General features: G+C 49.9%; 1 protein-coding gene and 1 non-coding gene across 20 annotated transcripts; both read left to right on the top strand.

Annotated features, from left to right (window-relative positions):
• The first annotated feature begins 68,697 nt into the window (after positions 1-68,697).
• TLE3 (TLE family member 3, transcriptional corepressor) lies at positions 68,698-132,563 on the top strand. Of its 19 annotated transcripts, none has more exons than XM_063698664.1 (20): positions 68,698-69,167; positions 69,680-69,780; positions 70,296-70,359; positions 71,358-71,402; positions 89,764-89,826; positions 91,318-91,422; positions 99,704-99,908; positions 101,449-101,465; positions 105,267-105,386; positions 106,443-106,493; positions 107,089-107,241; positions 107,613-107,754; positions 108,246-108,445; positions 109,526-109,602; positions 110,600-110,849; positions 111,213-111,460; positions 112,510-112,657; positions 113,361-113,511; positions 114,419-114,495; positions 132,462-132,563. In XM_063698664.1, the coding sequence occupies exons 1-20, from the start codon at positions 69,144-69,146 to the stop codon at positions 132,546-132,548; spliced, it is 2,328 nt and encodes a 775-aa protein (XP_063554734.1). In that variant the 5' UTR covers positions 68,698-69,143; the 3' UTR covers positions 132,549-132,563. The 19 variants fall into 19 exon arrangements, with proteins under 19 accessions (XP_063554734.1, XP_063554738.1, XP_063554739.1 ...); XM_063698668.1 differs by lacking the exon at positions 132,462-132,563 and adding an exon at positions 120,812-120,835; XM_063698669.1 differs by lacking the exon at positions 132,462-132,563 and adding an exon at positions 115,681-117,682 and having other exon boundaries at positions 91,318-91,392; positions 99,707-99,908; positions 107,613-107,745; positions 108,246-108,430.
• MIR629 (microRNA mir-629) lies at positions 86,452-86,562 on the top strand. Its single transcript, NR_106407.1, has one exon. It is a non-coding gene; the product is annotated as a microRNA mir-629 (primary transcript).
• Positions 132,564-142,399: the final 9,836 nt, after the last annotated feature.

The following is a 142,399-nucleotide window of genomic DNA, read 5'->3' as shown; positions in this document are numbered from 1 at the left end:
CCATCTGACTTACTCCAAACCTCTTGCAATACAGATGTGAGATGACAGGGAAGTGACTTGTCCAAGGTGACACCTGGAACCAGTGACAGCCTGTCCTCCAGCCTTCCCTAGTGCCTGTGACCCACACAGCGCCTCTATTTCACAAGTCAGCATGAACTGCGTACACACCTCCCAGCCTGGCCCAGTCCCCAGCTGATATTTTTACCAAATGGCACAGCAGTTTGCAGGAAGGCCCAGGGTCTGGCTTGAGCCAGTAAATTATGATCGCTTGCCAGAGAGCTGTAAACAGGATTCTGATTAATGAATTCCTTAATGGCTGGGCCTGAGTGCAGACCTTGTCTGAGTGTCACCCCAGGCAGATACACGAGGAGGAATTGGCTGGGCAGTGGGAAGATTTGTGTCATGTCTTTGCCTCGGAAAGGGTGCTCCAAACCTGCTGGCCCTGAGCGCCTGAATAACTACTCCTCCCTCTCTCCTAATTGTGGGCCTGCCGCATCTGAGTTCACGCCAGCCCGTGTGTGCAGAAGACCAGGGAAAGAGATGATTGAGCCTCGAGTGAAAACAGAATTGGCTGGCCTCCACTGTGATCTCAAGAAACTTGAAAATGCCCTGTCTGAATCCAAACAAAGAGCCGAGAAGCCTTTTTCCCCATGCTGGTGCTTTAAGGACCCCCTGCCTGAGGCCTGAGCCAGAGCAGAAAGCCCTGGAGTCTCTACCTTTCTTAGTTGGGAACTGGAAACTCAGGCCACAGGAGCCAGACACACACTTGTCCAGATTCCCCAGGGATCTGGGAAGAATGGAAACATGGGAAAGTCACTGACCAGGAAACATCCTGCTGTGTGACCATGAGGCCAATCTCCTGACCACTCCGGACCTTGCGTCCTCTTCTGTGACATGAAAGGCCTGGAGCACATTGTTCACCCAGCACCTAGTACAGCCACGGGGGTGATGTCAGAGCTAAGACCAGAGCAGGAGTGGCAAGCAAACTGCGTGTGTGCCCCCGCCCCGCGACTGCACCCAGGGCAAACATCACCGATCGATCCTGGCCCTCCTTCCCACTGAGCTGGAGCCAGACCTCACAGCTTTTCTCACTGCAGAACTCAGGGCAGCACCACCAATCAATCACAGCCAGCAAGGGTGAGAAAATCGATCTGCCATCCCCAGACTGGAAGATTTGTCTTTTGTGCTCAGTCTAAGAGTGGCAGCTTGTGTGGCAGAAAGAACACTGGACGGGGAGTCGGGAGACCTAGCTAATTGTCAGGCTCTGCTGTCAGCTGGCCAGGGCACCAGGCCTCTCTGAGTTCCTCAAAGTCCTTTTCTGCCTTGAGGTCATGGACGAGTAAGAGCAGGGTCTATTAATATAATCACAATGGGCGCTTATGTCTCAGGTACTGGGCAAAGCACTTCATGCCCTTTTCTCACTTAGTCATCATAAAACTTGACAAGAGGGATTAGGATTGTCCCCATTTTGCAGAGAAGGAGATTGAGGTTCAGACAGGTTAAGTGAAAAGCTCAAGTTTACAACTAGCAAGTGTCCAAACTGAGAGTTAAACCCAGGCATCTTGTGGCAAATTAAATATGTCCACAATGTCTTTGAGGTTCCTTCCATCAAGAGGTGGGATCTGTTTCCCTCGTCCAATCAATCTGGACTCACCATGACTAACAGGATGTGATGGAAAGGTACCAGCAAGTTCAGCAGCCTGGGCCCCAAAGGCCTGACAGCTTCTGCTCTTGCCCTTGGAATGCTGCCCCAAGGCTGCTTGTCTATCCTACTGGAGGGTGAGAGGACACTTGGAGGAGAACCGAGGCACTCCAGCATCAAACATGTGCATCAGGCCATGGTGGATTCCCCAGTCCAGCAGCCCTTCCAGCCCACCCTCCTGCTGAATGCAGCTGAGCGAATGAGCCCAGCAGAAAGCAGCAGAGGCACTGCCCAGACAACCTATAGAATTGTGAAAAATAAACCACTTAGTTTTTAGACTTACTTGTTATACAGCAATAGCTAACTGATACACAGTCCCACTCCAGAGCCACATACTGAATATTATGTGTGTGCTTCACAAGAGGCAATACCATGTAGTGGGCAAGAGAGTGTGGTCTTTGGAGCCAGGCAGCCTGAGTTAAAAGTGACTAAAATAGTGGCTGGCACTATGCTCACTAATATTCTCCCTAAAGAATGGAACTTTCCAGGCTTACTGGGAGTCAGTGTTATTTACCCAGTGAGGGCTCCTGGGACCACAGCAAAGGTCCTGGCCATCTGCTGCCTCTTATATCTTCACCTCAGCGAGAGAGACAGAGAGAGAGAGAGTGAGTGCAAGAGCGCACCGGAAGCCCCCAGGAGCCCCAAAAGGAATATCTGGGTGACCAACTCCTCTGGAGTTAGATCATGTGCAGACTTGCATAGTAGTCCAAGCAGATAGATACTGTTGGTTCCATGTTTCCCAGATGGGGAATCCAAGACCCAGTAAAATAACTAGCCCTGAGCCAGCCTCCTAATTCTTGGTCCAGAGCTTGTCCCTTTGTCTTAGTGCTGATGTAGTAACAGGGATCCCACCTGGCTGAGCCCATTCCTCAGCCTCAAGAGCATGGCAGAAGCAGACTCTGGGATTTCAGTTATCCACAACCAGCCTTCCTTGGTGTGTGGGTGGGGAAGACGGGGGCAGGACCAGCCCCTCTAAGGTCTCCTGCAGCCAGAAACCCATAGTAACGAGGGTGGGCCAGACCCCGGTAGGATAGTAGAGCCCCTAGCTCATCATCAGAAGGGGCCCCTTTGCCATCTCTTGGGTGTGCATTTTTCTCTCTCCTGGGTCCTTAGCTCTTGGTCGCCCAGCACCCACTCTCCTTCAATCTCTGTGAGGATAAGCCTCTCTTTTTCCTTTTTCAGTGAGGCTAAGAACCAGGCAGGGGAAACAAAACCTAAGACTTGCTGAACACTCAGTGTGGGCCTGGTACAATGTAAACACTCTGCTTTAATTGACACAACAATGCCACCAGGGATGCCTTGTCACAAATGAGAAAACCAGGGCTCCAAGAGGCTAGGTGACTTGCCCAAGAAGATACATTTAGTAGGTGTCAGGGCTGCGATTTGAATCCAGAGCCACAGCCATTTCTACCACACCGCCTGTTATCTCCCAGAGGAAGCAGAGAACCTGACATGAAAACTCCAGTGTGGAAACAGCCAGTGGAAACTGCATTAATGAAAGGAGAGATTGAGCCACGCCTGACCTCCGGGGCTGGTTCCTCATCAACCTGAGCCCTGAGAGGAGCTGAGGATAGACTTTCCCAGCATCCTCAGCAGCTAATTACCAGCTTCACTTTTTCCTTTTCCTCCTTAGATGTTTCCAGTGCTCCCATCAAGTGCTCCGAATCCAGCATGTAGAGGAGTGCTGTACCTCAGAGCTGGCAGGACTGGGGTGGTGGGGGTGCTGAGAATGAACCTGCATGGTTCACTCACAGCCCATTGTCCTCCGGGTAGCTGCCTGGAAGCCCACTCCAGGAAGTGAAGGACCCCTGTCAGCTCCACATGTGGCTGAGGCTATGGTCCTCAATAGAGGTGGGTTGAATTAATAAATTGAGCACTACCGGGTGCTAGGCGCTGTGCCCTGATGTTCACATTCATGTCTCATATTGTCCCCGCAATAATCGCATGATACCAATCACTGATAATCCTCGTGACATGTCCCCACTGTGCTAAATGCCGTCCATGTGTAGCCTCACTTCCCATGGTTCACATCAACCCCGTGAGAGAGTTCTCAGGAGTCCCCCACCCTCATAGTGTTGACCAAACCTCAGAAGGTGCAATGATGCCCCAAGGGGCTAAGTGATTTTCCCCCAGTTAGTAGGTGGCTACACAAGGTTTTAAATCCGGATCCATTTGACCCCCAAGCCAGTTCTCTTAAGCACCCTGCTCTGTGGGGTGTAGAGAAAACTAAAGCTTGGGGGGCAAGTGTGAGATCCTGTTCTCCAGAGAGAAGGCCTGACCCATCCAGAGCTGCATTGCTTCTGGTTGTGGCTTTCAGCCCAACCCAACCCCAGCAGGGCTGATCCATCTCTCAACCCACCCTCCCCAAAGGCATCTGAAACCAATCAGGGCCTGGGTCTCGGTCATTCTTCCAGCCTACTTGGTCTTTCATCCTCCCTCTTCTCTTATTCACGCCCTCTCTCCCACCATCACCACCACCACCACACACACACACACACACACACACACACACACACTCTCTCTCTCTCTGTCCCTCTCTCTCTCACACACACACACACACTCTCTCTCTTTCTCAACATTCCTCTTCCTCACCCAGAAATAAAACAGGTATAGCATTGGGGTCAGGAGACTCAGGGCTCAATATTTTAGCTCCCCACTACTGTCTATGTGACCTTGAGCAAGTCACTAGGTACCCAGAGCTTTGGTTCCTAACCCTCAAAATGAAGCTAATGAGCCCTGTAGCCAGGCAGGGTAGGCCAGGAGAGGGGCTAGCTAGTCTTTGGGACAAGCCCACATGGAGCCTGGTGCTCCACAGGGATCACTCTGCCTATTTTTCCCTCTTGCAGCCTCCCACGTGGGAATTAATGGAGGCAGGGGTGGAGAGGGGTTCATTCAGAAGTGGAGACCTGGACTATGCCCGTCTTTTAAATGAAGAAGATGAGACTCGGAGAGGGGAACTCACTTTCCTAAAAGCCCCAAGGCCAGTAAGAATTCGGACACACATTAGAATGAGCTCTGTGCAGGCACGAAGCCTGCTTTCATCCATTCATTCAGTTTGTGTTCCCTGAACACCTACTGTGTGCCAGACACCTTGCCCTGCAGAGGATTAGCAAGACATTTCAAGGCACAGTCCTCCTCTCCCAGGTGATTGGGGAGGTGTCAAGGCCAGGTAAGATCATGGACAGGAAAGCACTTGCGAATGCCCAAGGACAGCGCATGGCCACCTCTCCGCCCCCCACCTGCCTCGCTGCCTCGCTCAGGAGGGCTTTTCCTTGGCTGGATGGCCATGCCAGGAAGGAGGAGCCTGCAGGCTCAGAGGTTGCTGGCAGGCCCTACTGGACCACCCTGCCACCAAGGAGCCTCTTCCTTCAAGCCCCCGTGATACCAGGTGTGAGATTCAGATTACATTGGCAGAGGACCCTTGGGCTTGGTCCAGTTCATCCTCAGCCTATACCCTCCCTCCTCCGAGAAGCACTGCCCCCTTTTCCCAGGTCTCTGGTTCTGCTGGAGCTGCTCTACAGAAACCCCACGCAGAGCCATAAACAGAACCGGGCCAGGGCAGGGGCACTGCCAAGAGGAAGCCCTGAGCAAGCGCCAGTGCTGTCAGCAAGAGGGGAGGTTATTTTTAGAGGCAGCCTGATGGGGTAGCCGTCTGTCCCACTGCACAGTGACACAGAGATGCCCTCGTGAGAAGGAGCTTTGCAGTCCAGCACTCTGCCTCCCCTGGCCTCCTCAGAGCCAAGGCAGAGTCTCCTCCAGGGAGTCTTCCCAGTGCAACATGCCAATGGCCCCTTATTTTCAATTTTGTGAGCAGAGAAGCAGAGAAGGGCAAGGAAGTGCACACAAACCCTCATATAATCTTCCCAGGAATCCTGAGAGGTGGGCATTATCCACCCTCATTTTAGAGAGGGGAAAACTGACACTCAGAGAAGCTAAGTAACTTGCCCGTGATCACACAGCTTGTGAATGGCAAAGCTACAACTTGAACCCAGGTCAGTCTGAGGACAAACCTTGCCCTCTTTCGACTTCATGGTGGCTCTTAGAAATACACCCTCTTTCCAGTGTCTGGATGAGGACCTCACGGGGCTCTGGACTGGCTGCATCTCCTCCTTTATTCACCCCATGACCTTCAGGCCTGACCTTCCACTGAGTCGTGCAGACTTCTGAGTGAGTCAGCCCTGGCACATGGCTCTCACTGTAGGCAATGAGCATTTATTAAGCATCTTCTGTATACCAGGCACTAGGTTCTGTTAATCTCCCACAGACAAGTCCTGAGGTGGTGAGCAGGACAGCCCCCTTACCCTGGGGGCACTTAATATACTCCAACCTCTGGGCTCTGAGCTTTCCCTCTATTCTTCTACTTAATCCTCAAGACGGCCCTGGGTGGTAAATATTTATTATCTCTATTTTGCAGATAAGGAAAACAAGGGTTGGAGAGATTAACTCTCCTTTGCCCAGAGCTTTGAGATTATTTGGTTTAGGGCCCCTATTATATTTGCTTTAGCTATTTACACTTTTTCTTCATACATTCACTAGCTTGTTCTTATCAAATGCCTCCTAGTTGCAGTAATGCTGAGGGTCCTCAAGGGATCTTAGAGACCCCCACTCTGGTTCAATATCTTTGCCTTTATCTTACAGATTGTGGTAGACCCTGAGCAGGCAATTCATTTAACCTCTGTCCATTTTGCAGATGAGAAAGTCAAAGTCCAGAGAGGGACTGGAACTTCCTGTGTGTTGCACAGTGACAAAGACAGAATGAAGAGACTGCATCCTCTCTGATCCCCATCTGCTCCCAGTTTTACATAGAAGCCCTTGGCCCTGAGCCAGGGCAGTCCAGGACACAGTCACAGGGCACAGGGTGTCCCCTGAGCACCTGTGTACTTGACCTCACAGGAAGCCAGAGACTCTGGGCCAGCTTAGAGCCCAGGGAGAGGTTAAGAAACTCATGCATAGGAAAGAGAAATGCCTTCTGGAATGCACAGAAATCAAGCATTTCATGAGGAGCCACGGTCAGTGGGAGGCCCTGTGGGGGCCGGGGTAGGACGTGCGGTGTAGCAGGAGGAAGTGGGACTTCTTGGTGCCATAAGCAGGATCCTGTCCCTCAGACTCTCTGTGGGGCCTTGGCTGAGGGGGCTGGGGCCCTTCATCTCTCTGGGCCCCATTTCCATCTGAGGCATGAGACAGGGGTGGTCAGGGGGTCCCTCAAGCTTCCACTTAGCTCCGTAAGGTGGTAGATAAGGGACACCAATGACAAAGCAGCCTGCATTGGAACCACAGGAAAAATGGTCAGAGGTCTGCAGCATCTGCAGGTGGGGGACTGGGGGGAGTGGAGAGGCTGCTTCAGCAAGGGGGGCGCTGCCTGGAGGAAGGCACTCTCACCCAAGCTCCCCTAGAAGGCTGCTGGGTGGGGGGAACAGGAGCCCTGACCCTGAGAGGCCAACAGCCCTTCAGCTCAGCCGGCAAAGATGGCTGCCGTGGAGAGGGTGCAAAGGGAAGCAGCTGCTGGAGGCAGATGCATCAGTTTCCTATAGCCACTTTAACAGGTTCCACAAACTGGGTGGCTTAAAACAACAGAAATTTATAGTTCATAAGTCTGGAGGCCAGAAGTCCAAACTCAAGGTGCTGACAGGACCACATTCCCTCCAGGGACTCTAGGGGAGAATCCATTTCCATGACTCTTCCAGCTTCTAGAGGCTCTGGGCATCCCTTGACTTGGGGCTGCATCGCTCCAATCTCTGCCTCCACAGTCCCACTGCCTCCTCTCCCATCTCTCTCAAATCTCCCTCTGTGTGTCCCGTATAAGGATACTTGTCACTGGATTTAGGGCCCACCTGGATAATCCAGGATGATCTCTTCAAGATCCTTAACTTAATCACATCTGCAAAGACTATTTTTCCAAGTAAGATAATATTCCCAGGTGCTGGGAATTAGGACATGGGCATATATTTTTGGGGCCTGCCATTCAACACCCTAGAGCAGAATCTTGGGGAGCCCAGGGCCGGGGCTCCACACTCAGTGGCTCTTGGAGTCAGAGTCTTCTGGCAGCTCACCTCAGCTGGGTGGGAAGTCCCAAGTGAGGGTCAGCCTGCTTCTCACTTGCTCGGCCCAGTCTGAGAGCAGAGACACTCTGGGAGGGAGTGGGGAGGGAGGGAGCCTTTCTGCAGAGGCGCCTCCAGCTCTGGGGAGGCACCAGCAGCCATCATCCAGCTCAGAGACAAATTAGCCAGCTAATTCAACTCCATCGACTGGAATGACCAAGCCTGGAGGGGACTTGGGGCAATCAAACCACTCCCTCTCACACCAAAGGACACGGAGGGGTCCCAGCACAGTGAACAGGGTGGGAGCCTAAGAGTTGGATTCCAGGCACAGTAGAAGGACATATGGTGGAACTTCCTAGTACAACTCAAACACACTCTGGTGGGTACCACCTTTTCTTCCCAGCCCAAGCACAGGCCCCCAGAGCCCAGGTTCAGCACATCTGTCCCAGTTTGGAGCACTTTATATCATTATCAGAGCCCTTGACAAGCATGCCTTCAGATCTGGGGTCTTGAAAACATGCCAGTGAACACATAGGGCCCTCCTGCTCCAGATGACTGGAGGATGAGCTCTGGGCTGAGCAGCTAATTTACTGAGCACCATGGCCTGGCTCTAAAAGGGACAGCATGGAGGGAAGAAAGGCAGGGGTCATTGTCTCCGCAGTCAGGGAGCAGCCGACTAGACAGAAATTGTGCACACAAAGAGATGTAACAGAGCACAGCCTGGAGGGCAGGGGGCACAGGACAGTGGTGTGGTAAGGAAGCATTCTGGGTATTTGGGGGACACCTGGAAGGAGGTTTGTGTAGAGAAATTAGCTTTGGATTGAGGCTGGAAGCTGGTGTTGTAGGGGCCCAGAAATCACCCACCTAGGCTTACAGCTTGTGAGTGGCAATACTGGGCTGGATTTCAGGAAGATCAATACAGGGGCCACGTGTCAGATAGAATGGGGAGCAGGAGAGAACAGGGCAGAGAGGCTAGTTGGGAGGCTGTTGACCAGATCTCGAGAAAGATAATGGGAGCTTAAATAAGGGTGGTGGCTCTGGGGCTGGAGAGAAAAGGATGTAAGAGGAAGAGAAGGAAAAAGGACTTAGTGAACGTTCACTCTGTGCCAGACACTCGGCATGATACCTCTCATCCAATCTTCTCAACCACCATTAAAATGGGACGACTGGCTTCCTAAGAAACATCATGTTTAAAAAAAATCACACAAAAAAACATTTGCAATAGAAAAAGGAGAGATTCTAGAATGAAAAAAAAATGGACTCACAGTAAATTTATTTTCTCTATAGTAATCCAACAATTAAAATGCCTTATAGCCAAACTTGCATTTTGTGACTGCAAGCTAAAAATAATCAAACAGCATGTTCCCCACATACAGGGTGCATGTGTCATCACCCACTGTGACTGTCATCACCAATAGCAGTCCAGTCATATGTCTCATGTTCTCTAATTAATCAGCCCTATCATTTCCAATTCAAGGTATGGAAGCACCCGTGTTTATGATCCTCACTTTACAGCTGGGTAAACAGGCTCATGGATAGGAACGCTCTCAGGGTCACCAAGCTCAGGAGAGGCTGGGCAGAGACTTGGAAGCAGCCTTTCGGATGGGGGCTCTTTCCACTCCGCGCCCCGGGAAGAGGAATGGCTGAGACTTGGTGACTGATGCCCACAGACGGCTCGGGAGGAAGGGCCAGCGCAGGCAGGGCTCCGGGCCAGGGACTGAGGCCAGCCCGAGCCTCCCACACAGGCAGCCAAGGAAGGCAATCCCTCTCCAGCTTGGCTCGGCTGTCCTTCTCGCCACTGGGAGCCCTGATTGAGTGCGGCACTTTCAGAGCAGTGAAGGATGAAAATGGAAAAGGAGGAGAATGAGCAGACAGGGGAGGAGAGGGCATCTCGCCCAGAGGGAAGACAGCACCCAATTTAGGCCAGACCGAGGGCAGCTCTGCCCAGCTATCTCTGCACTACCTTTTAGCACTTTAATCAAATGCCTTACGAATGGGTTTGCCTGGATGTCAAAAATCCAATCGGATACATTTATTGGCCTGACAACCAATTTTCTGCTATGTATCATCAGGGACTGATGGTCCATTCTCAGCAGCAGGGGAGTTGGCGATAATGGAGCTGGGAGAGCCATTGTGTGCCCTCAATATTGTTTCAGGCTGTCAGTAGGGAAGGAAAGGAGCCTGGGCCCACAGGGCAGACAGACAGACAGAGGGACAGAGGGTGCCTTGAGCCTTTAATCCCTGCATAGTGGGACAAGTGCTGGAAGGAGGGGAGAGATCAGGGAAGCTGGCAGGCCATCCACAGTCCACACAACTTGGGGCACTGCCCTTTCCTAACCTGGGCTTCCTTGGGATCCTCACCAGCCATGTCTGAAGAATGGGGGAGCAAGAACCCATCAGTACTGACGTGAGGACCACATGGATTCAGGCAGCATCTACTCAGCCTCCTCAGCCTGCAGGGCACCGAGCTAGACAGCTGATGAGGTGACTCCAGGCCTTGGGGAGCTTCCAGGAGAGTAAGAGAGATCAAATTAGAGGGCTGGAGGAAACTGCAACCCCTCTCCCCTTGCCTGCCTTTCCAACTGGCCCTGAGGAGCCCTAGGAGTCTCCAGGAGCACCGCCCCCTCAGAGTTGCCCAAAAGCCGAAGACTCCGTCCCCAGCCTCCACTTCAACCACCACAGCATCACTTACATCTTGTATGCTTTTTCTATGTTGGGCTTCTGGGTAAGATCACCTTCGATAGAAGAGCTATCAAAGATAGAGGACAAAGGATTGTCCTCTAAAAAGAAAAGTATAAAAAGCACTGACAGAGTCCAATCCTCTCATTTTATCAACAGGGAAACTGAGCCCCAGGGCAGCGATGGGACTCCAAGGCAGCCTGGGGGAGGACACACCCAGTGAGCCTTGAAGGACAACCAGTATCTCCCCCACTTCAAGAGACAATGAGAGGGGGGCGGAAACATGACATTGCCCATGCCTGTCCCACCTGGGGGCCTTTGCTTAGGGTCCTGTCACCTGGAGGGTCCCGGCCACCTGTTCCCTGGGCCTCATTTGCTCACTTTCTCCTTCTTTGATAGGCTCATGCCTCCTCCTCCACAAAGCCACCCCATTCAGAATGAATGGTCTGCCCCCCTTGTTCTTGAAACAGATTATTTGTGGGGAGGTTTAGCTCTTCTATCATTTTGCCCAGCCCTGTGGCCATATTGGTGGTGCCAGTGCCTTCCAGCCCAAGCTGCCAGAAACACATCTATATTTGAACAAAGGCGGGTGTATTACCCATTGCAACAGGGAGAACACGCGCCACAGGGAATGGCGAGGCAGCTCAGAGAGAGGGTGCTGGAAATGAGTTACGGGATCTGGGCTAGTGTGAGGTGCTCCAGGGAGCAGAGCTTGGCTCTGGAGGGAGTGCTATCAGGAAGAAAGTGGTGGGGAGTAATTCTGTGTCTGGGGATCTTATCTAGAAGGAGGGAAGCAGAGAGCACAGCTGAAGCTGTAATTGGTAAAGAAGCAGTAGTCCCTGATGTTCGCCAGGACAGGGGGGTGTTTGGTGATCTTTGTGGTTTGGACAGTGTTCTTGTTTTTGTCTGCGTTCAGACACAATTACGGAGTGGTCTTGTTTTCGTCTTGCTTGTGGCCTTGTCTGATGTTTATATTCTGGGAAATTGTTTATGTTCAATAAGAGATTACCGCAGCCAGGCTGGGAATGCCAGGGCAGCTCCGGCTCTCATGGGCTGTCTGTCCTCCAGGGCAGGGGCTGAGCCCAGAGCCCAGAGCCCGGCACAGAGCAGGCGCTTTAGCAGTTGTGTTTCACATTGTCCAAGAGGCTGGGGTGTGCAGGGCGGGTTTGAGGAATCAGTATGGCTGAACCAAGGGCATGGCAGTGGGGCGTGCAGCTGGAGGTCAGGAGCAGGCCTCGAATGCCAACTAACACTCGCGATAACCGAGGTGACTGCACTCTGGAAGGTATAAAGTACGGGTGGATGGTGAGGATTAGTCTTATCTCCAGCTCCTTCCTCCCTGGACATTGGCCGGGAGGCTCACAAGCTGTTCAGCAATCTTGCCAGCCTCAAGAGACAGGAAGAGAGAGAAAGCAGAGCTCAGCAGAAGCCGGAGAAGCCCAGCCCGGGTGGGCGGGCCAGCGAGGAATGCTATTTATCCCGAGGATGCCCCTGACCTTTCCCCGCACAACAGGGACAGACGCGCGGAGCCTGGCTGCATCCTTCTCCTTTAAAACAAGAAATGGAAGCATTACTCACCAAGCCCGGACATTTATCATGGTCTGGGGACATTAATTTGACAGTGTGTCATTTTCCATTTGGTTTGGGCCCAGTGGAGGCTGCCCTCGAAACACCTTCAATTAAATGCAGCTAATAACACAGAGCTATTTTGAGCAAGGAGGGCCCTCTGCCTCCCCCCAGAGCTCTGATGTGCGTGTGTTGTTGGGGGAGGGGGCTGCTGCAGGGAGGTTGCCGTTCATCATGATCCCAGTGCCGGGATCCTTTCCCACAAATCTAGGCCTTGCCCCAGTCATAGGCAGGTGAATCGCACACAGGACGGAGAGGATGGGGAGAGTGGCCACCGCATCCCCTGGGATGAGAAGATTTCAGTCAGCGGCCTGGCTGTGTTGCAGCCCTTTCCCTAAGAGGAAGGAAGCCATGGTTCTTGCCTAGCAGAGAGAAAGCACAGATTTTGGAGTCCAGCAGACTTGGAGGTGGATCTCAGCTATTCTGCTTCCTGCTGTGTGGCTTCAGGCAAGTCCCATAGCCTTCCTGAGCCTCAGCTTCCTCACCTGTAAAATGGAAGCAACAGTTCCTCTTTCATGGAGTGGTATGAGGAGTCACAACATTTTATGAGCTCAAATAAAATAATACATGCATGAAGCTTGTTAATTCATTAGTGGTAATTCAAAATCCTCTTTTATATTTTCCAAATTCAAAATTTGGGGAAAGACTATTAAGTGCCCAACACTGGAACTCGGAAAGTGACAGAGTGCTTCAGGAAAGCACACAGCCTCCAGAGTTAGAAACATCTGGATTTCAATCACAGCCCAGCTGTCAACTAGCCGTGTGATTTGGGGCAATTTATTTAACCTCCATGTGCCTCGGTTTCCTCATCTGTAAGATGGTGTTAACCATGCCAACCCTCCCTGGAACTGTTGAGAAGATGAAACGATATGGCATGTATAGTACCAGCAGATAGTAGACGCTCAGTTCCTGTTAGCTCACTTGTTCTTTTTTGCCCAAGTCCTGAGTCTAGAAAATAAGCACAGACGGTGGTGGTTCCTACATTTTACATGTGTGCTAAGCATTGGGTATGAATGTTCCTAGTTTAATCTTAAAAATGCCATAAGGTAGGTGCTAGTAGTAGATTGAGCCATATGAACTGTGTTGCTGTTGTAGGTCAAAAATGGTTGACTACTAGCAATTTCATACGTTACATCTAACATATTCCATTTTACTGATGAGGCACCTGGGGCTGGGGATGTTGATGTGCTCACATCGGGTACTTGAACCAGTAGCGGAGCTGAGATGGCTCCTGGCAGTAGACACTGGAGCCTCTTGGCTTCAGGCTTGATGTGGAGGGACAGCAGGCCCATGAGAAGCCCCCAGACTGTAGGGAATAAAGAACAACCACCATGGGTCCTGCTTTCACAGGTTGGTCCCCTGTTCCCCTGAACAGATTCAAACCTGTTGGCACCAGAAACACTTGGTCAGACTCAGTTAAAAGTCTGGAAGGACTAAATGTAAGGGTCAAAGTGAAGTGTTTTTTTTTGTTTTATTTTGTTTTTTTGGTGGTTGGTTGGTTGGTTTATTTATTTATTTATTTAGAGACTGAATCTCACTCTGTTGCTCAGGCTGGAGAGCAGTGGCTGTATTATAGCTCACTGAAGACTCGTCTTCCTCCTGCCTTAGCCTCCCAAGTAGCTGGGACTATAGGCACATGCAACCACACCTGGCTAATTTTTTAAATTTTTTTGTAGAGATGGGGGTCTCCTTGTGTTGCCCAGGCTGGTTTCTATCTCCTGGGCCCAAGTGATCCTCCTGCCTCAGCCTCCCAAAATGCTGGGACTATAGGTGTGAGACACTGCAGCTGACCCAAAGTGAGATTTTGTATGTGGAGGAGCCCAGTGGACAGTTAGGGCTGTGCACAGCAACCTCGGAGAGCTACCAGTCTCTTTGGGGGCCCTGAGACCTACCCTTTGAGCTCTGAAGCCTAGCCGGCCTCACAGGAGCCTGCCTTCCACACAGGAAGGCCACCCTCCCCACAGGAAAGGCTCTGACAGCCACAAACGCCAAGAACCACAATTCACTGCATGTCCAGCTGCCAACAGACTCCCTGCAAAGTGTGATATTGATTCAGCTGCTACTGCTGCAGTTCCTCCAGAGCACTGTGCTGGGGAAAGGCCCACAGCGCACCTTGTGCCACTATTGAGATCGTGTTTATCATGAACGAGATGCTGACAAATGCCAGGCATGATTCAGGCAGGCCTGATTCAGAGGGAAGTATCTTAGTCTGTGTAGCACCAAGAGCTTTGGGCTCTCTTTAAGGCCTTGCCACTGGCTTGCTCTGTGGCTGTGGACTGAGTCTCTCTAGGCTCCGTCTCCTCATCTGTAAAATGGGGCCCTGAATGAATGACCTCGCCAGGTTTTCCAGCACTGAAGGTCTACGAATCTTACAAGCCGATTTCAGAAGGTGACTATCTCAGTCCGTTCTGTGCTGCTACGACAGAGTACTCAGTAATTTACAATCAACAGAAATGTATTTGGCTTACAGTGCTGGAGGCTAGAAGTCCAAGATTAAGGGACTGCATCTGGTGAGGGTCTTCTTGCTGCATCATAACATGATGGAGGGCATCACATGGTGACAGTGTGCACTAGAGAAGGCCAGACTTAATGTTATAACAAACTCCCACGATAATGACACTTTATACTCCCACAATAATGACACTTTATACTCCCACAATAATGACACTATCTATTCATGAGGGCATAGTCCTTATGACCTAATCACCTCTTAAAGGTCTTAGCTCTCAGTACTGTTGCACTGGGGATTACGTTTTCAACACACAAACTTTGGGAAACACATTCAAATCATAACAGTGAGGTTACTGGTATATTCAGACACCTTTGTTCCTGAAGTAAGGAGGTGAAGTAGTAAAATTATCCTCTTTACAGTTACTGACCTTCCAGACTGGTTTCACCTCATGCTTTTTCAAATAACTTTTAAAAAATTATTTCTCTTTTCCCTGCACTTCCCCTACCACCCACAGAAGTAAGACTAAGAAAGAGAAAAAAGGAATTCACATTTCTTTCTTCCCTCATCCACATTGTTTTTCTTAAGCTGGTCAAGATAAGAATGTGGGCATTTCTCAGCAGGAATGGATGCCATTATCAACTTACACAGATTCACCAGAACTTGGTGCTGGGGCAAACTGCAGGAGACCTGAAGCTAAACAAGATGTATACAGCCACAGAAGACCAGGCCAGGCAGTTACAACAGTCTACTCCTTTTTCTTGCCTACGGGTAAAATGGGTACACACATTCTAGAAAGCAGTTTGGCAAAATTTATCAAAATATGTTTAAAAGGTTCACAACCTTTGGATACGGGAATATATCCCAAGAAAACAATACCAAATACAGAAAGAGCCATATGCATAAAGGTGTTCATTATGTGAAAAAGTAAAGCAAATTAAATGTCTATCAATAAGGGATTGGGTAAGTAAACCATCCCACATCTTCTTAATGGATTGTAAAATACTATACAGCAATTTAAAAAGAAATCCGTAAAACTTCCATAATATGGATATGGACATATATATGAACTTTCAGCCTCCAGTAGTGTGAGCCAAATAAATTTCTGTTGATTACAAATTATCAAGTCTCAGGTATTCTGTTACAGCAGCACAAAATAGACTGAGAAATCACCCTCTGAAATCTGCTTGTAAGATTCATATATATGAATATATAAATATATGTAATTATATTATATTAGTATATATTATAAATATGTAATTATATTATATATTATAAGTATATAATTATATATTACATTATTTATATTTTATTATAAATACATAAATATACAACATATATTAATATATTATATAAATATTGTATATTATATATATGAGGGAAAAATAAGAATTTCAATCCAGTTAAATATGATGGATTAAATATACCTTGACCTTCTCTCACTGACAACATTTTATTAAATTGACAGTGAATGGGGAGACATATATGAAATGCCAAGTCCAAAGTGGTTTGTGACATCAGGAGATAAGAGATTTCAACAAATACCTGGGCTCTGGGAAGCAGAGGGATGAGTGGTAATGACTCAGCACAGTGGAGAAAGTTACAAACTTCAGCACTTGCGGAAGGCAGACCAGTGAGAAGCACATTGATTTATCTTAAAGGATTCCTGAGAGATTCAGAGCTTGAATGCTCCAAGTCTGCAAAAATCCATGGCGATGTGTAGAGTGGAAGGCACTGCAGTTAATTTAAAGTCTACATTCAGAGGAGTTACCAACCCAGGGTACCCTCCCCATGTCCACCACATCCACATGGTGTCAGACTTCAACTAGAACTTGAGAAATAGAAGACAATGGAAACATGAATGCAGAGAGGAACCCTATTTTGAACACAGAGCCTGATCATAAATCAAGTATGATGGTGGAATAAGTATATTTCAAACACGCAAAAAAATTGACCTCCCTTGCACCTTTCCTTAGGAAATTACCATAGGATGTGCTTCAGCCAAACAAGAAAAGAAACCAATAAATAGGAATACACAGGATACAGGAAAATGGGGATCTCACCCAAGAAACTGGCTGGATTTTAGAGATAACCAGAGAGCAGCCGGTCCAAATAAGGGGTGAAGTGGGAAGGCATGGAGGTGAAATTTGTATATTATCCAGCATGTTGTTTCAAACTTTTGGAAAACAATATTGATAGGCATTTGATACTTCTTTTGGAGGACAGAGAATTGAGCAAACAAAAAAGCAAAGTGATGTAAAAATGGAGGAATGTACCTGACTTGGGTCGTGAGGGAATAATATTTTCACAGCCATAATAATGTAAACACAGCCCCAAACTGATATAACATAGTAAGATAATCAAAGGAGAAATGGAGGAGAGAGCTTATAAAGTAGCTAAATCCTCAATTACCAGAACATGAAGTCAATAGATAGTGGGGGGAAAAGCAGCATAGCAAATTATTTAGAAGTATATGAAGATAAATAATAGAAGCAATGCCTAAGGGAGTTGAAATTGTTTCCTCTCAGGAGTGGTGAGAGAATGAGAAGCCCTGGGGTAGGAGACAGCGGCTTTGCACCGGAAGCCTCTTTTGTGTTTTTTGATTTCTTAGAACTATGTCCATGTATCACTTTGGAAAAAGTAAAAATTAATTTTTCAAAATTGTTTCCCCATTTTAATCACAACTGTCAGCTCCATGCCTGGGTCTTAAAGCCAAATTAACCCAGTCCCATATCATGTTCCAGTGCAGCTACTAAAAGCAAGCAGCAAGACTTGCTACCTCTGTAATTTCAAGCAGTTTCTGAAGCTATGGCTCCCTATTGCTCCCAACCTGATTCTCTCACTTTTCTATCCATTGCCCTGACCCCTAACTCCATATAGGACGCTGAGTTTCTGCCTCTCACTTTCTGTGGTTCCAAAAATGCTCCTGGTTTGCTGGACTCTGCACTTCAATTAAAGTTTTCCCTCCATTTTCTCCCTTGGTTCCCACTGCCCTGGATGAGGCCTTCCTACCCCAGCCCCAGGCTCCCGACAGCCATATTTCCACCAGGTGACCCCGCCCACTGGCCACAGCTGATTGGAGCAAGGATGAAAACCTGACCCAGGCAGAGCCAATCCAGTTGTCCCTTTGGGAGATTCCTAATTGAGGCCGAGAGACAGCCAGACAGCTGGACTGCTTTTTTAGCTAGGGAAAAATGTAAATGCAGGAGCTGTGGGCTGGAAGATTTCCAACTTTCTGGGCATGAAGGGCAGACAGTCAGTCTGGAGAGAGAGAAGGGCTCAGACAAGTGCAGAGGGAGGGGGAAGGAGCAGATTTAGAGACCATGTAGTTTTAAATAGAGAAGCCAGAGAGAAGCTTGGTCCTCAAACGGCCCTTCCTAAGGCCTGAGTTCTTTTTTTTTTTTGAGACGGCGTCTGGCTCCATCGCCCAGGCTGGAGTGCAGTGGCATGATCTCGGCTCAATGCAACCTCCTGCTACTGGGTTCAAGCGATTCTCCTGCCTCAGCCTCCTGAGTAGCTGGGATCACAGGCGACAGCCACCACACCCGGCTAATTTTTGTATTTTAGTAGAGACGGGTTTCACCGTGTTGGCCAGGCTGGTCTCGAACTCCTGACCTCAGATGATCTGCCCCCCTTGGCCTCCCAAAGTGCTGGGATTACAGGCGTAAGCCACTGCGCCTGGCCGAGGCTTGAGTTCTTCAAGCTCCTCTGATTCCTTAAGAGAAAGCCCCCTTTTCTGATTATGCTTGCTTGAGTTGGTTTCTGTCACTTGCAACCAGAAGAATCTCAAGTAAAAACCAACCCTGCCCATCTCCTTAGACTCTGAATGGGGAGGGTGTGAGAAGTAGAGATTTGACTTTTTTGAGACCGCAGAGACTTTTCCCCTCCCCCAGCAGCCCCCAGTTTCCTTTGTGTAGAGTGCTCCCCTCACAGCATGCAGTCTCAATTTATAGAAAGCAAAGGTCTGTGTTTCACTGGGAAGGATGGAGGGGAGCCCAAAGGCTCCTTTTGCTGGAACCTTCCACCCGCTGCCCTTCTTCAGCCAGGGGGTACACACATAACCAATGACACATTCTCTTGGGACCCTGAATCTTGAGCAGAGGCAAGGGAGAAGGTAGGGTTGGCGTTCGTTCGGTTCCCCAGGAATGACCAGCTAGGGAGATGGACAGAGTTTCTGCTCCTGAGAGACTCTTGAGCCACCGCTTCCTGTCAGTTTACAGCTCGGTTTTTATCCTTCTCTCCATCTTGTGACCTCCCCCAAATTCTCCCACCAAGTTCCCTTTTATGTTGGTTGCGCTTGCCCATTTTGCTTTCTGTTGCTCACAGCCCCCAAACCCTGACCAGCCCGGGGAGGAGGGACCAAGAAGAGATCAGGCAGCTATGTGTGGAGCTCCTACAGCTCCAGCAGTTTCCAAGATCTCAGAGGCCACGCCTCATGTTTGGGAACAACTGGAGATGGTGCTCTCATGTTCAGCAGCGGGGTGCAAGGGAGACTTGTTTGGTTTGGCAGGCAATGGAGGTTTTGGAAGTAGAGGAACAAAATGACTAGCAGTGCCTGATCACTGGATGAGCAGACTCCCAGAGTGGTGGACTGAATTTTTAAAACAGGGCTGGAGACAGGCACAGTGGCTCACTCCTCTAATCCCAGCACTTTGGGAGGCCAAGGTGAGCAGATTGCTTGAGCCCAGGAGTTCAAGACAAGCCTGGGCAACATGGCAAAACTTCATCTCTACAAAACATACGAAAGAATTAGCCAGGTGTGGCGGTGTGCACCTGTAGTCCTAGCTACTTGGGAGGCTGAGGTAGGAGAATTACTTGATCCCTGGTGGTTGAGGTTGCAGTGAACCGATATCACACCACTGCACTCTAGCCTGGGCAATAGAGTGAGACCCCATCTCAAAAAAAGGGCAGGGCTGGAGATCTGGTAGGGCCTGGAGTTAGATGTAAATGTTTACTGTACTGTGTGGTTGTGACCCTGTTTTTACCACCAAACTGCTCTGCATGGGAAGCACCGATCACATAGCTAGGGAGTTGGCTGGAGGAAGATTATATAGTGAAAAAAGACTGGTGGGAAATAAGTAGTCTTTGTTTTCCTCCTTTTTGTTCTGAGAATTCCCTCTCCTCTTTTCCTGTCCCATGTTATTAAGTGACACCCCACCCCATACCCTCTATACCTGCTCAGGTAACACATGTTAACAGCTTATTATGTGTCTTTCCATGTTTATATGCAGATTTGTATAATCCTGTACAGACCTGTGTCAACATACATGTATATGCATACAAACGCAAAGGCAGGTCATTTCTGTTATTGTTTTATAAAAAGTGAATCATGTTACACACCTTTTTCTGCATCTATCTTTTCCCTTTCAACATACCTCCTCATATGGTTTGTGTCCCCTCCAAGTCTCATGTTGAAATGTGGCTCCCAGTGTTGTAAGGGGGCCTAGTGGGAGGTGTCTGGGTCATGGAGGCAGATTCCTCATGAATGGCTTGGTGCTGTCCTCATGGTGATGAGTGAGTTCTCACTCTATGAGTTCACATGAGATCTGGTTGCTTAAAGGAGCCTGGCACCTCCTCCTCTCTCTCTTGCTCCCTCTTTTACCATGTGATGTGCCTTTCACCTTCCACCATTAGTATAAGCTTCCTTGCGTGAAGGTCCTTGCATGAAGCAGATGCCAGCTCTATGCTTCCTGAACAGTCTGCAGAACTGTGAGCCAAGGTAAACCTCTTTTCTTTGTAAATTAACCAGTCTCAGGTACTCCTTTATAGCAACACAAAACAGACTAATGTACCTCCCTACCCCCAGTTAAATAGTATAGTGCTAATTCATTCTTTTTAATGGCTATATAATAGTCCATGTTTTATGTACCCTCATTTATTCAACCTTTCTCTGGGATGGGCATTCACTGTGTTCCCTGTGTGTGTGTGCACATGCATGAACGCCACTCAAATAACGCTGCAATAACCATCTTTGTACTTACATTTTTACCTAACGGAGCTTTTATTTCTGTGGGCTAGATTCCCAGGAGTTAGATTGCTGAGTTGAAGAGTATATACTTTTTTTATTTTAATAGATGTTGCCAGATTGCTTCCAATAAAGGTTATACCACTTTGCATTTCCCCCAAAATATAAGAAGGCACACTTTCCCCACATCCCTCAAGACTGCAGGGAATATTTCAACATATTAACAGCGGTAGTATTTGGATACTGGGACAATGGATGTTTTTCTCCCCTTCGTTTTATTCGAATTTCAATTCCCAATGTTTTCCCCTTTAAAAGGAGGAAAGGTGCAATCGTTTGTTTTAACCAGCCCCACCTCTACACATGCTGATCCTCAGACAAAGGATTCTCTAAGCTGCAGGCCCTGGGACTCACTGTGCAGCCCCTCCCTGGGCACCAGCTGCCCCTGGCCCCCTTGTGGACCTGTCATCTCATCCCAGCAAGGAGGGGACTCCAGAGGCCTTCACACAATGTCTGCGTATCATATGTTTTCTAAAGCTGATTCACCGAGGTTACTTGCATGGAAGTGCTGCTCTGGTAGAAAAACTTCTAGACCCAGAAACAGACTAATCTGAGGTTGAAGCTTCGACTTTGCCAAGTTACTTAATGTCTCTGAACCTCAGCTTCTTTATCTGTAAAATGGGGATAACAAAGCAACTGCATCAAAAGATTAAGAGCAGAGTGGTTAATAGTTACAAACGCTTGGGGAAGAGGGAAGTATCTGGTAGGTAGTATAGGATCTATGCTGTTTTCTTGTTACATAAATAATGTCTGCCTCATTATGTCACTGTGAGGTCGTGTGCACCGAGGTGCTTTCCTCAGCACACAACCTGCTGAGAAGCTGCAAATGTGTAGTATCGCCATCGAGTCAAGTGCTTGTTGGGCTTAGTGCTCTCCTCTGAGCTCCCTTAGCCCTGCGCCTACAGCTGTCCCCGTTCTCAGAGGACACTGCAGTTGTGTCTGGTTTTGTGCTCTTCTCTCTGCTCTTCTGATGACTGGACTGGCTTCGGGAGCTGCTCTCAGAAAGACCCTGCACTTGGTTTCATGCTCTGCTGTCACCATCTTGAAATTCTTGAACATATGCCCCAAATATGATATCATGTAGCTATTCCCACCTCGCGCAATGCCCGACATGAAGTGAGCCCCCAGTAAATGTGTTAAAATGAAGCCATGCAAATAGTAAAGAAAACTTTGCTTCTGCCTTCTACGTGCTCACAGGATAGTTGGGAAGATAGCTATAGAAACTCTGAAGTGCACTAAAACCTCCACACAGTACATGGTGCAGCATTGCAAGCCCTGGCTTGGAATCAGACAAAGCTGGACGTAGAGTCCAGCATGTAATGCTGAACAAATTACTTGACTTCTAGGTACCTCAGTTTCCTCAGGTGCAATCTAGAGCTAAGACTACCAACTTGGTCAATCTGGAAGGTCAGTTCTGAGGTTTCCACTGCAGGCTTTAGGGTGGAGTATGGGGAGGCCCCATCTTGCTGAGCTGGGTTTGGAGCTGGGTTTGGGCAATGGCAGTTCCTGCGTCTAAGGTTCATAAAAGGCCCCCTTTTCCAGATCTCTTGGATCTTCCAATCTATTCCTCATTTAGCCTTACTAGGGGTGCTTACCTGCGGACTCTGATGTGGGTTCCTGCCCACTGAAATGGGTTTTCCTTGGCTACAAAGGTATAGCCTTTTCTGCACACAAGAGTCTAATATAGGGAGGTCACTTGATGTCACAGACAGGGCCTTAGAGTGAAGAGAGGGCAGCATTAGCAAATCCACAGCTCCAGGAAGTCCCCTGATATGGCACCTCTCCTAGTCTTCCCCCTCCTTATGTTCTGGGACCACACCCCTCCCCAGCTTCCCAGGCCAGGCCTTTCCCACTACTTCACTCCCCTTCCTGCTGACCTCTCTCCATCATGGCTCCCGAGGCATGGGCACCGGCGGGAGGGGTGGAGGTGACAGCGCAGGATCAACAGCTGCCAGCCTAAGTTGAGTCCAGCAGAAAGCAGAGGGGTCCCCAAGTGGTTTCCAACATGTCAAACATCCTACTGAGAACCCCCCATAGATTAGACTTAGCTCTCACGGCAGGCTTACGGAACTCCACGGTCTGAGCTCTGGGCAAAACCTAATTCATTTGGCAGACTCAGTCTTTCACATCAGGGGGTTTATGGTGGTTAAAGATAATGAAGGGACTCATGGCAATAAATAGTTTGGAGTAGGGTGGCCTGAACAACCTTGCTAAGAAATAAGGATTCAGGCCGGGCGCGGTGGCTCACGCTTGTGATCCCAGCACTTTGGGAGGCCAAGGTGGGCGGATCACGAGATCAGGAGATTGAGACCATCCTGGCTAACACGGTGAAACCTTGTCTCTACTAGAAATACAAAAAATTAGCCGGGCGTGGTGGCAGGCACCTGTAGTCCCAGCTACTCGGAGACGCTGAGGCAGGAGAATGGCGTGAACCCTGGAGGCAGAGCTTGCAGTGAGCCGAGATCGCATCACTGCACTCCAGCCTGGGAGACAGAGAGAGACTCCATCTCAAAAAAAAAAGAGAAATAAGGATTCAGTTGTGACTTCTGTCTTGGGTCCCTCCAATCTCCATTCCCACCCCCACAATTATCACCTTCCTGCCTTCCTTTGGTGACCTCTTCCCCCTTGAATCATGCCCTAGGCAGGCACTCATCTGTTCTCAGGGCCATCTTCATAGGCTCTTCCCTGCAGGAGAGAAAGGATTTTGTGCAAGCTCCACCTAAAAGTTATGCGGGCTTTCCAGCCTGTTCCTCCCACCTCCTTCCCGCCCCTGAATCTTCCCGCAGGGTCACCCTGAGGACAAGCAGTTTACTAACTCAAGGGAGAGCAGGGAACTCACATTCTGGGTATCAATGAAATTTATGAGTCATGGATATCATAGGACCCTGTTTTCGTTTGACTTCATTTGCCGCTTCCTTTCTTCGTATTAATTTCTCCCAACAGCCCACTTATCTTCCCTCTTGGAGCCCTGCCCACCATCGCTTTCCCTGATACATGGTATCTCTAACAGGCTAAAGCACTCAGCGATGCCATTGCTTGAGAGTCGGCTTGCTCAAGCACTCACAAGTTACACTCTGTGGCTAATCAAATGTCAGAACAATCTCCCCCGTGATTTGGAGGAGCTTGGTGACAGGAAGACATTGGCCACTGAGCCATCAGAACAGGCCACGTTTGCTTGGTGGCAGGCAGTGAGACCGGTTTCTGCCGCGTTACATTCCGGGTGGCCGCTTTCCCTGAGAAGCAGCTGCTCTGCGGTTAGTGGGGTTTGGGGTTTGGAATTTTTTTCTTCTTTTCTTTTGAAGGCAGAGAGATACTCCATGCCAAGGGTCAGCGGGGTGGGGGGTGGCGGGGGGGAGGTGGTTGAATTTTTTTCTATGACAAAATGTTGTCAGGTCTCTGAATCATAGCAGCCACAACGGTGGTTAAAGAGAAGAGATAGCATCTAGGAGCTGGTCTCAGTTCTGCCACAGAGAACACTGGACGAGTCACAGACACTCTGAACTTCTGTTTCCTCTTCTGGAATATGAGGAAATTGGGTTAAATGGTCCCTGTGGTTCATGAACCAGAAGATGATTCAACTTGACACCATACCTTACAATCTAAACACTTCTGTGCTTGTTATTTCATTTGATGTTCACAGTAAGCCCATAAGTGAACAGGAGAGGGATTATTATCTCTATTTTATAGCAGTGAAATGATTTGTGGTGGTTATACATCCTGCCCATGACAGAGCTTAGCCTGGGTCATGGGCTGGTGTCCTCCTCCTAGCCCAGGCTTGTCTCAACTCCTCATTCTCACAGGGCAGATTCCTTGAGCCGAACCACCTCCACCTTCAGCGCCACACGGGAGCTTTTGTTCAAGCCAGAATTCGGGGATCATCCTGTCCACTTCATTTTCTGCTGAAAAAACTGAGCCCCATAGAGGGAAGCAAAAGGGCCTCCCCCGGCTCACACCGCAAAGCGTCCCATTCTCCTGATGTGGAACCACTCCACTCTTCTCGTGGGTCCCATGGGAGTGAAAATGCCTGCAGCTTGGGCCTGGGCTAAGGATGGATCTGTCAAAAACAGTGACACTGATAAGTTTTGGGTGCATTTGAGACACCACCACTGTGTCATCATTACCCACACTGCTGTCATGAGGTCTTGAGAAATTGTCACCGGGGTCCTCTTGGGGTCTGATGTGCTAAAAGAGGTCAGGACAGGCTAATCTGTGTCTGCTCCATGCCCCCTCCACATCTACCTGAGCCTTTGAGAGTGCCTAGCTCATTCTCCATGCTCCTTAAAATCCTCCAAGTTCCACAGCCCCACCTAGACCTCAGAGTCAGTGGTTCACTTTGCGGCACTCAGGCCCACTCAGTGACCACAACAAACACAGCTTGCAGGGTCTGGCTGGCCACAGGTGCTGTCCCTTCTGCCCACCTGGCAAATACTATCTCTTCTTTCCAGATTTAGCTTGCTGGCCCCCTCTTCCATAGGGCCCCTGAAGAGGCAAGTGCTTCCTTTTCCCACTCCCACGACTGTGCAGAAAGCCTCTGACAAAGCACTTTCACTTTCACATGGTGGCCACTGGTCTCCGAGGCTGTTCTCCTTTTAACTGGCAGCTCAGTGAAGACAGGGGTTGTACTTTGTTTCTCTCAGTATCTTCAGCGCCTAGACCCTGATGGGGCTCAGTGACCTTAGAGGGAGAGGGGATGAGCTTTACATGCTGATCAGGAGCACAGGCCTTGGCAGCAGGCTGGCCTGCACTGAAATCCAGTTCTGCCATTAACCTACATGTCATCCAAACCTCTCTGAGCCTCAGTTTTCAAATCTACAAAATGGGAAGATTGGTACTGCCGGCCTCATCAGGATGAATGGGAAAAACCATGGAAAGAGCTTAGCATATCACAGGCAATAACCAGGAACTATTGTTATTATCACTGGGGAATTCCCCAAAAGGTTCCTCTGTGAGCTCACAAGAAAGCCCCTGGGTCTCCACGCCGTCTGCAGGAAGCACCCCGGGGATTGGCAGCCCTTCCCTGCCCTGCCTTCTCCAGCTGCAGTCGGAAAACCCCTTTCTCAGGATGCCCCAGACAGGGCCAAGCTGCTTTCCTTCCCCTTGTTGACATAGGGAAGACCTGGCTGCCTGGAGCCTTGACTGGGCCTCCCACTCTTTGAAGTGCAAACACTGAGCTGTGTATTTTGGGCCCCTCTGAAGGGCCATTTCTGGTGAAATACCAGGTTTTGAAATACTTCACTCCTTGTTTGCATTCGGAAGCCCATACATGCTCAGGTCTCTCAAGGCCTGTATTCAGAGAGGCTGGAGGTAGTGTGGGCAAAAGAATCAGACTCTAGTGGGGGAACACAGTGGCCCTCTGCTCTTGGGCTGGGCCTACAGGAGCCACTGGAGGTGGAAGAGGGAGCTCGCTCTCACAGAGTCCGCCTCTGGCTGGGAAAAGCAGACGAAGGCATGCAGAGGTATGTCCAGGTGAGCCCAGGGCACAGAGAGCTGGGACCAAAGGCTGGTGTGAAGAGTCATCTCCTGAAGACCTAGCTACAGAAATACTGGAACTCAGTGCTTCTTCCAGCCCCTCCTCTGCTCTGGCACCCACCCCCACCTCTCCACCCAGGGAGTATGTAAACTTTTTGTCCTGCCAAGAGCTGGGCAGGGAGGAATGACATTTATTTGAGCCTCATTGATCTCATAGGAGCTGTCTTAGCCCAACAGCAGAGGTAGAGGAAGTCAGAAGGGGAGGCAGGGTTGACTTGATAGAGATCTCCGTGGGTTTCTAGGAGGGTTTGGTCTGGTCTTTAGGAGGATGAGCCTCCACGTCCTGGGTGATCATTTGGGCCAGGTATTTTACACACCCTCTTTACTTTAAGCCTCTTGAGGTGGGTGGTCCCATCCCCATTTCACAGATGAAGAAATCGATGCTATAATGGAACAGACTGGACTCCTTACCCAAAGGCCAGGACTGTGGTAGAAGCTCTTTGAGGAAAGGGCCCTGGTAAGGCTTGTCTTTCCCTCTCAGAGCTTGGTCCACTGACCTTCCTTGTCTACAAAAGCTCTTAAGAAGTGTTTGCTGAAAGGAAGCAGGGCAGGGCTTACAGAGGAGGGAGCATGGGGGAAGCTGACACAAAAGCATCAAGGTGAGGATGTTCGGGACCAGTTCAGAGGCTCCTGAGAAGCCGCATTTGGCCAGAGAGGGAAGAGATGGGGGAGGTAAGGACAGAGCAGCAGCAGGAGCTGACTTTAGAGGGGACTGCATCCTCCTTATACATCATGGGGTGACCAACCAGGGGCGATCTCCAAAATAGACAGCCAGCAAATAATGATGAAGCTCCGTCAGCGTGCCCGGTGCCTCAGGATCTCTCAAGGAGCATACAAAAGGCTGAGAAGTGAGCTGATTTATTTACAAAGCAATCTCGTGGGTCCTATGCAGTGAAGACAAATTGCCAAAGATGATGCACTAGGCTCACATGCATTTCTCACAGAAAGGGCCATCTTTCAGGCCTTTACTTGGAGCCTATTTACTCTTAGTTTGCACATAGTCCCAGCAAGATGAGTGACCCAGATTCCCAGTGCCAGGCAGATTCAAATCAGAGGTAGAGGAGCAGCAGGCAGAGGTGGGGTTGACTTAGAGAGTTCCTCATGGGTTTGGAGGAGGATTTGATCTGGGAGGACAAGCCACCACCTCCAGGGTGATCACTTGGGCTAGGTGTTTTACATGCCCTGTTTAAGCCTTGCGCAGTGGGTGGTGCCATCCCCATTTCACAGATGAAGAAATTGATGCTAGAACAGGCTGGGCAGATGCCAGAATGGCGTGGCACGGTTAGAGAAAGATATGTAGGCAACAAGGGGAAGGTGCTGCTGGAAGCCAACTGTGAAGAAGGGAACAGAAAAACCAAAGCAAGTTGGAGAAGAATGCTCCAAACAGAGAGCCAGCTAGGGCTGTCCTACCTAGGAGGACATTGGGATGAAACGGGCTGGACACCGTGACTCTGCTGCTGTCTAGCTAAGTGAAGTGGGCAAGTTCCTGCCACTCTGAAGCTCAGCTTTCCCATCTGAAAAGCAGGGTTAAAACCACCAGATAGTGGCAGGAATTGAAGATGAGGCAGGTGGGCCACCAGCTGAGGATCTGACTCAGGAGCAGTCACTTGCACGATGATTGCTGAGACGATGTTACTTCTTATTATTGGGGGAAACTCAATGCACCCTAGAGCAGCAGTTCTCAGATATGTCTACATATTGGAATCATCTGGGAAGCTTTCATAAACACCTATACCTGGTTCTGCCTTCTGGAGATTCTAAACGAAATGACCTAAGGTTGGCAGGGGCATCCGGACTTTTTTTTTAAAGTTCTTCAAAAGATTTGAACACACAGCTAAGGTGGGCTGAGAACAACCACCCTAGAAGAAACTGTGACCCATCCAACCCAGAAGCAGATGTTGAGGGTCCCATCATAGTTGCTGGGAAGGGGCCAAACCTCTTCTGCGTACCCAGGGTCTGAAAGCAGAGGAACATACTTTAGAAAGCCTTCTGTCAAACTGCTTAATTTCTTTTAAGCTTTGGCTCTTAAGGGACTGAAGTTCAATTATCTGGAAAACTCACTTATGTGGAACTCCTCACTCCCTAATGGCACTGGCTAAATGAGGTGTTACGATTCTATAGATTCTCAAATTACAGTCTTTGTGATTCTTCACCCAGAAAAGAAATTATCCAGAGGCTCACACCCTGCCTGCCCTGCCTCCTTAGGCAGCTGGGCCATGGTTAAAGCTTGTCTTGGGGAAGGGCTCCCCGGCACTGTGGGAAGATTTTGGCTTCATGCTCCAGCCAGCCTAAGTGACATGCCCACTCCCATGTTGGCTGAGCTCTGCAGGGCTATTAGTCCATTTCCACATGAAACAGTGAGCCCATAACCACATGCTGACACTGGGACAATCGCCCTCATCACCCATCCTGCAGAGCACGGCCCCACGTGAGTAGTTTGAGTGTTTTTTTTTTTAAATAAAGAATAAAAAGAGGCCAGGTGTGGTGGCTTACACCTGTATTCCCAACACTTTGGGAGGCTGAGGCGAGCAGATCACTTGAGGTCAGGAGTTTGAGACCAGCCCGGCCAACATGGTGAAACCCCGTCTCTGCTAAAAATACAAAAAATTAGCTGAGCATGGTGGATGGTGCCTGTAATCCCAACTACTGGGGAGGCCGAGGCAGGAGAATCACTTCAACTCAGAAGGTAGAGGTTGCAGTGAGCCAAGATCGCACCACTGTACTCCAGCCTGGGTGACAGAGCAAGACCCTGTCTCAAAAAGAAAAAAAAAAATTTGTTTCATTTGTTTTGTTGGCCATTTTTTTAACCACGGGAGTGGGAAGAAGAAAACAAAAGGCACTTTGTTTATTAAAAATTTCTATTTTGTCTGGGCACAGTGGCTCAGGCCTATAATCCCAGCACTTTGGGAGGCTGAAGCAGGAAGATCACTTGAAGCCAGGAGTTTGAGATCAGCCTAGGCAACATAGTGAGACCCCATCTCTACAAAATATACAAAAATTAAAATTAGCCAAGCATAGTGGCATGTGTCTGTAGTCCCAGCTACTCTGGAGGCTGAGGTAGGAGCATTGCTTAAGCCTGGGAGATAGAGGCTGCTGTGAGTCATGATCGCACCACTGCACTCCAGCCTGTGTGACAGAGCAAAACCCTGTCTCAAAAAAAAAAAAAAAAAGTGTCTCATTTTGTTCTTAAGGACCCCACACAAGCAAAACTCAGAAATGGAACATTTATCAATGAGTTTTCATGACCCAAATAAGAGAAAGAGAAGAGAAAGAAGGGGCCATGTCCCAGGAGCCCTTGCAACTGTCATCATTAGCTCTGTCCTTGTTTGTGTTTTTATTGCCTGTCTTTCCCCTGTAAAAGAAGCCATAGGACAGAAGAGGCCTTGGCCCTTTTGTTTACTGCTCTGCCTCCCAGGCCCACAACATTGCCTTGCCAATAGTAAGTATGCAATAAACATTTGTAGAGTAAAAATGATTTTGAACTCAGTTTTGAATCAAAGTTCTAGGACATACTATTTACCTGCCGTCTGAATCTGCTAGGGTTGCCATAACAAAGTACCACAAACTGAGTTGCTTCAATAACAGAAATGTATTCTCTCGAAGTTCTGGAGGCCAGAAGTCTTCACATGGTGGCCACTGGTCTCAGAGGCTGTTTTCCTTTTAACCAGCAGCCCAGTGAAGACAGGGGCTGTATTTTGCTTCTCTCAGTATCTTTAGTGCCTGGACCCTGGTGGGGCTCAGTGACCTTGGAGGGAGAGGGGACGAGCTTTATGTGCTGATCAGGAGCACAGGCCTTGGCACCAGGCTGGCCTGCACTGAAATCCAGCTCTACCATTTACTAACATCATCCAAACCTCTCTGAGCCTCAGTTTTCAAATATACAAAATGGGGACATTGGTACCACAGACTTCATCAGAGGTCTGAGATCAAGATGTCAGCAGGGTTGGTTCCTTCTGAGGCTGAGAAGGAGAACCTGTTTCTTGCCTCTGCCCTCACTTCTGGGGGTTTGCGGGCAATCTTTGGCATTTGTTGCCTTGTAGAAGCATCACCTCAATCTCTGCCATTGTCTTCACATGATGTTCTCCCTCCGTGTCTAGGTCCACCTTTCTCCTTTTTTATAAGGGCGCCAGCACATACATTTAGGATTCACTCTAAGGACCTCGTTTTAACTTGATTACCTCTGAAAAGACACTGTATCTGAAAAAGGTCACATGCTAAGATACTGAGGGTTAGGGCTCCAACGCTTAAATGTTTAGAGGACAAAGCTCAACCCATCATACCTGCTGATTAGTTTATTCATTAGGCTGGGCACAGTGGCTCACACCTATAATCCCAGCACTTTGGGAGGCCGAGGTGGGAGGATCACTTGAGCCTGGGTGGTCGAGGCTGCAGTGAGCTATGATCACACCACTGCACTCCAGCCTGGGTGGCAGAGTGAGACCCTGTCTCAAAAAAAAAAAAAAAAAGACATAAACAATTATTAATTAATTAAATCTACTCTTATCACAACATGTAGCAGGCATCCCCTATCTGCTAACTGATTAATTAAACACTGGGAGATTATAAAGATGATCAAAAAAGGTCCCTACCTCCACAGAGCATAGAGAAGAGAGGCAGAAACAGAAATAGAGGGCTGACTGAGATCATCCAAGGAGGATTGGCCCATAATAGACTGTGCACAACAGGAGCAAGGCTCCAGCATGGGCGTAATTAAATCTGTGGATGGGGTCAAGGAGTCTTCACGGAAGAGATATGATATGGTTTGGCTATGTCTCCACCCACATCTCATCTTGAATTGTAGCTCCCATAATTCCCATGTGTTGCAGGAGGACCTGGTGGAAGATAATTGAATCATGGGGCAGTTTCCCCCATACTGTTCTCATGATAGTGAATAAGTCCACAAGAGTTCTGATGGTTTTATAAGGGGAAACCCCTTTCACTTGGCTCTTATTCTCTCTCTCGTCTGCTGCCATGTAAGACGTGCCTTTCGCCTTCCACCATGATTGTGAAGCCTCCCCAGCCACGTGGAATTGTGAGTCCATTAAGCCTCTTTTTTCTTTATAAATCACCCAGCCTCGGTATGTCTTTATCAGCAGCTTGAAAACAGACTAATACAAGCTGCCACTTGAGCTGGGCATTTGCAGGATAAAGAGGGTGTCCATGGGTGGAGAAGGGAGAAAGGCCAGTGGACAGTGGGAACAAAGGGGATAGGCAGGATGGTGCTGGGCCTTGTAAGGGAGCACTGAGCAGTTCAGTGAGGCTGGGATGTGATCAACATGAAGCCAGGAGGCAAGAGAGACACTGTGGAGTCCCACATGTGTATTCCCTGCAGGCCAAGGGAAGCCAAGGCATGTGGTTGTGGGGAGGAGTGATTTAGCAAGGTCACTAGTAGTGCAGGGAGCTGGAGTCCAGAAGATGACTTCCAAAAAGCCCAGGCTAGAGCTGCTGGGGTAGCTGGAGTAGGAATGGAAAGAGCCATGAACTCCAGACTTCTCCAGGGGTAAGCCAGGGCAAGTGGCGAGAAAGGAAGAGGTACAAGGAATGGACAAGAGGCTGAGTTAGGTGGTGAATGTGTTGAGTTGAGGTGTCTGGGGTGTCCCAGGTGGATATGGCAAGGCAGGAAGAATTCAGGAGAGAGAACAGGGCTGGACATGGAGATTTGAAAAGACAAATCTCTAGGACATTACACATTATGGGAGATGAAGACATTATGGGAGACATTATAGGAGGACATTAAGGGAGATGAGGCCACCTGGGGAGAATGGTGAGCGCTTAGGAAAGGGCTGAGGACAGGGCCCGGGGCCTCAGAGATAGTGAGTCTCAATGGTGGCTACACATGGCTTCATCTGGAGAGCTCTGAAGTCATACAATGAACCAAGGACCATTCCTGGGGAATCTGATTTGACTGGGATGGGAAGAAAGAACCAGCATTGGAATTTTTAAAATCAGCAGTTCTCATAGTTAGCTGCACATTGGAATTACCTGGAGAGCCTCAAAAACTTCTGCTGCCTGATGCCACCCCCCGAGATCCTGATCTAACTGCTCTGAGGTAAGACCTGGGATTCGGGAGTTTTATTTATTTATTTAGCAACAGAGTCTCACTCCGTTGCCCAGGCTGGAGTGCAGTGGCTTTATCTTAGTTCACTGCAGCCTCAAACGCCCAGGCTCATCACCACACCCAGCTTTTTAAAAATTTTTTATAAAGACAAGGTCTTGGGACTCCAGTTGGTCTCTAGGCTTAAGCGATCCTCCCACCTTGGCCTCCCAAAGTACTGGAATTCCAGGCACGAGCCACCGCATTTAGCCAATATGGGCAGCTTTAAATGCTCCCTATGGGAGCCAAACACATAGTCAGGACTGAGAATGCTGCTCTGCAGGGCAGGTGGTGGAGTGATTCATGGAGAAGCAAAGGGCAGAGGGTGAGAAGGAGAACCAGGAGATCCTCGCAGCCTAAGAAGGCCAGGAAAGGGGATAAGTACTGTGAGGACATCAGACGGGGGTGGCACTAAGAGGTCACTGGGCAGTGATGTGCTAGAGCCAGCTCCCACCTGTCCAAGGAAGCTGCTCCTCTGCGTCTCTTCCCAACTCTGTGTTTGGTAGCTTCACTGAGTAGCTTAGGATCAGCCATGATGAGATGATGAGTACCACAAAAAATTGGCAAATGCTACCAATCAGGATACAAGTCAGTCTTTTCTCCCAGAGAGCCCATTGTTAAACATTTACCAGCACACCACTGTCTTTGGGCTTGAACGCCAGCTGGGCAGAGTTTGCAGGGCTAGGACAAGCTGTGTGGAAGCAAGCCAGGTTGTAGAGACTTCCATTAGGAACTGAAAAGAGAGTCACAGGCTGGGGACGAGAAATTTCCATCTGAGGTCAGACTTTTAATCCATGTGTCTTTTATTCCAGGATGGGCTCCATCCGAGGGTTCCAGATTTCCTGGCTGGAAATATGTCTTCCATACCCCCCGAGCCTTTGCCCTCCCTCCATGTGAGCAGCTTTACAGCCTCCAGCCCCTGCTGCCCACAGCAAACCAGAGCTGCAAACACTGATTGGCCCTCACTCTGCACAGGCCCTGGAGGAACCCCAGAAGCTGTAAAACCTGGTCCCAGCCCTCAAGGCCTCCACTCACTGAACACTGAAGGCGAAAAGTTAAATGACCATGGAAAAGAGGAGTGAGAGGTTAAGTCAGAAATGAGAGACTGTCGCAGCCCAGAATTGTCAAATGGATGTGCCAACAACACATGCTGCAAACGTCGGCAGCCCTGAAGAAGAGGTGGTCTTCACTGAGGGGCAGTTAGCATTGGCAGGTGGGCAGAATGAAGGCAGTTAGCATTGGCAGGTGTCAGCTGCTGAGTTGTCTATGGCCATCTCATAAGGGGAGGACTGGGGTCTGCATTATTTTATTCCCACAAAGACAAGGACATTTCTTTTTATGTTGAGATAGGGTCTTACTCTGCTGCCCAGGCTGGAGTGCAGTGACACAATCACAGCTCACTGCAACTTCAACCTCCTGGGCTCAAGTGATCCTTTTGCCTCAGCCTCCCAAGCAGCTGGGACTACAGGTGTGCACCACCACACCTGATTGATTGATTGATTGATTGGTTGATTGAGATGGGGTCTCACTCCATGGCCCAGGCTGGTCTCAAACTCCTGGCTTCAAGCAATCCTCCAGCCTTGGCCTCCCAGAGTATTGGGATTACAGAGCTATTGCACCCAGCACTCCCAAAGCCGTTTCTATGTGGTTTATACTTATTGTCCAGGCCTTTTTTGCATTTCCCAAGAGCCCCTGCTCTAAGCACCTGCGAGATCCTCTGGGATGCGCTGGCTGCTCTGGTTGTAGCAGAGAGCCAGCCTCCTTGGAGTCCCTGATGAACCCTGCCCAGTCCTTCCCAAGCCTCTCCTCCTCCCTACCTCCCACACACGTTCCGCTTTAATCAGCAATCCTCTCTCCTTTCAAACTCCTGGCTGGGCAATGGTAGATGAGCTCATCTGGTCAGTTCCAGCTGGCTTCCACACCAATACATTTGAAGTGCTAGCACAGGCGAAATGAAGATTGGTGCTATGTTTAGGGGAGGCATTAATAAACCAGGATGGGTCCAGGAGCCAGTGATCAAGCTATACCCCAAAAGCCAAGTCACAGGGGGAGGCCCAGGGACCAGGCATCATTTGGTCTGGTGAGAGTCTGACCCGAAGAGCTTACTTTGGAAGCTGGCAGAGCCACTACGTGGATGTGGAATTCATCTTTTGTATAGCCATGGAAGGCTGAATTTCACCAAAGAGAGGAGTATCCATAAAGCAGAAACAGCCCAGTTCCAGAGCTGTCCAGCCTGCTGCCTGCAGAGGCCTCTAAAGTTGGCAAAAAGCAAAGGCCAGCCTAATCCCCATTGGCTGGACACTAGTCAGAGAGGGCCACCTTTAAAATTACCACTGCTAACACACAGGGCAGTGCCCCCAAGACCCCAGGCCACTCCACCCTCAGCAACTAATAGGGGCCAAAGTTCCTAGGAGGGGCGTCAAAGGTAGCATTCTCTCTCTGTTTACATCCGCTGATGCTAGAACCTGATGCACTTCTTCCCCTCTCCTGGCCCTGAGACACAAGACGTCTCTGAAGCATGGTCCCAGAAAACGCCATGCCAAAATGTAAATGATCAATAACAGTGAGATCAGCATCGAGGCTGGGAAGAAATATGACTCTGGACCAATGCCTTAAGCTACAGATAAAAACTTCCTAGGTATAATACCAGGCAAGGCCAAGCTGCACATGGGGACTAGCCATTACGAAGCTCGATGCCAAGTCCTGTACTGAGGGCTGGACCTCTTCTATCTCATTGGATATTCCTTCTCAGAGGGCCACTGCATATTCCTCACAAACCTACCTGGAGGCAGGGGTCAGGCCGGCCATGGAGGTGGGAAAGCAAATCTTTTAAAAGATACCTTTCCGTACTCTCTCCTCCATGAAATAGCATTTTACATTATTAAATAGAATACCACACTGGAGCAGATCTTGCAGAAAGATAAAATAGAGAGTGGACTCAGCCCTATCACAGAAGGATCAAGGACTGCAGAAGGATCAGGGGCCCCTGTAGGTTCCATCTTCTCCGATGTTTGTTTTTCAGATCGTTAAATATTTAACAGAGGGAGAGAAAAAAGCCAGTGTTCCAAGCCATTGCTGATTAAGTATCAATCAGAAATTAAGACAGAACAAGTCTGAAATTGTAATGATCCTTTTTAAGGACAGGCCTATGTACACTTCATATGTATATTTGTAATATACATATATATGTATATATTTATAAATTTGCCTGGCAGGAAGCTAAGCAACTAAAGCATGTGCTTAAATAGAGGTCACCTGGCGACCCTGGCACTCAGATGGGTATCACACTTCTTGTCTTACAGGTGAGAAACTGGTGCTCTCAGAGAGCGTATGAGTGGCCCAATGTCACACTACCTCTGGGTGTGTGCATGTGGAGCCAGGATTTGATCCTGGGCAGATCAAACCCCAAGTGGTAAGTGCCACTCCTTCCCTCCTACTATCACACCTCCCCAGTGCAGGCAGAGGAGTTACATGCAACATGCAAATGTCTTCCCTTCTCCTAGTCGGCAGGGGCCTGGGCTTTCCTTGTCAGCGCGGTGGTGGGTTCTGGGTCAGACACTGCAACTCACACTTACTGAGCATTTCCTATGTTCAAAGTTCTAACTTCCATGTGTCATGTTATTTAATCATCACAGCCACCAGGTGCAGTCGATCACATGATGACCCCCACTTTACTGATGAGAAAACTGAGACCTAGAGAGGTTGAGTAACCTGTCCAAGACACCTGGATGATAAGCCGGACCCAACCAACAAGCCCAGCCAGTTTGATGCCAGAATCCTCTTACCTGACCTCTGTGCCTGCCATCCCAGCTGCTAGAGTAGAGAGCCGGCCTTTCCTCGCTGCAGGATGGACCCTAGGCCTCTCTCTGGGTTTCCAGATCCTACTCTGAAGATGAGGAGATGACATTTAGCACCAGCCCTCTCTAATTGGCTCTAAGAGGAATCGGTGTTCCCTGGTGGTTCAGGAGTCAAAAGGGTTAACTGTAGCTTTATTCCCCTTTCAAAGGAAATAAAGCAGAGGTCCTATTTGGGGATAGGCCCTATGCCTGAGTTACTTTGGCACTTAATTGCTATTATTTAATTGCTGTATTGGGGAGCACAAAGTGATCTACTGCAAAGTTATTAGCAAATTCTAGTTTTAAGGAAATAATTACTGAATTCTCCCTCCCTGGGTTGAGTAATTCCTTCCAAGATGCTCAGCGACATTAAGCATTTTCACTAGGGCCGCTGGCAGCTCTGTAATATGCAAATAAAGTAACTCTGTAATTACCAATAAAATGCTTACTGAAGTGACAAATTTTTACTCAGCAGCGAGTTGGGGGAAAAAATGGCATCATTTGTTTTTTAAGGATGCTTTAACCTTGTTAGTTGGCATTCATTTCCGTGCTGTTTTATGGTCATTTAAAAAGACAACGGAGCCAGTACGCCTGCCTTGATGGGGAGAAGCCCTCCTGGGAGCTCCCTCTTCCAACCAGCCTTGCCCACTGTGTGGAGGCTCGGATGGGCTGATCTGGGTGCTGGGGAATTGTAAGCACATGGCAGACCTGCCCTGAGGGTCTCTGTGTATGCTGGGAGTTTGGCTTTCAACTGGGTTCAGGGCTGATCTTTCCAGATGGACAAATACAGAGTGACCTCTCAGCCAGAAGCAGCTGCCAGAGCGATCCTTCTGAAAGCCCAAGAATGGCTGTGTTGCCCCCTGTTTTAAACTCTCCCTTGTGCTTTAGGGATAACAGCATCAAGTCCTGTCATTTCAGCCTCTCAAGGCCTTTCACAGCCAGCCAGCCAGTCAGGGCACTGGGCACGATAAGGCACAATAAGCGCTCAAGCTACCTCTTCGCCAAGCTCATCCATGCCTCCCCATGCAAGCTTGATTTCTCTATCTGTAAAATTGTGTATCGGTCAGCATAGACTGGATTATGCAGCAGTAACAAGCAAGTCCAAAAATCTCAGTGGCATAAAACAATCAAAATGTATTTCTTGCTCATGCTACATGTTCATCATGGGTTAGTTAGTAGGAGTTTCTGCTCATCCTACTCACTTAGCAAAAAGAAGGCTGATGTAGCCATTATGACAAACATTGCTGGCCTGTCACCATTCTGGAAGGAACATGAAATATTATCCAATCTGGAATGATGTGTTACTTCATTTCACAAGGCATTGGCCAGAACTATTCACATGGCTCCACCTCACCAACCACAAAGGGGTCAGGAAGTGAAATTCTACATTGTACTCAGAAGAAAGAGAATCAGAAGTATAGGATGACAGCACTAATGACCACCATAAATGGGGATTTTTTTTTTTGAGACAGGATCTCACTCTGTCACTCAGGGCAGAGTGCAGTGGTATGATCACAGCTCACTGCAGCCTCTGTCTCTTGGACTCAAGCAATCCTCCTGCCTCAGCCTCCAGAGCAGCTGGGACTGCAGGCACACACCACCATACCCAGCTAATTATTTTTTTATTTTTTAGTAGAGATGGGGTCTCTTTATGTTGCCCAGGCTGTTCTCAAACTCCTGGGCTCAAGTGATCCTCCCACTTGTGTCTCTCAAACTGCTGGGATTACAGGTGTGAATCACCACACCCAGCCCACAAATGGGGATTTTAAAAATTGTATAAGAATGATCTTCTAAGGGTTGTTGTGAGAGCTGAGTGTGATCACACTTGTAGAGAGCTTAGCATGATGCCTGGCACATGGTAAGTGCTGAGCCAATACTACATAGTAATAGGTGCTCCATATCTTCTACATGCTTATTGGCTCTCTCTCTCTGGATCACTATAAATTGTGGTGATCAGAGAAAGCTTTCAAAGAAAAGTTAACATTGAACAAAGTCTGGATGATGCTGCAATATCAGGAGATGACTCTCCGAAAGGAGGAAGGGCGTGAGCAAAGGCAGGGAGGTCAGACAGTAGGATGCACAGGGACAGCTCTGGGAGATAAGCTTCACTGGCATAGAGTTTTTCAGAATAGTCCTACATTCAATAGATAAATCTCAAAGAATGAGAAAAGGGGTCTTTATTCTGAAGCTTGAGTTGGCAGAAACAATTCACAAATCAGGAAAATTCCTTTGATGTGCCCTGCATTTAATTCTTGGCTCAGAAAAATGCCTCTGGAAAATAAGGTTGGCATTAGATCATCTTAACCCTTGATCTAAAACCCAGATCCCAGCTGAGAAGCTAGGCCTCCTGACTCCAAGTCCAGAGGCCACTCCACAGCCCTAGGAAAATCCCCGTGCAGTGGCTGACCTGGTTTTTTCTCCTTGTTGCCAAAGGCTCCATTTCTGGGTGACCACAGTTGCCCCTGGGGATAAGTCTTCTCTCCTATTTGCATTCGTAACTGCTCAAAGTCCCACCAAGACCTTGGCAACGTGCCACCCACATCGTCTCACACTGGCCCAATTGTTTGTGGCAAATGCCTCCCTTTTGAACTCTGGACCTTCTGGAGGAAACGGTTTCAATAGGAATAACTCCCAGCTCTCCCCGGTCTTGCCATCTGGACGTCTGGAATGGATCTTCCAGGATACATGGCTCTTTTGAAGGAAACGAATTCAACTGGTGATTGTGTTCCCATTTAATATGCCTAAGGAGTGGTCCTGTACTCTTGCTAGTACATTTTTTTTCATTCAACAAACACTTATTGATCTCCTACTGCAAATTAGACACTGGGCTGGGTGTGGGGGTGGGGAGGTGGAGAGAGTGGACGCTTTTTAAAAAATGCCTTTGACCCAATAGAATAAGAAACACAATAGAGATAGGCACCAAAATCTATGGGAGCCCAGCAAAAGGGACAGTAAATTGTACCTGGCAAGTCCAGAAGGCTCAGAAAGGAGACTGGGCCACCAGGCACTGAAGAGAATGACCCTGCAGAAATTTAGGGGGGTCCTACACTTATTCCAAAGAGGAGGCTCACAATAGTCCTGGACAAGTTTAGGATGCACACAATGAAACATGAATCCACTGAACAGACATTTTAATATGGGACCTGCTGCTTCTCAGGCACAGAGCTGGATGACTGAGGTCTCCCAAAAGGAATGAGGCATAGCCCCTGCCCTCAAATTGCTTACTGTTTGGTTATGCAGGTTAAGGTCTGAGCACTGATTATTCTACCTCACAGCCCAACTGGAGCATTCACATTGCCTTAGAAACCCTACTAAAGTTCTTCCAAGTGGAAATAGCAAAATATTCTCAGGAACCAGGGGGGCCCAGGGCAGGCTTGCTGGGGGAAGTGGCAGAGCCGGGCTCTGGAGAGATGGAGTGGTGGGGAGCAGGGAGGCAGGGGCAGTGGCACACACAGGCAGGGTGACCACAGAGCCAAGTCACAGGCACAGCCACACACACACGTGTCCCGACTGGAAGGAAGGTCTGTCTGAAATAACGGGGGCAAAGCTGGGGTGGTGGGGTGAAGAGATATGGTGTGGGCCTGAGGTCACCAATGTCGTCACCACCTTTTGCTTGGCCTTTTGTTTGGTTCTTTCTGTGGATCCCACCTTTCAGCAGGCTTTTTCTTCTGAGTAGACCACTTCTATTAAGCAATGATCTGTGTGTTTTCCCACAGAATAACCCGTGTTGGCTCAGTTATTATTATTCTAGCCAAAAAGAAAAAGAACACTTTCTGAACATTTCACTCTGGAGCTCCAGACTCTTCCATGGCTCCCCATTACTCTCAGAATAAAGACCAGCATGCAAGGCCGTTGACCACCTAGCCCCTCAGCTCTCTGCTAGGCCTTGCTGAAGTACTTGTGATTCTCCAGACCTGCATATGTGCCCCTCTCCACATGGAAGCTTCTCTTCCCAACCTCAGTATCTTCTCTTCTCTCTGGGCTCAAACCTTAATGCTTCCTCCAGGCAGTGTTGCTGACCCACGGATACAGGCTCGTTGCTGAGCTCTGATCACTCTATGTGGTCATGGTTCATTTGCTTGTCTGTCTCCCTCAGGGGGCTGTAAACACCCGGCAGGTGGGGACTCGCATCCAACCTCCAGTGGCCAGCACTGTGGAATATAGAAAAACTCAATAAAGTTTGAGTAGTGAGCAAGTGAGCACATGAGTGAATGTGATGTGTCATTTCTGGTTGACCGTGGAGTCACATCACAGAAGAAGGTAGCAGGCATTCACCAAGCTTCAGAAAGGTGTGGAAAGAACCTATAGATTACACATGAAACCATCCTCACAGCTGCCAGACCACAGATGCCTGGCACAGGCACTGGGGAGACAGTGGGGATTTTGCACATGGGAGGGACAAGCCTTTTCCAGCCATATCTGGTTAGATAATTTGCCCAAATCACACTTCTTGTGAGAAGCAGGGTTGAGATGCCCCAAGTCTCTTGGGCTTGGGGGCTCCTGCTCTCTGCAGGGCCCCAAGAGATGCTGGCTGCTGAGGGAAGGAGGAATCTCCCCAGGCAGAGGTTACCTTGTGCCCCTCTGGAGTTTGCCCACCCTGGGGCTCTACCCTAGAATGCTCCCCTAGCACCCCTCTCCCCATGCCATCCCTTAACCAGCTAGCTCCTCCCACCCTTCAGCAAATACACCGTGCCTCAGGGATCTGTTCATATCTGGTTAGCCCTTCTGCACCCCCTGTCCCAGTCAAGAGGGCTGGGCAGATGGTGGAAGCACCAGCCAGGTGGTACTCACTTCTCTCATGGGTGCTTTTCCCATCCTCTCTCGATATTTCTACCTTCTGGGCACAGGCAGGAGGCAGGATCAGTATTTCTGATTCCTCATGAGATGATGTCCTTCTGATCCCTCCCACGTTCCAAACCCCCATCCCTTACATTGTCACCACCAACAGCAAGTATTAATTGTGCACCTATGGTGTGCCAGCCACTGGGGACCCAGACACACCCCAAACTCAGTCCCTGCTTTTGACGGGTTTGAAGAGACGACATGAAGGATGAAACTGTCATTAAATAACTTGCATAGGAGTCCCAAGTAGGATGGGGGGCAAAGGGGTCCCTGGTACTGAAATTTAGAGGGTACCAAAATGTAAAAGAATGACATTTATTACTTATTTATTATTTTATTGATTTTGAGATGGAGTCTCACTCTGTCACCCAGACTGAAGTGCAGTAGTGCAATCTCGGCTCACTGCAACCTCTGCCTTCCGAGTTCAAGAGATTCTCATGCCTCAGCCTCCCAAGCAGCTGGTAGCTGGGATTATAGGTGTGTGCCATGACACCCAGCTAATTTTTGTGGGTTTCTTTTTTTTTCTTTTTTTTTTTTGTAGGGACAGAGTTTCACCATGTTGGCCAGGCTGGTCTCGAACTCCAGGCTAGTCTCGAATTCCTGACTTCAAGTGATCCTCCCGTCTCAGCCTCCCAAATTGCTGGGACTACAGGTGTGAGCCACCACGCCTGGCTAGGAATGACTTTTAAACATTGAACACATTTCTCAGCCCTCCTTTATAACTCCCATGCCAGTCTATGGAGAGGACAGGGTAGGTGACCAGTTGGCTGGAGGCAACCTCCCTCCCATTCCATGTGGCCATGGACCCAAGGGTGCAACTCGTGCTTGATGTCCCAGGCGCCTACATTGTTGGCTTTGGCTACCACTGAGCTCAACAGTGAGCTGCTTGGTATGCATATACAGCCCATCACAGAACCAAACTCAATCATCCTGAGAGGCAGGGAGGATCTCCCTGCTTTAGCTTGAGTGTTTGTCCAAGTGAGTGGAGCAGCAGAGATTTGTTTCCAGGTCTGAGAGACCCTGAAGCCAGGGCTGTGGCATCCACTGTCTAGTTTTGACCCTCACAGTGGTCCAGCTGGGGAGGCTGAGCAGATGGACATATTCTCACCTGGCAACTCATAGATGGGGTTCTCCACTGTTAAAAATAGACAATATCACCATTTTCAGGGGATGTCAAGGGCTTGCAAAGACAGACATCCATCCCTCGTTGACCAGCCACGCAACATCATGGATAGTGGTTGCTTTGTGGGCAAAACCCCTGGCCTTGGGGCTAAGGATAAGGAGGGGCAAAGGAAGAAGGAGAGTCCCTATTTTCCTCTCCGTCCCCATCTTGCCTCTCCATACTTCTAATCCTCCCCAACTCCAACCCACCACTAGCCACACTCATTCATTCATTCATCCATTCACTCCTAGTGAGCACCACTCTGTGCCAGATACTTACCTAGCTCAATCCTCAACATCAAGGAGCACTTTGTTATGACCTCCATTCCACAGAAAAGAAAATGGAGGCTTAGAGGTTAATTATCATCCAAGGTCGTGCAATTAGCAGGGGATGGGATTCCAACTTAGGGTCCAGTTGTGAAGTTCTTTGAGCCATATTCCCACAGGAGGGCTCCCATCTGCTCCTGCCCTCAGTTATTCAGCCGTCCTAACAGGAAAGGAGCCTGGGAGCTAGGTGAGCTAGGTATCCATTAGGAGAAGTTTCCAGAATGCAGCCCTCCTCTTTTTCCTCCTCAGGCTTTTGCCAGTCCCACATCCCTGAGGCAAGTCCCTCGGCCTCCCTTGGGTTCCCCCTTCCTGGACCAAGAACACTTACTGGAGCAGGCCAGAGAGGACTAATTAACAGTCTGCAGAGGGCTTTGAAGGTGAAAAGCAGCCTTCCAGTGGCAGCCTATTATCCCTAAGCTTCACATATGAAATAATGAAATTCCAGGTTCCAAATGGAGAGGAAAAACTCCTTAACAAGGTGATAAAGGGAGGCAGCTAAGGGCCAGGTAGAGGGGAGGGTGGTGAGTTCATTCTCACCTTTCCCATGCAGGCCCCAATAGGCCCTGGGCTAAAAGTGTGGGGTCTGGGTCAGCCGCTGCTCCAGGCAACAACCGGCATCCTGGAGGAAGGAGAGCCAGCTTCCCACAGGATCCAGAGGCAGGTGGTAAAGTTGGAAGGGGCAGTTCTAGGAAGGAGGAGCCCTGGGTTCTAGTCCCCACACTGTCACTGACCTGATTCCTGACCCTGGAGGGCTCCTGCCCTCTCTGGACTCTGTTGACCCAAGAATTGACCCACGGAGTCCCAGCCCCACCCCCACATATGGATGTCCCTTGAGGATGGGGGCTTGGCTTCGCTCCCACTGTGTTCCTGGCATGAAGTGCCAAGCCCAGTACCAAGCAAGGGATCAGTAACTTTGCTGATGAGCAGCTGACTCTGGTGCTGATTCTCTGGAGTTCTAGGACTCTAAGTGTTCATTCTGTCCTAGAGTAACACAGCAGAGAAGGAACAGTCCTCCCTGTGTCCTCAGGGAGTTTCCTGACTGGCTGGGCAGCAGAGAATAACACACACACACACACACACACACACACTTGCACCCCATTAATGGGTTCCCTGGGGGCAGGGATCAGTCCCACTCGCTGCTGGGCCTCCAGGGCCTGCCAAAGGGGCAAAGTCACACTCAGACATAAACTCTTGGTTTTAGCAATCCAATAAACAGTCATGAAACTAAATGAGGAAAGTTATTAGATTGAAGGGATTTGAGGGAAAGTCCCATCAAAAAGTAAAACTTGATCCCACCTCCACTTCTTAGATGAATTACTTAATCTCTCTGGCCTCAGTTTTTTCACCTATAAAATAGAAACCATGAGAGGACCTACCTCACCAGGCTGTTCTAAAGTTAAATGAGTTAATTCCTGTACAAGCTGAGAACAGCATCTGATACAGTATCTAATAAAGTCAGTTATTATTACTTTTATTATTATTATGTACTTGGTTATCATTATTTTCATTCATCAATTATTATTCTCTTCACCTCTTTGCTGCCACCTGGAGTTCCTGGAACCCCTTCACAGCGTACAGCAGGGAGACAGGGAGGGCAGATGCCATTTGCACAGCCACTGGGACTAATAAGCCCCAGCACCCCAATACACATGGCTGGGGTCCATATCTTCCACCTGGCATCACATTTGATCCTTACAACAGGCTTGAAATCCAGAGAGGCGGGTACCGTTATACCCAGCTGCAGATGAGAATGCCGAGACACAGAGCAAGGCAGCTGTCTCCGGTGACCCAACTGGGCAGGGCAGAGCACAGATTTGCACATGGATGAGCAATCATTTGTGTAGCCAAGAAACGCCCCTTCAACAGCAATTGGCCAGGCCCCAAGGATGTAAGAGTGGGGAAGACAAACATGTTCCCTGGCCTTCTAAAGCCAACGTTCCAGTAAATAGACAAGCTAGAGAAAGATAAATGAATACATATCACAACTTGTGGTCAGGGCTGTGAAAGAAATTAACAAGGTTCTATGATCCCAAGTAAAGATGAAATTGTTCCAAGAAGACTTCTTTAAGGAGGTTTAAGCTGAGCCCTGAAAGATGAGAGGTGAAAGGAAGCTGTTACTTCTGGCTGCCTCACCACTAATTCTCACTAAGCTGTAAATGACCAGCTGCAGGTCTGCGCCTGGAAGCAAGGTTTGTAAATGGGAGGGAAGAGGAATCTGAGGGCAGTGTGAAGGCCCTCAGGGAGGAAAAGAAAAATGGTGCTAGAGAAGGAGAGGGCTTGGAAAGGCAGAGGAGCCTTGTGGAGGTTGCAACTTCCAAGGACTTTGCTGAAAACAGAAAGCCAAGTTTAGAGGTCCAGGGAGATCCTCCCATTGCTGAAGAGGAAGGATAAGTGCCTGAGTCCTCCCAGAGACAGGCAGCGATTTGAAGCTATCAAGGCAGAAAATGAAAATCATCTGTTCCTGGGAGGAGGGATGCAGGAAGAAGACATCATTCTTAACTGGAGCAGACGGAGAGAGCGCTACACTGCAGGTCCCCCGAGAAGGGTGTCTACCGCTCCTTCCCTTCTCACAACTGTCATGCTTTAGCCTGCCCCATGCACCTCCCCACAGCCTTACAGAGTCCCTGCTGCGTGCCCCACACTCTACTCAGCTCTGAGGAGAGAGGAGAGACATAGGCCTGTAACAGCACGTGTGAGCAGGCCTAGGGGAGCAGAGAGGGCCTCTCTAAGGAAGCCCCACCTGAACTGAGGTATAAAAAGGGAGGGAAGTGGCGTGGTATGGTGGCTCATGTCTGTAATCCCAGTACTCTGGGAGGCTGAGGCAGGAGGATTGCTTGAGGTCAGGAGTTTGAGACCAGCCTGGGTGACATGGCAGGAGCCCACCTCTGGAAAAATATTGTAAAAATGAGCTGGGTGTGGTGGCATGCACGTGTGGTCCTAGCTATTCAGGAGGCTGAGGCAGGATTGCTTGAGCCCAGGTAATTGAGGCTTCAGTGAGCCATGATTGCATCACTGTGCTCTAGCCTGGGCAGCAGAGCGAGACCCTGTCTCTAAAATAATAATAATAATTTTTTTTAAGAGGGAAGGAAGTGTGTGTCTGGCAAAGGTCAGCATGCACAGTGACCTGCTGGTAAATTTCTAATAATTGGCTCTAGGGTGGGCAGTGGAGGGGTCAGCAGATTGGTAGCATTTGGCATTGTATGGTGTAAACACTCTCATGGTCACTGAACGCAGACAACCAAAGGTCAGTGGGAACCGGCTCAAGCCCATTGCTGGGTGCTACTGGGGCAGCAGGCCTGGGGAGGGGTGGTGCAGCTCTGAAACTGGAGCCCAGCATGGGGCACCAGCGGAGGCTGCTGAAGTCACCTGGGACCCTGTGGGCCTTGGAAGGAGTGTGGGCTTTAGCCAACAAGGGGCATGTGTTGATTGTGACCACAGGTCTCTGTTTCATCACCCTGTTTCCCTCAGAGCTCTGCAAGGCTACACCCTGGGCCCAGAGTTCCTGCTGTTAATAACAAGGAGAGACTTAATCAATGAGGTCCTCTCAGGAGCAGCTGCTGGCTTTTCATCTGATGACAGGGCAGCAGGCTCAGTGTAACCATTGATGGGGCCCGAGGGAGTGTCTCCACCTCCCTCTTAAGGCAGGCCACATGCAAGCTGTTTGTCCACCATCCCTTCCTGCCTGAGGGGGTCAACTGGGCGGCTGAGCTGGGGGCAGGGGAGTGGGGCTTGGAATGGAAAAGTCCAGACCCAACTTGCACCTGCTCCAAGGCCTGGCCCTCAGCACTCTTAGACCATGAGGCCTCTCCCCATTCTCTCCTTAGAGAAGCCTGGAGCAAGGCCAAGGGCACCAGGCAATGAGAGGTTGGGGCCCAGGAGGATCAGCCTGGAAGGGGGAGGGTTGGAGAGTGCAGGACGATTGTTGGGCCTGGGCCTGAAGTTCAGGGGACTTTTATTATCCCCCACTACACTTCCACCTGGGCCTGGCACTGCACACCTTGGCCATCCTGATCCTCCCAGGTCCAACCCTCACAGGCCTCCTTGGGGGATGGGGAAGGGGTTTCCAACAAGGGGGAAGGCCACAGGAGAGACCTCTGCCCTGGGAGTTCAGAGGCTCAATCCAGCTGAACCACTCACAGCTGGGAGACTGGGGCACTGTCCCCTACACCCTAATTCTCATCAGAACTGCAAAGGGGCTAGGCAGCAATCTTTAAGGTCTTTACTTCAGACCCACTGAGATTCCAAGAAAGTCAGGCCCCACTGAAAAAGTCCTCCAACTGGGGCGGTTTCATGAGGGAATCTTCTATAAAAGTGAGGGTCACAGATTGGAGACTGAGAAAACAGGATCTCTAAGACCTTCCCCTCTCCAAGATTCTGAATCCATGAGCTTCATCTGTGCTTGGTCTCCTGGATATGTTTCTTTCTGTGTGTCAACTCTGAGCTAATTTTAAAAAATTGTTTTAATAGGCTTTATTTCTTAGAGCAGTTTTAGGTTCACAGCAAAATTGAACGGACAATACAGAGATTTCACATACACCCCTTGCCCCCACATTTATACAACCTCCTCATTAACAACATCCCTCACCAGAGAGTTCATTTGTTACAATCGATGAGCCTACATTGATGTGTCATTGTCACCCAAAGTCCATGGTTTACATTAAGGCTCACTGTTGTACATTCTGTGGGTTTTGGTAAATGTGTAATGACATGCATCCACCATCTCAGCATCAGAGTAGTTTCGCTGCCCTAAAAATCCTCTGTGCTCAGCCTGGGCAGCATAGCAAGATCTCATCTGTATAAAAAGTTTTTAAAAATTAACCAGGTGCGGTGGTGCACACCTGTTGTCCCAGCTATTTCAGAGCCTGAGGCAGGAGGATCACTTGAGCCCAGGAATTTGAGGCTGCAGTAAGCTATGATTGCATCATTGCACTCCAGCCTGGACAACAGAGCGAGACCTTTCTCTGAAATTAAATAAATCCTCTGTGCTCCCCTTATTCACCCATCTTTCTCCCCTAATTTCTGGCAACCACTGATCTTTTTACCCTCTCTATAGTTTTGCCTTTTCCAAAATATCATATCACTGGAATCCTAGTCTGTAGCCTTTTCAGATTGGCTTCTTTCACTTAACAGAATGCATTAAGATTCTTCCTCGCCTTCTCATGGCTTGCTGTCTCATTTCTTTTTTTTTTTTTAATTTTTTTTTTCTTTTTTTGTAGAGACGGGGTCTCACTGTGTTTCCCAGGCTGGTCTTGAACTCCTGGCCTCAAGCGATCTTCCTGCCTCGGCCTCCCAGAGTGCTAGGATTATAGGTGTGAGCCACTGCACCTGGTTTCTCATTTCTTTTTATCACTGAATGATGTTCCATTCCCTGGATATAACACAGTTTATTCATTCATCTACTGAAGGACATATTGGTTGCTTCCAAGTTTTGACAATTAAGAAAAAAACACTGCTATAAACATCCATGTGCAGATTTTTTTTGTGTGGACATACATTTTCAACTTCTTTGGGTAAATACCAAGGAGTGAGACTGCTGGGTCATATGATAAGAGTACTTTTGGTTTTGTTTAAAACTGTCTTCCAAAGTGGCCGTCCCATTTTGCATTCCCACCATCAGTGCATGAGAGTGCACACATACTCCGCATCCTCCCCAGGATTTGGTGGTATCAGTGTTTTGGATTTTGGCCCTTCTAATAGGTGTGGGGTAGTATCTCATCACTGTTTTAATTTGGAATCCTCTAATGACATATGATGTTGAGCATCATTTCACATGCTTATTTGCCATCTATAATACCTTCTTTGGTGAGGTCTCTGTTCAGGTCTTTTGCCCATTTTGAAATCAGGTCGTTTGTTTTCCAATTGTTAAGTTTTAAGAGTTCTTTGTATATTTTGATTAACAATCCTTTATCAGATATGTGTTTTGCAAATATTTTCTCTCAGTCTGTGGCTTGTCTTCTTATTCTTTTGATAAATTAAGTTTTTTACTATCAAGACACTCACGATACATACATCATGTTGATAACACAGATCGCAATAAAAGAAAAAATATTCTTGATTATATTCCTCCAAGGATGATGATAATAATGATGATAGTAATGACTGTTCTCATCTTTGAAACCCTCACTATGTTCTGGGCCCTTGGCAATTGTCTCATGTGACCCCACCACAGAACCTTGTGTGGTAGGTATTACTATCCTCATTTTGCAGATGCTACAAAGGAGGCTCAAATAAATTAAGTGGCGAGACCAAGATTTCATGCTAGTGAGCAGCGGGGCCAGTATTCAAACTGAGCACTGTCAGCCCCGTGGTCCTTGCTCTGAATGCTGCAGTTTCAGCCTGTGCCATTTTCATCTTCCACCTCCCATAGTTGGAGACTTCAGTATACAGTTCATGTCTCTCCCGCCCCCAGAACTTCTTTGATTCTTACTATTTCAACTTCAGGATCTTTCTAGAAGATGGACACTCTTAAAGAAGAACTAAGTGAGACTCTAAGAGGTTAAATGACTTACTTACAGTCACACAGCCAGCCAGTGGGTGACTTCAGCTAAGCTGCTTTCCCAAGCCACATCCCGAGCTCCTAGACCCCACTGTCCAACTTTTCCCACTACTTTGACCCAGAAAAATTGTCCCTGGATTGCTGCTGTCATTCCTGTCCTGCTTCCCCCCTCCCCCATACTCTCTCCCATCATTTTTCTGTGCCTACTGGAGGGAACATTCTAAACTGCCAAGCCAATCAGGGCTCTCCCTGGTGCCAGTCATCCTGCCTTCCATCAACCCTCAAGAGGAAACAGCAACTCCCCGGCATGGCACACCAGGCCACAGCACCCTACCTAACTCTTTTGCCTCTGCAGCCACAGCCCCCACCCTCCACATGCCCTTCTTGGCTGAGCCAAACCCCCTGCATCTGCTCTTCCTTGAACCTCCAGGGCTCTGCCCACATTACTTCTCGGGCTGGCATGCTTTCTCCTCCTGCACTCCACCTGAGCCAGCCTCCTCACCCACCATGGCATGAAAAGGAGCTGTCTTTCACCAAGCACTGACTCTCTTCACTGGCAGTGCCAAGTACTTTATTTGTATTTTATTTAAATCTCATAATAATTTGGTGGCAGGCGTCATTAGCCCCATTTTACAGAGGAGTAAGCTGAGGTTTAAGAGGTGTTAAGTAACTTGGCTAAGGCTACATGGTGGATAAGTGGCAGAGGTGGAATTTGAAACTTTGTCTAACTTTACATACAAGGGTCTTGACTTCATTAGTGACTCCCATGCTCCCAAGCCTTCCCCACCCCCTACCCCAGATTGCTCCCGTAACACCTATGCATTTCTCCATGATTACACTTCATGACGCTCTTTTTTTTAAAGGACTTTAAAAAAAATCAGTTTTAGGTTTACAGAAAAATCAAGCAGAAAGTAGAATTCCCCAACACCCTTTCACTTCACCCCCAGTTTCTCCCGTTACTAACATCTTGCATTAGCATAGTACATTTGCTATAATTGATGAACTAATAGTGATACATGATTAGGTGAAGTCCACAGTTTACATTAGGGTTCACTCTTGATGTTGTACATTCTTTGGATTTTGACAAATGTATAAAGTGTCACACAAAGTAGTTGCTCTGTCCTGAAACTCTCCAGTGGTCCACCTATTCATCCCTCCCTTCCCTTTAACCCTTGACAGCCTCTGATCCTTTTCCTGTCTCCATAGTTTTGCCTTTCCCAGAATGTCATCTAGTTGGAATCATACAGCCTTTTCATACTGGCTTCTTTCACTTAGTAATATGCATTTAAAGTCTCTCCCTGTAATTTCATGACTTAATAGCTCGTATCTTTCTTTTATCCCTGAATAATATTCCATTGTCTGGATGTACCACAGTTGGTTCATTCATTTACCCATTGAAGGGCATCTTGGTTGTTTTCAAGTCTGGGCAATTACAAAGCTGCTGTAAATGTCCCTGTGCAAGTTTTTGTGTGGATATAAGTTTTTAACTCATTTGGATAAATACCAAAGAGCACAACTGCTACAGCAGCAACATCCTCTCTTACACAACACCACCCATCCTCTCCGGACCCCAGCCAAAGAACTCTCGGAAGCAGAGAATGTGTCTTGTCCTTCTCCATCTCCAAGACTTACATATCATGGGTCCTCAATAAATATCTGTTGAAACGAAAAATGCAAACAGGCAATCATATACCTCGGATTTTCCAGGACATTTTAAATTTCATATTATTTTATTCTTTGCAACAAAAATGATTTAATATAAGCATAACCAAATAAAAATGAAAAATGCCTATGTAAGGCTTTCTATATTAAAACATTTCACGAACAGTTTTTTTTTTTAATGCATCCTTTGCTAGATACTGACTCTTGCCTTGGGATTCCAAATATGCAGTTGCCAGAGGGATGGTGAGAGGGACCTAGGCTGGGCATCAGACCTCGGTCACGTCCCTTGCCCACATGGGGCCATCATGTCCTCCTATGCCACAAACACAGGCTGTTCTAGGAATCCCTGTCAGATGAGCCTCCCCATCCCACCTACCACTCTCCAGGGAAGGCAGGGGATTAGAAGGGGAGAAGGCCAGGTCTCTGTTAGCTGAGGTCCCACTCACAGAATGGGGCGCCAGGCCCCAGCAACAGGAAGGAAGAGGTAGGAGCACCCTTAACCCCTTTCACTGGGAATAACAGTCATGTTCATTTTAACACATTGATCATGAGAATATTCATGTTCTTGATGGATTGATTTAATTATTATACAGCTCATTGATTTAGGGACTGTTATCTACATCACTGATCTCCAAGACTTTTGGCACCAGGGACCAGTTTCACAGAAGATAATTTTTCCACGGACGGGATGGCGATGGTTTTGGAATGAAACTGTTCCACCTCAAATCATCAGGCATTAGATTCTCATAAGGAGCACACAACCTAGAGCCCTCGAATACACAGTTCACAATAGGGTTCACACATCTATGAGAATCTAATGCTGCCGCTGATCTGACGGAAGGCAGAGCTCAGGCAATAATGCTTGCTCATCTCCTGCTGTGCCTCCCTGTTCCTAACAGGCCCATGGCCAGATACTGGTCCACAGCCCGGGGGTTCGGGACCCCTGATCCACATTCATAGATTCAGTTCCACCCACAAATATTTATTGAGTGCATACCACAGGCAAAGGCTCTGTTTAAGGGCTGCAGCAGTGAACAAGACAGACAGAGTCCCTGGCTGCCTCATGGAGATGGCATTCCTCACTGCAGGAGACAGACAGTGAGCAATCACGGCTTGTTAAAAGGTGAAAGTGCTATCAAAGAAACAAAAAGTAGAGCAGGGAGTAGGGTGAGGAGTGGTGGAGGTGGAATGGGACTGACTCCAGTATGGTAGGCCATGTTCAAAAGGTGAGGTTCTTAGCAAGATGTGAAAGAAGAGGGAGAGAAAGTGAGCCAAGAAAACCTTGCAGGCAGAAGGATCAACCAGTGTGAAGGCCAGAGGCAGGGCTGGATCTGGCACAGAGGAGGGGGTGAGTGGAGTGAGCAAGGCAGAGGGGCAGAGGACAATGGGGACAGGTCCTCTCCATGATCTGTCTGTGGCCCACCAGGCCACTGAAGGACTTGGGCTTTTCTTGGCTAGAAATGGGAAGACAGGGCAGGGTTTGGAGCAGAGGACTGACATGATCATCCCGACTCCTCAGTTGAGGGCAGACTACACGGAGGGGTGGAAGGGTGGAAACACAGAGGCATGTTAGGGGCTGCAAGAGTCTGCCAGCAGAGGCAATACTGTGGCTGGGACGTGCTGGTAGCAGCAGAGTGGGTGACAAGAGGTGGGATTGGGGATCTGGTTGGACAGTAGAGCCGTCATGATTCCCTGATGAGACTGGTGTCCACTTTAAAGGTCTAGGGGGGAAGCCCTTACCTAAGCCCTGTACTTGGGGCAGCCCTGCACATGGCCCATGGGAAATGGGAGATTCCAGACCTGCTTCTTTGCCAGGTAGGCTGCTGATGCTGGGGCCACCCAGAGACGGAAAGCACCTGGTACAACTCCCCTTCTCCGGAGTGCATGGGCCCCAATCCCAGTTCCTCTTGGCCTTACTGTCAATGGCACAATGATGGTAGCTTCCTATTGCACTCCCCAGAAGCTGACCTCCCAGTCACCCGGCCCCAGCATTCCAGTTAAAGAGGAAGCAGGCAGGGCCGGAAGTCGAACTCGTGCCCCAGCATCCTCATACCCAGCCAGGAGCTGGGGCCTCAGGAGGGTTGGTGGGGAGAGCAGGGGAAGGGGTTCCTCTCAGCACGATTGAAATAATGTGTGTCTAGCCATTGAGCTAGGTGGTGTTTGCATGTAAGGTCAGAATGCCAGCCTCTCCTGGAAACAGCACTGGCCTTTGACTCGAAGATCTACGCAATCGAGTCCTGTTCTGCAGTTATTAGCTACCTGATGATGAGTACATCAGGAAACCATTCAGGTCTCTATTGCATCATCCTTAAAATGGGGGCAATGGTGGCCATCAGATAAATGCAAATCAAAACCACAGTGAGATATCATCTCACACCAGTTAGAATGACAATCATTAAAAAGTCAGGAAACAACAGGTGCTGGAGAGGATGTGGAGAAATAGGAACACTTTTACACTGTTGGTGGGACTATAAACTAGTTCAACCATTGTGGAAGTCAGTGTGGCGATTCCTCAGGGATCTAGAACTAGAAATACCATTTGACCCAGCCATCCCATTACTGGGTATATACCCAAAGGACTATAAATCATGCTGCTATAAAGACACATGCACACGTATGTTTATTGCGGCACTATTCACAGTTGCAAAGACTTGGAACCAACCCAAATGTCCAACAATGATAGACTGGATTAAGAAAATGTGGCACATATACACCATGGAATACTATGCAGCCATAAAAAATGATGAGTTCATGTCCTTTGTAGGGACATGGATGAAATTGGAAATCATCATTCTCAGTAACCTATCGCAAGAACAAAAAACCAAACACCGCATATTCTCACTCATAGGTGGGAATTGAACAATGAGAACACATGGACACAGGAAGGGGAACATCACACTCTGGGGACTGTTGTGGGGTGGGGGGAGCGGGGAGGGACAGCATTGGGAGATATACCTAATGCTAGATGACGAGTTAGTGGGTGCAGCGCACCAGCATGGCACATGTATACATATGTAACTAACCTGCACATTGTGCACATGTACCCTAAAACAAAGTATAATAATAAAAAATAATAATAACAAATAAATAAATGGGGACAATGGTGTCTATCCAAGAGAGCTGTAAGGGAGCAGAGATGTGAAACCACTTCACAAACTGGAAAATGCTGCACGAAGGTCAGATGAATGCTCACAGCCTGGGGGAGAGACCACATGTGCCCAGCTAAACGTGGAGCAGGACAGCCTGGGATGGGGGCGTCAGACACAAGTAAAGATACCATGCTAGCCTAGAGAGGGAGGTGACTCATTCTGACTAAGGGGGTACACAGACAGCAAAGGTTTCACAGAAGAAAAAAGGATCTTGAAGAATGGATGGGTTCAAATAGAGAAGAAAGGACATTCCAGGTAGAGGGAGCAGCATGGGCAAAGGCCTGAGGTGTGAAAGTGCACAGTATATGTCCGCAGGAAGCGATGGAATGATTCTGAGCAGGGGAGTGGCAGAACCCAATTTGCTTAGAGGTCACCCTGGTTCCTAGGGAGGGATGGAGTGGAATTGCTAGGGCTGGCTGAGCAATACTGAGGCTTCAGCCAGCTGCACTCTCCAGAGGAGAGGGGAGCCCGCCCAGGTTCCCCCCGCAGTCTGGATCTGCGTGGGGGAGAGGCAGATGGAAGTGGAAAGCTAGTGAGGGTGGGAGCCTGAGCCAGGCTGAGCCAGCTGGCTGCCCCCTCCCCCTCCCCCCAAGCCTCCCTCTGCCCCAGCCCACCCCCAGCCCCTGGGAGCCTGAAGACCTGTTTGTTTTCCTTGTAAAGAGGGGAGCCCTGCCCTTTGTGAGATTTCTGCCTGGGAAGGAGCGAAATGTCTACTTGTGCTGCTGCCTGGATTTCCAGCTATTGACAGAGACTCTGACAATGAAAGCAAAGGCCAAGAGAGGCAGAGACAAGGCGGCTGATTAAAATGTTCTTCCAGGGGGTAGTTCAGCCATGCCCAGGGAAGGCTGGCTGGAAAACCCGTACTGGAGTCCTTTCCTCCAGAGCTGTAGGCCCGGTTCAGGGTGGGGCTGTGAAAATAGTTGAGGAGTTTCTGCACCCCTACCCCAATCCAGCTGATCCAGCTCCCAAATCCACTGCTGTTGTTCCACTCCTCCCTTAATAACCAGGGTCACTCATAGGACCAGAATTTGAGGCTCAGTGTTCTGTTTCTAAAATGAGGGCAATGATAGTGCCCATTTGGTGGGGTTTGTTATAGGTCAGGTTCTCCAAAGAACAGACTGAGATAGAGCAGAGTTGCCGATGAAAATATAGGACACCCAGTACAATTTGAATTTCAGATAAACAACGAGTGATTTTTTTTTTTTTTTAGTATAAGTATGTCCCATGCAATATTTGGGACATAGTTATACTAAAAAAAAATTCATTGTTTAAAGGAAATTCAAATGTAACTGGGTGTCCTGTATTTTTATTTGCTAAATCTGGCGACCATAAAGTGGAGAATATTCCCATGCAGGGGACTCACTGGGGAGTGTTTCATTGCCAGCACCTCACCTGGAGGCAGGATGGGGCATAGGGAAAAGTAGATAGGGCTTGATGAAGTCACAACAATGTCCCCGCGACCCCATGGGGAGCTCTGGATCTCGGTTGGCCCTTCAGAGCTGCCTCAAAAGGGCTGGGGCACGACGCCTCCCGGGACCCTCACATCCTAGCATCATTTGAGGCTGGCTTTCCTGGGGAGGCAGCTGGCTGTCTTCTGCTGAAGGGGTCTCAGCTCAGTGTGTTCCTTTCCCAATACTCTCTGTAGCTGGGGCATGGGGCTTCAGTGCTGAGGGGGTTCTGCGTGCAGCAATCATGACCCTGTTGTTACACAGTTTGATGAGACAATTGTGTAAATGGCTTAGCTCAAGGCTGACACCTACAAGTCAGTAATTTTAGTATCCCCTGAATAAAGGCCAGGTCACTTAGCCTGGCTCTCAACCCATGAGCCATCCAGGGCCAAGTTATCTGCTCTTCTGATCTCCCTCAGCCCCTTTTGGGAAGCCCTTTCCAAAATCATGTATGTTGGAGTACCATCTGGGAAGGGGTCCATGTCCCCCATGGGTTGATGACCCCACGTGTGGATCCTCTCTATACCTCAATTCTGCGGACCCCAACCAATAGTATTACGGAGATCTTCTGAAGATCCATTCTGAAGCCCAGCCCTATAGACACAGTTGTGGGGGCTTTGTTCTTGTTCAGTCTGTGTCTGGCCTCATTCTTGTCTGAGTTAGAAGTTACAAGTCTGCAGTTAATTAGGCTGGAGAGGACCTTCTTATCATTGGCTAAAAGGGGAGCCCTGTGTGCCAACTGTGGAGGGCAGCCTGGTTCTGGCTCCCATTCTCTCTGGGTTTGGCCTCCATAGAGAGGGAGGCTGCAGGCAGGTGGGCTGGGGCTGCCTGCATGTTTGGCCCTTGCTGGCTTTGGAGGAGTGTCTCCCTACCTCTCACCCCCTACACACACATTCAGGTCTCCTGAAAACCCACCCACCTCTGCATTCTCCTTTTTCGAGGACTCCAGGAACCCTTTGATGAACATTGACTTCTAACATTGAGGCCTCTGGCTCCCCAGCTTCCCATCTTTCTGTGTCTCCCATTAATGTGAGACATATTTAAATTCTGGGAGCAGAGAATCTGGCTCTAGGTAGAAAAGCATCCAAGCTTGGATTTAGATAAAGAGGCTGAGGAGTCTGAACACATTGAGACCAAGCGGTTGATGTGTCCTCATTCATTCAGAATCACTCACAGTCATTGAAGGCTTGCTGCCAGCTGCGTTATCCTGCTTAATTCTCACAACAACCCTGTGAGCAAGGCTCTAGCATTATCCCAATTTTACAGATGAGGAAACTGAGGCTTAGCAAAAACAAGTGTCTTGCCTAAGGTCCTAAAGCAAAAAAGCTAGGGTGTCAGGATTCCAACTTGTATATCTGCAAGTAGCACTTAAGCTCTGAGTAGCAGGCTGTGCCTAGGTTGCGTGGAGTCACCTGTTCATGTATATGCTTAATGGCCTTGTGTCATCATTACATTCAATATCACTATTCTAAGAAAACAGATAAACATCAAAGAAACATAAATGACCCCAAAAAGCCTCAGTCAGGCAGAGATTGGCACAGTAGGGAGGTTTGCTGGAAGAAGCAGGAGTATATCAGTCAGAGGCCAGGTGCTGGGAACAAGAATCACCCCAGCTATTGAAACAGACATTTAAAAGAAGGAATTAGTATCTTAAGCTAGAGGAAAGGCCTGGGGGCTTGGCCTGCAGGAACTAGAACTCCACAGAACTCACCTGCCAGAGTTGCTGCCTCCTTTTATTTATTTTTTTAAATCCTAGTAAAAAACACATAATATAAAATTTATCATCTTAATCATTTTTAAGTATAGAATTCAATAGTAACTATATTCCTGTTGCTGTGCAACAGATTTTTGGACTTTTCATCTTGCAAAACCTAAACTCTCCGCTAATTGAACAATAACGCCCCATACCTCTCTCCCACCCACCCCTGACAACCATCATTCTAACTTCTGTTTCTATGAGTTTGATTACTTTAGATTCCTCAAATAAGTGAAATTACACAGTATTTGTCTTTTTGTGACTTTCTTATTTCACTTAGCATCATGTTCTCAAGGTTCATACATGTTGTAGCATGTGACAGAATTTTCTTCCTTTCTAGAGCTGAAAAATATTTCATTGTGTGTCTATACACACACACACACACACACACACATCCACATCACATCACATTTTCTTTATTCACTTATCTGTCAGTGGACATTTAGGATGCTTCCACCTCTTGGCTATTGTGAATAATGCTACCATGAACATGGGTATGCGAATATCTCTTTAAGATTCTATTTTCAATTCCTTTGTATATATACTCAGAAGTGGGATTGCTGGGTCATATGTAATTCTATTTGTAATTTTTTGAGGAACCTGCATACTGTTTTCCATATAGGCTGTACCGTTTTATATTCCCACCAACAATGCACCAAGGGTCAAATCTCTCCACACCCTTATCAACAATTCTTTTTTTAAATAGCAGCCATCCCAATGGGGGTGAGGTGATATTGCATTGTGGTTTTGATTTGCATTCCCCTAATAATTAGTAATGTTGAGCACCTTCTCATATGTTTGTTGGCCATTTGTATATCTTCTTTGGAAAAATGTCTTTCCTTTGCCCATTTTTTGACTGAGTTATTTGGTTTTTTATTATTCAGTTGTAGGAGTTCTTTATATATTCTAGATATTAACTCCTTATAGATATGTGATTTGCAAATATTTCTGCCATTCCATTCTGTAGGTTGCTTTTTCCCTCTTTTTTTTTTTTTTTTTTTTTTTTTTGAGATAGGGTCTCACTCCAGTTGCCTAGGGTGAAGTTCAACAGTGAGATCATGGCTCACTGCAGCCTCAACCTCCTGGGATCAGATGATTCTCTCACCTTAGCCTCCTGAGTAGCTGGAACTACAGGTGTGCACGACCATGCCCAGCTAATTTGTGTGTGTGCCTGTGTGTATGTATGTGTATTTTTGTAGAGATGGGGTTTCTCCATGTTGCCCAGGCTGGTCTTGAACTCCTGGGCTCAAGCAATCCTACCACCTCAGCCTCCCAAAGTGCTGGGATTACAGGTGTGAACCACCACACCCGGCCCCCTTTTCCCCTCTTTTAATCTATTCCTTTCATGCACAGAAGTTTTTAAGTTCTAGTCCCATTTGTCTATTTTTGCTTTTGTTGCCTGTGATTTTGGCATTACTGCCAACACATCATTGCCAACTCCAATGTCGCAAAGCTTTCCCCTATGTTTTCTTCTAGGGGTTTTATAGGGTCAGAGGGCTGCCTCTTCCAGTATAGTCAGAAAGATAGGGAAATAGATGGTGGCCTCAAGAACTTCCGACTTCAGGAAGGTCTGTCATCAAAATTCAGAGCTGAGAGAGTTGCACCCTCCACCCACACAACTTAACGCTTGACGTTTATGAAGGTAGTGGCTGGATACTGGAACATAGGTGCAGAAAAACTCACCATCTCCGCAAACACGTCACCAGCCAGAAAGAACAGGTAGCCAGAGATGGTCTCTGTCTTACTGCTGCTCTCCCATCTTGCTTGGGTGGATCTAATGGGAGAGTCATGTTTACTTCAGAACCCTTGCAGTGAGTGAGTCTAGAAGCATAATTTTCAGCTGTCAGTCTCTGCAGTGTAGAACATATCCAGTGAGGAGGTTCAAATGGAAGACAAGTGCCAGGAGGCCAAGGTAAAAAATTAGGTGATGTATTAGGAAGTGCCAGGCCCCTACTTAGCAGAGAGCAGAGCATTATTTCACTGGGACCTACCTGACATGAAGGAAAGGCGGGTTAGTGAGGCAGGATAGTATTGGGTAGGGTAATGCAATGGTGATGGGCACAACCTCTGCAGCTCAACAGGGCTTACACGGAATCCCAGGCCCACCACGCATGAGCGGTATGACTTGGCTAGGTTATTCCATCTCTCTGGATCTTCCTTTCCTTCTCTGTAAAAGGGTGGGAGGCTGCCCCCAGAATAATCTGTAGCCTTTCCCTTCTGAGCTGTTCAGCCCTTCCACACAGCAAGGCCTGAATTTGAGTCTACTTTCCCTACCAACGAGCTCTGGGGGTATGAATGGGGCCTCTCAGAGTCTCCCTTTTCTAGTAGGCCATTTCACAGGAGCAAATGAGATGTGAAATTAGAGCTAAAAGACTCCCAAAGCACGAGGAAACACAAGATCCTCGGAATGAGGCATCACCAGGACACCTAAACTATAAAACAGATAAAAATTGAGGCTGTTCTGATTGAGGTGGAGGAAGCGATCCCTGTGACCACTCTCTTTACTTCCTCATCTTCTCAGCACTCCCATCAACTTCTGAGGATCCCAGGACCTCGTTAGGGCACAATTTGAAAGCTTGACTGGTTTATAGAAAGAATCAATTCCAATGCCAGAAGGCCTAAGTCTGGTCAGAATTCGCCATCGTCAACTTGTGTGGTGGTGGACAAACTACCTAACCTTCCTTGGCCCTCAGCTTCTTCATCTGCCATGGAGATAATTTTCCCTGCTCTACATGTTGCGTCTTAACTAGAAACCCACAGACACGACAATGCTTTAAGCAGAAAACACAAGACAAAAGTAAGATGGCGTTGGTTTTGTTTGTACCTTGCTTCATACTATAGATTTTTTGTGGTAGGTTAGTGGTCAAATAATAATTTGGACCTCCAGGCCCTCAAAATTGAGTCCTTTTTTTTCAGTTCCACTCCAACATCAAAATCTATAGTCATCTATGTGCCTTTCTTACAAGTGAAGCCCCTTTGCCCCTTTTCTTGCCCCCATTTCTCTCTACTTCCAGAACTCCCAGGTCCACCTGCAGCCTGGACCTTCAGAGTCCCCATCAGTCTCTTGTGTTTGCCCCCCAACCTTGTTCCAACCGACCCCTCTCTGGTTGCCCCATCTCCCTCTTGCAGAACCTCAACTTCAGGAAGGGCACTCCCCAAAAAGGCAAAAAATACCCCATTACCAGGCCACTCCTCCCTGCCAAACTCCATACAACCTAACTGCATTTAGCCTTCCACCCTGACATCTTTCAGGGATGTGCCAACAGCAAGTTTTGTGACTATTTTCCAATGTTACACAGGCACCTAATGGCCCTGGGCTGTAGTCCCCACTTGGAGGAGCTGCCAGAGAATCCCAGGACCTCTCTAGCATTAGCTCTTCATAAAGAGACCTTATCTGAATGACTAGATAATTGCTAACTTGTAGAGCAATCTTTAAAATGGCTCAAATACTGCACAAGGCAGGAACCTAGAGCTGGGGGTATTTGAATTACTTTCTAGTAGAGAGGGCACTGAGAGTAGAGGACAGAGGATAGGCTTTGGAGACAGAGGGGCCTGGGCTCACCAATCAGCTTCTTCCCTTCCTGCACATGTGACACTTTCCTTCCTGTATCTCAGTTTACTCATCTGCAAAATAGGGACATAGAGAATGGCACTTTTTTTTTTAATTATTATACTTTAAGTTTTAGGGTCCATGTGCACAACATGCAGGTTTGTTACATATGTATACATGTGCCATGTTGGTGTGCTGCACCTATTAACTCGTCATTTAACATTAGGTATTTCTCCTAATGCTATCCCTCCCCACTCCCCCCACCCCACAACAGGCCCCGGGGTGTGATGTTCCCCTTCCTGTGTCCATGTGTTCTCATTGTTCAATTCCCACCCAAGAGTGAGAACACGTGATGTTTGGTTTTTTGTCCTTGTGATAGTTTGCTGAGAATGATGGTTTCCAGCTGAGAATGACACTATTTATTAAGATAACATGAGATAGTATATGTCAGGATCTCTCAACTGCAGGACTATTGGCATTTGGGGCTGGATAATTCTTAGTTGAGGAGGGTGTTCTGTGCATTGCAGGATGTTTAGAGGCATCTCTGTTCTGCACCGAAAGGCACTGTTACCCTGAGTTGTGAAAACCAAAAATATCTCCAGATATTGCCCAAATTCCCCTTGGAAGCAAAATCACCCTGAGTTAAGAGCCACTGGTGTAAGAGAACGCACTTGATACAAAATCAGGCTCTCACTATTGCTGGATGTATGTGACAAACTCACATTTATAAATTCGTTTATTAAAAAGATACAAAGCTGATAACAGATCTGAGAGTGAAAATCAAATCTGTCAGGCAAATACCCTCTCATCTCTCGTTCCCTCCCCATTCCCCATCCCAACTCAGAACCTCCATCAAAGACCAGGTATGCCGGGCACGAATTCTACCTAAATGATCCATACTGACCCCAGAACTCCCCTCCACTGGCGTGGATAATTCTTACAGCGTGGGCCTCCACCCTTGTGAAGTTGAATGCATTAATACCGGCAAAATATTTCTTAATCTCCTAAGCCTCAGCTTTGAATCCTTAAAAAGGAATGAAAGAAACAGCACAAATCTCTTAATTAGAACGCCCAATCACTTCGATAAATATTTACCCGGTTCCGGCATGAGGCATGGAAACCCTGTGCCATTAGTCAATAGAGGTCAGCAAAGTGCACCTTGGGAACAGTGGGATGCAATTCAGCTCAACTTTGGAGCGGGTGTAGGGGAGAATGTTTCCAGGCTTATGCTTCTGCTAAAGACAGGTGAACAAACACATTCCATGCCTACCCTGCACACCTGCCCCCCCACAAAGTCTCAGGTGGGCATGAGGGCCTCATTGTAAATCATCGCCTGGTAGTCTGGCTTCCAAAGCTTTCTGGAGAGAGGCAGTGGCTTCCTCTGCTAGTTGGGCCATGGAGCAAACCAAACCATTCCCCAGTGAGTGTTCTCTGTAGTGCCCTGGCTGGGCACCTTTGCTCCTATCTGGAGCTCTCTTCCTTCCTCCCCCCTGAGCCACAGCAAGGGCCACCCTCTATAGGCAGCTTCCCTAATTGTCCCAGTCCCTCCCCACCCCCACCCTTCTACCCAATACCATTTCCCTGCACACGCTCTATTTAACTCTGAGGGCCTAGATACAGCCTGGAATACAACCTGGAACTGGGGACAGTCTGGCCTTGTGTATGTTTTCGAAGGCAAGGGCTTTCCTTAGATTTTGGAGGTAAGCTTTCTGTAGATTCTTGCCAGGTAAGAAATTAGGTGCCATTATTCTCATTTTACAGAGGTAAAAATGGAGACCCCAGGAGTTTTGGGGTCTTGCCCAAGATCTTGCAGATCTTCCGGACTCCTGAAGCCCAGGTTGGTGCTGCCACACAGTCCGGATGAGTGGATCCCTCTCTCCTGGCTGTAGTAACCTTCAGAGGCATCCTCATTGGAGCCTGAAATGGGAGTCGGGATAGGGGCAGGGTCTTAGAGAAGCAAGCTCTTAGCTCCATTCCCCAGGGAGTAAAAACAGCTTGTCAGGTGGCAAAACTAAGAAAAGACCAAGGAAGCAGAAACCACCCAGGTGCGGGGTGAGGGGGAAGGGAAGGGTTTTGTTAGAAGTATTTGTTCATCCTGTCCCCTCTGCCCACCACAACTTCTGTCCATCCTTTTGAGCTGAGCTCAAGCTCCAGCCTTCCAGGAAGCCCTTCCAGAACCACCCTTCTCACAACTGTTCTCCCCCACTTCATACTTTATAGGCTTACTTTTTGTGGCTTGTCTTCTCAGAAATGCTATGAATTGCACTGTGGTGGCAGACAGATTTCTCTCTGCCTCTATCCACTCCCACTTCACCCCAGCGTTAGCTTTCAATTGCCCCTCCCCATTCCTTCCTTCCCCTCTCCTGCACACTCCAAGGGTCCTTGGGCTTCAGGGATGCCCAAGGTCATCTGAGGGCCATGATAAAGAATGGGATTCCCAGAGAGGGAGAGGAAGGCCCAGTGACCTCGGGAGGGCCTTCCTGAGAGTCCAGAGGAGAGGAGCTGGGTGTTCCCACCTGGGCTTGGCTGTGTCTATGCAGAATAAGGTTGGGGCTGCTGCCTGGCTTGCTCCCCCCAGGGCTGGGATAGAAGACCTTCCTAGCCTCTCCAGGCACGCAGAAAATGTTGGAGGAGTTGAATCACCCAGATAGTTGTACATTATCATCATGGCCACCACAGCTAACTGTTATCGATCACTTAATGTGCCAGGTTCTGTACTAAGTACACTACATGCATTATCTCCATCGATTCTCGGGACAATCCTCTCAGGTACTGGATTGTTATCTCCACTTTACAGATGAGGAAATGGAGGCTTAGCAAGATTAAATAAGTCCCCCAAGGTCACATAGCTTGAACCAGTCAGAGAATGGGAAGACGAGTTGGGAGACCCTGGGAAGTCCTTTCCTTCCACTAGCCTTGGTCCTCTTCCCTGAGATGAGGTAGCTGCAGGATGAGCTTTATAGGAGCTCCCTCTGGGGCTCTCCAGGTTCCTGTGGTCCCTCTTGCAGCCCTGGCCTGCATTCTCAGGAAAGCCAAGCTTGTAGATACAGCAGGGCGTAGTAGGTAAGGGCAGGCACACTGGTGCCCAATTGCCTGGGTCCTGTCCCTGGGACACTGATGCCCAAATGCCTGTGTCCATCAGTCACTGATGTGACCTTGGGCACATCATTGTACCACTGTGTATCAATTTCCCCATCTGTAAAATGGGGCTGATACTCATGGCACCCACTTCATTTCTTGTGTGAGTATTAAATGTGTTCATATTTGTCAAGTGCTTAGAATAGCACTGCACACAGCTTGAGCACTATGTAAGAGTTTGTTAAATAAATAAAAATTTCCCTTCCTTTTGCTCTATGTCGAGGTGCTTGCTTGTGGAGGGAGGTCTGGGATGCCCGGTGAGTGGAGGGGTGGGGGTAGCGGGGACAGAATTACTCTAGTCATGAAGACAAAGAATTGGAGGAGCCCTATAGAATCAACCGAAGGGGTGTGGCATGGTGAGGGAGATTTCTGTCCTCTCTAAGCAGTTCCAACAAGAGGCTTCCAAAAATCAAAGCCAGTGGAGGCAGTAGAGGAAGGGATGACAGGGAGAGGTTTGCAACCCCACCCACGGCACTGTGATCCATTCCTCAAATAGGTGACCACAGCCTGGTGGCTGGCCTGAGCCATACCCTTTAATTCCTAAGAAAGGGGGTAAAGCATATACTAACTCAGCTAAAGTGCTTGACGAATATTTTCAAAGACTCAGAGAAGTGGCTCCTCGGACTGGCAGACAGTTGCTCACCGGCCACCTTGCACCCCAAATAAAGGGCTGGGGGCTGGGGAGCCGCTGCTCTGTAAATCCAGGCCGGGCTTTCTGTCTCACCCGGGTGACTTTTTTTTTTTTTTTTTTTTAATGTGCCAGGAATTCCTCTCCCACGTGGGGTGGACTCCGAGGTACTCAATTAAGCAGCCAATGAAAAGTCAGCTCTCCGGTAGCAAATGACCCTGACACTTCTTGTAACATAAACAGTTGAAACGTTTCCAATTAGAACTGGAGACAGAGACGTTTGAACTCTTTCTCTCGACTCCCCTCCTTCTTTAAAATAATTGTCAAGCCTTTGGACGGGGTGTTGTATACATGTTTTTTATTTTCTTTTCTCTTTCTCCAGCATAAAAGACATGTATTTTTCTCCTTGTTTTTCCTAATTTGTGGGGTGGCATGTTGGGGGGGGGGGTGCGGGGAGATAGCGGTGGTAAGCTTAAAGGGATGTTGGCCTGGTTCCTTACCTCCCTGCCCCCTTCCTGCTCAGGGTTCAGGCAGCCGGTGAGAGCGGAGAGTGACGCTGGGTGAGGAGTGAGTGGGAGCTACAGGCAGGAGAGGCCTGTTCTCCCAAAGCCAGGCTCTCAGAAAGGGCTAGGCATGAATGAATGAATGAATGTCTTTTCTTCAGCAAAAACTCGCATGTATCCAGCTTGCGTAAGCAAAGGGGTCGCTGAGGTTGCCCATTAAACTGGCTGCCCTGGATTCGAATCCTGACCCTCTGCCCAGCTCGGGGCAAATGATTGAGCTTTCTCAGCCTCTCTTTTTTGCTCTATAAAATGGGGTCCCCAGCCAAACTGCTTCCCTCGGGAGTGAGGTAAGGGAGAGGAGAGCGCTGCCTGGGTAGCAGTGCCCTGCCTTGTACCTAGTGAGCGCTCAAGCGCTGTTCTTCCTGACTGCGTAGCGTGGTTCTACCGCCCGGCTCTGCGGAGGAGGCGGCGCTCTGCAAAACCGCGTTGGGGACACGCAGCCGCGAACTCCTCCAGCGTGCCGGGCTCGGCCCTGGCGCTGGGGCTCACAGGTGAACTCGACATGGGTCTGCCCTGCTGGAGCGCTCTGGCTCGTGTGGTCACCGGGGGGCGTGGACGTCGGGGCAGGAGGGACACCCGGGCGAGAGACAGAGCTGCTGTCCTTTTCTGTACACAATCTTCGTAAGACCCGACCTGGGGGCCCCGCGGCTTCTCGGCCGCCTGCTGGCGGGCGCCGTCGGAGCCAGTCCAGAGGGAGACTGAGAGGGAGGCCCGGCGAGGCGCCGCGTCCCTGGCATCTTGAAGGCATTGTGTTTAATAAATCCGAGCGAGACGCACACCCGCTCTCATCCCCCTCTCCTCTCAGCTCCCAAATCGAGACCTGCTGTAGGACCCCCAGTTTACGGGGTCTTAAAACCCCCTCTACTTTGAGTAGCAGCTTCAAAGAGCTCCCTTTAAAGTTCGCCTCCTCCCCCGCCCCCACGTCCCCTTTCACAGGCCACCCCTCCTCCACCACTCCTTCTAGACTTCTGGAGGACGACGACAACAAAACACTAAATGCAAGTTTAAAGGGGGGAGGGGAAAGTCTTCAGGCTTCCTCCAGAACGTGGGCTGTGGAAGTGACCTGTTTCAGGCGTGCGCAGGAGTCGCAACACCGTAGAGTTTGGGTTTTCTTTTTCTTTCTTTTTTTTCCTCTTTTCTTTTCCTTCTTTTTTTTTTTTGTTTGTGTGTTTTTACCTTTTATTATTTAAATTGATACGTTTCATTACTAGGGAGAAAAATAAAATATTCCTTTGATACACAAAATCAAATTGATATTTAGCCTCTGCTTACTTTTTTATGCATGGCTCCTTTATACCACATGGTAGTGACAGATTGTTTGAGCTGGAAGGAAAAGCCATTCAAAGCTAATTAAGCAGCCATTCCAAGCACTATTTGCAAGCGGGAGGCTCAGAAGCCTCGGCATTTGTCAGCGCTCCCCCACCCCGCGTGGTTTTGACTGACAGCTCTGGCCGCGGACTGACAGGGCCCAGCAGCTCCGCCAATCAGCAACGAAGAGCCCCTTCGGCGGTCCGTGATTGGTGACTCGCACCTTGCTCGGAGGCGTGGTCGGCGTCCCCCACGTGGGGCTGGAGCGAGAAAGGGGCGGGGCGAGTAAGAAGCGGGTGCGCCCACCCGTGACGTAAGGGGGAGGGCAGAGAAGGGGGAGGGGGAAAGGAAGCTCCAAAGAGGAGCCATTTTGTGTCTAATGAATGCTGCGGCCAGATGCTCGCATCTGTCGAGCCGGGCTTCTCCCTCCCCCGTCTTCGGTGCGCGCCGAAACACGATTTATGTTTTTATTTAGGAGAATAAATAAATGAAGAGGGGAGCGCGGTTCGGGGCTGGCGGCCAGAGCGGGCGCGGGGAGGTTCAGTTCTGAGGCGGGTGCTCACGTGTAACTCCCCGCGCTCCGGCCTCCGAGCGCCCGCTAGCTCTCAGCTCCTCATTAAGATGCAAAAGCGAACCTCCGGCTCCTAATGAGGGGAAAATATAGATTCGGGGACGCGCGGCCGGCTCGCGCGCGCCCGCCGCGGGCCCTGGGGTGCGTGCGGGCTCGCGGACTTGCCGGGGAGGGCCCCGGGGGTCCCGCCTTGGCTGTCCACCGGGCGGTGCTCGCTTTGAGGTCCACTCCCTGCTTGCTCGTCTGCCCCGCCGTAACCCCGAGCGCGGGAGGGCGAGGCCATCGGTTTGCGGGCAAGCTGGCCCCGGAGTCGAGTGGCCTGTGCGACCAAGCGGGGGGTCCGGGGGGCGCGGGGCCGGGGCGAGCGAGCGGGGGAGCGTCCGCGTCCCTCGGAGTGTCCAGGCTATCGACCGAGACACCTACAGGCTTCCGCCAACGCCGTGACACTGCCGGGAGCAGGCTGAGCAAACCAGGTGGGAACTCGGAGTTCCCGGGCCTCGGCCGAGCAGGGTCTCGACCCCATCCCCAACCCCCTCAGCCTGGGGATGCAGTGAGGACCCCGCGCCGCGAGGCTGCGGCGAGGGTGAAGTTGTGCCCACGGGGAAGGCGCCCCGAATGGGGCCAGCCGTGGCTGAGCCTGTTGTCCACGGGCAGCCGGGCCCTTCCATCTGCGCTGCCCGCCAAGCCAGAGTCCCTCAGACTTCTCCTCGCAGGCAGCCGCCGCACATCAAAGGAGCTGTTTATTTGGCTTTCTGAAAAGAAGGGCGAGTGAACAAAGGAGAGCTGGGGGCTAATGTGGGGGAGGCGGGCAGAAGAAGGGGTGAAGAAAAGGGGACATCCTGAGTTCCGAGCAAATTTTTAAAGGTCGGAGGCAACTTTAGGAGCCACCATTTTATCAGTCCTAAATCTTTTGAAGTGAAAACATTAAAGTGACAAAGTGATTCTGTTTGTTTTATAGTATCTAATTGGGCTGCTTTGCAGACCTAATGAGATTAGAGGGAGGAGTCGTTCGCCGCCGCTGCAGAATAAACTGATACATTACTACCAGCCACAGGTTTTGAAGATTGTACAGCTTGTCTTATTTTCTTTTGTTGTTATTCCTCTGTCTTCCCTCTTTCCTCCTCCCGCTAAATAATTATTTGCTAGTAGATCGTGGGAAAAAAAAGGAGGAAAAAAACTCGAGCAGCCAAGGACTATAATATATATCTATTTATTATATGTCTTTCGGTTAATTCCTGATCTGAGGAGCGCTGTTTTTCACTCCCATGCGAAAGTCACCAGCGGGTAGGGCCTGATTGCTACTTTTCATGCATAGTTTTAGACACAAGAGGGCATTGTGACGTCGCGCCCAGCGGCACCCAGTCGTAGGCCGAGTCCCGCAGCCCCACGTGGGGGCCCCGCGCTCCCATTGGCCAGCGCCGGACGAAGCTGCCACATTATTTTGTTACTTTTCAGTCCCTATTTGGAACTGCTCTCGCGGCAGTTCAGACCTCGTGCTCGTCCCCCTCGCCTGTCTGTGTGTGGTATCCGTAGGTCCGGGGCACTTTTTTTTTGGTGTGTGTGTGTGCGCGCGTGTGTGTGTTGGGTGTGTGTGTTTCGGGGGTTTGCCGGGGCGCGGAGAGGAGAGCCGGGCCGAGGGGAAGGAAGGAAGCCGTAGAGCTCCCCGGTCTCGGGCTGCGTCTCCCCTCCAGCGCTCTCCTGCCTGTGCGCTCCGACGCGGCAGCGGCGGTGGCGCTGAGCGCTCCTCGCTGGGGACGCGGTGCTCAAGCTGGGAGCAGCGAGAACCCTTTGCGGAGGCTTCCCGTGCCCGCTGGAGTTAGGATGCCAGGGCGTTTGATTTGCACCTACTGAGCCCGGAGTTCCTCCCCGGCCCTGGGAAGGGCTTGCAGCGGCGGCGGCGGCGGCGGCAGCGGCAGCGGCAGTAGCAGACGGAACAGCAGGCTCTCCTCTCCGAGGGGGGGCGTCGAAGCGCCCGCGCCGGGCTCCCGCCCTCACCCTCCGGCGCTCCTGCGGCCCCAAGCCACCACCTCGTAGCCCGCCTCCTTCCTCTTCTCGCCGCGAGCCCCAGGCCCGGACGCCTCTAGGATCGGACCCGCGCGCCCCGGATGCTTGGGGCTGCCCCGGCGCGCCCCCCTACAGGCGCGACCCGCTGAGTGACCCGGAGGGGGCCCGAGCTCGCCCCAGGAGGGGCCCCCGGCCTCCGGACCCCGCGCCGGACCTGCTGGGGAGCCGACGATGTCCGCGCAGTCCCGGGCATTGACGCGCTCGACGCAGCCCAGGGAAGGCGGCCGGCCGCTGCCCGCCGAGCCCTAGGCGCACAAAGCCCGCGCCCGCCGCCCGGCCCCGGCGCCCGCCGACGACTTTGCCGCCTGCTCCGCGGCTCTTTGTCTCCACTTGGGGCGGGCGCCCGACTCTGGGATTTCGCTGCGAGAACGAGCTGGGGGGGCCGGGGGCGAGCTCTCGGTTTCCCGGCCGCCCCCCGCTCGGGCTCGGCTCCCCCCTCCCCCGCACCTCCCCGGCCCGGGCTCTCGGCGCTTCCACGCTCTCGGAATCACGACCCCTCCCTGCCATGTATCCGCAGGGCAGACATCCGGTGAGTAATTGCAACTCGGTTTATTTAAGCATCTATCATGGCAGGGTAAACGAGGCAGTTTATCTGGCACCTCCATTTTGCTTGTTGCTACCTTTATGGTGTGTGTGTTTGTGTGTGTGCTCTCACACAAAGGGGATGCGGCCGGGGGGCGCCGCTGAGAGAGGAGGTTAATTCCGCGCGAGTGGCGCGGGGGGCTGCTTGTGTTCCAGGGGGAGCTGTTCACGCGGTCTCCGGCCCCGCTCTGAAGTCTCGCAACTCACCCGGCTTGTCTCCCGCCCCCGCCTTACTGGGGAGAGGGAGGCCCTTGGTGAAAGGCATGGGAGCCCCGCTGCCGACGGGGAGAGATGGGGCGCCCCCCCTCCGCCCCGTCGGAGAGCTGAGAAACTTGCTGGGAAGGTTCTGGGCTGAGGGTGGCCTCTTTTGGTTGGGCGCCGTTGGGGAGGGGCCGGGGCCGCTCTGAGCGCGGTCTCATGCCCCCGCCCCCTCCCCTGTCTTGTCTTCGCGGGCTCCAGGCTCCCCATCAACCCGGGCAGCCGGGATTTAAATTCACGGTGGCTGAGTCTTGTGACAGGATCAAAGACGAATTCCAGTTCCTGCAAGCTCAGTATCACAGGTAAGGCCGGTGGGGGCCGCCCCGGGGCTGGCGGGGAGGGGTGGGTCCCTGCGCGGCTCCTGCCATCCCCCGCGGGGACGGAGGGGGCTCCCGACCCAGGGGCGGCGGGGCAGCCCGGGCCTCCGCCTTTTGTTTCCCCTTTCCTAGCGCGCCGCCTTAACCCTTTACTGCCCGCAGCCGCCCGGCTCCCAGCGCCGCCCGTGGGGTCCCCGAATGAGGGTCTAGGTCGCGGCGAGCGGGTTCACTCCGGGTTCTGGGTGTCGGGAGCCAGCGTCAGGGTCCTACTCCCCTGCGGCCGTGATAAGTCCTTTGGCTCGCGGGAAGTTTCGAATTGTTTCACATCCCCCTCCCCACGGCGGGGACCCAAATCCCCCCGCGTCCCCAGGCTGTGGGATAATGGTTGCCCCCGGGGGGTGTCAGGGAAGTGGAAAAGTGGCTCTAGAGGCCCTTGGGTCGGGGCCTCAGAGGAGGCTGTCCAGGCGCCACGCCTGAGCCGGCTCCTCCTGCCCTCGCAGCCTCAAAGTGGAGTACGACAAGCTGGCAAACGAGAAGACGGAGATGCAGCGCCATTATGTGATGGTGAGATGCGGCCGCGGGCCTGGGGGGCGGTTGGGGCGCCGACCCCGGCCGGGGGCGCGGCGTGGATGTGGGGAGATGAGCGCCAGGTCCCCACCACCGCCCAGCCGCAGGGCGGCCCTGAGAGAGGGCATAATCTGGTCTTGCCCTCCCCTTCCCCAGCTTCCATTGCCGGGGCCACTTGGAGGAGGGTGAGTGAGGGGAGGGGCAGAAAGAGAAAGCCCGATTCCAGGCCGGAGACTTCTGTACTATCTTTGTGTGCCTTTAATTTGTGTTTTGAAAGTTTCCCAGGGGCTGATTGCCATTGCCCTATCTTGGCTAGTAAGATAGGATTGGACCAGCCCACGTGAAATTAGGGTTGGTAAAAATCTCTCTTAGTGACCTCCTGGGAGTGTTTGGAAACTTTTCTGCTTTGCAGCTGGGATCTAGCCAGAGTAGGACAGAAGCCCTCCTTCCCCAGGGTGTTGTGAGGAGTGGAGAGGCCTTATAAAGCTCTCTGCCTCCACTCCCCTCCTCAGGGATCCCCCAGCTGGGTATCTTCTCCACGCTGGGGCAGTAGGCAGACTGTCTTCCTTTTGCCCAGCAAGTTTTAATCTTCATTTGTGAGAGGGCACGGCTCCCTGCACTGCTTTCCACATAAGAGGCCTTCGACACAGTGCTAAATAACTCTCAGAGGACAAGAGGGTCCCAGTGTACACACGATTCCCTGTTGAACCTGAACCTTGTATAAACAGGATATAGGGCACATGTGGTGCTTGTGGGAGGGAGGGCCCAGCTCCCCTTACTACCACATATATAACGTTCTGTTGAGATGAGAGGAACGCTCGCCCTTGTCAGCTCTTAAACCGCTCTGTAAGCTGGCTTTGGGGTTTGATTTAAACTTCTTTAGCAAATGTATCGTAAAAGTATGATTTGGCCAGAACCTTTCCAAGAAAAAACTGATTTTGAAAAATGACCAGATTTCTGTGTTGTCTGTTAATAGCCATTCTTTTTACTTTTAGTACTATGAGATGTCCTATGGCTTGAACATTGAAATGCACAAGCAGGTAAGTGCTTTTCTCTTTTAAAAATATATTTCATTTTTTAAAAACTTATATATGTGGACTTCTTATGTTCTCTCTTGTTTGAAAGTGAGCCTGCTTCTTCGATTCCTCCCCCTTCTCCTTGAAGAGTGAATGGATCCAGTCCTTGAAATGCAAGGTCTGAGGCTTTGCTGATTTTTTTTTTAGACATGTTGAGCTTTTAGCATTTGAGCTTGTGAAATTAGTCCTGCTCTTGGATCTCGGTGGAGGATAAAGGACCAAAGGGAAAGTTGTACCTCCAGGATCTGCTTTACAAACTCCTGAAAGCCCAGAGGTGGCTGGCTGCTTTTATCTGTTTTAATGTAAAATTCTCAAGAGGAAATGCAGGAGGATTTTTTTTTCTTTCTCTTTTTTTTTCTTTTTGCAGAAATGTGATGTTCTGCCTTGATAAGATTAAACTTCAAGAACCTTAAAAGCCAGGCTGAGCTGTCGAAATTTAAGGGAACGAAGCCACTAACTGCTTAAAAATATAAAGCCAGAATGAAATACAACTTCAGTGCCTTGCATTGACAAGGTGGCTTTCTCATCTCTGTCTTGATTTGAAGGCAGCCGAGTTCCCATTTTACAGAGAAGGAAGCTGAAGCTCCTGGGTGAAGTAACTTGCCCAGGGGCAGCCTAGCCAGGACTTTCGAGATGGCTGGGGGTTGAGCTCAGCTTTGAAATCCTGAAGTCAAACCAGTTTAGCTAGTGTGGTGTCGTTTGATGGATATGTAAACTACCTGGTATTGTCACTCTTCTAATAACAGTATACCTCAAACCGAGCAAATACAAACACCCTTTATCTCAGTGCATATCAGTAACTAGTCCCAGTGCTAGGCTGGGCTGTGGGAGAGGCCTGTTTGTGTATTTGTGTTCTGAGGAAAGGCTGCCTATAATTTGGCTTGGCCAACGTTTAGAGTTGACTTGGCACGTATAAATGGAGCAGGCAGGCCGGTTGTTCTTTTTAACAATTGGTGTTCATGAAATCTCAGAAGGCTGTTGACTCATTCTAGCCTTTGGTGACCGTGACTTGAATGGATTTTCTGCTCTAAATTAACAGTCGTTTACAAGGTTTCAATTTTGCTCTTTAAGGAGGCAGGACCCAGGGCAGGTGACCCTGGAAAGTGGGCAGATTCCTACCCACTCGGGTGGCTTCCTATAGAGCCTTTGGGATCTGTAGTTTCCTTTCCCCTCCTGGAGGGAGCCCCCAGTGTTGGGTGAAGGGAAGCCAGAAAGGGGCCTGAGTTTATTGAGCAATGTGTGGGAAGCCAGCTTGTGGCTTCCTGAGGGATTAGTTAGTCCCTTAGGAAGGCACATGAAGGCTACCATGTTTTTACTTCTTGACACACAGAAATAATAAACAGACAGGGCTTTATACTTAAAGATATTTCTCCTTGGAAAAATAGAATAGAGACAGGTTCTGCAACTGGAAGGGGCCAGGTCCCGGAAGAATGCTTGAAATGGAACTGGGGGCCCAGGTGTTTCAAGGACCTTGGGGTGTATGCAGGGTGCCACTTCCTCCCTTTGTCTGCCCTGTCTTAATTTTTTTTTTTCTCAAATAGTATCTTGGGTGTGTTTAAAGAGGGTAATTGCACCCAGGTTTAAAATTTATAGCAGCAGTTATTGTAAGAGCTTGGTAATTAAGGTGTAATGTCTCGTTGCATGTTGAGGTCTGCATGGGTGGTGTTCCGCATGTCTGTGAATGAGTGGTGCTTTGGCACTAAGAATCCACCTTGGCTCGCAGCAGATCTGTTCTGTGAGTCCTGGGGATGCTGTGAACACAGGAAGAGTTAAATATCTTAACGCATTTGGTGGTGGGGTTTATATAAAGAGCAGCTGTGTACATCTGGGATTTCTGGCCATTCCCCAAACAAGGTTCTTAAGGGGAGAATGCCTGGGGTTTGGCTACGTTGTCTCATTTAATCCTCTCAGCTGCCAGTGGTGGATAGAGGCATTCTTTGCCCCCTTTTTATAGGTGAGGAAACTGAGGCTTCAGGGAGGCCAGGAGGGCAGAGCTGGGATTCAAATCCAGCCCTCTGGCTTCCCCACTGGGCACTTTACCTTGCTTGCCACTCACCTTTGCCCACTAGCCTGAGTTCCCAGCCTGAACATGTGTGCTCTGAATGCAGTGGCTTTGCAAGCTTATGGCAGTCTCTGAGTTGGGTGAAATCACCCTGTGGCTGTGGAGGAACAAAGAGGCAAGGAGGTGAAGAAACCTGTGCCGTGAAATGCAACCCTGACCTAATGGAGCTGGCCACTCCCTAGGTTTGCAAGGGTTCTGTAGAAGAAAGCCCTGCCACTAATTGTAGTGTGGGTCTTGGGTGCATTTGGCGAATGGTGGTTAGGCCTGAGCAAACAAGTTTATCAGCTGACCTGTTTAGCGGTTGACTGGTGTTTTATCTGCACACACAATCAAGTGACTGGAGTGCTTGAATTATTCATGCAGTGTCCTGCCCTCTAGACTTGACTGTTCGTGTGATTACATCTGCCTGGAACAAACAGGCTGGATTCTTCATCTTTAAGCTGGGGTGGGGGTGGGGACTGTCTGTACTTTTATATAATAGATGATCTATAGAGCTAGCACCTTGGGAAGTGTGGCAGTCCTCAGCCTGCGCGCATACATGCACACGCACTCCACCATCACCACCACATATTTTTTTTAAAAGCTCTCCTTTGCTGGCTCTATGGGAAATGCCAATTAGCTGGGAACCTCGAGTCCTGCCAGATGGGCCCGGGTATTGACAGAGGGCAGCTGATGAGGTGCGTCCAGCCCATTTTTATTTTACTGAGAGGTTAAACTCACTGTGGCTGGCTCCTTCTCTGGCTGTTTCTCTGTCTCTCTCTTTTTCCAAGCTGTCAAAATCCCAGAGAAGTAATAAATGGTTTCTCCTCCTACTCTTCTGCCTCCCTCCCTAATTATGGTAAAGCAGAGATTACAGAATCACAGGCCTGGCCCGGGACTTCAAGAGGTCACCCACCTCCACCAAGCCCCCTGCTTCCAGGCAGAATGTCAAGGGTGGTTCAGAGAGGCTGGGAAGGCAGTGATGACTGACCGGCTCATCAGTTGCCATCTTGTTTGTGCAGAGGCTTTCCAGTGTCAGCCACAAATAACAGAGCCAGCTTAAAACCAGGGGCCCCAGAGCAATTGCCATGCATTGGGTTTGAGGCACTGGCTCTCTAAGAAGCTGGGTCAGGCAGCCTTTTCACCCACTGTTGGTGAGCACTGACGTTTTTGAAAGTGGACTTGAGCCATTTTGATTTTGGGGCAGTGTCATGCCAACACAATACAGTCACCTTTTTCTGTGAACCGAACAACCTTTCCTGTAAGTTTCTCTTTGAATCTTGGAACTGGAAGAGCCCTTTGGCTTCTCATGCAAACTTTTCAAGTTACAGATGAGGAAACGGTGGCCCAGAGAAGGGAAGCTTATGTACTCAGTCATACAGTCCCACGTTAGTGGTAAAGCTGCTACTGCTGCTTCCCTTCCAACCCAGGACTCTTTTCTGTAAGACTCAAGAAATGAAGAGTGCTCCTTTTCTAGTGTATTCTGTGTCTTTAATTACTATTGCTTCTTTCTGTGTTATTATCCAAACAGGCTAAGGCTACAAAACTGGCCCCACCAAAGTCCAAAGTGCCCCATTTCGGGTTGTATAATCATATCACTGAACCCTTATTGTCCACAGTCCTGTTTTGAATTGCCAGCTATTTGCACAACTAATGATTTGATGTGTGTAATAATAATACATAATGCATAACTAGCAATCCCAGAGGAAAGATTCACAGACCGGGAAAGGTAGTATAACCTGTGAACTTTTTACCCTAGCCATGGGGTGCCATAAACACAGGGCTGAGGTAGGAAATGGAAAATCCCCATTTGTCACTCCCCTCCCCTCCCTGCTCTGGATCTTCTCATCTAAATGATAAGGGGCTCACCTGGAAGATCTTGAGGCACACAGAAGTTTTGTGACCACGGTGAAGGTGCAGGGTACAGGTGGCCAGAGGGAGCTACCAGGCAATGAGGTTACAAAAGACTCTGCCAAGGAGTTGAGCCTATCTTGATAGGAGAATGTGGGACCACTTGCAAAGTAGAAGGGGTCAAAGGTCCTTAGACTAGGGAAGTGCCTATTTGTGTGGCATCTGAGTTGAGCTGTGAAATTTTTTTTTTCTTTTTTGCCAGAGTGCTAGCATCCAAGAACCCTCCCACCCGGCCCCATGCCCTGGTATCTGTCTTGACTTTTCCTGCTATATTGATCTTCCCTGGAACAGACTGTAATCACGAGTCCTCTCACTGAGTGGGTGCCTGCCTCGCTCAGCTTTGGGGTCTGCTGGGCTCCAAGCTCCCTGCATGCTGTCTAGCTAGAGGGAGGTTGCCCCACCCCTCAAGACTGCCTTTGGACCCCTTTTCTCTAGTTGCCAGTGGGAGTGGTAGGGTGGGGGTTTCAGTGCTTTTGGGGTCTTTTCCTTCTTGTGCATTTGTCATTGAAATGACCCTGGGAGATGAGCAAATGGCCCCTTGTCCTTACTTTACAGATCAAGGGGTGGGAACCTGGCTCCTAATTCGGGACTCATTCTCTGAACTCTCTTGGACCAGGAGCCCATGGCAGACACGGAGTTCTTCCTTTCCTTGAACTCCTCCTTCCCACCTCGCAGAGGAAGGCTCTAGGCTGTTTGTTTCCATTTTGTTGAAGGAGTGAGTCAGTCAAGGAATAAATCTCCTTTTGCTTTCTACGTGGGAGAATGTCATTCTATCTCATTGTTTGTACAAAATACTGGGACACGAGGGGCAAAAACGTGACAAAGACCTAAGCTTGGCGGTGTTTTCCCCTGTGATCTGGCACTCATTCCTCATCTCATTTTTGTAGGTATGAAGGAAGCCCCTCTGCTGAGGTCTCTGTAGCACTTAGTATGTAATAGGTGCTCAGTAAACATCTTGGTTTTTCTTCAAAATTTACTCAGGTTATCTGAGAGTAGAGTTCCGATTCCCTGAGCCCTGTGAGTAGGAAGTGGGGATTTTAGTTGTGGGCTGGCCGCCCGCTCTGCAGGCTTCCTCCTATGGCCCAGCATCCAGTTTCTTCATCAGTGAAATGAGGGGGTTGGATTCATTCCCAAAGCAGTTATTAGGGGACTGGGATGTGCTGGGTGTGGGCAGGGGTTGGTTACACAGCCGAATAAGACACCATTCCCTCTGCGGGGGAGTCGGATGTCTAAAGAAGTAATTGCAATGCAGTGAGGTAAGTGCTAATGTGGCCCGAGTGTCATAGGAGGAGCACCCAGCACAGAACAGCTTATTCTTCCTGGGTGAGAGCAGACTTCACTGAGGGCTTTGCTTGGCGCGAGTCTGAAAGGGAGGGTAGGGTTTATGAGGCAGAAGTCGGCAGCCGAGGCCCCTCCAGGGTGGCAACAGCTCGCGGCAAGGCAGTGAGATATGTTCTAGAAGCCACACGTCTTCGGAATGATGTGGGGCGGGGACTGCACTTGGGAAGTGAGGCGAGGTGGTGACATTTTGCAGCAGAGCGATCTCCAAGGCCCCTCTGCCCTTGCAGTCGCGGCTCCCAACCCGGTGGCGCCCTGCATCCCTGCATGGCTGGCTCTCCAGGGCTGGCCTGAGTCCATCTGCCACGGGGTGGGGGTGGGGGCGGGGGCCCGCTCTGGGCCGTTTGTGGCCTGCTCTGCCTGCTTTCCTACCATAATATGCTGCTTTGAACTTTATTCCCCAAAGTGGCATTGTCTCCTTTCTCATATTGGTAATTCTGTAATGACTGGTTATGACCCGCCCCCTCCCCCATATTTAATTCTCATCAGCCCAGCTCTCCACTTTGCTATTAATGATAGCAGCCAGCAAAATAGCTTTCAACATGCCATTGACAGTCTGGTTTAAGAGAGCACTTGAAGTAGTGCTAGACAGCTGAAAGCACCCATAATTGTGTACCAGAGTGAGAACTGCGTGCTCAAGGGCCTTGTTTTTATATGCTTAAAGGGACAATATCTTGTTTTCAACAAATGCTCTCTGAGACTCACAGCCAAGATGCTTTCTTCCTTTTTCTTTTTTCTTTCTTCTTTTGGCTTTCTCTTCTCCTTCAAAATACATACTTAAAAAAAATTCTTTATAAAATAATTGTTCCCTTCAAGTTGGGGTTAAGGAGAAACTTAAGGAAGGGGGAAACGTCCTGCCACCATGTAAGCGGGGAATATTTGGTGGGTTTGTTGTTTTGAAGCATAGTCCTTTGCAGGCAGCAAGCTGTGGGTCAGCCTTGCCCTACTGAGGGTCCTTAGGACCTTGCGTTTCTCAAGGAGGTAATGGGAGAGTCTCAATTCGCATCAGCATTGATTTTGAATTCTTTTCTTTGCTAAGGATGTTGCACAATCAGTGGGCTGCAGAGCTGTCACTGTGAATGTTTAGGCAGAGGCCACCTTCTGGGGGAGGGCTGGAGGAGAGGGGTCACCTTGTTGGAGAGTCAGGCCAGGACCGCTAAGGAATCAGATTCTAGGAGGCTGTTCGCTGCAGAGTTGATGGCCCAAGAGGCCCATCTGGAAATCAACAGGGTGGGTGGGGCAAGGACTTGTATTCTTAAGTAGAGGTTCACACCAGGCTTGGAGGGTTAACCAGGGGGCCCGTCTAGTCTACCCGGCAGATTTTATCTGAGAACAAATACTTTTCTCCCCTTCACACCAGCCGACTTCATTATTGCTTTGAAAATGCAGTCCTTTGGAAGAGGTTTCCTTTGCCTCTCTGTCACCAAAGCCTCCCATTGCCAAAGTGTCCTGTGAAGGGAGAAGAGAGAAGCAACTTCCCATCTGTGGGGCCTGAGAGGCCAGGGAAGCCCTGTTGGGGTCTGAAGTCTATGTTGTCCTGTTCTCTCCCAGGCTGGCTGCTCTTGGTAAAGGGTAGGAGCATGGATGGGCTTGGCTCGTGTGTCTTAGGTGGTTCCTTCCATCACCCACTGTGTGAAGGATAGGATCCAGTGTTCTGGCTGCTGCCACCACCAAATAATCCCAGGGGAAGTACTTTCCTGAGGACAAACTGTTTGAAAAATTTGATCTTCCAGATATTATAGATTATAATGCTACAGCCTCTTAGAATTTCTGTAGCACTTGATTGCAAAGCAGATTCGACGTTTTCATCTTAGCAGCTAAAATAATGGGTATTTGGGTCCAGGACAGACAGACACCAGGATAAAAGCATCGGAGCATACCCTGAAAGCTTGGGGTGTGAAGATGACCTGTGTACTAGAGGGCTGTGTTCTCAAATTGGGGTGGGGGAGGTGAGGCCTGTGCTGTGACAGGACTGTGAGTTCCGTGAGGGACAGGACCATTTTGTATTTGTTTTCACTAAGGGTCCTGAACCCTGAGCAGTGCCTGGCCCATACTGGATACACAGTGTGCATTTTGTGGGGACTCAAGGAAGGAAGGTAATATTCCAGCTCAGGGTTCTCTCTGACCCTGAATAGTGTTATGGACTCTTTGGGAAGGATAGAAGCTTTCTTAGTTTTCTGACAGAGGCCTGTAGGCTGCAAACGTTGTGTTTGTAGAAAGAGTTGTAAAGGTGTCATGAGCCTTTATTTAAAAGTGTCTTTAATGTATCTTAGGCATCTTTTTCTTTTCATCTCACACTATGGACAGTTTAAGTGCAAAAGGGGAAGAAGGCAGGGTGGGGGTGCGAAGAGATAACTGGGAGGAAGAGATGACAAAGCAGAGATGCGGAAGAGACAAGTGCTGAGTGGGTGAATTGGTAAACTCGGCTTGCCATGCCTTGGCTGTTTGGGCATGGAGTTCCAAGTGTTGTGGCCTTATCTCATGAGCCTTTTAAGTTTGACTGTTGTTCACAGTTCTTCTACTTCTGTTAATTTTGAATGAAAACTACCGCAGGCCAATAGAAGTTTCTTTTTCGTTTGCGCTGGAAGGCTGACCATTTCCTCAAGTGGAGACCCAAATGCAGAAGAGCTCTTCCCATTAGTGTTTTAGCACTGAATACCAAATGCAATTTGGGTACAGGAGAGGGCTCTCCCTTCCTGGTCAGCCATGAAGACTTGAGGTTTAGACTCCACCACCCTGCCAGCTATATGACCAAAAGGTTGGAGGAGGCGGCCTTTCACCCACTTCCCAAATCTTTCCCTTGGGCTAGCCCTCGACAGGTCTTTGCTGAGTTTGGATCTGAAACTGATTAATTCTGATAATACTGGCAGGGGCATGCTTTGGAACCGGTGATGCTTTGTGATTTCTGCTGGGGAAAATGAGAAGAGGAAGGCAGTTCAGTGCAGACAAGTGGACAAGGGATGGGAGTCCATTCTAGCTCTCTGGTGGGGGTGAGGTACAAGAACTTCTATTAACCTTCCTGGCCTCTGTCCAGGAAGAAGTAGGACACTCAGAGGGCTCAGAAGCAGCAGGTGATGCCAGATGGTCTGGAGTGAGGGTCTAACTGGTCGGGTGGGATAGAGGAAGGAGGAGCAGGGGAGACAGAGGAAGTGAGCCTGTTGGCACTGATTGGTCAATAGGTCTTCAGCTCATCCTTAAACCCTTACCTGCTTCTTTTCCTAGAAGGAGGCCCCTTCCTCTCATCTCTCTCTCCAGTGAAGAAAGCTGAAGTCCAGTTCTTATTTTGCTTTGCCTAACAACAGAAGTCCTGGGGAAAGACAGGAAGAATTGAGATTGATGGTACAATCCCTGTCTCCCATCCCTCAATCGCTGGGATTTCATACTTTATCCCAGAGAAATGGGGGATCTCCATGAAGCCAGACTTGAAATGGAGGAGAAGCAGCCTGGTTTAGAGCTCGAAAGACATGCCCCTCTCCTGCAGGGTCCTGCTGCTGTTGGCCTGGTGTCGGTCTCCATGTCACCCAGTCCTTGTGTGTGGCAGGCACCCACAGGCCTGGTCTGCAGGAACTTGAGAAGTGTCTAGATACCCCTTTCTCTTAGCCTTTTGGGTTTTCTCACTATTCTTTTACCTGGTTTTTTTACCTTACTTCTCAAGAGACCCCTACCCAGCTCTTCCTCACTATCCATTTGCCCAGGGATATTGGGCAAACTCCCTTTTTAAACTCCCAGGATGTTGAATGCCCATTGGGCCTACTGGATGATGGATGGGGTGGGTTCCCAACAAGCCAGTTTTTCTTGGCCAGTGGATTCCCTTTCTCCCTCAGAAGATCACAAGTTCTTGCCGGGTGATCCTGGAGAGTTAGGTATAGAGCACCAGAAGCTGGGAGATTTGTCTTCATGGCTAAGAGGTTGGCTTTGGAGTCAGACAAATGTGGGTTTGAGTCCCAGATCAATTCATGTTGGTGTGTGACTTTGAGCAGACTGTTTGACCTCTGTGATCTTCAGTTTGCGGTGGAGATAATAATAACACCTGCCTGTTACGGCAGTGCTGTCCAGTAGAACTTTCTTCAGTGATGGAAATGCTGTATGTCTGCACTCTTCAGTAAGGCAGCCACCAGCCACGTGTGGCTCTTAAGCACTTGAAATATGGCTACTGTGACTGAGGAGCTGAGTTTGAAATTTAATTTTAATTAAATTTAGCTAGCCACGGGTGGCTGGTGGCTTCATAAATTGTACAGTTACAGTTATAGGGAGTGTCATGAAGGATGCATATAGCCTGCTTAGCACAAAACCTTGCACATGGAAAGGCCGAAGCAAGGTATTCTCACAAGGGGACAGAGTCCCCAAATTGTCAAGACCTCAGACATAGAGGACAAGATCCTTGGTGTTGCATATGTTGTAAGATTTCTCAGAGCCCTTTCCCATATGTGACTTGTTGGCTCTACGGTCCTGCAGTGTAGGCACCGTGGGCGCCACGCATCAGATAGCAGCACTGACGGTTAAAGAGGTTGAGTAACTTGCTAATTGTTGCACAGCAGACCAGTGGCCAATTCAGAACTGGAAACCAGGCCTGCTTCCCTCGTGGACCTCAGTGATCTTTATCCATAGGCTATATCAAGATGAGGTCTTCTGTGGTCTTCCCACATGTCCACCCCCAGACCACCATACTACAGGCATCAATTCCAGTGCTGGGAAGAAACCAGATGAAACCTTTAAGAATCCAGTAAAACATGAGTGTCAGCCACATGTGGATCAGGGATTCCCACCCTGGGCGCTGTTTACATTTGGGACTGGATAATTTTTTGTGGTGGGATTGTCCTCTGTGTTTAGGATGTTTAACAGCATTTCTAATCTCTACCCACTAGTTGTTGTTATCAGTGTCCAAGTTGTAACATCCAAAAATGTCTCTAGACATTGCCAGAATCCCTTGGGGGAAACAATTACTATTGGTTGAGAGGCCTTGTTATAGAGGAAGGAGTCTGGCTCTAACCTGGGAGATTTGCTTACCACCTGGTCTTCCTGTGTGGTCTTCCTGTGTGACAGCTTCTTGCCCTCTCTGGGCCTCATTTGACTCATCTGTAAAATGAGAGGTCAAATGGTGTGGCTTGGGAGGAGGTCAGTTTGAGAAGGAGCATATCATATAAAATAAGTGTCTAAATGACTGATCTTGATTTTTATAGCCTAAGAAATGCCATCACTCCTGCCTTCCTTATTTGGAGAAAGAAGACCCTCTAACCCTTTTTATTTTAATTTACGGAAGAGGTATGCTCTTTGGTTGTGAATAAGATGGTTGGTAGATAGAATGGGGCTCTGTCTCTGCCCCTCACCTTGTTCTTCCCTCATGCCACTTGGGTTTTCCAAAGAGTCCCTGCCCTTAAGAAGTCCTAGCCAGCATTTCATTTGTAGTGCTGACCTGATGGGGGGAGACCCCCAAAATTTAATGAGCTGTCTCTGCAAGGGTAATGTGACTTTTACAGCCTGTTGAGGGGCAAGGGGAGATTTGCATAATGTTCCAAGGGGGATTAGGTGGCTGGGGGTTGCCATGGCAACCCCACAGGGATGAATTGAGAATTTTTCCTCCTGGCAGGAGTTGGCCAATGGAGTCTGGGAAGGTGGGGGAGGGGGCAGGGGGTTATCTGAGGGGAGGGAGGAGGGGGAAGGAGAGAGGGAAGGGTGGGGGTGGTGTGCCTGGGATGAATGGGCAGTGTTGGGGGAAGGTGTAATCTGAAAAAGCACTCCCTGTTCTGTCTGTACAAGCAAGCTCTTTGAGAGCCATCTCCCCCCACAAGTAGGGGTGGGAGGAAAGCAGAGTTTAGTGTGTTTGGGAACCAAGAAATTAAAGTGAACAAATATTTAAAGATTATTGGATCTTGTTAACAGGAAGCCCGGTAGATGGAAACTGAAAGTCTGAGGAATGAAACTCTTAGAGTCCTAAAGCCAGGAGGGACTTGAGCTGTCATCTGGGCCCTGTGGTGTCTGCCTCCAAGTCTCTGTTGGGTCTCCATGGAATGCTCCCAAGGGCAGGGCACTCACACAGCACCTAATTCATTTTTGAGAGCTCCGATTATTACACTGGACTCAGATTGGACTTCTTTATTCAGAAACTGAGGCCCAAGTGCAGGGTGGATCTGGGCTAGGAATGCAGGACTCTAGACTGTATGTTGCCACCTGTTTCCGGGGTTGGGTTGCCTGGATGCATGCTAGCTTGGCCTAACCATCCCCAGTTCCCTTATACTGTAGACCCCTGGAAGAAAAGGGGAGGTGGGATTCCTTTCAGGGAAGTGTGCAGAAGGGTCGTCCCAACCCCAGCAACCCCAGAGTCCCTTGCCGTTGATCGGTCCTAGCTGGGGAAGGGTGAGTGTGTTTCCTCCTCCCTGCCCTGGCTCCTCACTGTCATCCTCACCCGCCTGTGAAGGGCACAGGGGCTGGTGCCCAGAGTGTCCTCACAGGCCGGCTCAGGCCAGCATCCCCTTCCCTCTCCCAGGAGACAGATCCTCAGGGTCACACTGAGGGGGCTGGGCCTTTCTTGTACCAAGTCCTCCCAGCATAAAGAATTCAGCAGGCTTCCTCGGAGGGCATAAATATTTAATGGCGTTATAGTTATATATAATTTGATCAATATGTCAGTGCTAAAAGGGCCTTTAAGAAGGCTCACCTGTCATTGAGTGATCTGTGATGTGAACCTTCACCAGCCCCTCCAGTAGCGGGAGGGGCTACATTTCCCAAGGCTGCTGCATGGATCATTTGTTGACCCTCCTCCCCTTCTTACATTGTAGCACTGCTTCCCCTCGGAGCCCATGGCGTGGATGGAACAGGGCCTGAGAACCCCACCCCAGCTTTTGTTGGCTGTCCCCCGGCCCCCCCATGGATTTCTTCCTCTGTTGATAAAACACCCACTTGCTTTATTTCAGTGTTCTCTGAGCTCGGCCTAAGGAGAAACTACCTGGCGAGGGATATCCTCTTTTAGTCAAATCATTGAGAGGCTATCCATTTAGTATTGCCTAGGAAATGCAATGGGATATTTTAAGTTAAAATTGCCCAGACGTGGTATTCTGAATCTGGGTGATTGGCGCCTGGCTGCTGGGAGGCTGCTGGGAAGGTTGGGGCCAGGGCCACCTCGTTCTGCACAGCCTCCCACCCCAGCCTTTCCCTGCAGCTCTGGGATTTAAATCAAGATGAAGCAGACTCTCTTCAAACTCCAAGGACTCAGTTAGAGAAGTAGGTAAAACCTGATTAAAATTTAAGAACCTCAGAGCTGACTGAGACGACACCCCCAAACACACACATTTTCTAGAGGAGTAACCTGAGACCCAGAGGCCTGCTGGGATGAAAATCGTCACTTCCCCATGGCTTTGCAATGTAATTCACCTTTGAAATGGGCAGGTCCCTTCCTCATCTCATCTTTCACACACATCCGCAAACCGGTGTCCAGACTCACAGTACCATGCTCTTTGCATGACACTGCCCTGATTTTCCGAAGAAGAAATCCTCATTTCACAAATGTAACTAGAAGCCTAGTAGCATGGGATGGCCGCTTGCCTGTCTCACAGACGTGGAATTACTTCCCGCTGAATGCAACAACTTGGAGAACCCTGGCCTGGTTGTCTTAGCCTCACCAACCAGTCTTCCCTTTTGAATCACAGAAACTGCACAGTAGGGGCTTGACACTTAGAAGTATGGTATCATTGTTCTTGCCTAGAGGCTCTTCCACAGTGAAGCGCAGTTTTGCTGATGGACAGATTTGAATGGCTCGTGCTCTGAAGACTGGTCCTTGGGACCCAGCCCAGGTCAGCCAGCTGCCCAGCAACCAGCCAGCATCCATCCACATCTCAAGGTGGCTTGGCTCTTCTCTGCTGGTCTTTTGTAAATTCATGTGATGCTCTGTTTTATGGAGGAAATGATAAGCTGCACAGCAATTCGGGAATATTTAGGGTTCTAAAACTCTAAATTAGGGCTCCTGGATCTTATACGTTATCTAGTTAATCCCTTCATTTTGCAGACAACGAAATTAATGCCTAGAGAAGGGAAGTGATTTGCCCAAAGCCACACAACTAAATGGAGGCAGAATTGGAGGTAGAAGCCAGCTCATCTCTGCGTGGCATTGGAGCATAACACACTCTTTGAAGGGGCAGTTTTCTCTTCTCCTTGCCTTTATTTGGCTGAGGTTAAAAGGAATTGTGCATTCAGAGTCCACAGGTACACACGACAGGGCAGTTTAAAACTAACTAGCAGACAGACTCTCTGGTGGAAGTAGCTCTCGACGGTGTGTTGAACACAGTCACCTAAATTAAAAATAAGGGCAAGGACTGGCTGGGTGCTGCAAGCCCAGGAGCAGGAGGTTGCTGGGGGGTACAGATCAAGAGCAGGCTCCATCTCCCTTAATTTAGTGTCTTGGGTCAAGGGCCAAGGATAGTCTGAAGTAGCAGCAAATGTGAATACTAGACTGTGGTTAGAGAAATAGACTTTTAGAATGCTCAAGTACCCTCGGTTTACAGCAAGATGTTCAGAGGTCCTGCTTTAATGAGGAGATGATCATGCAAATGGGAGCTACTAAGGCGCATGGAACAGATTGCTGTTTGGGAAATTACACTTGCCCCCCACTATCTTGTTTTCTGTCATTTATTTGCCTAACAATCTTGACAGAGATGCAGGGCAGATGTTACTTCCAGCGCCCAGTTGGTAGTGCAGATTCCGGATGTAGCAGGACCTCTGTCCCCATTTCTCTGAACCGCTTCTCTGTCTGTATCTAGTAGATTAGTTCCTTCTGAGGAACAATGTTTTTCCACCAACAAAGCGCCTGCTTTGAACCATACTTGAAAAGAAACTTTCAAAGGCGGCACCAGCCTCCCTGAACACCTTTTCCAAAGTGCTTTCCAAAGGGAGCCATCTTCCCACCTCCCACCACCTCTCAGATTCGCTTCTGAAGACCTGGCTCAAAAGCAGTGGCTTTGTGGGACCGAGATGGAGGGAAGGATGGAGGTCGGCCTCTGGAAACTACAGCCGCCTTATCGATAACGGATTGCGCCAAGTTGCCAAAAGGAGTTTTCCAACATACGCTCGAGTTCCAGTTTGTGATTTGTGACCTGTCCCAATTGTTGAAGTCACACTTGATTTTTTTTTTTTTTTTCCTTTTTTGGAACTGATGTTTAGAGCTTGTTTGAGTTGGAGCCAATGCTGTTTTAACAGCTGTTCTAATCAGAAGTGCTGTCAATTATTAACCTTAATGGTGGTTTTTCTTTCAAAAATATTTCTCTAAGCTCTCTTGAAATGTCAAAATTTGGCTTCTTGGTAGGAAGTCATTTAGTGAAATCACTTAATGGCTGGGCATCAGTTTCCCCATCTGAAAAGTGGAGATGTTGACAAGCGCCTTCTCCACGGGGTTATTGTGGAGGCACACGTGGTGAGTTGGGTGGGTGATATCAGCGGTCATTACTGTTGTTAGGAGGGCTTCTGTTAAGCCAGCTTTCCATTTCCAGGAACTTCCCCTCCCCCAAGCGCCACCCTCCAAAAAATAAACATTTCTTTAAAATGTTGAGCGAACAGCTTTCCTGTTCATGCTTTGACTCTGCAGAGTGCACGCAGCCCATTCTCAGGGTTGGGCAGCCTTTGTAGAGATGGGGGAGGCCCAATCCCTGCTTCCACTTTGTGGGGAGACCCCAAGAGGGTATTAGCAGATGATGGCACAGTGACAGCTGGGAGGGATGGGATGTGCTTGCTTCATGTCCCTTTCCCAGGGGAGGGGCTGGGTTTATGTTGGGAGAACTTTTACGGTGAACCAGGAGGTTCTCCCAACGTAAGCCCAGCCCCTCCCCTCTGCCTGCCTCAACCCTACACAGTCCTGTCTGGTGACGTGCCAAAGTCCTTCCTGCCTTGCAGAGAGGCCTCTCTTCGTCGAACGTGGGCCTCAGGAAAGACAGCCTGAATGCCACTACCCCAGGCTTGTGGAAGGTTCTGTATCTGTGTGGCATTGTTGCGATAGCCCTCAGGTGATGCTTGTTTGTGGTGTTGGGAGGCAGGAACTACTTTAGGAGGGTGGAGGGGTGAGAATGAGAGAGGACTTGCCCTGAGCCACCCAGCTGTGGTCACCTGATGGCCCGGATGGCTACATAAATCCTGGGAGATCCCTTGTCCTCATAACCAGAGTGAGCTGGGCTCCAGACCAGCCCTATGGGAAGATCCTGTCTGTGGGAAGCCTTTGGCCACGTGTTTGCTGAAGGGTGTGGGGAAGGGCAAGGTCAGCTACGTTTCTTTTTTGTCAACTCCCGAGACCCTGACCCTTGGCCTGTTTACCAGTGGAAGGAGGCCATAGCCAGAACCCTTTTCTAATCACCCTGCCTCCCTGCTCTCCCAGAGACTGTGAGAGTTAATAGTTGCTGAGGAGGCCAGAATGACTGGGGATGTTCTGACCTTGCCCCTGCCTTCCTGGCCGTGGGGAGGAGCAGTGGCCAGGGACCCATCTAGGTGGCTTGTGATTGGCCTGGCTTGGAGGTGCCACCCCACCCTGTTGGTGAAGGGCTTGGGCCACTGGCCACCAAGTGTATGTCAACACTCCATCCACCACGACCCCTCCCACAGATGCTGCCCATGCTGGGGCAGGCCCAGATCCACAGCCAGGGGTCACTGCAATATGAAGTCTCAATAAATGCAGAGATGCCAGTGATACTATTCTTTGGGCCAAACATTTACGGAGCACCTACTGTGTACCAGACACTGCTCTATCATTGTTTAAGATAACAGGCCTTGAACCTGTGAGCTTCCTAAACAGTAAGGTTGTTTTTTTTTTGTTTATTTTTGTTTGCTTTTTGTTTTTACATATCTTTCTATTCTTATTTGGTGCATGAACTCAAAGGTGAGAGAACTTGTTACTCTGCAGGTTTGGAGTGAGGTGCAGCCTATGCTTGTTTCTAGAACTCCTGCCCTATCCAACCCGGACTTTTTTGCTTCATTTCCCATTCCTACTATCAGTTGATTTAGGCGAGGAAGAAATAAGCAGAGTGAGGAAGGACTCTGTTTGGGAGAGCTCTTCCCACTTAACTAGATTAACAATTTATATAATGATTATTTAGTAATCCTCCCGGGTTCCTTAGAGTATGAATGACGGGTGTCTAGTGGGTGGAGAAGCCAGGGATGCTTTTAAAAGCCCTACAGTGCACAGAACGGGCTCCACACAGCAGTGAATTATCTGACCTCAGATGTCAATAGCATGGTGTTTGAGAAACCCTGATGTATGGTGTCCTGGCTAGAGTGCCCCACACATGTGTCAATGTGGAGTCCCAGTGGGTCTGAGCTGGGCAGTTTGGAAGTGGGGGACATTGTTGACACAGTTGGCCTGGGATATGAGCGACAGTCCTTTATAACAGGAATTGTCTCTCCCCAAATGCCAACAGTGGTGCTGGCTGGGAAACACTGACTCTGTTCCTGAGGAGCTAGAGTGTTCTAGGCAGAAAGCTGACAGCAGTGATTCCTGATCCTCTCCCTGCCAGGAACCCCCACTGTAGCGGACAGGCTCCATAGGTTGGCGAGCCCTGCCACCGTGGCTGGCAGCCCAGGACACAGGCCTGCAAAAACCCATAAGGCTCTTTAGTTGATGGCCTGCCTTTCCACAAACCAGAGGCGTCCTCTTTAGTGGCCAAGGGTGGAGGGGGTGGAGGATGTTAGCCCAAGGAATTCTCCCGAGGTCCAGGGTCTATTTATGCGCCTTCGGATTGTTTTTATTTTACGTGCACAAGGATTTCTCATCCAGAATCATTTGACATGCAGATGATCACAGATTTTTAAAGGCTGTTGTCATGGTTTTGTCTCTGAAAGATTGCTATGTGCTGATGAAAGCTTTGAAGCCAGCTTTGGGACCTCAGTCCTGGCGGGCTCAGGATTCAGAATGAGATAAGAAAAGCAATTCTGAGAGTCGTCTGTCAGTGGTTCTAGGCCTTTCTATCTGGACTCAGTTAACCCGTATAGCACCACTCTTGATCTGAGATCTAAAGTTTACATAGGATGCTGGTGGAAACTGTTGACTTTCTAAATGCAGTCTTTTCTAGGGTGTTGGGAGATGAGGCAGAGAATTGATCTACCTTTCTAAGATTGACTTCTGTGAGGGATTAGGGATCTAATGAATTACATCTCTGAGCAGCTTCTTAGACAAGGCAATGCTATATCCTAAAAAATGAAGTGTTGGCTGGGCATGGTGGCTCATGTCTGTAGTCCCAGCCCTTTGGGAGGCCAAGGTGGGCAGATCACTTGAGCCCAGGAGTTTGAAACCAGCCTGGACAACGTGGCGAAACCCAGTCTCTACAAAAATACAAAAATTAGCTGGGCGTGGCAGTGCACCTATAGTCACAGATATTTGGGAGGCTGAGGCAGGAGAATCACCTGAACCCAGGAAGTCGAGGCTGCAGTGAGCCAAAATCATACCATGCACACCAGCCTGGGTGACAGTGAGACCCTGTCTTAATGGGGGAAAAAAAAAAAAAAAGAAAGAAGGCTTAATGGTAGGATTTTAGCCTGGTAGCATATATATGGGGGAGGCATTGAGCTTGGTGAGGGAGAGGCTAGTCCCAGGGAACCCTTTGCCACATACGACCGCTTATCAGCTTTGTCCCATTTATCTGAGAGCTCGTGTCCTCTTGGCACTGGGCACCAGTGGGCAGAGCAATTCCTCTCTCACTAAACTGTGTTTCACTCTTACAATGGGTTTTGCTGGGTTGTTGAGGGTGATTTTTATTTCGTTTTGCTCTAATTAGGGATTCCATCCAGAGGATGCAAACTATATTCTGAACCAGACATATAGACCACCTCTGATGGAAATTGGAGCTCCCTAAAATGTAGGCAGCCTGGCTGCAAGGGAGTTGAAAGAGATTTCTTCATGCTGTGGATTTAGCTAGAGCCTCCTGGTAGGAGGCTGACTGAGGGCAGAAAGGATGGAGCCCCATGGAGAGGGGCTGTGGTTTGGGGGGAGTTTGCATTTCCACTTGTCTATGACATTTCAGTGACTTGATTTATTTGCCTGAGCTTCATGTGGTCTCCTTGCCTTTGCAGACAGAGATTGCGAAGAGACTGAACACAATTTTAGCACAGATCATGCCTTTCCTGTCACAAGAGGTAAGACCTTCTTTTATTATTTCTTCCTTTTCTTTCCAAATCAGCTCAGTGGCTGGTGGGGTCTCACTGGAGCCTGAGCCCCAGCCCCAGCCCCAGCCCCAGCCTCAGCCCCTGTCCATTCATACTGACTGAGCTGACAACCTGGAGATTTCCAGAGCCTTCTCCGGCCAGTCTGGAGGCAGGGGGCCATATCAGAGGGACCATTTGCTCCTTCTTCTCATAGAATTGTTTCTCTGCCATCACCTGAGTCCAGAGATTGGAGTGCTGGCATGCGACCTAACCATCAGTGGGCAGTGGGTGCCTCTTTCCCATCCAAACTAGCATCCCCAGCCCAAAGGGGACTTCAGTTCCTGGTACAGAGTGCCCTTGCTGGGAGCATGACCAGGTGGTCATGTCACTTTCTAAGCCTACCTTCCAAGGGACCTCCATTTGGGACAGCGGCTGGACTAGTGGGTGATTTGAGATAAATGCCTGCAAAGAAGCCCCCTGGTGCCGACCAGACAGACGGGCCGACTTTAGTGGGCTCTGTTTCTGTCCTCTGATTTCACTCCAGCCAGGGCAGGCCCTGCCCTCTACTCCCACTCAGTGGCTGGGACCATGTCAGCTCCCTCAGGGACTCCTAATGGTGACCAGTAAATGATTGAATTAATATATAAGAATCAGATATGGCAATGCCCTCGGAGCTTGCAGCCCAGTAGGAGAGAAAGCTGTGTATGTGGCTGGTACTACCTCAAGGCCAAAGGGAATTAATGCAACCACTTTTTAAAATAGACTTTATTTTTTTAAGAGCAGTTTTAGGTTCACAGAGATTTCCCATATCCTCCCCACTATCAACATCCTCACCAGAGTGGTACATTTGTTGAAACTGATGAATCTACATTGACACATCATCACCCAAAGTCCGTAGTTTACATTAGGGTTCATTTTACCACTTTTTCTTTCTCTATCTGTTTATCTGAAAACATACTTTGTTTTCTCTCTGTTTAGACAGGTATGGATAAGGTATATGTAGACATACTTTTTCCCCAAATCCTTTGACGGTAAATTGCAGATATCCTGACAATTCACCACTAACTACTATAACTGCATCTCCTAAAAACGGATACCATCCTTCATGATTACAGTATTGTTACCATGTTTAGAGAATTCATAATCATCCTGTAATATCATCTGATATCCAGCTCATACGCAAATTGCATGGAAAAATTTGTGTGTGTGTGGTTGACTAATAGCCATCTTTTGGCATGCTCTTTATTTTAGAACTTAAAAGGAAGTTTCAATTACAAAACTAATACATGCTCATTGAAAAAGGTCTAAAAGAGAAAGTAAAATCGCCTGTCACCCTCCCCCCTACTTGTGCCCTGTGCCTGTTCAGTGGGGCTCCTCTGTCTGCTCTGGGCCTCTCCGAGAAGCCCTGCCAGTGCTGCACAGCCCGTGACCTCCTCTGTCCAGGAAAGTGGCCGCATCTAACACACACCCTCTTCCCTCCAGCACCAGCAGCAGGTGGCGCAGGCAGTGGAGCGCGCCAAGCAGGTCACCATGACGGAGCTGAACGCCATCATCGGGGTACGTGGACTCCCCAATCTGCCTCTTACCGTGTGTATAGCCCTTTTATTCCTCTCATTTATCATAACCAGAGATTGACCCTGACCTTAGCTGGCCTCAAAGAATGGCGGCCCCAGGGCTCCGGCTTCTACAAGCACCCCAAGGGCTTGGACCCATGTAGGGCTGTTTCCCCCTTGGCTCCCAGTTGCCTCCTAGTCCTCAAACTAAAGGGGAGCCAGACACGCCTCAAATCCACCTCTTCAGCCATCTGCCTCATCTTCCACTGGCTTTTGGTGTCCTTGCCATTGAGGAGGGTGGGGGCCTAGGGTCACCTTCAAGGCCAGGCCAGCTGGCCAGTACCTGGCCACCTCCTCACACTTACCCCAGGGCCTGTCTGCCTCCTCCCTGGCAGAAGTCTGCCCTTCTTTGGCCACCTGGGATCAGAACAGTCTCTGCTGTACTGTTGATGTGCATCGTGCTGTGGAATTTGGGTTTACATCTTGCTGTCCCATGCGCGAAGCTGCCTGGCTGAGCATTCATCATGTATGCTTGTGAACTCCAGCTGGGGAGCCGATACTGGTTTTCCTCACTTTCTGGAAGTCCCATCTCCCCTTTACACAGGAAGACATACCCAAGAGTGCTCTGTGAGGCCCACTTCCGAACTGGCCCCTTAGTGGAAAGGGGAAGCTGGGTCTGCCTGGCTTGTATCTTTAATGCATTTCTTAGGTTCAAGTGGCATCTTTCTCCTGCTTGCTGCTTTGGTGTGAGGCTAGTGACATTTAAGATAAGCACCTGAGGAAGAAGAGTCTTTTTAGTGTGACTTTGGGCAAGGCTCTTACCCTTGGGGTGTACCTGTCCACCTTTCATCTCTGAAATGAAGAGGGTGGACAGGATCACTGCTTCCCAGTCCACGGAGGAGCTTCTGGACGGTAGAGATGCAGGGGCACTTGCCCCAGAGGTCTTTTCCATAGGTCTGGGGATGGGACTGGAAATCTGTGTTCCTAACGATTTCTAGATCATTCTGAAGTGTAGTTAGGCTTGGGAAGCAGTAGACTGATTCAACTCTAACATTCTGGGAACCTGGTTGGTCTTCTTTCCTCTTTCTGTTCTCATGGGAAGTCACTATTTCAAGGTGGAACTGAAGGCCCCAGAATTTTCCTCTGCTTGGTAGGATACATCATGACTCTTGACTTTTCCGCCTGGGGCAGAGACCTGGAGGTCTGTATTTTAGTCATGGTTCTCCCCCCATGTGACCTTTGGCAAGTCCCTTCTCTTCCTTGGGCCTCAGTTTCTGTATCTGTAAAGGGAGAACGTACACCGGCTCATCTCTTTGGGCACTCCTGACTCCTACCAGGAATGCTGGGAGGCTGGAATCACAGAATGACACTTATGGACACCGGCCCTTCCATCACACTGTCAGGACCCGTGATGGTTGCAGAGTCCTTTGATGAAGGCAGCGCAGTGGGTTTGTCCTTCTGGGCTGAGCCCATAGGGACACTTCTCAGTGCTGCTTGGGCAGGTGGGGGATGCAAGCATTGGCCTGGTTTGAATCCTGGCCTACTGTGTGGAATGGGCAGAGAGGAGTCTTGAAACTGGAACATGAAGAAGTGTTCAGTGCTGGAAGGCAGCACCCCAAGAGGGGAAATCATGATATTTTAATGTTTGAAGTATCATCAGAGATCATCTAGCCTGGGGATCGTCAACCTTGACACTGTTGAAATTTGGGGCCAGATCATTCTTTGCCATCCTGTGCATTGTGGGATGTTCAGCAGCATCCTTGGCCTGTAGCCACTAGATGTCAATAACACCCTGACACCCTGATATTCGTAGGAGGCAAAATGGCCCTTGGTTAAGAACCTCTGATCTAGCTCAATGCCCTTGTTTTACAGAGAGGGGAAGTGATTATGATGTTTAGGAGGAAAGCCAGGCCAGAGGCCCAGGTGGCTGACTCGCAGCCCAGGGCTCTTCCCCTGGCCCTGGTGCAGCCCTGGAGGGTGGCCTGTGTCATCTGTCTCAGTGACCAGCTCTCAGCTTGGTGGTGGTTCTGCTAGTGGTAGCAGGGGGCTGCAGGGGTGGGACATACCTGTGAATTCTGTTTTCCGACATTTCTCCTCTTCCAGCTCCTCACCCTCCCCTTTCAACCATCTTCTTGAGGTTTCCAGGCCAACTCCTCCTACCCCTGCGGTGGCCACAGCAGGGTCCCCTCTCACCCTCTGCCTCCCTCTTTGGAATTAAAATCCTCTTATGAAAATAATTTTTTTAAGTTTTAAGAAAGGAGTAAAAGTGGGGGAGAAGCACTGCTTGGATTAGCTGTATTTCCCTTAAGTAGTATTTAGGAAGCTACAAGTTAGGTCGAGGCAGCTCGAGGCAGACATTGGAATTCAATTAAAGCCAATGAGTGGGGCCTGTGACCCCCATTTTCAAGGTAATTGCTTCTCCAGCTCCGAGTGAATGCAGCCATCGCCCTGTCATTAAGCAGGCAGCCGTCTAATCGCTGCGCCTGACAGAGCCTCACAAGGCAGGAATTACGGACAGCCGAGGCGTGCTCGCGCTGGGGAGCCGTGCTTGACTGCACTCCCGCGAAGGAGTCCGCTAATCTAGTCAGGGGGTTCTTTATCTCCTCCTCGAGGAGAGCAGAGAGCGAGCCTGCAGCTGAGCTGCCTCTGGGAAGCAAGGTGAAGAAGGATAACAGGGTGCAGAGCCATGGGCTGAGCAAAAGGGCAGGCATCTTGGCCCCAGCAGGAAAGGGCAGGAGAGAGAGGGTCCCAAGAGGCTCTTGGCAGCTTTCAGTGGCTACCCCTACTGCACTGTTGGATTTGCTGCTCTGGAAGGAGACACAGCCTGGCATCCTGGTCTTGGACTTAGAGGAGGGCTTTGGGCAAGTCACTTTGTTCCTCCAGGCCTCAGTTTCTCCATCTGCCCTAATTGTTTAGTGGCTTTCTTGCTCATTGGAGTTGAAAGATTCTGAGGTTGTGGCTCGGCTCAACTCAACTCAAAGAGAAATCAGATACCTCCGGCATGGGCAGGGAGGTAGCTAGTGGCATATTTATCATGAGGATTAGAGTATTCCTGGGGTCTTCCTTCCTGGTGAGAAAGGGCAGGATCCAAGGTCAGGGTGGCATGTGTGAAAAGGGGAAGGAAAGACAGACAGAGGGAACCAGGCTCTCGAGCCAAGCCTACCCACTCCCCTGCTGGACCACAGGGAACTCAAGTGCCTACCGAGGGAAGAGAAGTGGAGGATTGTCTCTCTTCTAGCTGGGGCCTGGCAAGACTTGGTTACAGTAGCCCTGTTTCTGTTACATGCTTCTTGGATCCAATTAACAGGAGGGGCTTTAGAAGGACAAGATTCCTGAGCACGAGGAGGGAAATTTGACCCTTGGTCAGCAACCTGCAGAAGGCAGCATCTATATTTCCCAAGCAGATTTAAGACCCTGTGAGCTGATATATCACCCATTTCTGGAACCCTCTTTTTACATTGCTATATCATGGCCCAAGATCTTTGGACTGGAAAGTGGAGGAGGTCTCATCTGCTTACCTACTGACAATTTGGTCTTCATTCCCTTGGAAATTAACAGTAGGGGAGATGTCATAGAGCATTGACTTGATTTTTTTTTTTAAGTGGGAGGGAGGAGAGGAAGAGGGATGTTGTAGCTTGTCACAAAATACACAGGATATTTTGAAGCCATACCTAAGGTATTCACTCCAGGATGTGGATGAGCTGCATTCAGTTGACTGAATTTTGTGTGAGGGGAAAGGATGGCCAAGAGAATGTGCCTTAGGATCCATCTTTCAGCCAGGCAGCCATGGTGGAAGGAGGTAACGCTGAGTTTGAGTCTGGGCTCTGGTTGCTGATGGCTTCATGGAGCTGTTCAGCCTCCTGAGCCTGTTCACCATCTCTGAAGTGGGGATCACAAGGGTTGTTGTGAGCACTAAAAGCTATTACCAACCCCAGAAGCTCAATGCGTGTGGAGCTATGGTGCCCACTGAGTGATGTGAAAGAGAAGGAGCAGTCGGAGGCCTGGAGCTGTTCTCGCTGTCCTTGGAGGGCAGGAAGTGTTCATTTTACGCAGTCAGGACCCTGTCTGACTCCTCTGGTGGGAACCCTTGGCGGGTCTTGGCTCTGGAAATGCTTAGACAACTTCGCTAAGTTCAACCCAAATCATGAACCTGAGAAACGCAGCATTAAATCACCTAGCAAAGGCCTAAGGCGTGATGTGCATAATGCAATTACATGTACTCTGCAAGCAAGATCTTCCCTTCAACCTCTCCTGGAAGTGACCGCACCTTCTGAGCCAGGCCATGGGCACTTATCACTTGTGTGGAGTACATGTTCGTTGTCCTATTTGTGCTCTGGCAGGAAATGTTCAAGGAGGGAAAAGTGAACGCCCATGCATGGGCTTGGTTCCAGGCTGCTAGTGCCTCTTTGGGGTTAGGGATGCAAGAGGGAATTATTGACTTCCTTTCATATTGTGGATGGAGGAGTTCCCATATTGGAAGGAATGGTATAAGCTGGAGACAGGCGGTCTCTGATTGTGGAATTGATTCCATTTCTCTGCCATGGGGAAAGCTACCCAGTTGAAAACAGTATCAGCCTCCCACTCAGACATCACTGTGTTTGAGCACATTGTGCTCTGAAGCCAGCAGACGTGTTGCAGGGGATAGGAATACAGCCTGAGGATAGCTGTGCCCGCCTGCCTGCAGAGGTGCTGAGCTGTGATAGGGACGGGGGTCAGGTGGGGCCTTGCCCACTGGCCCCCAGACCTGTCAGGGAAAAATCTTCGTTTCACCCTCTGTTGTACCCAAGATTGTTGTTAGCAGACCCTCCGTCTGACAAGCCCTGGCATCTGCTCTTGCACTGAGGAAGGAGCCTTGGAGGTTGGCTCTCCTGTCCCTGCTTCCCAGAGTCTGCTGGACCGGTCCTTGCTGTGCCTTCAAACCACCCCAAGGAGACCTCGAGGGAGTTTCTGGCTCTTTGCAGCAGGTTGCTCTTGCACTCAGAGACGAGGAACGCTTCAGTTTTGCATGGGAGATTCCTTTTCTCTTTTGCAAAGAGGACGCTCCTACCTGACAACACTAAGGCAGAAAACCAGCCTCTCAGCCTTGGAAGCTTAACAGCTTTGAAAGCCACTGTCTGCCAAACAGCCGCTGCTGCCTTTGTTCCAAGTTTCTGACGTCGGTTCACTGGTTCATGTTTTGGGCAAGCAGGACACCTCATGACCCCATTGATGCTTCCTGTCCCAACTAACTGTTCTAGCTGCGTCTAATTGGGCCTTGGAAGAAAGGCATGGAGCTGGGAGGCGGTTGGCACCTGTGGACACCATTTCTCAGCCTCTTCATATACCTTTTCCAAAATTTTCACTAATTTACCCACAAGACATGTACTGAGCAAACATGCCAGGCACTGTTAGAGGTGCTAGGATGGAGAAGACACAGTCTCTGTTTCTGGAACTCACAGGTTGCCAAGCAGTGCACAAAGGCAAAAGAAACAGTGTGCACCTGGGATCTGTCTGTTTGCTAAGATTGAGCACCTGCTCCATTTTTACCTGTAGTCACACATGTGATCCTGGCACAACACAGAGAGGTCGGCTGACTTGTCCAAGGACTCATAGCTGATAAAGGATAGAGCTGGAAGTCCGCCTTATTCTGCCTGGCTCCATTGTCTGTGCCGTTAGAGCTCTTAGAACAGAGAAATCCATTCTTACCTGAAGTGGGAGGTCATTCAGAGGATATGGCCTTTGAACTGGGCAAAGCTGAGCCTAGAAGGTTGGGTAGGAGAAGAGACCTTTCCTGGTAAGATAAGAGTCAGGGTGCGTGGAGCTATTCAACTCCATCTTTCCTTGGGTACAAATGTTCAGTGCACATTTTCTCTAGAAACAGACTTGTTCATGAAAGGAGTTAGCTGTGTCTGCAGGCAGCAAAGCTACTTCTTTGAAGCCTTCTTTCCCCTCCTCTTCTTTGTCTCTTCCTCAAGGGATCTTATTGGCTCTGCACTATAAAATGTGGATTAAATACCTTGCTTTCAGTCCTTGCTTTCTGGGATTTTACTAAATAGTTATCACCAGCAGAATTAACGGGCCTACCAACAATTTGTCTAAACAAAGGGGCCCTACTGGAGACCCATTTTAAAACCAGGTATCCAGATAAAGTTGTATTGTCCGACCACACCAGGGGATACTAGGTAGCCATTAAAAAGGACAAGAAAATTTCTTCAGAACATTCCTAAATTAAAATCAAGCTGTATAGCAGTATGGTTCACAAGAGTCCATTTCTGTATAAATACATTTGAAATGTGTAGATTTTCATAAAGAAAAACCTAGGCAGATTTAACAGTAGAATCTTCCAAGGGTAGGATTGAAGGGTAATTTAAAAAACTTTTTAATGTCTACTTATTTTTAGTATTTTCTTAAAATGGGCATGTATTAGTTTTGTAATAAGATATTAAAAATTACATTTTCTTAAAAAAGAAAAAGTGGAGGAGCTCAGAGTAAGCGCCCATCCTAGAGGAGCTGGAGTTTCTTAGCTGGGAGGGGTTGGATCTCCGCATTGGACTCTGTGATGCTGGCTCCAGGGGCCCCCATAGCTTTGTGTCTGCCATAGTGTCTCAGTGCAGATGTGGGGTCAGACCACCCTGGGACAGTGCCCATGAACTGCCTAGCAACAGACGTCACAGAAGTGCTCTGACAGCTTTGAACAATGGCCGCAGTGCCAGCCTTTCACCCAGAACTGACAAAGGGAGCCCTCTGGGGCCAGGAGTGCCATGGCTTCTGTGGCTGCCGTTAACTTTGGGATGCGGCCAGGTGGGCAGTTTGCAGCTTAGCTGGGGGAGAGTGGGGCCCTTTATCCATAACCTGAAATGCTTACTGCCTCCTCCTGCCAGAGCCATGGGCCTTCACTGTGTTCTGTTATCTGTTCGCAGTTGCCAGAAAACCATCTCATATTGACAGGCGAGCTCCCTTAGTAAGGTGTGAGATCTGGAAGCTTCTCAGATCTATTCTCTAAGGCACTTTCCACCAACCCCTCTTGCTTTGGGGATCTTCTTAGGAATGAACATTCTTTGGATGAGGGGTGGTGGCTGACAGATTTACTAGTGGTGGGATTTGGCCAATTACTAGCTACCTACTCCAGCCCCCTAAGCATCTATTAAATGGCCACAACCCCTCCCTTGCCAGGTGGTTGGAAGGTGCCCAGGCATTCATTCAGGCATTCAGTAAATGTTAGTTTTCTTCTCTGGCACTAGTTGAGAAGAAAGATGTGTGCATAGGTGGATACCAGCATACCTAACTTCTCTTGCAGTAGTGGAGAAGAAGTTGGGTGGGGCGAAGGGAGAGGAAAGAGAAGCCCAAGCCCCTGAGGCTAGTGTTGAGTGGGGAAGTTGGGCCTCTGGAGCCAGGGCAGCGGAGTCCTTGACTGGGGAGGAGACAGGGAGAACTGCATTGTTGTTGATAATACTGACTTGCTGCATGGCAAGTTTTTAGGAGGGTTCAGGAATCCATTTTAAACTCTTTGTAAATGTTAGCTACTGCCATGAGGCTTAGTAGCTGTGTGCCATGAGCTGCTGCAAACATTATCTTACAATAATCCTCTGGGGTCTGCTGCTTTCCCCCTTTACAGATAAGGAAATTTGAGGCTCCAGGACTTGAAGTAACCTGCCCCAGGCCACACAGCTAGGAAGTGCCAGAGCTGGGATTTCAATCCTGTTCTGTCTAGTTCCAAAGCCTCCACTCTTCCAGTTACCCCGTTTTCCACCACTGATGTCCGGTGACGTTAGCTCTCATTCCACTGGCCCCCAGCTCATCTGGCTCTGGGGCCTTTGCTGTGATGACCTGCCCTGCCCCTGCTCTGTAAGGCAGGCTTGGAGTTCCTAAGAAATAAGGAGCCTTCCCTAGGGTCCAGCCTCAGGGTGGAAGATGCTGGCAGCTAATGCTGAAGGCATGTATGCATGAGCAAACACTGCCAGGGCTGTGAGCTTAAAAATGGATCCCTCTCTACTCAGAGGGAACCCCATGACTCTGTGGTTTTTTAAATGCATGCATTATTTATCTCAGGCTTGGAAACAAACATTGAGAAATTCTTCGTGAAACTGGGGTGCAGGGAGTTGGGGGGTGCTTGAAGACATAAATCTTTACATTACAGTCTATTAACAGACTTCCTTCAGCGAGACATTCATGTGAACTGAGCTGGGGGCAAAGGTTTTGGGGGTGCTTCCCCCTGCCACCCACCCAGTGAAGGAGCAAGAGGAATGGGAAGAGCCACTCCCTCCCTCCCTCCTGAGGTGGCCACGCCTCCCCTGCCCTCCCCAGCTCAGCTGTACTCACCACCGACTTCATTGCAGCAGCAGCAGCTCCAGGCGCAGCACCTCTCCCATGCCACACACGGCCCCCCGGTCCAGTTGCCACCCCACCCGTCAGGTCTCCAGCCTCCAGGAATCCCCCCAGTGACAGGGAGCAGCTCCGGGCTGCTGGCACTGGGCGCCCTGGGCAGCCAGGCCCATCTGACGGTGAAGGATGAGAAGAACCACCATGAACTCGATCACAGAGGTGCGGCTGGGCTGGGGCAGAGGGTGGGGCGGGGCAGGGGTGGGCATGGGCGCTCATAGGCCTCACAGTGAGTGGACCCAGCAAGTGCTGTCGTCCTAAGACCAGGAGTTACCAAGGATTTGGAGTCGTCTGTTGATACCTGGTGCAGGGAAGCCAGTGCCATCCGCATCCCATGCATCTTTTCCTACTCCTTGGTGTGGACCTGGTATTCTCTGTCCTGAAGACCCTGTCTGTTCATCTGGAGCTCGCTCCCATCTTCCTACAACACCCTTGCCTGTCCTTCAGGGGCCAGCCCCAGTCCACCCCTTCAGGATGCCTTCCTGGTCAGACTAGGGGCTTTTTCAAGTTCCTGTAAGAGTTTAAGAGTTGGGATGCCAAAGCTGAGTCCTTGTTACTGTCGTCTTACATCCTACCCCTGGAAAATGTCTTGTGCTCACCACGATCATTAGTTCCCTAGGACAGGTGCCAAGTTCTTGGGTGTTTTCCTTACATCTATGTCTCACCAATGCAGAAACCTGGGAAAGGTGCACAGTCAGTGCTCAGGTAAAGGTGTGTTAGCTGGCTGCCTGTAAGTGGGGGTAGTGCACACCCCAGCAAGAGATCACATTGACTTGGAGTCAGAACTTGTTTTCTGACCCTCTCTGCAGCCCCTGTCATGAGGACCCAGGAAGCTGCACTGAGCTTGGCCTCAGGAGTGGTTCATTGGATCAGAAAAGAGAAAAGCCTGGCTCCCTGGGAGGCCCTTTTCAAAAATTGGTGCCAAATGCACTCTGCCCTTAGATACGGTATTTACTGGGGCACGTAGCCAACACCTTCTGAGCACTAGGGACCTGAAATGTCACCATCCTGCCTTGGCCCAGGCCACAGGGTGGTAGCCGGTCCCGGGAACTGGAGGCTACATTTTTTTGTCTTACAGTGGGATGGTCCTTTTGGCAGAGGAAGAGGGGCCTCTCCATAGCAGACAGGAGAACTGGGGAGCTAGTGCTTAGCTGGGCAAAGTTTCAGAGGCTTCAGCTTTTAGGGGCATCCTGACAAAGAATCAGAGAATGGTGTTAATTTCAAAAACAAAATTAAACCACTGTTAAATTCCTTTTTTTTTTTTTTTTAACAATAAAGTTCTTAACTCCCAGGTCCTACTGGTATTTTATATGGCATGATCCTTCTCAAGCTTGTGATCTTAAGGCCCCTAGCCTGCTAAAGAGTAAACTTGGTGCCCTCTGGCATGACAGGGAGAACTGGGTCAAAGGCCTACCCTCCCCACCCTGGGGACTGGGCCTCCCTTGCCCACCCTGGGGACTAGAGGGGTGGGGGCAGCATTGGAATTTGGGTGGCAAATTTCCAAACCGAGAAACGCCACCTAATGGCCCTGCCTTGGCTGATCCACGGAGACAGCAATCCAGGCCTTCTGCTCATTTTAAAACCAGTGCACTAGCAAATCACAAAAGCCAGCTGGACTTAGACTGACCTTTTTCCTTTCTTTTTTGTCTTTTTGTTTGGGGGTGCCTGACCTTCCTCCTGTCCTGGCCTTCTTTCCCCAAAGAGAGAGAATCCAGTGCGGTAAGTGTTGGCACTCTGGAACCCGGAGGGGTGTTTGGATGCTGGGAGGAGGTGGGACTCGGGGCTCCCAGAATCGCGGGCCTGAGACCAGTCAGTCGGTATCCAAAGCTGGCTTCTGGGTTCCCGCTTCTGCTCTGTGGGTTGTAACTAGGGATTTTGTTGTTTGTTTACTCTTGCTGAGCTGGGAGCTTCAGTGCTAATGTCTTAGTCCAGAGCCAGTGGCAGGGTGAGGGGTAGCTACTGTCATAAAATGGGAGCTGCTGTCGTCACCTGTTGAGAGTGACCTTCAGTTGTGGAAGCCCTTCATCTCTCCAGGCTTTAGGTCTGCCATTTGTCAAATGAAGAGCTTGGGCTAAATGAGCTCTAACTCCGTTTCATATGAGAGGTGATACTCTGAGAGGTCAGCTGACCAGCCCTGGATCTTCCATTGCAAGGGGCTTTGTGGAGTCTCTGGGCTAAACCCAGGGCTAAGGACCCAGGTGTCCCATGTTCAGGGCCAAGGTTTTTACCCACCCCCCTGCTAGGATGCCTCCTGTATGATCTTGCATCCTCCTCATTCCCTTCGAACGCCTGCAGTTTCTCCCTGCTCTGGGCTTTCACTCGATTTAAGAAAGTGCTAGCAGGCGAGCATTAAGGCCAGGCCGCCTGCGTGTCTGCCAGCTCTGAGATTTGTTGTAAATCTTTCTGATCACACTGAGGCTCCGAGGTTCTGTTTCAAGTGAATAAGCCTTCTGAATAAGCACAGTGGAGTCTGGATAAAAAAAATCCTCCAGCGATTAGCAAGGCTATTTTATTCCTCATCGCTGTCCTTGTATCTGGGGCCATCTAATCTGTTAGGATGGCTTTGGTTATTACCTCGTGTTAAGTAGGACTTGGAAGGTCAGGCAGTTAACTAACCATCTAGACAGCAGCTTCCTTGCGCAGCTCTCTCCAATCCAGCCCTCCTTCCCTTCCTGGCCCTCCCCCTACCCAGGCTGACTTTTTAAACCTCCCATTAGCAGTGAGGCTGGCGTCCGTGGCCTCTTGACCCGCCTACATGCTCAGAAATCCAGGACCACATTTGGGCTGAGGAATGGCTAGGTACCTAAGAGAGGAGTCATTGAAGCTGAAAATCCATGTTCACCGCCTCGGTACTGATCCTCTAACAGTGGCATTTTTTCGGAGAGGCAGTTTGCCTCGATAGGCGGAGGCCTGGATTGGACATTTTAAGGCTGAGGTCTGGTCCCAGCTTTATGAGGCCCTGTGTAGTTCTCTTGGCCTCTCTGAGCCTCAGTTTCCTTATCCATACCATGGGAATAATTCCTGCTTGACCAACCTCTCAGCTTTGTTTCAGAAGACCCTTTATAACCTGACTGAGGATCCAGATTACCTGGCTAGCGGGGACCCCTTCAGTGGAATTGGAGGGGGAGTGGGAAGCCCAGCACTCTCTAAAGAGCATGAGTCTTCACCTCATCCTCATCCCTATTGGCTTCTGGCTTTGTGCCCCATCTGTGAAAGTTTTCTGCTAAAAGACCCCCCCTGGGAACCCCCAAGAGCTGGGCTGTTTACCATGCTCGCTGAGGTCCATGCATGGCACACATGGGCCTCAGGAAACTCCAGTGGGAATGAATCAAGATGCTGGGCAGAGGCAGCAGTGGGCAGGGCCGAGGCTGTGCGCATGGCATGTGGCGTGGTGACGGTGTCAGCGGCGGTGTAGACTGAAATAATCAGGCTTTGGAAACCAGGTTGTCAACAGATGAGGCCTACGGCAGGAAGGACAGGGCTGTGTCAGAGTGGGAGGGGGGATGGGGGGACGGGCTGGAAGCTGTCCCAGAGGGGTTAGTCTGGAGTCCAATTAGTGGTAGCTTCATTCATATTTCCTTGCCTAGCCGAAGCAATAAAAAATACTTAGTTTTTTGGCCGCCTGCCAGCCAGAGGCGGGCTGGATCGATGCCGCTAAATGCCTGACATGACTCTCCGGTAGCGGCGAGGGTTTTCAGCCTGACTGCATGAGAAGAAAGAGCTCGCTGTTCTCCCGAGCCGAGCACCGGGTCGCAAGGAGAAACACGAGCAGCCGCACGCCCCCTCCCCTGCCCGCCCGCCTGCAAGGGGCAGCCAGTGCGAGGGGCTGGAAGCATTTCTGCTTAGCACAGGGTGGCCACCACCGTCAGAGGAAATGAAATGAAATGACGGTGATTTTTCTGCCGGCGATTGCAGCAGCTAATTGAATTGCGGCTGTGCGCGCATCGCCACCGCTCCTGCACGGCTGTGGGGAAGGTTGAGCTGCAGTTCCATTATAACCTCCATTTTTTCTTCAAGGCTTGATAACTCTGCCATTTTAATTTGCTTCAGGCAGAAACTTGGCAGGGTAGGGCTGCCCAGAACCCGGCTTAGCAAAGGAAATTAAGTTCTGAGGCTGGTTGCCGCACTATTCCCACCGAATACTGCCCAGCCCCGTTCCCTCCAAGTGGCCCTTGCCCCTGAGCCACCCTTGGCCTCTGGGAAAGTGGAGAAGAGAAGGGAAGCCTCATTCCACTTGCCTTCTGATGCTCTTCTCTTCTGAACAGATGTCCCTCTGGGTCTCCATATGACCTCCTGTGTTGCATGGGGACTGGGACCTGGGATGGCCTGTCCTTTTCTTCCAGCTCCATCATAGCTGGACCATGAGCTCCTGGAGGGCAGGGATTGTGTCTCATTCATTCTGCCACTCCTGGCCTGCAGCACCAGGGCTGACCCAGGGCAGCTGCTCGGAAATTGGTGGGTGGGTGAAGGTAAAGTTTGGACTCTTAGAAAGGAGTAAACCTCACCAATGTCATAGAGGGGCATTGGTCCTGATATTAGTCTCTGGGCACAGAGGTTTGCTGGCAGGTGCCCTTGCCAGTTGCACTTCCCTCCCTGCTCCCCAGCTCGGTGGTAACAGCCACATGGTGATTTCTGACCACTGTCAACCCCTAGGACTGCTCCGTCATCTTCCCTCTTCCCAGGCCTCCCATCCCAAAGGCTTCTCATCCTCATTTGCTTTATAGTTGAGGGAGAACTCATGAAATTTTGGGGTTCCCTTTGTGCCACCTTCTGCTAGGGGAGCTTGGGCACATTCACCAACCTCTTGGGGTCTCCACTTGGTGATGGCTACAGAGGCAGTGACTGTCCCTGCCCTTGCTCCTTTCCCTGTCTGTCAGAGGGAAAGGCTTCATGACGTGGCATTTTTGTTTTTTTTACAACCCTGGTGTTTCTCCAGAGTTGCTGACAGCCTCACCGTGGAGGCGGGGGTGTTCACACAGAATGCTTGGCTGCTCATCTCCACTGGGAAGTTGGTGGCTGCCTGACGCCCTCCTTCCCTATCAATCTCCCCATTCCTGTCGGGCTCAACAAATGAAGTATTGCTCATGGCCCCTGCCTGTCAGCTCAGATCCATCTTACAAGACTCAGTGCAAATTCCACTTATCCCTCCTTTGAGCAAATGAGTGTGGCAAGCGCGAGATGGGTGGTGAATGAGACCCAGGTGACCCTCGCCCTCACAGAGCGTAGTCCCACAGGCCAGAAGGCAGACGGCTTACTGCAGGGTTAATTATTTAATAGCAGTGCGGAACTGCAAAAGAGAATTGGGGATGCGCCCAGGGCATCTCCCCGGGGACTCAGTCTCAGGGGAGTGGGGAAGGCTTCCCTGGCAAGGCTCTGATGGAGCCACGATCTGCAGGGCAGAGAGGAGTTCAGCTTCTCTTCCCTCCCCTGACCTCCGTGTCACCTGCACTTAGCTGTGTGCAGATGTGTGAATTGTTACACGCAGCAGAAAGTTTTAACCCCGAACCCTCTTCCTTCCAGAATAACTCTGTGTCACCCTCGGAAAGCCTCCGGGCCAGTGAGAAGCACCGGGGCTCTGCGGACTACAGCATGGAAGCCAAGAAGCGGAAGGCGGAGGAGAAGGACAGCTTGAGCCGATACGTACGTCCAAGGCGCCATGGCACCACTGGGGTTTCTGTTGGGTAGGGCAGGGGGTGTCTGCAGGGCCCAAGCTGTGGCCAGGGTCTTCTTGTGGTTGGCAGTGAGTCAGAGAAGCACAGGTTGGCCATAGGGGGCCCTATTGAGGAGAGCAGGGTGGGGACAGGGCTAGGGTGAAGTTCACACACACTATGAGCATGCGAGCCACTGTGGGGCGGAGGTAGATGGGGAGGTCGTCCTAGCCTCCATGGGGTCTCTTCCCACAGACAGGCCAACAACCCCATGCTGCTGTCATGGTGCTGCCGGAATCCCACTTGGCTCTAAGGGGCTGCTCCCAGTGCCCCCCAAAATGTGGACCCTACAGTCCTCTCAGTTGGCCTCAGGCATGCACTCACTTGGCCACCCAGTCATGGCTTTTACTAGCCTTTTAATGGGATACCCCCGGCACGTGAGACCCTAGTGGAAGCATGGCTGTTGTGTTTCCCCTGTGTCAGGCTGTGCAGGGCTGAGAGCTGGGACAGAGGGAAGGGGAGGATATGGTGCAGGGCCTCAGCGGTCTTGCACCCAGCCCTCTTCAGCCACATGGCTGCTGTGTGGCTTTGGACACATTGAGCACCCGAAGGACACTCAGCTGTGTTTCTGTGAGAGGAGGCAAGTTACCATCCCACACAGACGGGTGGGAATGACCAGGTGAGAGCAGCACACTGACTGTGAAGGATGGTGGATGTAAAACCAGCTGGGAAGAAGGTTCTGGCTTCAGAGAGAAGCAGAAGGGCAGGCTGTGGGGGCAGGGGCTTAGAACTGCTATGATGGAGCGGGTGTCAGTGCAGCTGCCCAGTGGGTACAGGAGTGGAGTAACCCGGGGCCTGGGCTAGGGGGCAGCCTCACGGGGAGACCATGTTGAGCTGGAGTGGAGCCTGTTGAAGGGCAGGGCTGGAGTAGAAAGCATGGACTTTGGGGTTTGGCCTGGCTTCAGGTCCTGGCCAGGTGGTTTGGGCTCAGTCAGGGGTGGGAAAGTGTGGCCTCTTACTGACCAGTTGGCTTCTCTCTTGGTTGCAGGACAGTGATGGGGACAAGAGTGATGATCTGGTGGTGGATGTTTCCAATGAGGTATGGGCAGGCACGGTTGCAAGGGGGCTCTTGGTTTGGGATGGTTTGGAATTATTCCTCCCCAGGGTGGGATCTGTTCTGTCTGTTCTAGTATTACTGGCAGCCTGAGCAGGGAGACAAGGCCTCCAGTCTTGGGGTCTCAGGGGGTCAAGAGGAGCAGGGCAGGGCTTTGCTGCATGGTGTCTGGGCATTTATGGCCCTGGAGGGCCTCCTGCAATGGGTCTCCAGAGAGACACCCCCAAAGATCCCAGGTAGGGGCCATCTTCTATTCCCTGTGATCCTCCGTCCCCCCAGGGTCTCAGCCTCAGGGGCCTGAGGAGGAGCTGGAGAGCATCTACATTTGGCCAAACCCAGCCATTGCTGATTGAAGTCCTGAACTTGTGTTTGACATTGGGAAGATCATCCTTCCACCCTCCCTAGGCCTCAGTCAGACCAGATGGTTAAGAGCTAGTTTTTCCTCACTGTGGGGCCCCCAGTCTTTCAGCCAAGCTCGTCTTCCCATCACCCATGCCCTCTCTCTTCCCACTCCCAGAGCAGGGAAGCCTCAAGGCTGGCTGTTGCTTTCAGTGCATCTCTGCATCACTTGTGTTTTCAGGACCCCGCAACGCCCCGGGTCAGCCCGGCACACTCCCCTCCTGAAAATGGGCTGGACAAGGCCCGTAGCCTGAAAAAAGATGCCCCCACCAGCCCTGCCTCGGTGGCCTCTTCCAGTAGCACACCTTCCTCCAAGACCAAAGACCTTGGTCATGTATGTGGGGTCTGGGTGGAAGGGAGTGGGAAGGGAGCGGCAGGGACTGGAGCTGGGGTGGTGCCGATTGGCAGGCAGAGGGGTGGAGTGGGAGAAGCTGGATGGGTGATTGGCCCCGGTTTACCTTCTGTGCCTGCTGGGCCTGTGCTAATGAGTTAACATTTCTGAGCCTTGGTTGCTACGTCTGTAAAATGGGAGTGATCACCCCAGTCCCTGCCAAACAAGGTTGGGCAAGGATTGAGAGGCTGTTCGGCAGAAGCTTCATAAGGGTCTGGCTCTGGGCTTCACGTTGGGACCGGCACCAGTTGTGCCCGGCTCCTAGGAGAATGGAAGCCTCATGGCCTCCCTTGTTCTGCATCTCCCCTCTTCAGAACGACAAATCCTCCACCCCTGGGCTCAAGTCCAACACACCAACCCCAAGGAACGACGCCCCAACTCCAGGCACCAGCACGACCCCAGGGCTCAGGTCGATGCCGGGTAAACCTCCGGGCATGGACCCGATAGGTATAATGGGTAGGCACCATGGGCTGGGTTAATCTGATTGGGGGGAGGGGGTCTGCTCCTGGCCAGGGCAGGGGTGACACATACGCATGGGATAGAGCACAGGCAGTGTCTCCCAGGGCCTGCCCCTGGGGACTTCACGGTCAGATTTGAGGAGGTGACACCAGGGTTTCTGGGACCCCTGCTGGGCCAGACATGAAAGCAGCATCAGACAGGTCAGGGCTCCCAAAATCTGTTCCCACCCCTGTCATTAGTCCAATGAGGCTCTAAGCAAGCCCGTTTGGGCCTCCATATCCTGCTCTGTAAAAAGAGGTGGGTGCATCTGCCAAGCTCTAAGCTTCTTTGGCTCTGAAGGCAGGGATCCCACTTGGGTGGGTTCAGTCTGAGAGGACTGCCTGGAGCAGGCAGCTTAAGAATGCAGGGAGGGTTATTGCTGGGTGAGGCGGCCATGGCCATGTCCCAATCCACCTAAGGCCCACCTCCCTGACGCCCACCCCTCGCAGCCTCGGCTCTGCGCACGCCCATCTCCATCACCAGCTCCTACGCGGCGCCCTTCGCCATGATGAGCCACCATGAGATGAACGGCTCCCTCACCAGTCCTGGCGCCTACGCCGGCCTCCACAACATCCCACCCCAGATGAGCGCCGCCGCCGCTGCTGCAGCCGCTGCCTATGGCCGATCGCCAATGGTGAGCTTTGGAGCTGTACGTAGACCTTTTGGCTCCTTTCTTGGGGACTGGGCGTGGTGTGGGGAGCCGGTGGTTGGACGGGTGCTCCCCACGTGCTAAAGGGGCCCCTCAGGGTCTCAAGGCCAGGCAGCTGCCCCTGTGGGAAGGTGTATCGGAAACAATTGAGACTTGGCTGGAAGGGTACACTCTTTGGGGCCAGCAGACCTGAGTTCCATCCCCCACTGGCCTGTGAGCTGCCGTGTGACCTCATGCAAGGCAGCCTCCCTTTCAGTCTGCGAAACGGGGCTGACACCTGGCTTTCCCAGCTCTGGGGGTAGGAATCCCAGGGCGAGTCAGGTGATGTCCATGGAGCAGGGGTCTCGTAGATGGGACTGGTTGTACAAGACTTTCTATTGTGGTGAATAAATAGTAAGAGTTAGGGGCTGGGCGCAGTGGTTCACGCCTGTAATCCCAGCACTTTGGGAGGCCAAGGCGGGTGGATCACCTGGGGTCAGGAAATCGAGACCAGCCTGGCCAGCCAACGTGGTGAAACCTCGTCTCTACTAAAAATACAAAAATTAGCCGGGCGTGGTGGCAGGCACTATTCGGGAGGTGGAGGCAGGAGACTCACTTGAACCCGGGAGACAGAGGTTGCAGTGAGCCAAGATTGCACCACTGCACTCCAGCTTGGGCGACAGAGCGAGACTCCATCTCAAAAAAATAAAAAGAAGAGTTAGGGTTGGCGGGAAGAGGGGCCCTTTTTCAGGAGACAGTTTTCCTTTTTACCTCCTGGACCTGGAGTGGCCTCCTCTCCCCTGGTAGGCCTACTAGGAGGACCACAGGAGAGGAAAGAAGTAGGGCAGGGCCAGCTCTGCCTTGCAGAGCAGGGAGGATGCTGGTTCAGAGTGGGGTCTGCACTGTCACCCCCTCCCTGCCACGGGCTGTCCTGGGCCTGTGTCTCCTCTGAATCAATGGGCTCTGCTCTGCTCAGCTTGTCTCTTGGGTTACAAAGTGGCAGAGCCGTGCAGGTAGGACCCCGGGTGGGTGGTGGAGGAGACAGGGGTGGGGGTGTGTGGCAGCACGGCTGATGGAGGGCTGTCTTGCCTTGCTTTACAGGTTGGTTTTGACCCTCACCCCCCGATGCGGGCCACAGGCCTCCCCTCAAGCCTGGCCTCCATTCCTGGAGGAAAACCGTAAGCTTTGGCTATACTTACTGCATGCTTTGTAGGGTGCGCATGAGAGAGCACTCTACCCCTTCTTCCAACAACGCCCCTCATCCCCTGACCAAGGGTTTGCCCTGGTGCATGTCCCTTTGGAAAGGTATCTGTTCCTCTAGAGGCACCGAGGGCTGGTTGCAACCCCAGGAAACTGTAGCCAAGCCACACTTCTGAGCACCCACAGAAGCTCCCTCCAACAGAGGAGCCATGGAGTTAGCTAAGTACATGGCCATTGGGCTGGGAGAGAAGGAACACTCCTCACCGAGTCACCTGGAGCTGTGGTGGGCCTTGCCGACTCCTTTGGGTTCGACCTGCTGGGAAGGCCCCAGTGCCGCTGGTCGCAGGCCCTTCCCTGTCAGCAGTGCTTCCCTCCCCTGGAGGGCACACTCCCCAGCCCTTCACTTCCTTGGGTTGCTAGGAAACTAAAAGATTGAGCCTACAGATAATGCCGAGACACTGCCTGACACAGTCCTCTAATTGTCCACGAGAATCTAGATGCTGATTGAGAGGGCACCCACCAGAGCCTGAAACAGCAGGCAGGCCAGGCTGGCTCACCACAGGCTCTGACATGGACTTTCCCATTTGCTATTGGAGGGGCAAGCAGATCCCTTCCCTAATACCACCGGCTCCTAAAGCAAGAGGTGGCATTTCAGCCAGGCCCTTTCCAGGGTTGGCATGTTGGGGGAATGTATGGATCATGGGAAAGGGCATTCCAGGACACCTGTGGGTTTCTGGTCTGATTTGAAGCAAGGATATATAACTGGGTGTAAAAATCAAAGCTGGTCTGTTAATCACTGTCTACCCCGATGGAGCCATCCCAGTACATGGGGTTACTGGGTTCGAATGGTTTCAGAGCAGAGGGGGCTAGAGGCAGGGCAGCCAGTCGGGGGCGGTGCAGATGACCTGGGCCAGGCCTGTGGGAACTCTGAGGGGCCGGGGCGGATGGCAGCAGTGACGGTTCTCACCTTTTCAGAGCGTACTCATTCCATGTGAGCGCTGATGGGCAGATGCAGCCCGTGCCCTTCCCCCACGACGCCCTGGCAGGCCCCGGCATCCCGAGGCACGCCCGGCAGATCAACACACTCAGCCACGGGGAAGTGGTGTGTGCCGTGACCATCAGCAACCCCACGAGGCACGTCTACACAGGTGGCAAGGGCTGCGTGAAGATCTGGGACATCAGCCAGCCAGGCAGCAAGAGCCCCATCTCCCAGCTGGACTGCCTGGTGAGAATCCCAGGGCCGCTGCGCCTCCTCCAGCTGGTGTAGGAGGATAGGGCAGCCTGGGCCACAGGGGAGAGCCCCAGGGCCCGGCTCAGCATCGTATTGGCTGAGCAACTTTAGGCAAGCTGACTAACCTCTCTGAGCCTCAGTTGTGCCTTCTGTGTGTGGGGCTGATTCTGACCTCCTGGTATTCATGAAAGATCAAAGGGTTGTGAATTTGAGGAATGGGGACAGCCTGGCAGCTGCTGGGTATAGGGGGAGGCTGTAAGCAGGACTGGTGAGGGTGCTCGGTGTTGCTGGACAGGACTTTCCTGGTGCCCAGGTGGGGAAGTAGGCAGCACTCAGCCCTGCCCCTTCTCCCTCCAGAACAGGGACAATTACATCCGCTCCTGCAAGCTGCTCCCTGATGGGCGCACGCTCATCGTGGGCGGCGAGGCCAGCACGCTCACCATCTGGGACCTGGCCTCGCCCACGCCCCGCATCAAGGCCGAGCTGACGTCCTCGGCTCCCGCCTGTTATGCCCTGGCCATTAGCCCTGACGCCAAAGTCTGCTTCTCCTGCTGCAGCGATGGGAACATTGCTGTCTGGGACCTGCACAACCAGACCCTGGTCAGGTGAGCCGGCAGGAGGGAGCATTAGTGCCTCGTCCTGGGGAAGTTTTTACCCATCCTGCCTGGTCTTGTTTGCTGTGACCTTGGCCTGTCTGAGGCACTGTGGGGTGGCCAGAACCTTTGGGATGAGGGATGCACAGGTGAAAAGACAGCTCCGCCTGCCTTATGCGAGGGACAGAGGAGGGAGGGCCATTGGGCCCAGGAGTTGGAGAGGGCTCTGGGAAGAAAGTGGAGCTGGAGCATGTCTGGGGAAGTGGAGTTCAGATTAGTGGAGCAAGCAGAGAGGCTGGGAGCAGAGCCCCAGAGACCAGATTAGGGAGACCCGACTGGGAAGCCACATCACGTGGTGGCTAAACAAGCCTCAGGACAAAACTGCTGGGTTTGAATCCTGCCTCCACTATGACCTAGTGCAAGTCGCTGAACCCCTGCGGCTCAGTTTCTTCCTGTGTAAAACAGTGACAGTGGAGCATCTTCCTCTGACTGTGCCGCAGTGCAAAGGCAGATGGGTGCCTGGCCCAGCTGACTCTTGTATACATGGGCTGTGTGTGTTATTCAGCGTGTTCATGGATGGCCTCAGCCCCATAGTTCATGCACGGTGAAGAGATAGATTAAGAGGGCAAATTGAGGGCGTGTGGAGTGCGAGTTAAGGAACTGTGTCCTAAAGGCAGTGGGGCCCTGCATTCTCTTTATCAGTCATCTCACGCGTAGCTTCCCCAGGGCCTTCCTGCCTTCCTCACCTTCCTGAGCCTCCAGCTCCACCTCCTCCAGAGGCCCATCCTGGAGGGATTCAGTCTCAGAAGGCTAGTGCAAGGTCCCCTTTTCACCTCCCCCCCACCCCCCATTTCCCAGGGGACTTGTCCCTGGGCAAACCCTTCCGTGGAACTGGAAAGAGGCCGGGGCTAGCTTTGCTGCAAGCTCGCTAAGGGACCATGCGCATAGTGCACTCTTCTGGGCCTCAGTTTCCTCTTCTGCTCAGACTGCCCCTGGGATGGCCGCCACCTGGCAATCTGTGGTTCCCGGGACTCACCCTCCTCCCTGCTTGGCTTTCATAGGCAGTTCCAGGGCCACACGGACGGGGCCAGCTGCATAGACATCTCCCATGATGGCACCAAACTGTGGACAGGGGGCCTGGACAACACGGTGCGCTCCTGGGACCTGCGGGAGGGCCGACAGCTACAGCAGCATGACTTCACTTCCCAGGTGTGCGGCCCAAGACTCCTCCCTTCCCAAAGAGCAGTGTGTTCCCTCCCTCCGGGGCCCCAGTGGCTGGGTCAGGGACAAAGGGACCCTCACAGAGTGGCCACTGCCAAGAGACTTGGGACCAACCTGAGCCATCTGGGAAGGCTTCCTGGAGGAAGCAGCAAGGAAACAGATGGAGATGACCTTGGGGTTGGACACATTTGGCCCAACTGTGGAAATTCGATTCATTCTCTGCTGCTATTGAGCACTTTGTCCTCGGCGTCCTCATTCACAAGATGGAAATAATAGTAGCACCCTCCTAGGTCTGATGTGGGCACCTGAAATGATCCCTCTAAAAGGCGTAGCCATAAACCCGACTCACAGAAAGCATTCAGTAAATGCCAGGGATTATTATTTCTTATTTGCATTCCTCACTTTAATATTTTAATCTTAAATTTTTAATATTTTAGTTTTTTTTTTTTTAACTCACTTTTTTCTTAAGGAAAGACGAAAGTCTCAGAGACAGAGTAACTGAATGCAAAATGTCTGTGCTTTCTCACCTATAAAATGGGGATGGAAAATGACCTCCCATACTCCTGGGTTATTGGGTGGGTGGGCAGGGACCCTGAGCCTCAGAGGACCTGAGCAGCACCTTTGGGAGCCGCCCTCCTCTTGAGGGCAGAGAATGCTGAGCTCAGTCCATCTCCCCTCCCACCACCTGCAGATCTTCTCGCTGGGCTACTGCCCCACTGGGGAGTGGCTGGCTGTGGGCATGGAGAGCAGCAACGTGGAGGTGCTGCACCACACCAAGCCTGACAAGTACCAGCTGCACCTGCACGAGAGCTGCGTGCTCTCCCTCAAGTTCGCCTACTGCGGTGAGCCTTGGATGGGCCCAGGCCTGATGGAGTGGGGTGGGGAACCCAGGGCAGCCTGGCCCAACAGGACAGAAGAGGGGCCCAAAGCTTATAGAATAAGCTAGGCCCTGGAACCAGGCCTCCTGACCCCTGAGCTGGTGCCCCTTCAACACCCTTAAGTGATCTTGTTCCACATCCTTGTTTCTCGGATGCAGATGTCACCGTGAGTTATTGAACTCTCAGGACACTAGGCCAGAGCCAGTTTCTTGCAGGCTTGGGGCAAAGGAACAGGACAGTAGCAGTGCAGGCAGTTCCTCTCCATGGTTACAACCACTTGCTTTGACATCTGATAGCCTTGGATGGGAATGTCTGCTCCTCCACTGACAAGCTGTGCAGTCTTGAACATCTCACCCTCTCTGAACTCTAGTGGATTTTTCTCTCTGGTCGGGAATAGCATGGTGCTCATGGCTTTCAGGGAGCATAAGGGCTTTAACACTTGTAGAGCCCTGGCCGAGTTCCTGCTTGGAGGAAGGTCGCCCACTGACTGCTGTCTTCAGCCAGGTCTCCAGACTCCCAGGGCTTGGATATTTTCAGTATTTCCTGTCGCCTTCCAGTAGTAGAATTTAGAAAGGCCAGTCAACCTTAGTGGCTTTAACAAGAATCTTTTGAGGCAGTGTTATCACTGCAATGAACTTCAAATCCTACCTTTTCCCATCCTAGTCCCGCCCAGCCCTCCCCCTGGATTTCAGAGAAAGGCCTTCTCCAGGTGTCCGAATGTTCCATTTGCAAAATGCCTCTCGAAACTGGAGAATCATACTAGTTAGCAGTTCTCACTGCTTTTCTATGGCAGCTGGCCATGTCTGGGGCAGGTCTTGCTTTAGAGGGCAGTGAGCTACAACCTGATCATGCCTTTGCCTCCCACCTGCAGGCAAGTGGTTCGTGAGCACTGGGAAAGATAACCTTCTCAACGCCTGGAGGACGCCTTATGGAGCCAGCATATTCCAGGTACTGCCCACCATCTGAGTCCTCCTCTGGGTTCTACCCAGAGTTGAAACTTGTTGATGGTGATGGGAGTGAGGATAGCAGGAGGAAGAACAGGAGGAGCCTGGAGCCAGGATCAGACCTGCCCTGGTCCCCTCCCCACCCCTACCTGATAGGGGAGCAAGATTGGGTTCTCCCAAGGACCTGGGGACTTCAGCAGGACACACAATCTGCTACTGATGGCTTCTGACCCCCGAGGGCAAGGGCTTCTAAGCCGGGGCGCTTGTCGGATTTGGAGAGTGAGGAATAGCATAAGTGTTTTCGCTCTGGGCTGGATGCTGAGCACCTGCAGGAGGCGCGCTGGGCAGCTGGGCACCCGGCAGCCTTGCCCAGAGCAGTGTTGCCTCCTCAAGTGAGTGAGTGTTTCCACCTGCATTCAGCACCAGCAGGGACATGGACAGGAAAGAGAGGAGGAAAGGAAGAGGCTTTTTATAATCTACCAGGATCTGGGGCCTGCCATACTGCACTGATTGGCACACACACGTGTGCACACATACACGTGCACTCTTTCCCATACACGATCAAACTCACACTCATTTACTCACGCACACTTGGTCTCCCACACACACTTTCTTCCTCTCTCTCTCTTGCACGTCCACACACACACTTGCATTCTCTCTCACTCCCTCAGCCAACATGCCGCTTTCTGGACCCAGGCTGAAATGTCTGGTGTGCAGCGTGTCAAACCTCATCGTTAGGGTCTCTAGTTACAGCACATGTTTCAAACATCAGGTGGCAATCCTTTTCCTAACTCATCAGGCTGTGGGCCTGAGCTGCTGACGCCAGCTCCTAGCTTGGAAATGCTTCTTCCTATTTGTAAACTCGGAGGAGAAGCTCGTGCTAAAGCGTCTTGTTCTGATCATTATGACTTACTGTAAAGATCACGTGGGAGACTGTTACTGAGCTTTTCCTTATGGAAAAGCAGGTGGGAGGGGAGCTCTACCTGAAAATGCTTCATGGGTGCTTTAAAGCCTCCCCACCTCCTCTTCACCGCACTGTGCTCCAGGTCGGAGCATCAGAGAGGGGCAGAGGAGGGCAATTGTTGCCGAGAGAACCGAGATGGTGTTGAGCACTGGAAAATGAATTCCTGTCTTTTTTCTCCCTGCACCCCACGCCTTCCTGCTGCTTCTCCTCGTCTTCCTCCTCCAGTCTAAAGAATCCTCATCTGTCTTGAGTTGTGACATTTCAGCGGATGACAAATACATTGTAACAGGCTCTGGTGACAAGAAGGCCACAGTTTATGAGGTCATCTACTAAACAAGAACTCCAGCAGGGCTGTCAAACTCTGGGAGAAACCGACTCGGCTCTGACAGGGAGACCCCCAGGCGAGGGGCCCTGAGGATGGCGGAGGATGGGCCGCAGGCAGCCGAGCATTCCGGGCTGCGCTCCGGCCGGCTGAGAGGGCACGTGCCCCGTCATGGTCTGGACTCCTGGGCCTGGATTGATGTGTCTCACAGACTCGGAAGGGTTCTGCTCCTCCTCCTCCCCCTGAACAATGCTGGCAGTTGCTACAAATAGATTTATTGGAGGCTTATGGCTCCGGTTCCCCCACAGTCCCGCTCATGAGTCTCTGTTTGTTCTTCCCCTTTATTTGCCCTGTCCCTCACCTTGGGTCGGGGGTGCTGGAGTGGACCACATTGTTGTGCTGGGGGAGGGGGGGTCTCTCTTTGCCGATTGTGCAGTGCACAAGATTTGTGAAAAATGTAAATAACAGACTCCTATTGCGGACTGATCAGTGGGAGAGGAGGCCCCTTCCCACCGGAAACTCTGAGTGTGTATTTCGCCTGCTGTATTTGTAATCCACTCGTGGTGGTGGCTTTTTTTTTTTTTTTTTTTTTTAAATAAACAGATGCTCTCACCTGGGAAGAGGAGACAGGGAGGCAAACCAATTGAAGAAAGAGGAGAAAAGTCTTAGAGTGTGGAAAAGGCAACCAGGTTGGCCGTAAGGTGCCTGCTGGAATGCGTGTACCTCCACACGGGTCTGGGCATCCGGACTGATAACCAGCCGGCCAGACTGAGGGATGGAAGGCACTGAGATGGGGGCCCGTCCGGGCGGACACCCGCAGAAACGGAGCTTTCTGTGGTCTCTTGCACTCTGGCTGCCTCTTGCCCTCTCTGTGTCTCTCTTTCTTGGTCTCTCCCTCTCTCCTCCTCAGCCTGGTCTTTCTCTTTGGTGCACACTTAGTTATTGTTATGAGCAATGGAAGTTCAAAGGAACTCCCTCTCCAGCTCTTCTGAATCTTGGGACACAGCCTAAAAAGGACAAAAAGTTAGAAGACAGCATAGCAACTCAGCTCAGGGAGCTACCAGAGAAAAATAGCAACTGATGTGGGTGCTTTTTTTTTTTTTTTTAATTTGAATAAAAAGAATTAGAAGTGATGTCCTTTTATAAAATGCCTTCTCCCCCTTCCCGCCTACAGTCTCTTCCTCTCCCCTTAGAGGGGGGAAAGTGTATAAACCTACAGGGTTGTGAGTCTGAAAAGAGGATCCCCCTCACCTCCACCCTGGGCAGAGCAGTGGGGGTTGGGAGGTGGGAGAGGGGGACACAGATCCTGGCACACTGTGGATATTTCTTGCAGATGGCAGTCTCTTGTGGCCCAAACAGGTTAGGTAGACTATCGCCTCTGGCAGGTGCCACCTTTTGGTACCAACACGTTCTGAGGTGTTAGTTAGGATTTGGGTTGGGTTTTTTTTGTTGTTTTTTTTTTCCTTTTGGTCTTTTTTTTTTTCTCCTTTTAAAGAAAAGCTAAAGGCCGCTGTGAGTCCTGGTGGCGGGCTCTCCATGGATGTAGCATATCGAAGATAATTTTTATACTGCATTTTTATGGATTATTTTGTAATGTGTGATTCCGTCTGCTGAGGAGGTGGGAGGGGCTCCAGGGAAAGCCACCCACCTTCAGTGAGGTTGCTCCCCAGCTGAGCGCACCGGGCATGGGATGTGGAGGCTGGCGACACCCTGTGCCTCTCCAAGGCTGGGCGCGTGGGGCGTCCAGAGTCTCTCTGGGTCTCAGATGTCCATCTGCCACCTCTTGTTAAGGCTCTAGCCAGAAGGGAGGGTGAGGGTAGAAGAAAGTTATTCCCGAAGAAAAAAGAATGAAAAGTCATTGTACTGAACTGTTTTTATATTTTTAAAAGTTACTATTTAAAGGTTGGTTTGATTGTTGCGTCTTAATTGCCTCTCCCCCCAGTTTGCCAGTCCCGCCCCCCGCCCCCCGGGAAAACAGCCAGGCCACTGTTGCTCTCACATTCTGGAGCCTGGGCCAGGGCCATTTCCCATCGATGTGAGCTCTTCTCATCTCACAGCATTCCCTGCGCTGCTTCCACCCCCTTCTCCCCTTCCAGATACCCATCATCGCAGCAGGGATTCCACAATCCCGTACTGTGTCGCCTCCCATCCAAGCGCCAGGGAGGGTAGGGGGTAGGAGCTAAGACTTCCTCTGGACAGATGGGCAGGGCAGAGTTCACTGAGGGGAAGGAAGACCACAGGTTAACACCAAAGTATTGTACAGCTGTCAATGCAAAACTTTTTTGGAAAAAAAATTAAACGTAATGAACTTGAAGCGAAACTGCGAAGTGTCTGTGAACATCTGGACCTTGGAAACCTGCACAATTTTATTTTAAGCTTAACACGTTTAGGTGGGACGAGGAGATCTTCAATCTCTAGGTCACAAAGGTGTGTTTTTGGATGATACAGAAGGAAGCATTTGCAGAAGGGGCAGACCCAGAAATGCAGGTCATTGTCCCCAGGGAGGGAGTCGGGGGCTGGGCAGGAAGAGGAAAATGCTGGTTCCCATTCCCGGGGTGGTCCCCAGGCTCTTGGATTTCATGCACCCATTAGCAAAAGCTCTCAGGGCACTGGAGATTAACATGGTTCCCAACTCCTTATTTTGTCAAAGTCATTCTCAATCAGCACAAACAATTGCCTGCTGTCATTTCATACAAGAAAGGGAATCTCACATTTAAAGAAAAGAGGAACGACAATCTCAGCATAAAGCACAGTCTTTATGACTAGAAGGGACAACTGGCCTCTCTCCACACAGAACGGTCATTTAGCTGGAGAGGGAGGTCCTCTCAGGCTTATGGAGGAGACAGTTCCAGCAGGTAGAAAGGACCAGACAGGCTGCAGTGTGCTACAGCTCTGCCTCACATGGTTGCAGGGGTGTGAGTCAAACAGCTCTCCTTGGACCATACCTTTCTCATGTGTCCATCTCTGGGCATTGCAACAGAGGGCTAGGGGGCTGAGAGCAGGCTCTGGCCAGAATAAGATTGTGTGTTTGTCCAGAGCATGAGGTTACCCATGGGAGCCAAGATCAGGGTGGAATTGGGTCTTGCAGGCCCCAGTTTGGCAGAAGAGGAAAATGTCTATCAGGGAATACTCACCCCCCAGGCTTGTCCTACTGGAAAGCAAGGCCAATGTTACTCTTTGAGGAGAGACTGAACCTCTGCAAGGCTGTTCACTGAGATTTCCTGGGCACAGTCAAGGATGGAGAGATGACCAAGAGTCAGTCCCTGCCATAGAAGCTCACAGTTCAAGGTCGGGGAGATGATACAGCCCCTTCCTTCACTTGACCTGTGTTCCCACTGCTGCTGTCCTTAATGCCAGCACACTGGGCCTCCCCTGCACTGAGCCTCTCTGCACGTGCTTCCTCCTGCTGCGTCTCCCCATCCACCACTCCATTGCTTTCCACCCAACCCTGGCTGGCAGCACGAACCAAATCTGGGAGCGTGTTAGAAATCTAGAATGAGCCCCTCAGTCCTACCCAAGCAGAATCTGCATTTTAACATGCTGCCGCGATTCCTGTGCACATCAGTATTTGTGAAGCATTCCAGTCTAAAAGGAGGGGCCCACTCCATGGTAAACCTATTCCCATCCTTAATCCCCCCATGTTGCCCCCTTTTTACTTAACAGGGTGACAGGAGGCTTTGATGCCATTTTTCTGGCCTTTTTTTGTCACCCTCCAAGTGTTCCTTTCCTCTTATGCAGAAATCCAGGCTTGTAGCAACCATAGCGTTTACAACATGTCCCTGCACCTATTTGCTTGTCTCTTCCCACCTAGACTAGTTTCCCTGGAGGGCAGTGCGCAGGACCTCATCAGCCCAGGGCAGTGCTAGTGAATGATGAGCTTTCACCAGTTTGAGATTATCCTAATTCACAGTGTCTGGCGTGATACCCAGGGCATCCGATACTCAGTAACCCGAGCCCAGAGAAGTGAAATGATGTCTGGAGTGTTTTCAATTCTATTGTGCTGTTTTTGCTCAAAGCAAGATCTGTTTTTTAAAAAATGGAGGGCCACAGTTGTCAGAGGCCAGGTTTAATGGTTTTAGTTGCCATCAAATTATAAACAAATGGGCCGGGCACGGTGGCTCATTCCTGTAATCCCAGCACTTTGGGAGGCCAAGGTGGGCAGATCACCTGAGGTCAGGAGTTTGAGACCAGCCTGGCCAACATGGTGAAACCCCATCTCTACTAAAAATAAGAGAATTAGCTGGGTGTGGTGGTGGGCGCCTGTAATCCCAGCTACTCGGGAGGTTGAGGCAGGAGAATTGCTTGAACCCGGGAGACGGATGTTGCAGTGAGCCCAGATCATGCCATTGTACTCCAGTCTAGGTGACAGAGTGAGACCGTCTCAAAAAAAAAAAAAACAAAAAAAAAGAACAAATATTTGGGTCATCTCTGGCAATAGCTGACAAAGCCACCCTTTCTAGCTTCCCTCTGAGTCACAGCCCTGTTCCCTGCCCCCAGGTGGCCCCAACCCCAGCGTGGGCAGTAATTATCTAACTTATAGGGTCTCTGAGAAGGTATGGAGACAGATCTGGATGCTGGAGCCAGAAGGATCCTTAGCAAGACTGCTAAATGTTAGGTACTGGCCATCAAGTGGCCCATAATGATGCAAGTGTAATTTTTTTTCCCAATAACTTATTCTGTGTTTACAAATGAGCATCATTTTTAATATAAAGCAAACAAATCTGAACTTTTTAAAAAATTGTATGATTAATGGAGCATTTTTAAACATTATACCAAAGTTGGACCTTTTATATTTGAAGAGACATCTATACTAAGCCCAATTTTATAGATGGGGCAATTAAGGCCCAGGGAGGGCAAGTGACTTACCATGACTCACAGAGTCCAAGCCAACATTATGATGAAACATCCCCCTCCCCTAAACCCTTAGCACACTCAGGATGGAAAGCTAGGAGGGAACTGCCCAGCCTACAGGACTTGATGTTGCTTGGAGGATTAATATCCAGGGAATGAGTCTTCCTGCTCTTCTACCAACAGGACTGGTAAGGAAATTACTCATGGAAAGGAGATGGCCCAGAACAGTCATGGAAACCAGCCTCCTGCCTCAAGAACTTCCTAGAACTCACCCACCCACCCATCTTGCCCATCCTTCTATCCATCTATCCACCCATCCATTACCCACCCACACATTTATCCGTATACCCCTTCATTCACTCTTCCATCCATCTATCTAGCCATCCTATTCACCCATCCATCCTACCAACATTTATATAGTAAGAATCTAATATGTGCCTGGCATGGTTCTCGATGCTAAGATGCAAAGATAGTAAGATGCAGTGCCCGCCCTTAGAGCTCTCAGCCAACTGGGAGAAAACAGAAACTGACAATTCCCACTCCATGAGATATGTGAAAGTGCAAACCAGATGTCACCACACATAGCTGAGGCATTGACTTGAGTATGGAAGGGCAGAGCAAGAGGGTTCTGGAAGGACCAAGAGCTAAACAGAAGTGAAGAATACCATGGGCATACCAATGAAAGGTACGAAGAAAAGTGTTCCAGGTGGAAGGAACAGCATGTGCTAAGGCCTGGGGTAAAAGAGAGCATGGTCCCAACAATGCATCCTTACCTAACCCATCTAGTTCTTGCTCCTCCCTCCAGCTCCATCCAGCTTTCTTACATCCCAGTTCTTGCTGCAACTTCCCGACCCCTCACCCCCACCCAGTAGCCTCCAGGCCAGAAGCTGGGCTAGGATTCTGGCTGAGCAGGCTGGTGAAACCGGAGGAGGGAGCTGGACAGAGACCACAATTCCAGCCTGAACCAGAAGAGGCAGAGGAATGGGGAGAAGATGGAAGGAGGCTGCAGTTCAGTGTCTGAGCATGCCCATGATAATGCCCCAGGGCTCTGAGTCCCCAACACAATGGGCATTAGAAGACCCGGGGATCTGTGATTGGATCATGGTGCATGATCAGTTCCTTACCTGGGTAATATACCTATTCTAAGCTCCCACCACATTCACACAGTTACCTTTATAAACTGCACATCTGGCCCCATCATTGCCCATCTTGGAGCCCCTCACTGGCCCTCTTCACAGCACAACCCACCCTTAACTCATCCAGATGTGGGCCCTGTATCTCTAAAGTCATCCCTCCCCACTTACCTTGCTTCCCTTCACACACCAGCAACACAGTACTTCCAATGCCCTGAAAAGCCATGCTCTCCCATTTTAGGTTTTGCATGTGTTTCTCTTTCGGCTTGGAATGTGGTGCATCCTTCTTTGAATTTCTGCTCATTCTTCAGGAGTAGGCCTCAATGTCACTTCTTCCAGGAAGCCTTCCCTGACTGCCCACTTCCCTACTCCTTGGTACTCTGAGAGTGTTCTCTCCCAACTTTAGGTAGCACATACCAAGCACAATGTTAGTATGATTACAGATGGTTCTACTTAGGACTTTTGATTTTATGATGAGTTTATTGGGTATTAAATGCATTTTTTTTTTGAGACGGAGTCTTGCTCTGTCACCCAGGCTAGAGTGCAGTGGCGTGATCTCAGCTCACTGCAAACTCCGCCTCCCGGGTTCAAGAGACTCTCCTGCCTCAGCCTCCGGAGTAGCTGGGATTACACGTGCCCGCCACCGTGCCGGGCTAATTTTTGTGTTTTTTAGTAGAGATGGGGTTTCACCATCTTGGCCAGGCTTGTCTCAAACTCCTGACCTCATGATCCACCTGCCTCAGCCTCCCAAAGTCCTGGGATTGCAGGCATTAAATGCATTTTTGACTTAGAATTTTTTCAACTTACGATGGGTTTATTGGGACATAACCCCATTGTAAGTCAGGGACCATCTGTATGGTTTAATGATATCCTGTCTCCTGATGCCCACCTGACCCTCCCACCACACAGTGGGCTCTCAGAGAACAGTGACTTTGTCTTATATCTCCAGTGCTTAGTGCATTGTAGGTACTCAGGAAAATGTTACTTGAATGAATCAGTGAGTGTGTGATTAAGATAATACGCTAATATTTCTAGAGTGCTAGTGCATGTAAATCATGTCAGTCAGTGCTTCATAAATATTGTTTAATACTCATAACTGACCTATGAGGTCATTGCTATTATTATACTCATTTTATGGATGAAAGAACTGAAGTTCAAGTTCCCCAAGGTCACACAACTTGTAAGGTTTGTATGACACTGCTGCTGAATGGTTGGATGGATGGATGGTTGGATGGATGGATGAGTAGATGGATGCATGAAAGGATGGATGGATGGATGGATGGTTGGATGGATGGATGGATAAATGGGTGGATGGATGGATGGATCGATGGGTAGATGGATGGATAGATGAATGGGGGAATGGATGGATAGATGAATGGATGGTTGAATGGATAGATGAATGGATAGGTGGATGGATGAGTGGATGACAGGATTGGCGGGTGAGTGGAGGACAGGTGGTGGACTGCCTGCCTCATGAGGACTGGAGTAGAAGCTTGGAAAGAACTGATCCCCCATGTAGAGGAGATCAGTGATCTTAGGTGGAAGAGTATGGGAAGAAGAGCCAAGAGACAGAAGCTCCCCTGGCTAGATCAGACCTTCCTTACATCCATTTGAGTACCTCTGTGAATGCCCAGAAAACCCCACAGTGTGCTCAACCTGACCTGGACTCAGTGCCCCTCTCAGACAGGTCAGAAGTGGGCCCTAGGGAGCTCCTGACTGCTGAGGCAAGAGAGGGAGTTAGGACGGGGCTATGGCCTTGTCCCTACAGGGTATCACAGATGGAAGCTGCCCTGTGCAAATGTTTGGTGGCAACAGGTTAGAAGATGAAAGGATCAGGCCTAGAATTTCCAATTCAGGAAAATGAAACAGCAAGCTAATAAGGATTCACTTTGACCATGTGAACATAGACCTATTGTATAAAATTAAAATAAAACAATTTTGCTAATCTACATGAAAGAAAGGGGAATCCTTTAATGTGGTAAATAAAAGACTTTAAAGGTAGAGCGGAGATCCCTAGCTCAGAACAATACCCAAAAACTACATACAGCAAAAATGGACAGAATTACAAGGAGGAATGGGAAGTTTTATCATACCACTAAGAGGAACTAGTAGATCAGGCTGTGAGAAATTTATAAGGTTATACAAGATATGAACATAATTAACAAGCTTGAGACATAGAACCCTACAAGCAACTATTGGAGCCCGCAAATTATTTTCTAGAACACCTAGAAGTCTTAGAAAATTTTACCAGTAAAAAGAAGCAGATAGAGCATTTTACAAAATTCAACACCCATTCATGACTCCCTTAAAGTTACAAACCAGGAGTCAAAGAAAACTTTAATCTGACAATGGATAGCTATATCAGACCTGCAGCCAAATAATAGATAACAGTAAAGTTTCAGAAGCATCATATTAAAGTCATAAAAAACAATCAATGAGCCAGGACAGCAGTGTGTACCTGTTGTCCTAGCTACTTGAGAGTCTGAGGCAGGAGGATCACCTGAGCCCAGGAGTTGGAGACTAGCCTGGGCAACATAGCAAGATCCCATCTCTAAGAAACTTTTTTTAAACACAAGAATATTCATTATTACTGTCTCTGTTCAACGTTGTGCTGGAGGGTCTAGCCAATGCAATAGGACCACATAAAAAATAAAAGGATAAATAAAAGTATCATGATTGAAGTGAAAGAAACAAAGTTGTAATTATTTGCAGATAATATGACTAGATATACACAGAATATAACACTGTTTAATAAGGGAGTTTAGTCAAGTTGCAGGATCCAAGATCAAATTTCATTAATCAATAGCATTCCTATTCACAAGCAGCAACCAATTAGAAAATGTAAAGAAAAATGCATTTATAATAGCAGTAAAAGCTACCTATGAGTCAATCCAAGTAAAGCTACGTAAGATCTTTAAGGATAAAAGTACAAAATTTTATTGAAGATTTAAATGTAAAAAGACCTCTGTAGATCACAAACTATGCCATAGTCATTTATGAGCTTTTTCATTTAAGAAGCTGTATTTTACAACTATTCATAAACACAATGTTAAACAAATCCAAATGGAATGTTTTCTGTGTAATTTGATAATCTGATACTGATATTTATATGAAGAGTAAGGGACCAAGAATAGCAAATACAATTTTGAAGAGAAATGAGGGAGGAGAACTTTGCCTGCCAGATATCAAGACTTACTGTAAAGCTACAGGAAGCAGGAAAGTGTGCTCTTGCTGCGTGTGTAGACAAATAGACCAATGGAGCTGAATAGAGAATCCATAAGTAGACTACTATATAGGTGAGAATGTGACTATCACATAGATGGCATTATGCATCAGTGGAGAAAAGTGCTATTCAGCAATAAATTCTGGAGCAACAGGCCATCTTCGTGGTGGGAAAATGGATCCCTACCTCACACAGTACACAAAAATAAATTCTCGAAGGATTAAGGTTTTTAAGCTTATAGTACAGAATATTGGAGAACAACCTCAGGACTCAGAGGATGGGAAAAATTATTGAACAAGACAGTAAGCAAAAGCTATAATGAAATAGAGATCAATTTGATGATATTAAATTTTAAAATACCTGTACAACAAGAGATACTATAAAGTAACAAAACATGAAAAAACATAAACACAATACCTACAACTGACCGAAAAAAGTGGTGTCTGGAATAGATAATGAATTATTCCAAATCAGTACATTGAAAGCCAACAACTCGAGAGGAAAACGGGTAGAGGACATAAATTAGGTGATTCACAGGAGAGGAAGCAGAAACGCTCAACAAACATGTGAAAATACCTCATCTCACCAGCTATCAGGGAAATGCAAATTTACAAAACAAAATGAAATGGAACGACCCATTCCCATTAGACTGGCAAGTTTTCGAGTTTGATCATATGAAGCTTCCACAAGGGTGGTGAATGACTAGTATTGTCAAACACTGTGGGAGCATAAATTGGTTCAACCACTTTGTGGTTGCCAAACAACTATTACTATTACTAATAGGTTACTCTTGCCAGGCAGTTTGGCAATCATGAAGGAGGAACAGCACAACCCTGTGACCCACTAAATCTACTTCCAGGTATGCACCCTGGAGAAACTCTTCAACAACTCCATGAAGAGATATGTACAGAATCTTCATTGCCTCCTTGTTTGAGCAAAAATAATTAGAAACAACCTGTCCATTAATGGATGAATGGATTTTAAAAGATCTGTTCATTTTCCTATAATAAAATTGTACATAGGCATTAAAATGCATAAGCTATATCTTTCTGTAGCAGTTTGGATAAATCTCAAAAACAATGTTGTGTGAAAAGAGCAAGTTGTGGAAGGAAATACATGATATGATACTATTTATATAAAATAGAAATCCACAAAACAATTCTATATTTGAGCATATATATACATATATATATGAGTAGAAAGAACACCCTACACCACCAGGATAATGGTTATCTGTGGGGAGGGAAAAAAGGGAAAGGTCAGCGGGAGTTCAGCTATACCTATCACATTTTATTACTTTTTAGAAACTCTGTAGAGAATGTTAAAATGTTCACATTTTAAAAATCTGCGTGGTGGCTTTAGAAGGGTCGTGTTATTTTCTGTACTTTGTGACATGTTTGAAATATTTCATAATTAAAGATTTTTTTTAAAAAGGCAGAAAAGTAAAGACTTAAGAACTCGCCCCCGTTATAGTGTCTGGTGACTCAAAGGGGGCCTGGGGTGGGGGTGCCCATGCCCAGTGGCAGAGAGCAAAGCCCCGGGCTCACCACATCACCTTAGTCATGTCACGGGATCTCTCCAGTCCTTGATCTTTTCATCCTTTATGTGATGCTTGAAGGCAGGTGAATAATCAATCCCTGGGTCCTCTCCAGCTTGGATGTTTTGTGGTTCTAATGATTTTGTGAGTGTGCAGGGGCAGTGCTCTCATGCAGAGACAGCATGGATTAGATTTGTTTAGCTTTTCATTATGAAAAATGCCAAACAGAGAAGTAGAGAGAACAGAATAATGAATCTCCATGTGCCCATCAACCAGCTTCAACAGTTATCCACTCAGGGCTAATCTTCTTTTATCTATACCCCACCCATCTCTACCAGTCACCACCACTGGAGTATTATGTAGCAAATTCCAGACATTTCATCATTAAATTAGCACATATTTTACTATTTCCAAAACGTAAGACCTGTTTTGAAAACGTAACCAAATACCACTAAACCTAAAAAATAACTTCTTATATCATCAAATATCCAATCTGTATTCAAAGATCCCCAATTGTCTCATAAGTCTTTTTACAAAGTGTATTTATTTGAATTAGGATCCAAATAAGATCCACACAGAGCAAGCAAAATTGATACGTCTTTTAGATTCCTGCTTCATATCACATCCTCTCTCTCATACACATCCATACACACACATATTTATTTACTGGAAAAAAAAAACAAATTTGTCCTTAGAGCTTCACATAATCTGAATTTTGCTGATTGCTAAATTGTAGTTAGATCTTGGAGCTTGATTAGATCCAGGCTTGATTTTGGAGGGAGGCAGAATACTTCATAGATTCATTAGGAAACACATAGCAGCTAGATGCTTCTCCTTTTGTATGTTAGCAGTCACCGATGATCATTGTGTAGATTCATTAACTCATTAGGGGCTACATAAGGGTGATTCCAATTGCAACATTTGCTTGAATATTGTTATAAAAAGAAACTGCCCCACACCAACAATTTGGTTACCTTGAAGTACAGTTCATATAGGAAAGGCAAGATGAATGCTTGATTCATTTGCTTTATTTGCCAATTTTCAAAATAATAAGTTAATTCTTCAGTATCCTCAGCAATTGACCAATGAGGTATTCTTTTTTAAAACATTATGAATGTGTGAATTTAAACATATTTGATATGTTTGAGTCAAGTGGAGTTATCTTTATTGCTTCTGAAATCATCCTACTTGGGGATCCTCTTGAAGATGCCTCCTGAGTCTTTTTAATACGACCATACTAGTCTTTGAGAGCTTCCATGCTTTCTGGTAAAAGGCAATGTCCCTGGCTCATCTTGTACATTTTCCATCCTGGATGTGGAGTTGGCCATTTTTTCCAATGAACCTTGGTTCCGTTTAGTGGAAAGTGGTGTTTAGAGACCATAATCTGGGTGCTTGGGGTGCTTGATGCTAATGAAATGATCATTGTTTCTGGGCCTTTTCAGTAGCAGAGCTAAGAAATGTGTATGTGCATATTTATATATTTGTTAATATATAAATAGACCGTGAGGTCTACTGAGGCTTCTAATTCAAATTCAGGGTTACAGGGTTTTTTTTATTTAACCTCATTGATCTTCTACCTGTATCTCCTTGCTAAGTAGATTAAATTCTGAGTGGTTTACACCTAAGTGAAGATGAATTTCAAATTCTTCCCTTGTTGCTATTCATTTGCTGCTTGCTTCATTTTTCCAACCAACCAACTGTGAATTTCTTGAGGGCAGAGATCAAGTTTGGTTCACTTCTCTATTCCCAGTTCCTAATGGAGTACCTGTCATCTGATAGGTGTTTGGTAAACAGTTACTAAATGCCCAAAAGAATGCTTTCAATGAAAAGTTTCCTTTCCTTAAAAGGAGAAGTAGAGTGAGTAGAATCTGAAAATTTGCTCAGGATTGTAAGCCAAGCATATCGGCCCATACACCCATGCATTAATTCAATAAATATAGACAGAGCAGACCCAGTGTTGGAGGCTAGGGGCACGAAATATAGAGGTAAGTGATCCGTACCCTCACAGAATGCACTTGTTAGTGGAAAAAACAAATTCTACTAATTAATAATTAGTGGCCTGGACAGCATATTGTAGGGGTCCTCATCGGGGGAAGAGGCAACTCTCAGAAGGGTCAAAAAGGGGAAGTATTCATGAAGGCTTCCCAGAGGAGATCACATTTGACTAGTTGTTTAAGAGTGCATCGGGGTTGTAGGTTTATAGAGGGAAAGGCATTTTAGACATGCCAGTCCCTGAACTGCTTGCCTCTCTGCAGTTCTGAGCTAGTTTGTCCTTGGATGGGCCTGAAGAGTTTGTAGATTCCTTGTGCTAGGGCTGGAGCTACTCCTTAGAGAACCTCTAGTGTCTCCCAGGAGGGTCAGCAGGTGGAGGGAGGGAGGAAGGGAGGAGGGAGGAAGCCCACAGTACTGAATCACTTTGCTGAATACTGCACAGAGAGGCCATCCCTCTGTGCAGGGCACTGTTTGGAAACTGCTGCCAACTGCTGTGCATGCACTATGTAGATCAGCTTGTTTGTCAACGAAAGTAATTTGCATTCGAGCTTGTTTGGGGACACACTCCCTAGTCTCCAGGAAGCCCTAAGGACAGATGTTACCCAAGACTGCTACTTGACTCACCATCACCTTTCTATCAGTGTGAGGCACCCTCCTCTGGCCCTGCTGGCTCAGTTCCAGGAGGCGCAGGTGTTCGGGCCTCTAAGTCCTGCCCACCAACACGGACAGAGCTACCTAGACCTACGCAATCAAAGAATCGCAGTCATCTAATGATATTTGCCCTGGTCTAGAACCCACCAGCCTATGATTTACCTCATAGGTTTAAAAAAATAAGTTTACTTTTTAAAGCCTAAATGTAAAGATTTTAAAAGGAAACTTTATATATTATCATAAATAAAATACCAATATTCCTTAACCTTAAATTTAAAAGTCTGCATACTTGTAAATGCAATGAAAACAATTCTAAGTAGCTGTACCTCAAGTTCTCACTCCTTCCTTGTTAAAAAAGGGAGATGACCCAGTGTTTGAGAGCTGTGTTGGACCCATTCACACCCAAATGAAACCTGCTCCTTGTCCAAATCAGAAATGATTGAATGAGAATTGGGAAGAGAATAATTTCCTGCTCTGCAGCCCGTGGTTTTCAATGCCTCGTCATCTTTCTTACAAAACTCTCCTCTCTGCCACAGCTTGGGAAAGCCAGATCTAGTCCAATATCTTTGTTACAGATGAGGCCCAGAGAGCACAGTGACTTGGAATTGAAAGTTTCATGGAAGCAGGACCTCTGTCAAGCTCAGTCCCTCTGGTATCCCCAGTGCCTTGCACCGTGTGCAGAACGAAGGAATGGGTGACTTCACACAACCTCGAGTCAAGACTGAAACGAACACCCAGGCTTCTTGACTCTTGAGTGTTTCTGTGTTGCAGAGCTCCTCACCCCATCCCCAGCCTCCACCACCCCTCCTCAGCTTCCTCTTTCAGTTCTTCTTGGGGAATTCAGGGGATTGTGCATCTTGAGCAGGGCCATGTGGCCCTGCCTGGATCTCATTCTTTCTCTGCTATCTGCAGCTGGTTATGTCCTAGTCTCTAGGTGGCCTGACCTGCGATGTGCAGGGGGAGAGAGAGGGCAACTGCCTCCCTCTTCCCTCTTTCCTTCGGCCTCCAGTCAGCAGCTCTGAGGGTCCATTCTGAGCCATCAGCCCTGCCCTGCCACCTGGGGTGGGAGAGCTGGTGAGCACAGAGTGGGGTCGTATGGGCAGGAACTGAGGGGCTCCAAATGGATGTGGGGAGAGGCCCGAGCCAGCAGGAGAGTGGCTCCCGTCCCTTGAGCTTCCTGCCCTAGCTTTTCACTCTGAGGACACTGATCTCTGCCCCATCTGTGGGCTCTGTTCTGCACTCACCTGAGCCAGGCCTCATGAGACAGTCATTGTGTCAGGTCCTGTCTGGCCATCTTGGCACACAGTCATTCAGCCTCTATCCAGTCAACAAACATTTCCAGAGACCCACTCGGTTTGGGCCCCAGACTTCAGAGATGAACAGGACCCAGCCTCTGCCCCCAAGCTGCTGCCGGGGTTGGGGGTGGGGAACGGCCCCATCCCCAGATGACCCTGATATTCCACGACCAGTGCTCCTAGGGCACTAACTGGCACAGGGGCATGGAAGTCCAAAGGACAGGCACCCACGGGCCCCCAGGGCCAGGATGGCTTCCTGGAAGAGCTAAGGTCTGAGCTGGGCTCTGAAGGATGAGGGGATAAGGAAGGCCATGGAGGAGGGGCAGTGTGGCATGTGCAGAGGCTCCTGAGGGAGGGTGAGGGTGACAGGAGAATGCTGAGGGCTGAGATGGACTCTGGGAGAACCAAGGAGCCTCTGACAGTATAACAAGGAGACTCTGGGTGGAATTCGGCCATTGGGAAACAAGCTCTACTTGCGGTGTCAGGGCAAGGCAGAGAGGAGGACGCCAGGCAGCATGGACACTAGCATGGTGACGGTAGCCTCAGAGCATGGCACAGCCAGAAGAATGTACCCAGTGCATAACCAGGGGAAGAGGGGCCTGAACCCGTCCTTCACCTTCCATGTCCCACTGCTGCTCAACAGGACTCAGAGGGGAGACTCTCCCAGGTGGGAGACCAGCTACATCTGCTGGTCCATTGAACAGGTGCCCTGTTTCCTGCGGCTGGCAAAGCTGGAAGCCTAGTGTTCTGGGATGGCCTGCGTCATTGCTACCCCTTGAAAGGCAGCTTACCCTCCCCAACCTTCTACCTTGTGGTAGCACAGATGTCAGCTGTGGGCTTCTGCCTCCAACCCTTCCCCCTGAGTTTCTCTTGGTCACTGTGGCCAGAGCCCACCTGACACAGGCCAGCCATCTCTCCCCCACCCGTGACATTCCCCCAGCAGCCCTGCCCTGTGCCTAGTGCTCCATGTATTGCCCTGTGGGCCCTTCTGCCACCATTCTTGATGCCTCTGGGCCTCCAGGGTCTCAGGCCTCACCCTGGCCAACTTCCCTCTCCCTGTAGTCCAGAGTGTCCTCAGCTCCCTGCCTCCCTCTCTGCACCATTCCCAGAGCAGGCCTAAGTTTTGGCTGTGCCCCAGGATTACTGGGTGTGATTCTTTGCGCATCTGTGCCTCAGTTTCCTCATCTGAAACAGCGGGGTGGAAACCAGACGTCAGAATCCCAACCTCTGCCATGGTGGGCCCAATCCAGAACAGTAGCACCTTGGCCTCCCCACAGCCCCATTCCAGATGCCGAGTTTCGGGGGGCGGCCAATTCTGCAGGGAGGGGTGGCGGCTGGCTTGTCTAGCCAGCGCTGCTGCTATCCCAGTCCCAGCCCGAGGCAGCCCATCTCCGCAGCTCTCTGCTCCACGGTCCACCATTAGCGCGCAGCGGCCCTCGCCCCTCGGGCGGCCCCCGCACTGAGCAGATGGCAGGGGAGGCGATCGGCCGCGTCAGCTGCTGTTATCTCTCGCTGATGACACGGAGTGTAAATTTTGTTGGCAACACTCCCTCCTGCCTCTGCATGCCACCAGCTTTAATCACTGTAATTGAGTTATAATGAATGATTGTGTGTTCGCATTGTCTGAGCCAGGCGCAGCCGGAGCGAGTGAGCGGGGCTGGGCCCGCCCGCCCGCTGGGGTAGGGGGTCCTCCCTGCCCCAGGGAGGGGGCATCGCCTTCCCCCGCGCCTGGGGCGCTGGGCCTGGGCTTTGCCACTGCCCTGGGCTCCCTTCCCCCAGCATGGAGGCGGCCACACACCACAGCAGGGCTTAGTGCTTGTTTTTCCCTTATTATCATTTTCAAGTGACACAATGCATTCAGGAACATTGTGGAATATTTGGGAAATTCAGATAAGCCAAAAGAAAAGGAAAAGAAGAAAAGGAATGAGAATCACCGAAATCCTGCCCCTCGGCGATAACCTCCCTGCCCCCCTACTTTACATTTTGGTGAATATTCTTTCAGACGTTTTACCACGCCAATGGAATGACAGCCGCTGCTTCCCGCACCCATCCCTGTGCGTCTGTGCCCAGTGCCTTGCTACAAGCCTAGCCTCACTTGACCTCCAGAGGCTGATCCAGGAAGTGGCTCCCAATTACTCCCATTTTACAGAGGAGGCAACTGAGGCCCAGAGAGCTCAATGGACCTCCCAAACACAAGCAACCAGCTAGTGGGCTGCCCTGCTTCAAACCCGGTGGAGGCTGAGTCTGTTGGCCCCCTCCTAAGTATGCAAATAAAGTAAATTTTGAACACCCTTCTCTGTGCTTTCTCCAGTCCCCTGGTGCCCAGGAGAAAAGCAAAATTGTCTCTCGAACTGTAATGTTCTTTTTCGTTACAACATGACAGTGTCCATCCAGGGAGAGGGAATGTTGGGACTAGGTTTGCCTATTTCAGGAGAGTAGCCACCAAGTCACCTGTGGCATCTCTGGATAGGACTGTCCCTGGTTCCCATGTCCCTTTGGGCTGCTGCCCCTTATGAGTTTGGGGGCCCTAGGCAAGACACTGCCCCATCTGTAAGTGAAGGGTAAGGGGAGCCTTCTGGGGTGGTCTGCCATCTCTGGTGGTGTTGGGGTCCCAGGAGGGTGGGCCAGCAGCTGGTGTGGCTGCAGGGCTGAGTTGACACAGATTAACCTCCAGAGAGGCTCCCTGAGCAAGGGCAGAGGGAGGTGCTAGTGAGACCAACAGCAGTCGCCCTGGCCAGGAGACACCATCGGGTAGGGGTTGGGGGTGCTGATCCCTTTGCAGGCCATGGTCCTGGGGCAGGGCTGGAGTATGGGGGACAGCAGACAGGGCTTCTCCCAGCTCCAGCCTGACAGTCTGCACCACCTTGGCTGGTCTCATCCTCCCAAATTTCTCCTCTGAGCACTGATTCTCTGGTCTAAAATAATAAATTTCAAGGTCGCCCAAAGGTTTCTCCCACTCTTCCAGATAGCAGCATTTATTTTTTATTAAGTGACAATAGTATTGTTATTATCAGTACACATATTATGTATACTTATATAGAAATATTTATGTCTATAAATAATAGTAATATTTTATAATGCACAAATAATTATGAGTATACGTGACATTTATTGAGCACTTAGTATGTGTTAGGCTTAATGTTTCTGTGCTAAGTTTATTTTCTTTTGTGACACAGTACGGTCCTTTTCTACACCAATAAGGTAAAAGCCATTTATAAATAGATGTTTCAGTGCCTTCAATCCTGCATTTTTAAAGCCAAGCTCTCCAGCAGGACTCAACTCAGTCCTCCGCCTCAGACCCGCCTTCACCTCTCCACATCTAGATGGAAGGGGGCTTACGAGTCTCCTTGTTTGAGGCAGCTCTCCAAGGAAGTTGCAATGATTGTTCTTCTTGGAGTATTTCTTGGTAAGGTATTTCAAGGGCCCTTTAGAGAACTGCTTCTCAGAGAAAACAATGATGACTTCTGTGAAGTGTTCTCAGTAAACAGCATTCTCCAGGTTTCAGGTTTCCAGTGCCTTTGGCCTTCTCTTTTGATGATGGTTCTGGTTTCTAGGATCAAAAGTCCTTTCTCCCCCAGGAGGACCCCAGGTGCCAGGCTCCATGTTTCCTGATGCTCTGTGGGCACAAGGGACATTGGTAAGGAAAGCACACTGGACCCTCTCACTGTCTCATCAAATCCTCCCCACAACCCCAGCACCAGCTCCATTTTACAGAAGAGGAATCTGAAGCAAGAGAGGGTAAGTAACTTGCCCAGGGTCACACAGTTAGGCGATGGTGCAGGCTAATGCTTCCCATGCACTGTGGTTGGCACTGGGGGATGAATGAGACACACACAGCGCCATTCCTTGACACACTTCAGGGCTTCCCCGGACAGCTGACCTATCCCCATGCATCACCCCTGCAGACACACCCCACACATGTGTGGGCATACCCATGACATCACTGATCTCTGCAACATAGTGGTTGCCCTCTCCACTGTGCACCGCCTGGTACTGGACTTGTCCATCTGGACTTCACTGGCAAGGCAAGGCCTTTGACCTGAAGGGGAGGGATTCTTCTCTCTTGCCTTAGGAAGATCACATGGATCACGAAGCTGTGCAGCTCCTAGAGACTAAGACCCTCCTCTTACAGATGGACGCCACAGACAGACCCACAACACACGGAACTCATATAAGCCACTGCTCGCCCAGAAAATGTCAGGTCATAGTGCTTGGCCAGTCACCTCCTTCCATCCCCGGCATCAGGCCTGCCCTCTGGAGCTGCTGCTGCTTTCTCCAGGGCTGGGGCGCAGGTCTACTCTGTGGAGGTCTTACCTGTCCTTCAGTCCCCATACCCTAGACACAGCATGCTGGCCCCCAGCCTCTGATGCTTCTGCTGTAGGGTGTCAGGAATACATAGGGTGTGGGGTGTAGGTTCTGCTATAGGGTGTTCAGCATAGGCCAGAGATACAGAAAGGAGGGAGGAGGAAGGAGGTGGCCATTCCCATGAACCCAGGATGACTCCTGATTGGGGTGAGGCAGGCAGTCTCCTATGTCCCTGCATCCTTTCTAGTGACTTGGCTGACTTCATTATGGGCTCTTCCTCTAGCCCGGCTGCCAGGGTGGTCCTGACAGCCTGGGGTAATCCACTGTCTTAGAAGGTGTTCATTCATTACTCTTCTCTTGGAAACTATCTGAGGTTTCCCTAAGGGAAAGACAGAGGGAGAAGGAGGTGGCTGGAGCTGGACCACTCACTGCATTTTTTATTTCTCTCGTTGGCACCCAGAACTTTCCCAGGGACGTAGGCCTCTAACTGGACCTGGAGAATCCTAACTACTTGTGGTGTAGACACATGGTTGCTGGCCTACGGCCTTTGGATTCCTTCAAGTTTTCCCCATAGGGGATGAAATGGCACTGGGATTGGGCAGCTGGACACAGCTTCTTCTTGGTAGGTCCAGGCAGTGAGCAATGCAGGGGGCAGAGCTGGATCCAAGCCCTGGATCTGCCGCTGGTACACTGTTGACATCAGGGGAGTCACTTTGTCTGGTCCTGAGTTTCTTCATCTGTGAAGTGGGCCTAAATAAAGCTATCTCCTAGAGTTACGAGATTTGAGGAGTGCATAGGTCAAAAGGGGCTTTGTGAACAGTCAAGTACTGCCCATACGAAGTATGAAGTACTTTGCCAAGGTGTGTGGCCACCCCAAGCTGGCCCTCAGCCACCATGGGAGTTGGTGAGGTTTGTCTTCCAGGCTGATCTCAGCCCCGCTTTGTGCCTTATCCTGACTTTCAGTCCTGTGCCTCTCTCCCACATAGGTGCCACTATTGCTGTGTTGCTGCCTTTCCTAAGACAGGACACATTTCTTTTCAAATGAGATGGCTAGACAGGACAATGCTTACTCCAGGGCAGGCTCTGCAGTGGCACCCCGACTCCTGCACAGAGGTATTTTTGGATGAAGCTAGAGCTTCCTCTTGAAGAGTGCCGCAAATGGCAATGGTAAGTGACCTCTTGTCTTTTGTTTTTTCAGGAAATGTGATGCCCACATTATGCAGCCTGACCACAGACTCCCTCCCTGGTTTTCACAGAATCCTTAGCTGGTGGAGCTAAAAGAGACCTCCAAGAGTCCTTTCACCTTCTGCCAAGCAGTCAGGGTTTAATCTTTGCAGCTGCCCTGGAGGTGTTTACCATGTCCCCCATTTTCCAGAAGGCGAAGCTGGGACATGGATTAGGTCAGCTGTCGAAGGTCATGGAGCAGGATCCAAAGGAGGCCTGGAGAGTGCCATCTGTCTGGCCCCTCCTTTGTGCTGCCTCTAGAGGATACTGGGGAAGCCTCCTCTTGTCTGACTCTGCCAGGATACCCTTGGCCATCAAGGGCTCAGCTAAGCCACAGTGCCACTCTGGGTCAGGCCGACCTGGGCCCAGCTGTGCAGGACGAGGTACAGGAGGCAGCTGCCACAGCTGCTTCCATTCAACATGGCCTTTTTCCCAGTGGGCTTGGTGCCACCCAGAGCTTCGCTCAGGAGGGTGGGGAGTGATCAGGGCACCATGGTTCAGACTGATTATGTGACCTTAGGAGGAACTGATGGGTGAAGTGAAGCAGGGGTAGGGCAAGGGAAAAAGTGGCCCAGAAGCTTCAGAAGAGAAGGAGAGCCAGACCCTTGTCAGTAGACAAGGGCTCCTGATTTTAGGAAAGCTGAGTGCAAAACCAGACCAAGAAAAGAGAGCTCAGATTCTGTCTATGGGCACAAACCTGGGAAAGGGTCCAGAACTCCCCAAATGAACTATGGATGGCTCCATAGTCAGAGATTCACAACCCAGGGGTCTAGCAGGAGCTCATATCTGACCGGAAGGCTGGGAGGACTGGTAAGCACCATGACAGGGCAGGCCCAGGTAAGCAAGACAGGTGGGAGAAACCCTGAAAGGCTTCTAGCCTGTTTGGAGGAAGAGAAGCCCAGGAAGAGTGGACTCACTGCCTTGGCAGGTAGAGAACTAGAGGCTTGGAGTTCTGCTTGGAATCCCTAACCTGGAAAAGTATCACAGATAGGGCAGGGCAGGTATCACAGCACAGTGGCTAAGCTCAGGCACAGGTGGTCTACAGACCTGGCTTTGACCCGCGGCTCTTCTCTTCGCTAACTTTCCACATTCATAGGCAGTGGAGTGAGTGGCTGTGAACACAGATTCTATAGAGCCAGACTGCCTGGGTTCAAATGGCAGCTTCGCCAGTGATCACCTGGGGAATCACCCAGGTGCTGTGATGGTTGATTTTATGTGTCAGCTTGACTGGGCTAAGGAATGCTCAGATCGCTGGTAAAACTATTTCCGCGTGTATCTGTGAGGGTGTTTCTGGAAGAGATCAGCATTTCAATCAATCAAGTGAGTGAGAAGACCACTCTCACCAGAGCAGGTGGGCACCATCCAGTCCACTGAGGGCCTGAATAGAATGAAAGGCAGGGGAAAGGGAGAATTTATTTTCTGTTTGAGCTAGGACATTCATCTTCTCCTGCCCGTGGACATTGGCACTCCTGGTTCTCAGGCCTTGGGCCTCGGAAAAGTACTTAGCCCCCATCCCCACCCCACCCACCCACTCTTAGGCCTTGGGACTTGGACTCAGACTGAATTATGCCTCCAGTCTTCTGCTTCTCTAGCTTGCAGATGACAGATCGTGGGACTTCTTAGCTTCTGTAATTGCGTGAGCCAGTTCCTATAATCGATCAATCTATCTATTTATCAAACAATTGATCTATCCTATTGGTTCTGTTTCTCTGGAAAACTCTGACTAATAAAGATGCTTAGCCCCTCTGTGCCTCAGTTTCTTCCTTTGTTAAATAGAGGTAATAATAGTGTCCACCCCATGGAGTTGTTGGGAGGATCAAGTTAGTTAAAGTATATAAAGTGTTCTGAGCAGTTCTTGGCACCTACAAATTAATCAATGAATATTAAGGATTATTATGCTAGCGGCTTAACTTCTCAAGTATAAAATAGAGCAAAAGGCATGTTAGGAAGATTCTCAACACTGACACTTCGTGGTGACCTGTGCTATATGTGTCATCCCTGTTAGAGAAGCCATTAGCACGGTGGGTGAGAGTGCAGCCCCTGGACCTGGCTGCTGTGTCTAGTGCGGTTCCAGCATCTAATAGCTGTGTGACCTTGAGCCAGTTACTTCACCTCTCTGAGCTCCATCTTCCTCACCTGTCCAATAGAGATAGATACACAATAACACCTATCCCATGGAATTATTGGGAGAATTAGATGAATTCATATGTGTAAAGCACTTGGCACACTGGCACATAACTGCTCAGTAAATAATTAAGAGTAGAAAACATGGAGGCAGGTGCTTTGCTGAGGCTCATCCACAGGGTCTTGAAGGACCTCCTGGTTATGAGAAAAGAACCTCGAATCCTTCAGGGATTGGGAATGCCAGCCTCCCTCTGTCATCCTTCCCTCCCCCATGATGCAGTCCTCTTCTGTCTCCAGCCACCAGGGCCCAGACCCTTGGTTTTCAGAGAGAGACACTGACCTTCTTGAAGGCAGAGATGGGGTCTTGTTCATCTTGTACCTTCAGTGCCCAGTGCAGGGTCTGGGGACACCGGCTGGGCAGGGAAGGGAAGGTGAGGACTGCTGATCTCCGGCTGGGGATTTGGCTTCTCAGTGTATGGACTTTGCTCAATGGGGGCTTATGCCCACCTCAGGGGTGGGGCCCAGGCAGATTCACCATTTTATGCTGCCTTGCCTTCCCTGAACCTTGCCGCTCCTCTGAGCGGCCAGTACTTCCAGGAAAGGCTGGTGGAATTGTGGTGAGTGGAGAAGCCCAGCTGGAGCTCAGGTGGGCCAGAGTGAAAGCAGGAGACTGAAAGGTATCAGGTTGGGTGCCCAGAGCCTGGCAGGCCCCTGCCCCACTCCCCAGCACTCTTTAAAAGCTGATTCCTGCTCATGTGCCCAGCCACAAGTCCCCAGGTGTGACTGTCCCTACACGGTTGCTCACTCTCCAGCCAAGTCTTATCTTTTTGAGGGGTAATGAATTTTAGGTCTGCAGAATTCCTTGATTGTCTGTATTAGTTATTCCCTCAGCATCCCCTCATGTTTTCTTATATTTTACCCATTTACCATTTATACACATCCTTAGGATCTAAAAATGAGGGGATTTAGCAGCATCAATTTTAAGGATCATCGACTTTTTAAAAAAGTAATTAAGGAATGCAAAGAGGAAGCCTGACCCAAAGCTGCAATCAGGCTGTGGGCTACTGGGGGACATGGGAGGAAGCCTGGTGGCCTCATCCTCCCATTTCTGAATCCTGGCCATAGGCTGGACCTGGGCTCCTCAGGGCTCTTCCAGCTGCCACTCAGAGAGCACAGCTGGTTTGCTCTTCGGGCTGTGGCTCTGGGTCTGGAAGGAGCAAGAAACCCATGCCTGGGCAGAAATCTCAGGTGAGAAACTGGATACCAGAAGGGCTGTGCAGGGCCTCTAAGTTGGCCTCAGCGTTTAGTTGAAGCCACTTAGTTGTAGAGCAGGGAGAATGGGGGGTGGGGCAGGGGAGGGAGGCACGGGTCCCTCATCAGAGAAGCCTTCTGCTTTCCCTACACAGCAGCCAGCATCCTGTCTGAGCCTGCAGGGGAGAAACAATTTTAAAGTAAAAACTTCCAGATAAGCAGGATTCTCCCATTTTACAATGACTTCGGCTGCTCATTTGACCCTTGTGGTTCTGTGGTAGAGCATCTCTATTTGACAGTGACGGAACCTGAGACTCAGAGAGGGCAAGTGAGTGACTCAAGGCCACACAGCAGGGCAAGGGAAGCCATACGCAGGACTCCATCCACAGCTTGCTTTTGCCCCTCTACCCAGCTGGGTTCTGAGGCCAGGTCCTTGTCACAGTCCTCAAGCCTGGCTGGCACACAGCAGGGAAGGAAGAGTTTTCCAGCCGCTTCTGCATGTCCCTTCCCTAATGGGGACTAAGAAGGAGGGCTTAGTCCCTAAGCCAGGGAACTGAAAGTTCTGGCCACGGAAACCTCTAGATTGAAAAGCACCAGCAGCTGAAGAGTGGGCCAGAGGTTTTGCAAGCTGCTGCCAGGCTGCCTGCTTTCTGGTGCTTAGAGATGAAGGCTGACCTCGAAAGCCCTCACCGTGTCCATGAAGCCTTACAAAGACCTGGCCTCCGGCTACTGCTCCAGGCTCACTGCCCCCACTCCACTCTCCCCTCCACTCTCTCAGCACTGCCACATCGACTTCCTAAAGCCTGCCCAGCCTGCCAAGCCTTGAAGCTTCGTCAGCTCTGATCGGCTGGCTTGGAATTGCCCTTCCCAGACACCCTCTTGGCTCCCACTCACATCCTTCTTTTCCCCAGTCCCTTCGGTGCCTCCAGACCTCCTGCATGATGGGCCTGTTCCTTCACCACTTGCCGTCACCCTGTGGGGTGGGTGTTGAGTTTCTTCTTCATCACCTTGGTCAGTGCTGCATGTTACTGTGTAGCCCTTGGTTGCTTCTCTCCCCTACCAGTGCCCAGAGGGCATGAGCTCTCTTTTGTACTCTGTTATATCTCCAGTTCCTGGGGGTAGGCACCTGATAAAAATTTAGGGAATGCATACATAGCCTAGAGGCCAATTTCCCCTTTAGATGTTGACTGTCCCTTTTCTCCAAGTAGGGAGAGTGGTGACGGGGCATGGAGAGGCAGAGGGGAGAGAAGGAGCAGTGTTACCAGCGAGTCTGTCTGGCAATGATATCTGCCTCAACCCCTTTTTGTCCCAGCGGTGTAGACGCAGGTCAGATGACTTTCCAACTCTATGCGGCTCTTGCCTGTCCCTCCATCCCTGCTGCGGTGAACCTCTCATCTGAGCCTCCCCAACAGTTTGTGCAAAGACTCCACTTAGCGTTGGTCTGCTGACTGTCACGGGCGTCTGTGAGCTTCCTGTGCCTTCTTGTTTAACAACGATCTCAGCTTGTGGCGAGGGAGTGGTGATGGCACGGGGTAGGGCTGCCAGAGGGGTCAGCTTGGCCTGGGTTCGGGCTCAGGAGTGCCAGCTTCCTCGAGGAGTAGGAGGTCGGTCATGCAAGGGAGAGCATTGAGCCCAGGCCCCAGGATAACTGAGACTGTTTAGAGGTGGTGCCCCCAACCCTTGCTTACGTGGGCGGGTCTCAGCAGGGCAACGCTAAGCTTGCCTGCTGAGCCCTGCAAATGCAGGTGAGGCGGCTCAAGCGTTTCCACCTGGACTGGCGTGGAGCTCAGGCCTCTGCGTCTCTCTCTTCCTGTGTATGCAGAGTCAGCTGCCCTGCCCTGGTGGGTCTGTGTGTTTGTGAGCGTGTGTCTATTCGTGCCATGAGTGTGACACCTGTGGGTGTGTGCTTGTGTGAGCTGTGTCTGTGTACACCCTCACATGTGTCTCTTTGTGGGGCTTTCTTCCAGGCCTGTGATTCTAAAATCAACACAACCAAATCCACACTCGTCGCTGGCTTTCCCTGCCCTGCTGTGGAGCACATGAACCCGGGGACGCATTCGGCTTTCCTTTGGAAAGTGAAGGCAGGTCTTTCCTCTTTAAAGGTAAATTCCAGGGGGATGAACACTATAGAGGAATTGTCCCGGAGATAGCTGGCTGGTGGCCAATTCCTCTTGTAAAAAAGATCCCCCGTGTCTGTGGAGCCAAGATGAAACAATTCTTTGGAATTAACCAAGCTAATTTTGACGAGCAAACATTTTGCTACAATGAAAGTTTTTATTGTAACACATAAAAGTCAAAACAACACCCAGTCCCCTTGGGGGAGACAGGCGGGTGGTAAGAAGAAAAACAGCGCACACACAAGCTCTAACTAATCATTGTGAAATCAAAAGTGCTCCTGGCTGCCAAATTAAATGCGACTAAAAATAACCGTGGATAGGAGCCGCTGAGGGGCAGCCCCCGGAAGCTGTTGATTCTTTGGCTTACTTGAGGAATCACAAACCCCGAGCCCTTCAAGCACAAGCCATTGTGTTCCAGGGAAGGGTAAGGCCCAGACAAAGGGCATTTTAGCTTCTGGAACATTCCGCAGGTCTGGGCCAAGGCAGCGGTGCCTGGCTGGAGTAAGGAAGGAAGCTGTGAAGCTGCCATTTCTATGGTGCCTAGTGCTCTCTGAAGCCAGCCCCAGCTGTCCCATAGATCCCCACATTTGGTTCCCACTGGGCTCCTCTCAGGGAATCATCACCCCTCCCAGCACCCTCCATCCCACCCCTCACTGCTCCCTCCACCTCTCACTCTTGCCTGGACCTCAGCCAAGACCAAGCTTCTCGGCTGTCTTTTGTGATGACTGATGTCTTGGGTTCCCTGAGGTTTACATGACCACTGTGCTTCTCGGTGTGCCCCGTAACAAACACCCCACATTTTGGTGAAAGAAGCTCCCTTTGGTGGAAAAGGATTTGTATTGAGCCCTGGGGGTATGTGTGCATGTGTCACAATAGGGGATGAACCCAACCTGGGGGAGCCGTCTTTACAGAGTGTGTT

The sequence above is a fragment of the Gorilla gorilla genome, chromosome 16 (genome assembly GCF_029281585.2).
Source record: "Gorilla gorilla gorilla isolate KB3781 chromosome 16, NHGRI_mGorGor1-v2.1_pri, whole genome shotgun sequence".
Classification (NCBI taxonomy): Eukaryota; Metazoa; Chordata; class Mammalia; order Primates; family Hominidae; genus Gorilla; species Gorilla gorilla.
Note: the sequence above shows the minus strand (reverse complement) of the source record. Positions and strands in the feature narration are given on the sequence as shown.

What these genes read in the sequence shown, in the direction of transcription:
- TLE3 (XM_019011049.4), top strand. Translation starts at nt 69,144, where the DNA reads ATGTATCCGCAGGGCAGACATCCG. An exon ending in AGACCAAAGACCTTGGTCAT is followed by an intron (nt 107,242 to 107,612) that starts GTATGTGGGGTC and finishes TCCCCTCTTCAG; the next exon opens with AACGACAAATCCTCCACCCC. An exon ending in ATGGAGCCAGCATATTCCAG is followed by an intron (nt 114,496 to 115,680) that starts GTACTGCCCACC and finishes TTCCTCCTCCAG; the next exon opens with TCTAAAGAATCCTCATCTGT.